At 35.3% G+C, this 105193-nt stretch overlaps 1 protein-coding gene and 1 pseudogene across 1 annotated transcript; one reads left to right on the top strand and one right to left on the bottom strand.

Annotated features, from left to right (window-relative positions):
• Positions 1-763: 763 nt before the first annotated feature.
• REDIC1 (regulator of DNA class I crossover intermediates 1) lies at positions 764-75541 on the bottom strand. The gene is made up of 14 exons (XM_073789294.1): positions 75492-75541; positions 73904-73943; positions 69115-69253; positions 64905-65037; positions 64448-64496; positions 60030-60235; positions 57715-57825; positions 42064-42572; positions 41729-41798; positions 40254-40314; positions 39286-39462; positions 10516-10552; positions 4470-4552; positions 764-1283 (listed from the first exon to the last, which is right to left on the bottom strand). Exons 1-14 carry the CDS (start codon positions 75539-75541, stop codon positions 1086-1088), a joined length of 1863 nt encoding a protein of 620 aa, XP_073645395.1. The 3' UTR covers positions 764-1085.
• On the top strand, positions 32552-33057 carry LOC101329136 (large ribosomal subunit protein eL20 pseudogene; annotated as a pseudogene).
• Positions 75542-105193: the final 29652 nt, after the last annotated feature.

Consider the following 105193-nt stretch of genomic DNA (forward strand, 5'->3'; position numbering starts at 1 on the left):
CCTTTTGAAAAAAAACCAGTGTACATCAGATAATTATATTACCCTTTCATGAGATTACCCTACTTTAAGAAAATTATTTTAGAGTTCATTGTGCTCTCTCTGAGGCAGCAAAGAGAGTTTCCTAAAACTAGCTAAAAACCTAAAGATTGCTACTGTTTAAATATTAGCTATTAGTGTTTCTAAATTGTTATGTTTCAGATCACCTCTGTAAAACAAACTATTGAGTGATATGTGTACATGTAAAAATGCAGCATCTAATCATCCTTTAACAGAAAGTCCTAACAATTTTATTTTTGTTACAGTTAGATATCAGAATGCCCCCTGCTGGCCACTTTGTAATATACCCATACAAATGTCCATTTTCTAAAATGACTAGTGTGAACATTTAAAATCTTGACCAAAAACAGTAATTGTTATGTTGGAAACAAAGCCCATATTTTACAAATGAGAAATTCTGATGCATTATTTATGAAAATCTTATGTAATATTAAAATTAGTAAACATAAATTATTTTCCAATGTTGATCAATTCTTTTACAAAAGCATTAAAACATTTTTTTTAATCTTGAAGAGAAAAACCATTCCTCTGAATTAATACAAGCAAAACCAAAAAATGTTCTCCAAATTAGAAAAAAATACTTTATCTAAAAATTAAGGCCAGAATTTTTAATGATGGTATAGTAGTTAAGAGAAGTAGCTAAGAAAATTCTTATAATTAAGTTATAAAACATATTTAGTATTATTTAGTATTATTTTCTGTCTTAAGATCTTGGGAGAGAACATTTTTGCCAAAAGATGCAACAGCACTAAATTTTAACATAAATGCAACAAAGAAGTAATTAAACATATTTTTAATCCATAAACAACAGCATATCATAATGTAATTAATAATTACCATAAGAAAGATAGTAAATTTACATATATCTTATTTTCTAAAAAACTTTGACATACTAAAGCTATTAAAAATACCTATGGGAATACTTCCACCTAGTTGCTTAGCTACAAAAATATTCTCATTCTTTATTATGTTAATAAAACTCTAAACGTTAAACCAAATGCAAAATCTCAGGCTGAGGTTTTAGAATATTAGTTGTTTTTAAGGATTTCCTGCCCTCCAGTGGTATCTGCCTTAATATTTTCATTGCACCTTTCAACGTTACAAAAGGAAGACACATCTTTTCTACATTTACATTTTGAAATTATATCACATTGTATGGCAGCATCTAATTTTTCTTCAATTACAGGTTCACTCTCCGTCTGTATCCATGCATCACACCTTGCAACCTGTAGAATGCAGTTATTATTGGTTACGTTTTGAAATATATGTGCTGAATTACACTGAGACTGTGGAAACTGATCTATATTACTATTCATTGAGAACTGGTTAAAATCCTCATTTTGTTTATGAAATTTGGCATTGTTTTTAATAATCCTATCACATGGAAGTTTCTCCATGCTTTCTAAATAAAAATTATTAGTTGTTTCTTTGGTTTGATGGATCTCCTATTTGAACCTTCAATTTGATCTTCATCTTCAGATGGCTAAAAGAAATTTAGTAATTTTGCTCTTAATGATGCTTAAATTAAAAAAACAATCACTTCAAAGTAGACATTCTTTTTTTTTTTTTTTTTTTTCGGTACGCGGGCCTCTCACTGTTGTGGCCTCTCCCATTGCGGAGCACAGGCTCCGGATGCGCAGGCTCAGCGGCCATGGCTCACGGGCCCAGCCACTCGGTGGCATGTGGGATCTTCCCGGACCGGGGCACAAACCCGTGTCCCCTGCATCAGCCACTGCGCCACCAGGGAAGCCCGAAAGTAGACATTCTTAAAATTCACATTATAGAAAATTTCAAAAAAAAAAAGAGACTTTGGCAGGTGGCAAATCAACCTAGATTTAGAATTTTTTTTAATCAAGGTTATGGATTTTAAAATAGCATGAAACAATAATAATCCTTATATTAAAGATGCAAAAGCACAAAAAAGAGAAGATTTTTGTCCATTATTAGTCTTCATACTCATAGGTGACATCACCCTACTACCTTTTCACAGAGAGGAAATGAAATACAACATATACTCTTCAACTACTTAAGAAGAGTGAAGTAGAAGTATAACTTTGAAAGAAAAAGCTAACACATACAATTTGTTTTAATATTCACTCATTGAGTCATTAAGTCAAAAAATATCTATATTGTATCTTTCACGAGCTCAGTCTCAAGAAAGACTCATTAAGAATGGTATCAGCTAACAGGAAATCAAATAGACAAAAGAAAGGTTAAACAGCAATAAATATCAAAACTGTTATATAAAAAATCAAATTTTAAGAACTTTTAATAGGTCTAGATTTCAATTTAGTAGCTTGAATTTTTCAACTTCAAGAAAAATTTATCTTTTAATTACTGAACTAACCAAAATACTGTTTTAATAAAAATCTTATATAAAAGTATTGATTATTCTAGCTAAAAATAAAAAGCAAAGTTAACATAAAAAAACCTAAAATGAGGTATAGACCTAAGCTGATTGGCACTAAAATAGGAAAAGTAAGCCCAAGAAACAGCATTAAACTGGCTGGGCATAAATTAGAGAAAATAGGATCAGTACATTTATTTATTCAAGAAATAAATACTCAGCACCTGCAATGTGAGTGAAGCAGACATATTTGCTGCTCTCTACAGCACACACTCTTATGTGTGGAAATGACGTTAATCAAATAATTACACACAAGCATATGTAATTACAAGTTGAACAAAGCATTATGAAGAGCAAGCATGAAGCACTTCAAGAGCATAACTAAGGAGTCTAATTTAGATTGAAAAGCCAAGGAAGGGCTTTCAAAAGAAGTGACATATTTAAGCTGCGACCTAAAGGATGAATAACAGTAATGTAAGAAACAGAATATATAAATGTGCTGAAGCAGAAAAGTGACTTAAGAAGCTAAGGAAGTGGAATGTCAGTATGCGTAAAGTGTGGTGAGAGAGGAATACTAGCAGTTGGAGATGTAGCCAGGGGCTAGACCACACATGGCCTGTCACTAATGAAAGCAGTTTAGATTCTAAAGTAAAACAGGAATCCATTGAATAAACATAGAAGTAACATCATTCAGTTTAAGTTTTCAAAAGACCATGATGACTGTTAACTAGAGAAAAAGTGGGGCAAGAGTGGAAGTAGAGAGATCTCTTGGGCAACAACCATTAACAGTTCAAGAACAAGATGACGGTACCTTAGATTAGGGTACTGACACCTAGTACCCTAGGTGAGAAGTAGATAAATATGCAATTTATTTTGGAGGTAGAATTGATTGGATCAAGTGATGAAATGAATATGGTTAAGGAAGGCAGATGAGACAGAAAGAAATGCCAAACTAAAGTTTCTGGCATGAACAACTGAGTGGATAGAAAAGGGATCCACTAATATGGGAACTATCAGAAAAACTGATATGGGGAGATCAGAAGTGTTCAGTTTTTTGTGAAATATCCAAGAAGATATCCAATAAGAAATTGGACACCTAATTAAGGATCTAAGCTAAAGTCATAAAGTTGAGAATTGTCATCAACCAGGTAATAGTATAAAAAATCAATGGAGTATGTAACATCATCTAGAGTTTGGAGTGTAGGTTAAGAGAAGAATAGGCTCCTGAAGCAAACCCTAAACATTACAACATTTATATACAGGGAAAGGTGGAAGAGAAGTGGGCAAAGGCATAAAGTAGCATTCAGAGAGGTATGCAGGGAACTAAGATAGTGTGTATCACAAAAGCAAAGAGAAAAAAATGTTTCAAGAAAAGAAAATAATAATTTCTATTAATATTGTTAGAAATTCTTATAAAATAAAAACTGAAAATTGTCCAATGAATTTGGCATCGTTAGAGGTCATTGATGTCCTTCCTCAGCAAGGCAGTTTGGACAGCAAGCTAGAGACAAAAGGCAGGTGAAACGAAGATGGAAGAATTAATGGAGAATTCCATTTAAACATGTGATTTGCGAGAAACTCACTCAGAATATAATGCCATTCCAATTATTCAGATTACAGTTCCCACTCAGCATTAAACATGTCACTCCAATTATTCAGATTATAGTATTTTATAGTTTTCTTCACATAAGTCTGGAGACTTTCTTTTTGTGTGTATTATTGGTTGTTTTAGGTTTTCAATTATTGTGAATAGGTTCTTTTAAAAACGCTTTTAAAGGAAGAATGCATTTATCATATACACACACATACATCTCAGTAAGAGTGGGTTTTGTAAATAACAATGAACACATTCATCATCTCATAAGCATGAATGAATGATGCTCAATTACATTTTAATTTACATTCTTCTTACATTTTTAATATTTTCACATTTTTGTTTACATTTATTTTCACTATTATCTCAACTATTTTTTTCAGAATGAAAAAGTAAACGATGAGAAATACAAATCACTCTAAATTAGTATAGCATATATTAACAAGCAAAAAAAAAAAGAGCATAACTTACCATCTCTGAACTAGAACTGAAACAACTATCTGCTGGCCTTGGGGAGCAACTGGTAGACTGACTACTCCGTGAAGAATCAAGATCTGAAAATAAAAATTTAATTTGTGAAGAATGGTACCTATTAATATGTACATAGGCAGAAGATAGCTGCTGGTAAATAAGTTTAGCTAACATACTATAGAGCATTTTAAAAGTTAAAATTTTGGATATGTGGCAGGTTGCATTTTTGACAGGGTATTATGGATTTATTCTACATGTAAAAGATGTGCATCTACAAGTAAAATGAGGGTACCTAACGTAAGGGAAGAAAGGAGAACAGAGGAAGTTGAATTGATTTTTTCCAATACAATGAACCATTTTTTATGAGCAAATAATTTAAAGTGTCAATCTGTACGAAGGAGAAATAAGCCAAGTTAAGGTACCAGATATTTGCTAATTGAGTAAATGAAGTTTTATCACACAATCAAAACTGTATTTAACCTTTAATATGATTTCAAAACTATAGAATTTTAAAGCCATTTATGAATTCAAAATAATATAAAAAGATATATAATCTATTGAAATTTGATGGTGACTGTGACACTGTTAAATTTATTTTTTAAAAAGCTGTATGTAAAACAACTCAAAGCATCCAGTATGTTATTCTTTCATTATCTGCCTAATGTGTTCTCTTATGATTACAAGTAAAGTTTAAAAATGAGCTTGAAAAGTAGGTCATGACTCCCTAGCATGCATAAATACTATAGATCAACAGTAGCTTCAACCATTCCTCTTCTTGTTTGTGAAAATGAATTTGCTATCCAAAAAGAAAAAGAAAAAGGTAATGGAATGTGGTGCAACAACACATGTTAAATCACATGTCCTCCCATACACAACAGACCATGACTACTATTCATACCTCAGATCAGATCTGATACCTTCTGTAACAGAATCTAGCCGTCAGTCAGCTGAGAGGTAGAGAGAACTTAGGTAAATTCAGTTACCCTTAGTTCATCATACTAGAAGGAATTTATACCCTCCCAAAGCAGGTTCTCCTCAACAATGGAAAGCAGAGAAAAGAAAAGTAGGATTTTACTAACAACATGATCTAAGGGCATTCCCCCACAACAAGGTTCATTCAGTTCATAAGTATAGTAAACCCATAGTTATTAGTAGAGAAGACAAATGTCCGTTAAATGAATGTCTTACCTCTAACAGTGTAAGAAAGGATATGTAGATTAAAATGTAAATTATACACTTATTGAGTAATTACCTTAAGTAAGTCACTTAGTAGTTTTTAGGAATATGTGGCCATAATGCTCAAAGTATTCAGACTCTTGAGATGGAGAAAAAGACATACATTTATTTTTTTTAAACAGTCACAAAATTAGACCCAACAATAGAAGTCATAGAAGGTACAAAAGTGGTAGAGACCTAAGTGTGATGAGCTCTAGGGAAAAAAGGTTTAGTGAAGAGTAATAGAGAAAGCACAAGATAAAGAATGGGTTTTGGAAGATGAATAAACAATTTCCCAAAAGACAAGATGAAAAATAGCATATGGGATGGGGGAAAAGAAAGTGTAGAGGTGCACTTTAATACAAAATTAATTTTAGACTGTCTACCAAGGCATCTAATTGGGGATTAATTAAAGAAGGGTTAAACTACATGAAAGCAGATTGTTAGGAGATTAACTCAATAATCAAGTTATGAAGTGATGAGGATCTGCAATAAAACAGTGGGAGTGCATTGAAGAGGCAAGTGATTCAAATTTCAAGAAAGCTTTCAAATAGCCTCAGTTTAAAAAAATTTTTGTCAATCTGACATAACACTAATTCCAAAATCTGAGAAAGATTACACATGCACATACACACACACATACATATTATACATAGGCCAATCTCACTTATAGGATCAATGCAAAAATTGTATATAAATATTAAAACTTTTAAATTTAAAATTAAAGAACAAAAAAATTTAAAAATTAAATAGAATAGCAAACTTAATCATAATTCATCATGACTTGGTGGGATTTGTTTTAGGAATGCTAGAATGGTCCACATCACAAAATCCATTAGCAAAATTCAGCACTTTAAAAGATCTACACCACAGTGAGATATCACCTCACACCCATTAAGATGGTTACTTATTAAGGGAAAAAAACCAGAAAATAATGTGTTGGCACTGATTTGGAAGAGTTGGAACCCTGGTGCACTCTTCGTGGGAATGTAGAATGGTGTAGCTGATATGGAAAACAGTATGAATTGTTCTTCAAAAATTTAAAAACAGAACTTCCATATGATCCAGTAATCCCATTTCTAGGGATATATCCAAAAGAATTGAAAACAGAATCTTGAAGAGATATTTGCACACCCATGTTCATTGCAGAATTATAATAGCCAAGAGGTGGAAGCAACCTAAATGTCTATTGACAAAAGAATGGATACAGAAAATGTGGTTTACACATACTATGGAATATTATTCAGCATTATAAAAGAAGGAAATCCTGTTGTATGCTACAACATGGATGAACCTTGAAGACATTATGCTAAGTGAAATGTCACAAAAAGATAAATATTGTATGATTACATACAATATTTGTATATTGTATGATTACACTTATATTCAAACTCATAGAAATGGAATAGTGGTTGTCAGAGGCTGGGGGGAAGGAGAGGTATACTGTACCCTTTGAAATTGTTGGAAGGGTGAATTTTATGTGTTTTGGGGTACAAAAAAAGATATATGAGGGAAAGATAATAATCATTTCTATAGATGCCAATAATCACTCTTCCCCAAACTACTAATAGCCTCAAAATCACCTCTAAAAAAACTCTCAATAAAACAGTCAACATACACATGCCTAAGTCCAAAATCCAGACTCTTACTTAATGTAGAAACATGGAGTGTACATTCACACTAAAGTAGCAACAAAAACAATGAAAAGTACCTACAGCTAAATCTAATAAAGGACATGCAGAATCTGCTTGAGGAAAACGTTAAAGTGCATAAAGGCGTTTTAAACAACTATTAAAGATATAAAATTAGACTGAATTAATAAAAAGCCATCCTTATTCTTATATAGGGCTACTCAACATCATTAGGATGACAATTCACACTTAATTAATGTATACATTTAGTACTTTCCCAATAAAAATTGAAATATTTCCTTGGCGGGACTTCCCCAGTGGTCCAGTGGTTAAGACTCTGTGCTTCCACTGTAGGGGGCACAGGTTTGATCCCTGGTCGGGGAACTAAGATCCCACACGCCAAGCAGTGTGCCCCCCCCACCAAAGGAAACATTTCCTTGAAGTTACACAAGTTGATTTTAAAGTTTACATGTAAAATTAATCAAAAATAGCCAGAAAAATTCTTTAAAAAGTGCAAAGGGAGGTGTAACTCTTAGAAATGAAACATAGTATAAAGTAATCATAATAAAAATAATGTGATATTAGCACATGAAGATTAGGAAAGATCAATGGAATGGTAAAGAAAGCCCCAGAACAGATTGAAGTATATATGGAAAGTTGATACATAAAAAGGTAGTATTACAAATACCTAGGGAAAAGATGCATTTTTAAAAACTTGAATCAGGATAAACTCCTAAAACAGGATAAACTCTAAGTGCAAAAATATAAAATCATACTAATAGTAGAAGAAAACATAAGTGAATTCATTTGCAACCAGGGAGTGTAAACAGTCTTCCTAATTAAATCCAAAGGTATAAAAGAAAAGATTGATAATATTAGCTACATAAAAAATGTTAAGCCTTTTGCAAAGCAGGAGACACCATAAACAAAGTAAAAACAGATAAAACAAATCAAAAATTAATAAACTAGCAGAAAATATTTGTGACACATTACAAAGACCTAAACCTCTTTAATATTAATATATAAAGAGCTCTTAAATATCAAGAAAAAGATGTAAAACCTCAATGGGCCTAACGACATGAATGGAGAGTTCACAGAAAAAAAATCACAAATAGCCATTACACATTTTTAAACGATGCTCGACTGCACTCATATAAAAAGAAGTGCAAACTGAAACTTCTATCTATATATCTTTATAAGATTCACAAAAATTCCTAAGTTTGACCACAATCCCTGTTGGTGAGGCTGTGGAATCAAAAGCACATTTCTGGTAGGATTACAAAATGATGCAATGGGGAATTTGGAAATTTCTATCAAAATCAAATTTTGGCAATAACTATCAAAAAAAAAAAAACCCACAGTGTATCTCCTCTTTGATTCAGCAATCCCACTTCTAGAAATTACCCTGAAAATGTACCTCCACAATTAAGAAATATGTGCTCAAAATTGTTCACTGCACATTGTTTGTAAGAAAGATACTTGAAACAACCTAAATATCCACCAACAGGGCACTGACTGAGTAAACTATAGATCATCCACATAATGGATTACTAAATGGGCATAAATAAAGGATGAATAAATGTCCAGTACTAATATGAGGAAATCTACAGAAAATTTATTAAATAAATCCATTTAATTCATCTATAAAATATACTGTATTAAATAAAATATCCTATTTAGAGTGCAAAGAACAGGGAACTAAGACACACATATATGTGCATTTATACACATCAGGCTTTATTTAGAAAAAAAGTCCACTGGAATGATAAACAGTAAACCAACAAAAAATAGCTACTCATATGAGGCAGAAGGAAATAGGGCAGACAGGAGAGGGATAGAAACCAAATTAATGCTTTACATATTAAAAAAATTAAATTAAGTAAAAAAGGAAAAAGTCCATAAAGATTTCTAGGTATCCCAACAGACTAGATATGCTGAAGAATCATTCAACCGCAAAATATCTAAAAAGTGCCAGAAAGTGTTGTCAACAAAAAGACAATATAGAATAAAAAGACCACTCAAATATGAAATATCTGCTACTCAAATATGAAATATTTGCTACTCAAATATGAAATATCTGCTACACAGGAGTCTACAAGCAATCTGAATCTAGGATATATAAAAGGTATAAAGGACATAGATATACAAAAGACACATCCAATAAAGAAAACCAAACTTCCTAAAAGAAACATGGACAATAGACATGAAAGACATTTCACAGATGAAATATGGGTGGCCAATGAGCCTAATCAACAATGGAAAATATAAATTGAAATTGCAATAAGATATCACATTGCCAACAATGATAAAAAGCTGATCCAGTGTTAGTGAGAATATGTAACAGCTAAGATTCTTTACCTATTGCTAGTGTTTAAACCAGGAGTTTAAACCAGGAGTTTAAACAGGCACATCTACTTTGGAAAACAATTTTGCATTACCTAGAAGAGTGCATATCATATGAACTAGCCAATTCAACTTCTAGAATTATATCCTAGAAGAAACATTTATACATGTGTGCCAGGAGAAATGTCAAAATTTGTCAAAGTAGCATTGTTTATCATAGCAAAATATTAAAAACAACTCAAATAATCTTTGTCAGAAGATGCATACATAGATTGTGCTACATTCACACAATAGAAGGCTAAATAGGAGAAAACAAATGATGAACAGTATTAGAGTCACAAGTGTCAGGGCGATTGAACCTCAAAACATATTGCTGGGTGAACAAAAAGTAAGTTTCAGAAAAATGTATAGAGTTTGCCTCAATTTGCTGCAGAAAGCTCAGAAGCAAGCAATTGGAAAAGTCTATATGTGCTATCACAAAAAACAAATTCAGGAAAAGAGTTACCACTAGGGGGCAGGATAGGAAATGCAATTGAGAAGATATTCAAAAGTACTGATTATGTATTATTTCTTAAACTACTATACAAACTAAGTACAAAGGTATCTGTTTTATTCAGTAAGTTGTACATATATATTATATATCCTCATCATGTATAACATTTTATAGAAGACAAAATTAATTTTAAAGAGCCAATTGCATTATTAATATATTCTAAGATACTTATAAAATATATTTGCTGGCAAAACTCTAAAAAAACCTTAAAATTTAACTAATTTCTGTTAAAATGTTGTTTTTTTAAAGAATAAAATTCACTTATAGTTATACTGACAGGTTTTCTTAGTAGATGGTATCCCACCTTTTAAAGAACACATTCCTCCTTCTTCCATCAGAATCTAGAAGAAAAACAAAATTTTAACAACTCCAAAGAATATAAAATAATACCTACTTATAGTTCCTTTTAACCACACCAATTCATCTTATAGCATTCTTCTTTCATATTACTTTAATTCAACTCAGATGATTTTAAAATCACAAAGAAAAATTTGCCTGTGATGAACAATAAAATGAAATAAAATATAAATTGGTTTAGAAACAGCAAGCAACAGAATAGACATTTACCAAGAAATAACTTATTGACAAAAAGGAAAGGCTTCAGGTAACCTTAGCAAATGTAGTTGAAAAAAGACAAAGATATTAAAGCAATTTGAAGATCTATTCTGTTATTCTCTTTCTAATTTCTTAAGTTGGATATCAGTTCATTTACTTTCAGGTTTTCTAAATAATAAAAGCTCTTAGAGGTAAAAATTTTCTGTATAACACACCACTGGCTTTGATTTTCATCAATCTCTATGTAATTTGCATTTTCTTTTGATTTTTTCTTTTTTTTCTTTTTCATTGTTAAACCCACAGTGTTTCTTAATTTCCAAGAAGGTAAGGGAGGTTAAACACCTTTTGTTGTTGCTGTTGATTACTACTTTAATGATTTTTTACTAGGGAATGTGGCTATGAATCTCTCCATAGATAAATATCTTAGAGTTTCTTTATGGCTTATTATTATATATGAATTATGTTTATAAACGTACCATGGATTCATAGAAACTAAATATTCTCTGTTGGTGGGATACAGTTTTTTAGATAGATAGGTAGTATAAAAGAGAAACTGTCTGGCTGCTCAATCAAACCTGTTTCCCCTTCCTCTTAGGCATACAGCTAAACTACATTTCCTAGCCTCCCTTGCAGCTGGTTTGAACAAGTGATTTAAGTTCTGCTCATTGGCAAATATGGTGCAGAACACTACCAGTCTTGGTCTATAAAAATTTTCTCCATAATCCTCCACTTCCTTTTCCCTCTGATATCAACATACAGTGCAAACATGGAAAGCGACAGCAGAGTCCCTAGCAGCCAGGGGTCCTGAATAACTTTATAGAACAGAACCTCTTCTCTAACCCCATTATTCAACCATTTAAAAAGTATTGTATGTTCAGAGGGCAGACAGCAGAAGCAAGAAGAACTACAATCCTGCAGCCTGTGGAACAAAAACCACATTCACAGAAAGATAGACAAGATTAAAAGGCAGAGGGCTATGTACCAGATGAAGGAACAAGATAAACCCCCAGAAAAACAACTAAATGAAGTGGAGATAGGCAACCTTACAGAAAAAGAATTCAGAATAATGATAGTGAAGATGACCCACGAGCTCGGAAAAAGAATGAAGGCAAAGATCGAGAAGATGCAAGAAATGTTTAACAAAGATCTAGAAGAATTAAAGAACAAACAGAGATGAACAATACAATAACTGAAATGAAAAATACACTAGAAGGAATCAATAGCAGAATAACTGAGGCAGAAGAAGGGATAAGTGACCTGGAAGATAGAATGGTGGAATTCACTGCTGAGGAACAGAATAAAGAAAAAAGAATGAAAAGAAATGAAGACAGCCTAAGAGAACTCTGGGACAACATTAAACTCAACAACATTCATATTATAGGGGTCCTAGAAGGAGAAGAGAGAGAGAAAGGACCCGAGAAAATATTTGAAGAGATTATAGTCAAAAACTTCCCTAACAGGGGAAAGGAAATAGCCACCCAAGTCCAGGAAGTGCAGAGAGTCCCATACAGGAAAAACCCAAGGAGAAACACACCAAGACACATAGTAATCAAATTGGCAAAAATTAAAGACAATGAAAAAGTACTGAAAGCAGCAAAGGAAAAAGGACAAATAATATACAAGGGAGCTCCCATAAGGTTAACAGCTGATTTCTCAGCAGAAACTCTACAAGCCAGAAGGGAGTGGCATCATATACTTAAAGTGATGAAAGGAAAGAACCTACAACCAAGATTACTCTAACCGGCAAGGACCTCATTCAGATTCGATGGAGAAATCAAAAGCTTTACAGACAAGCAAAAGCTAAGAGAATTCAGCAACACCAAACCAGCTCTACAACAAATGCTAAAGGAACTTCTCTAAGTGGAAAACACAAGAGAAGAAAAGGACCTACAAAAAGAAACCCAAAACAATTAAGAAAATGGTCATAGGAACATACATATTGATAATTACCTTAAACGTGAATGGATTAAATGCTCCAACCAAAAAACACAGGCTCACTGAATGGATACAAATACAAGAACCTCAAAACAGGTTTTGAGGTTTAGATATGCTGTCCAAAAGAGACCCACTTCAGACGTAGGGACACATTCAGACTGAAACTGAGAGGATGGAAAAAGATATTCCCTGCAAATGGAAATCAAAAGAAAGCGGGAGTAGCAATACTCATATGAGACAAAATAGACTTTAAAGAATGTTACAAGAGACAAGGAAGTCACTACATAAAGATCAAGGGATCCATCCAAGAAGAAGATATAACAATTATAAATATATAGGCACCCATCATGGGACCACCTCAATACATAAGGCAACTGTTAACAGCTATGAAAGATGAAATTGACAGTAACACAATAATAGTGGGGGACTTTAACACCACACTTACACCAATGGACAGATCATCCAAAGAGAAAATTAAAAAGGAAACACAAGCTTTACATGACACAATAGACCAGATGGAGTTAATTGATATTTCTAGGACATTCCACCCCCAAACAGCAGATTACACTTTCTTCTCAAGTGTGCACAGAACATTCTACAGGATAGATCACATCTTGGGTCACAAATCAAGGCTCAGTAATTTAAGAAAATTGAAAGCATATCAAGTATCTTTTGCTATGAGATTAGAAATCAATTACAGGGAAAAAACCATAAAAAACACAAACACATGGAGGCTAAACAACACATTACTAAATAACCAAGAGATCACTGAAGAAGTCAAAGAGGAAATCAAAAAATACCCAGAGACAAATGACAATGAAAACATGACAACACAAAACCTATGGGATGCAGCAAATGGAGTTCTAACAGGGAAGTTTATAGCAATACAATCCTACCTCAATAAACAACTCAAACAATCTAACCTTACACCTAAAGGAACTAGAGAAAGAAGAACAATCAAAACCCAAAGTTAGCAGAAGGAAAGAAATCATAAAGATCAGAGCAGAAATAAATAAAATAGAAACAAAGAAAACAATAGCAAAGATCAATAAAACTAAAATGTGGTTCTTTGGGAAGATAAATTTGATAAACCATTAGCCAGACTCATCAAGAAAAAGGGGGAGAGGACTCAAATCAATAAAATTAGAAATGAAAAAGGAGAAGTTAGAACAGACACTGCAGAAATACAAAACATCCTAAGAGACTACTACAAGCAACCCTATGCCAATAAAATGGACAACCTGGAAGAAATGGACAAATTCTTAGAAAGGTATAACCTTCCAAGACTGAACCAAGAAATAGAAAATATGAACAGACCAATCACAAGTAATGAAATTGAAATGATGATTAAAAATCTTCCAATAAACAAAAGCCCAGGAGTAGATGGCTTCACAGGTGAATTCTATCAAACATTTAGAGAAGAGCTAAGACATATCCATCTCAAACTCTTCCAAAAAATTGCAGAGGAAGGAACAGTCCCGAACTCATTCTATGAGGCCACCATCACCCTGATACCAAAACCAGACAAAGATACTACAAAAAAAAGAAAATTACAGACCAATATCATTGGTGAATATAGACTCAAAAATCTTCAAAAAATACTAGCAAACAGAATCCAACAACACATTAAAAGGATCATGCACCATGATCAAGTGGAATTTATCCCAGGGCTGCAAGAATTCTTCAATATATGCAAATCAACCAATGTGATATACCATATTAACAAATTGAAGAATAAAAACCATACGATCATCTCAGTAGATGCAGAAAAAGCTTTTGACAAAATTCAATACCCATTTATGATAAAAAACTCTCCAGAAAGTGGGCCTAGAGGGAACCTACCTCAACATAATAAAGGCCATATATGACAAACTCACAGCCAACATTGTTCTCAATGGTGAAAAACTGAAACCATTTCTTCTAAGACCAGGAAAAAGACAAGGTTGCCCAGTCTCACCACTATTATTCAACATAGTTTTGGAAGTTTTAGCCACAGCAATCAGAGAAGAAAAGGAATCCAAATCAGAAAACAAACCCACAGCAAACATCATTCTCAACTGTGAAAAACTGAAAGCATTTCCTCTAAGATCAGGAACAAGACAAGGATGTCCACTCTCACCACTATTCAATATAGTTTTGGAAGTCCTAGCCACAGCAATCAGAGAAGAAAAAAAGAAATTAAAAGGAATACTAATTGGAAAAGAAGAAGTAAAGCTGCCACTGTTTGCAGATGACATGATACTATACATAGAGACTCCAAAAGATGCCACCAGAAAACTACTAGAGCTAATCAATGAATTTGGTAAAGTTGCAGGATACAAAATTAATGCATAGAAATCTCTTGCATTCCTATACACTAATGATGAAAAATCTGAAAGAGAAATTAAGGAAGCACTCCCATTTACCATTGCAACAAAAAGAATAAAATACCTAGGAATAAACCTACTTAGGGAGACAAAAGACCTGTATGCAGAATACTATAAGACACTGTTGAAAGAAATTAAAGATAATACCAATAGATGGAGAGACATACCATGTTCTTGGATTGGAAGAATCAATATTGTGAAAATGACTATACTACCCAAAGCAATCTACAGATTCAATGCAATCCTTAGCAAATTACCAATGGCATTTTTTACAGAACTAGAACAAAAAATCTTAAAATTTGTATGGAGACATAAAAGACCCCGAATAGACAAAGAGGTCTTGAGGGAAAAAAAAGGAGCTGGAAGAATCAGACTCCCTGACTTCAGACTATACTACAAAGCTACAGTAATCAAGACAACATGGTACTGACACAAAAATAGAAATACAGATCAATGGAACAGGATAGAAAGCCCAGAGATAAACCCACCCACCTATGGTCAATTAATCTATGACAAAGGAGGCAAGGATATATAATGAAGAAAAGACAGTCTCTTCAATAAGTGGTGCTGGGAAACTGGACAGCTACATGTAAAAGAATGAAATTAGAACACTCCCTAACACCATACACAAAAATAAACTCAAAATGGATGAGACCTAAATGTAAGACCCGCCAGTATAAAACTCTTAGAGGAAAACATAGGAAGAACACTCTTTGACATAAATCACAGCAAGATCTTGATCCACCTCCTAGAGTAATGGAAATAAAAACAAAAATAAACAAATGGGACCTAATGAAACTTCAAAGCTTTTGCAATGCAAAGGAAACTAAAAACAAGATGAAAAGACAACCATCAGAATGGGAGAAAATATTTGCAAATGAATCAACAGACAAAGGATTAATCTCCAAAATATACAAACAGCTCATGCAGCTCAATATTAAAAAAACACACAACCCAATCCAAAAATGGGCAGAAGACATAAATAGACATTTCTCCAAAGATGACATACAGATGGCCAAGAAGCACATGAAAAGCTGCTCAACATCACTAATTATTAGAGAAATGCAAATCAAAGCTACAGTGAGGTATCACCTCACATCAGTTAGAATGGGCATCATCAGAAAATCTACGAACAACAAATTCTGGAGAGGGTGTGGAGAAAAGGGAACCATCTTGCACTGTTGTTGGGAATGTAAATTGATATAGCCACTATGGAGAACAGTATGGAGGTTCCTTATGAAACTAAAAAGAGAACTACCATATGACCCAGCAATCTTACTACTGGGCATATACCCTGAGAAAACCATCACTCAAAAAGACACATGCACCCCAGTGTTCACTGCAGCACTATTTACAATAGCCAGGTCATGGAAGCAACCTAAATGCCCATCAACAGACGAATGGATAAAGAAGTAGTGGTACATATATACAATGGAATATTACTCAGCCATAAAAAGTAACGAAATTGGGTCATTTGTAGAGATGTGGATGAATCTAGAGACTGTCATACAGAGTGAAGTAAGTCAGAAAGAGAAAAACAAATATTGTATATTAACGCATATATGTGGAACCTAGAAAAATGGTACAGATGAACCGGTTTGCAGGACAGAAATTTAGACACAGACGTAGAGAACAAACGTATGGACACCAAGAAGGGAAAGTGGCGGGGGGTGGGGGTGGTGGTGTGATGAATTGGGAGATTGGAATTGACATGTATACACTGATGTGTATAAAATAGATGACTAATAAGAACCTGCTGTACAAAAAAAAAAAAGTATTGTAGGCTCAATCCTTAAAACATTCAAGTCTCAAACTTGTACCAGGAACCCACAAACTGAGAAAGCTACATAGACCCCAAGGTAGACATATACTGCAATGCCAACTTCATATCTTTTGATAGAGAAAAACAGAAGCCCAAATAGAAAAAAATAAAACTGAATTATTCAAGGAATTTCCCCCATTCTCTAGGTTCAGCAAGCCTTCACAATGCCTGCTCAGCAGGATTTCATAATTGGTATGGATCAATAACTTTTATATCCTCTTCTTCTCTTCTCTAATGGGCATTTATTGCATTTATACTGTCCCTAATACTATATATTTTCTTTATATACATATCTTTTGCTATCTTTTTATTTCCAACCTTTATTATTATGTTCTACATGTTTCTTGAAAAATATGTAGAGATATTAGTCTCCTCAATTTGATATTCCTCTAATCTTCATAAGAAACACCAGCCCTCTAATAAAATTTAATATATTGCTAAGCAGGATTCATTCCTTACATTTTACATTTATTGTTTATGTAGAAGTGTTCTCATTTTTTCCCACCTTGATCAGGTTTCCTAGTGTGACATCCCCACCGTTTTGCATTCTGAAGTTCTTCCATGTGCCTCCATTTCTCTAGTGATTTTCCTCCCATTTTAAACAATCATATTTAAACTGTATTCCTCTACTATTTTAAAATTAAATAAGTTGCAGTTAAAGATGGCAATGTAGAGGGATCCTAAACTCACCTTCTCCCATGGACACACTGAATCTACAGCTACACACAGAACAATTTCTTCTAAAAGAACCTCCCCTCCCGCCAAAAAACCCCAACTAGCCAAGAGCCTCCCACACATTGGCCAAATAAGAAAAAACCTACATTGAAGCAGGTAGGACAGGCTGAGACTCAATCTCAGATTATGCTGAGACACCATAAACCCCACTCCAGGTGCAGCAACCCACAATCAGGAAGGAACTTACTACAAGTTTCTCCATGAAGAACTAATGGTTGGAACCTTATATTTGGTTCCTGAACTTCTAAGACCTGCAACTGAGAGATGAGCCTCCCAAACATCAAGACTTGAAAGCCAGTGAAGCCTTTGTCTATGAGATCTGCAAGACTATAGCAAACTGAGAAACAGTTCTCAAAGTGTTTGCACAAGCTCCACAAGACTACTACCCAGGGCCTAGAGCAGAGGTAGCCCACTGACATACCCAATCTTTCTGTGAAAGAAGCCTATTAGTTTATCTTCATAGATGTGACCTGAACAGAAGGCTTCTAATTAAACTCATATCTAAGAGCAGACTGTAATCCTATCCAGAGACCTCAGAGTCTAGGCACTATCTTCATGCGCTCCCTCTGCCTTGCTCCCAGAGATGAGCCTGTACACACATCTGTGCCCCAGTTTTTGTGGTTTCCACCACTTGTCTGCCTTGCTCTGGCCACCAATGGGTCTTACATTTGTAGGTCCTATAGCACTATAGCAAATGGAGAAAGAATTCTTAACCAGTTAGTCCCCCAGGGCACAGCACAGAGGTAGCAGACTGAAACATACCCTGAATGTTTCCCTGAGAGAGGCTTATTTGCTTATCTTAAATCTTCAGGAACAGGCTTCTTATTTGACACACATTTAGAGACAGACTGAAATATTTTTTAAAGACCACAGAGACCAGCAGGTGCCATCTTTGCGCTTTCCCTCTGCCTTATTCTAGGTTGTCACAAAGAATGTCACTTGTTAAATCAGTAAACAAAGGATGTTGCAGCCGTCAGCTACTGCAGCCTCCCCAACCCCCAGCATCCACAGGTGCACCCTGAGGGATTCAGGATGGAGAAGACAGGATACTGACCTAGACAGTAAAGGTGCATATCAAAGGAATGATTTCAATGAGCCCAGACACTTGCAGCTTCCCGCACATAGAAAAATGCTATATTATTAACTTGAGGTGTCTGGTTTTTCTTTAATTAACAGTAATCCTTTGATGTTCTGACTATCTGTTTGTTTGTTGTTTGTTTTTGCAAAAACTCCTATATAACCTGGCTCTTACCTTACCTCTAAGGGACAGTTCCTCAGAGCTATCTGAGAGGCTGTCCCCTGGGCTTAAGTCCTCAGTATGCCTGCTGAATAAAACATAATTCTCAATTTTTAGGTTATGCATTTTTTTCAGTTGACATTGGTATCTCCCAGAAAAGAGTTTGTGCACACGTCTGAGGCCCTGACTTTTGAGGCTGCTGCCCAAAGGACACATCCCTTGATAGCCTGGCTCTGGTGGTCAGCAGCCCTTGTTTTCACAGGTTCAATGGGATGGTAGCAAACAAAGAAACAGTTCTCAACTGGCTATCACACCATGTCTCAGAGCAGAGGGAACAGAAAGAAATTCCCATCTTAAAGTTTTCTCATGGAAGAGGCATATTTGTGTACTTGTGTACTGTTGGCAGAGGGTCCAGCTTCCAATCAGACTAAATCTATGTTTTGACTGAGATATTCCCATTTAGGAACCTGGTGGTTTTGGCACACCCTCAACTGGGAGCCACTAAAAATGAACTAAGTTGCTTGGACAATCACAAAGGTTTGAGAGACAACAAAGACCTAGGGTGAGGTTGAAACACAGTGATCATCCCCTGCATGTGGCCACTCCTTCAAGACTAGGAGAGGTAGCTGTTTTCTCTAATGCATAAAAACCGACAAAGAGTGTCAAGGAAAATGAAGAAACAGAAGAATATTTTCCAGATGAAAGAAAAAGGTAAAGCCTCAGAAAAAGACCTTAATGAAATGGAGATAAGCAATTTAGCTTATACCTTACAAAATAACAGTCATAAAACTGCTCGCTGAGGTCAGGAGATCAGCACATGAGCTAAGTGAGAATTTCAACAAAGAAACAGAAAATATAAGAAAATACCTAACAGAAATCAGAGCTGAAGAATACAATAACTGAACCAAAAAATACAATAGAACGGTTCAACAGAAGACCAGATTAAGCTGAAGAAGTGATCAGAAGTTTCAAAATAAGGCAAAGGAATTCATCAAATCAGAGTAACAAAAAAGATAAAGGAAAGAAAAAGAGTGAAAATAGTGTAAGGGACTTATGGGACAATATCACGTGGACCAATATTCACATTATAGGGGTCCAAAAATGAAAAGAAGAAGAAAAAAGGGCAGAAAACTGGTTAGAAAAAATTATGGCCAATAAATCCCCTAACTTGGGGAAGGAAACATACCTCCAGATCCAAGAAGACAATAAAGTTCCAAATAAGATGAATCCAAATAGACTCTCACCAGGACACATTATAATTAACTTATCAAAAGTTAAAAACAAGGAGACAGTCTTAAACGCAACAAGAGAAAAACAACTTGTTAAGTATAAGGGAACCCTCATAAGACTATCAGCAGGTTTTTCAGCATAAACTTTGCAGTCCAGAAAGGAGTGGCACAATATATTCAAATTGCAGGAAGAAAAAAAAACTACCAACCAACAATACTCTACCTGGCAAATTTGTTCTTCAGATTAGAAGAAGAGATAAAGAGTTTTCCAGAAAGGCAAAAACTAAAGGAGTTTTTCACCACTAGACTGGCCTTAAAAGAAATGTTAGAAGAACTTCTTTAAGACAAAACAAAATAACAGTAATTAGCAACAGGAAAATATGTGAAGGTATAAATCTCACTGGTAAAGGTAAATATGTAAAATTTAGAATAATCTAATGTTGTAAGGGTGGTTAATCACTTATAAAACTAGTGTGAAAGTTAAAGGACAAAAGTAGTAAAAATAACAACTACAGTAACTTGTTAATAGATACACAAGGTAAGAAGAAGTAAGATGTGACATCAAAAACAAAATGGGGGAGGGAAATAAAAATGTAGAGCTTTTATCTTGGGCTCAAGATGGTGAAGTAGAAGAATGTGGACTCATCCTTTCTTATGGAAACACCAAAATCACAACTAATTGCTGAACAACCATGGACAGAAAAATGCTAGAACCTACCAAAAAAGATACCCTACAGCCTAAGACAAAGAAGAAGCCACAGTGAGATGTTAGGAGGGGCACAATCACGATAAGATCAAACACCATGCCAGCCAGGTGGGTGACCCATGGACTGTAAAGCAATTGTGCCACAGAGGCCCTCTTGCAGGAGTGAAAGTCCTGAGCTCCATGTCCATCTTCCCAGCCTGGGGGTCCAGCAATGGGAGGAGGAGCCCCCAGGGAATCTGGCTTTGAAAGCCTGTGGGGTTTGATCACAGAAAATCCATGGGACTGGAGGAAACAGAGACTCCACTCTTGAAGGGGGAACAGAAGGTTCTGTGTGGAACAGAACCCAGGGGAAAAAAAGCAGTGACCTCATAAAAGACAGGGCCAGACCGACCTGCTAATATTGGAGGGTATCCTGCAGAGGTGGGGAGTGGCTGTGGCTCACTGTGGGGACAAAGACACTGGCAGTGGCAGTTCTGGGGAGTAATCATTTAGTGTAAGCCCTCCCAGAGGCTGCCATTAGCCCCACCCAAAAGTTTTGGGTGCCCCAGGCCAAACAACAAACAGGGCAGGAACACAGCCCCACCCATCAGCAGACAGGCTGCTTAAAGTTTTCTTGAGCATGGCCCTGCCCACCAGAGGGGCAATACCAAGCTCCACTCACCAGTGGAGTCCCTTTATCAGGAAACCTGCACAACCTCTTACACACCCTTAACCACCAGAGGACAGACAGAAGCAAGAACTACAATCCTGCAGCCTGTGGAACAGAAATCACGATCACAGAAAGTTAGACAAAATGAGAAGGCAGAGGAATACCTCCCCGATGAAGGAACAAGATAAAACCCCAGAAGAACAACTAAGAGAAGTGGAGATAGGCAATCTGCTGGAAAAAGAATTCAGAATACTGATAGTGAAGATGATCCAAGATGCTGGAAAAAGAATGGAGGCAAGGATTGAGAAGGTTCAAGAAATGTTTAACAAAGACTTGGAAGAATTAAAAACAAACAAACAGAGATGAACAATAACTGAAGTGAAAAATAGACTAGAAGGAATCAATAGCAGAATAACTGAGGCAGAAGAATGAATAAGTGACTTGGAAGACAGAATGGTGGAAATCACTGCCGCAGAACAGAATAAAGAAAAAAGAATGAGAAGAAATGAAGACTGCCAAAGAGATCTCTGGGACAACATTAAATGCACCAACATTTGCATTACAGGGGTCCCAGAAGGAGAAGAGAGAGAGAAAGGACCCGAGAAAATATTTGAAGAGATTATAGTCGAAAAGTTCATTAACGTGGGAAAGGAAATAGCCACCCAAGTCCAGGAAGCACAGAGAGTCCTGGGCAGGATAAACCCAAGGAGAAACATGCCGAGACACGCAGTAATCAAATTGACAAAAATTAAAGATAAAGAAAAAATACTAAAAGCAACAAGGGAAAAGCAACACATAGAAGGGAACTCCCATAAGGTTAACAGCTGATTTCTCAGCAGAAATTCTGCAGGCGAGAAGGGAGTGGCACAATATATTAAAGTGATGAAAGGGAAAAACCTACAACCAAGAATACTCCACTGAGCAAGGCTTTAATTCAGATTCAATGGAGAAATCAAAAGCTTTACGGAGAAGCAAAAGCTAAGAGAATTCAGCACCACCAGACGAGCTTTGCAACAAATGCTAAAGGAACTTCTCTAAGCAGAAAAGAAAAAGCCACAACTAAAAATGGGAAAATTACTAATGGAAAAGCTCACTGGTAAAGGCAAACAAACAGTAAATGTAGGAAATCATCCGTACAAAATATGGTATCAAAACCAGCAATTGTGAGAAGAGGAGAGCACAAATGCAGGATATTGGAAAGGCATTTGAAATGAAAAGACAAGCAACTTAAAACAATCTTGCTTATATATAGACTGATATATCAAAACCCCATGGTAACTGCAAACTGAAAATCTACAATAGATACACACATAAAGCAGAATAAGCAATGCAAACACAACACTAAAGTTAGCCATCAAATCACAAGAGAAGAGAATGAAAGAGGAAGGGAAGAAAAAAGACCAATAAAAACAAACACAAAACAATTAACAAAATGGCAATAAATACATATATATCAATAATTACTTTAAATGTAAACAGATTAATTGCTCCATCCAAAAGACAGAGACTGGCTGAACAGATATGAAAACAAGACCCATATATCTTCTGTCTACAAGAGACCCAATTCAGATCTAGGGACACATACAGACTGAAAATTAGGGGATGGAAAAAGTGTTCCATGCAAATGAAAATCGAAAGAAAGCTGGAGTCACAATACTCATATCAGACAAAATACACATTAAAATAAAGACTTTACAAGAGACAAAGAAAGACATTACATAATGATCAAGGGAACAATCCAAGAAGAAGATATAACAATCGTAAATATATATGCACCCAAATAAGAGCACCTCAATATATAAGACAAATATTAACAGCCATAAAGGGAGAAATCGACAGGAACACAATATTAGTGGGGGACTTTAACACCCCAATTTCATCAGTGGACAGATCATTCAGACAGAAAATCAATAAGGAAACACAGGCCTTAAATGACACATTAGACCAAGTGGACTTAAATGATATTTACAGAGCATCCCATCCAAAAGTAGAAGAATACACATTCCTCTCAAGTGCACATGAAACATTCTCCAGAACTGATCACTGGGCCACAAAGTGAGCCTCAGGAAATTTAAGAAAATTGAAATCATATCAAGCATCTTTTCTGACCACAGCACTATGAGATTAGAAATCAACTAAAAGAAAAAAACTGTAAAAAAACATAAACACATAGAGGCTAAACAATATCCTACTAAACAACTAATGGAAAGAGGAAATCAGAAAAATACCTAGAGGCAGTTTAAAGGGTCTGGAGGAAAAAGAAGTTTGGCGGTCACAGAGAGGGGGTCTGGGAAGCGCCTGGCAAGTGGTTCTCCAGATTAAAGAACTTGACTGAAGTTAAGGAACTTCTGGACAGAGAGGCTTAAAATTTGGATGCATATCATTCCTCTAAAAGGATCTTGGTTCACTAGTCAGGGGTTGGGCTGAAGCTCCTGTGATGGGAGCTCTGAGTCCAAACCACTGGACTAACAGAGAACCTCAGACCCCAGGGAATATTCATTGGAGTGAGGTCTCCCAGAGGTCCTCATCTCTGCACCAAGACTTAGCTCTACTCAACAGCCTACACACTCCACTGTTGGAAGCCTCAGGCCAAACAACCACTAAGATAGGAACACAATCCCACCCATAAAGAAAAAAAAAATGAGATGGCAAAAAAATATGTCACAGATGAAGGAGCAAAGTAAAAACTTACAGGACCAATAAATGAAGAGAAAATAGGGAATCTACCTGAAAAATAATTCAAAGTAATGATAGTAAAGATGATCCAGAATCTCAGAAATAGAATGGAGGCACGGATTGAGAAAACACAAAAAATGTTTAACAAAGATCTAGAAGAACTAAAGAACAAACAAACAGAGATGAGCAACACAATAATTGAAATGAAAAATACACTGGAAGAAATGAATAACCAAGGCAGAAGAACAAATAAGTGAGCTGGAAGACAAAATGGTGGAAATAACTGCCGAGCAGCAGAATAACGAAAAAAGAATGAAAAGAATTGAAGACAATCTCAGAGACCTCTGGGGCAACACTAAACACACCAACATTTGAATTATAGGGGTCCCAGAAGAAGAAGAGAAAAACAAAGGGTCTGAGAAAATATTTGAAGAGCTTATGGTGGAAAACTTCCCTAATATGGGAAAGGAAATAGTCACCCAAGTCCAGGAAGCACAGAGAGTCCCATAAAGGATACACCCTAGGGCAAACACACTAAGACACATATTAATCAATCTAACAAAAATTAAATTCAAGGAAAAAAATATTAAAAGCAGCAAGGGAAAAACAAAAAATAACATACAAAGGAGTCCCCATAAGGTTATCAGCTGATTTTTTAGCAGAAACTCTGCAGGCCAGAGGGAGTGGCAGGATATATTTAAAGTGATGAAAAAGAATAACCTACAACCAATATTAATCTACCCAGCAAGGATCTCATTCAGATTCAATGGAGAAGTCAAAAGCTTTTAGGACAAGAAAAAGCTAATAGAATTCAGCACCACCAAACCATTTAACCACAAATGTTAAAGAAACTTCTCTAGGTGGGAAACACAAGAGAAGAAAAAGACCCACAAAAACAAACCCAAAACAATTAAGAAAATGGTAATAGGAAAATACATATCAGTAATTACCTTGAATGTAAATGGATTAAATGTCCCAACCAAAAGATACAGACTGGCTGAATGGATACAAAAACAAGACCCATATATATACTGTCTTTACTTCAGAACGAGGGACACATACTGACTGAAAATGAAGGGATGGAAATAGATATTACATGCAAATGGAAATCAAAAGAAAACTGGAGTAGCAATACTCATATCAGATAAAATAGACTTTAAAATAAAGAATGTTACAAGAGATAAGGAAGGACATTACCTAATGATCAAGAGATAAATCCAAGAAAAAGATATAACAATTATAAATGTTTATGTACCCAACAAAGGAGCACCACAATACAGAAGGCAAATGCTAATGACCATGAAAGGGGAAATCGACAGTAATACAATAATAGTAGGGGACTTTAACACCCCACTTACACCAATGGACAGATCATCCAAAGAGAAAATAAATACAGAAACACAAGGTTTAAATGACAAAATAAACCAGATACGTTTAATTATTATTTATAGAACATTCCACCCAAAAGTGGTAGAATACACTTTCTTCCCAAGTGAAAACAGAACATCTCTTGGGTCACAAATCAAGCCTCAGAAAATTTAAGAAAATTGAAATTGTATCAAGCATCTTTTCTGACCACAATGCTATGAGACTGGAAATCAATTACAAGAAAAAGACTATAAAAAACACAAATACATGGAGGCTAAACAGTGCAGTATGAAATAACCAAGATATCACTGAAAAATCAAAGAAGAAATTAAAAAATACACAGAAACAAACGAAAACGAAAACATACCCCCTAAAACCTCTGAAATGCAGCAAAAGAAGTTCTGAGAGGGAAGTTTATAGCAATTCAATTTCACCTCAAGAAACAAGAAAAATCTCAAATAAACAATCTACCCTACACCTAAAGCAACTAGAGAAAGAAGAACAAAGAACACCCAAGACAGTATAAGGAAAGAAATCATAAAGATCAGAGCAGAAATAAATGAAACAGAAACGAAGAAAACATCAGCAAAGATCAATAAAACTAAAGCTGATTCTTTGAGAAGATAAACAAAATTGAACCCTTGGCCAGACTCATCAAGAGAAAAAGGGAGAGGTCGCAAATCAATAAAATTAGAAATGAAAAAGGAGAAATCACAACCAACACCACAAAACTACAAAGGATTATAAGAGACTACTACAGACAACTATATGCCAATAAAATGGACAGTCACAAAGAAATGGACAAATTCTTGGAAAGCTACAATTTTCCAAGACTGAACATGGAAGAATTAGAAAGTATAAACAGAAAGTATCACAAGTAATGAAATTTAAACTGTAATTAAAAATCTTCCAACAAACAGAAGTCCAGGACCAGATGGCTTCACAGGCGAATTCTATCAAACATTTAGAGAAAACGTAACACCTATCCTTCTCAAACTCTTCCAAAATATTGCAGAGGGAGGAACACCCCCAAATTCATTCTACAAAGCCACCATCACCCTGATACCAAAATCAGAAAAAGATATCACAGGGCTTCCCTGGTGGCGCAGTGGTTGAGAGTCTGCCTGCTAATGCAGGGGACACAGGTTTGTGCCCCAGTCCGAGAAGATCCCACATGCCACGGAGCAGCTAGGCCTGTGAGCCATGGCTGCTGAACCTGCATGTCCGGAGCCTGTGTTCCATAACGGGAGAGGCCACAACAGTGAGAGGCCCGTGTACCGCAAAAAAAAAAAGATATCACACACAAAATATTATAGACCAGTATGACTGATGAACATAGATGCAAAAATCCTGAACAAAATACTAGCAAACAGAATCCAACAACATATTAATAGGATCATACACCACATCAAGTGGGATTTATCCCAGGGATTCTTCAATATATGCAAAACAACAAGTTTGATACACCATATTAACAAATTTAAAAAAAACATATGATCATCTCAATAGATGCATAAAAATCTTTTGACAAAATTCAACACCAAGTTATGATAAAAACTCTCCAGAAAGTGGGCATAGACAGAACCTATCTCAACATAATACAGGCCATACATGACAAACCCACAGCAAACATCATACTCAATGGTAAACAACTGAAAGTGTTTCCACTAAGATCAGGAACAAGACAAGGATGTCCAATATCACCATTCTTATTCAACATAGTTTTGGAAGTCCTAGCCACGGCAATCAGAGAAGAAAAAGAAATTAAAGGAATACGAATTGGAAAAGAAGAAGTAAAACTTTCACTGTTTGCAGATGATAAAATACTATACATAGAAAATCCTAAAGATGCCACCAGAAAACTACTAGAACTAATCAATGAATTTGGTAAGGTTGCAGGATACAAAATAAATGCACAGAAATCTCTTGCTTTCCTATACACTAGCAATGAAAAATCAGAAAGAGAAATTAAGGGAACAATCCCACTTAACATTGCAACAAAAAGAATCAAATACCTAGGAATAAACCTACCTAAGGGAGACTTCCCTGGTGGTACAGTGGTTAAGAATCCACCTGCCAATGCAGGGGACATAGGTTCGAGCCCTGCTCCAGGAAGATCCTACATGCCGCAGAGCAACAAAGCCTGTGAGCCACAACTACTGAGCCCATGTGCCACAACTACTGAAGCCTGTGCACCTATAGCCCATGCTCCACAACAAGAGAATCCACCATAATGAGAAGCCTGCACACCTCAACGAAGAGTAGCCCCCGCTCTCTGCAACTAGAGAAAGCCCACACACAGCAACGAAGACCCAATGCATCCAAAAATCAATCAATCAATCAATCAATGTATTAAAAAAAGAAAAACATAAAACCCTACATCAGGAGGTGAAAGACTTAGAAAACTATAAAAACTATACTCAGAAAACTATAAAACACTGATGAAAGAAATCAAAGATGACATAAACAGATGGAGAAATATACCATGTTCTTGGATTGGAAGACTCAATACTGTGAAAATGACTATACTACCCAAAGCAACCTACAGATTCAATGCAATCCCTATCAAATTATCAATGGCATTCTTCACAGAATTAGACCAAAAAATTTTACAATTCATGTGGAAACACAAAAGACCCTGAATATCCAAAGCAATCTTGAGAAAGAAAAACGAAGCTGGAGGAATTTGGCTCCCTGACTTCAAACTATATTACAAAGCTACAGTAATCAAGACAATATGGTACTGGCACAAAAACAGAAATATAGATCAATGGCAAAGGATAGAAAGACCAGAGATAAACCCATGCACATATAGTGACCTAATTTATGACAAAGGAGGCAAGAACACACAATGGAGAAAAGACAGCCTCTTCAGTTAGTTGTGTTGGGAAAACTGGACAGCTACACGTAAAAGAATGAAATTAGAACACTCTCTAACACCATACACAAAAATAAACTCAAAACAGATAGAAGACCTAAATGTAAGACCAGACACTATAAAACTCTTAGAGGAAAGCATAGGAAAAACGCTCTTTGACATAAATCACAGCAAGATCTTTTTTGACCCACCTCCTAGGGCAATGAAAATAAAAATAAACAAATGGGACCTAATTAAACTTAAAAGCTTTTGCACAGCAAAGGAAACCATAAACAAGACAAAATGACAACCCTCAGAATGGGAGTAAATATTTGCAAATGAAACAACAAATGATTAATCTCCAAAATATACAAACAGCTCATGGAGCTCAATATCAAAAAACAAACAAGTCTCAAATTCTTTTTAAAGACTGAAATAATATCAAGCATGTTTTCCAACTACAATGGTATTAAACTACAAATCAATTACAAGAGGAAAATTGGAAAATTCAAACATGTGGAGATTAAACAAAATGCTCCTGAACAACCATGGGTTAAAGAAGAAATCAAAAGAGAAAAAAATATCTTGAGACAAATGAAAATGGAAATAACAACATAGCAAGGCCTAAGGGATGTAGCAAAAACAGTTCTAAAAGGGAAATTCATGGTGATAAATGCCTACATCAATAAACAAAAGATCTCAAATAAACAAAGTAACTTTACACCTCAAGGAACTAGAATTAGAATGAACTGAGCCTACACATAGTAGATGAAATAAAATAACAAATTTCAGAGCAGAAATAAATAAAATAGAAAATAAAAAGATAATAGAAAAGATAAATAAAACTAAGAACTGCTTTCTTGAAAAGATAAAACAAAATTAACAAACTTATTTAGACACAACAACAACAAAAAAAGAGAGGACTCAAATAATAAAATCATAAATGAAAGAGGAGACACTACAACTGATACCACAGAAATACAAGTGATCATAAGACAGTACTCTGAACACCAACAAAGTGGACAACCTAGAATTTATGGAAAATTCCTAGAAACTACAACCTACAAGACTAATCCATGAAGAAATAGAAAATATGAACAGACTGATAATTAGTAAGAAGAACAAATCAGTAATCAAATACTTCCCAACAAACAAGTCTAGGACCAATGACTTCACTGATGAATTCTACCAAATATTTAAAGAAAGTTAATATAAATCTTTCTCAAACTCTTCCAAAAAACAGAAGATGAGGAAACACTTCAAAACTCCTTTTATAAAACCAGCATTACCTTGATACAAAAACCAGACAAGAAAAGAAAATTACAGGCCAATAACCCTGATGAACATAGATTCAAAAATCCTCAACAAAATATTAACAAACTGAATTCAACAATACATTAAAAGAATCATACAGCATGATCAAGTAGGATTTATTCCAAGGATAAGGATGGTTCAACATAACACAAATCAGTCAATGAGATATACCATATTAACAAAATGAAGGGTAAAAATCATATAATCATTGATATGAATGCAGAAAAAGCACTTGCAAAAATTCACATCCATCTATGTCTAAAAATTTGTAACAAAAGAGTATAAAGAGAATGTACCTCAACATAATAAAGACCATGTATGACAAGCTTACAGCTAATATCACATTCAATGATGAAAAGCTGAAAGCTTTTTCTCCAAGATCAGGAACAAGAGAAAGATGCCCACTCTCACCACTTTTATTCAATATAATATTGGTAATATTTGCTAGAGTCAATGGACAAGAAAAAGAAAAGAAAAAGAAAGAAAAAGCATTCTAAACTGAAAGGAACAATTAAAAATGTCTGTATCTGCTTATAACACAATATTATATATAGAAAACGCTAAAGATTCCATTGTTGCCAAAAAAACTGTACAATAAACTCGGGTAAAGGATACATAACCATATACAAAAATAAGTTGCATTTCTATACACTAATAATGAACTATCAGAATAAGAAATTAAGGAGACAATCTTATTTACAATTGTATCAAAAAGAATAAAATACCTAGAAATAAGTTTAACCAAAGAGGTGAAATACCTGTATGCTGAAAACTATAGGACATTAATAAAAGAAATTGAAGACACAAATAAATGGAAAGATAGTCCATGATAATGAACTGGAATAATTAATATTGTTAAAATGCCCATTCTAGTCAGAGTCATCTGCATATTCAATGCAATCCCTGTGAAAATTCCAATGATATTTTTCACAGAAATAGAAAAAAAAATCATAAAATTGGTATGGAACCACAACAAAACCCAAATGGCAAAGACAATATTGAGAAAAAAGAACAGAGCTGGAGGCATCATATTTCATAATCTCAAACAATATTAAAGATATAGTAATCAAAACAGTATGATGTTGACATAAAAACAGTATGATATTGACATAAAAACAGACACATAGACCAATGGAACAGAAAAGAAAGCCCAGAAATAAACCCATACATATTTGGTCAATCAGTTTATGACAAAGGAGCCAGGAATATACAATGGAGAAAGGACAGTCCTTTCAATAAACGGTGCTGGGAAAACTGAACAGCTACACACAAAAGAATGAAAAATGGACCCCTATCTTATATCATACATAAAAGTTAACTCAAAATGGATTAAAGACTTGAATATAAGACCTGAAACCAAAAAACTACTAGAAAAATACACAAGTGGCAAAATCTTTGACAACCATCTTGGCAATGATTTTCTGAATTTGACACCAAAAGCAAAGGCAACTAAAGCAAATATAAACAAGTGGGACTACATCAAACTGAAAAGCTTTTCACAGAAGAGGAAGCCATCAAAAAATTGAAAAGCTAACCTACTGAATGGAAGAAAATACTTGTAAATCATATATCTGATATATATATATCTGAAAATATTTGTAAATCATATATCTGATAAGCCAAAATATATAAATAACTCATATAACTCAGAGTGAAAAAACAACAATCCCACTAAAAAATGGGCAGACAACCTGAACAGACATTTTTCCAAAGAAGATCTACAGACAGCCAACAGGTACAGAAAAAGATGCTTAACAAAATGAATCATCAAGGAAATTCAAATCAAAACCACATCTGTGAGAATAGCTAGCATCAAAAATATAAGCAAAAACAAGCCTTGGCAAGGATGTGGAGAAAAGGGAATCCAGGTGCACTATTGGTGGCAATGTAAATTGTTCAGCTGCTACCGAAAAACAGAATGGGGTTTCCTCAAAAAAATTAAAAATAGGGTAAATCCTGAGTTCTCATCACAAGGAATTTTTTTCTATTTCTTTAATTTTGTATCTGTATGAGATGACGGATGTTCACTGTACTTATTGTGCTAATAATTTCATGACGCATGTAAGTCAAATCATTATGATGTATACCTTAAACTCATACATGCTGTATGTCAATTATATCTCAATAAAACTGGAAGAAAAAGTTAAAAATAGAACTACCATATGATTGAGCAATTCCACTTCTGGTATTTTTCCGAGGAAAAGAAGACACTAACTCAAAAATATTATCCTCACCACCATGTCCACTGAATCATTATTTACAATAGCCAAGACATGGAAACAACCTACGTGTCCATCAATGGATGAATAAAGAAGATGTGGTATATATATCTATATATACAAACACAATGGAATACTATTCAGCCATAAAAAGTAAGGAAATCCTGCCAACTGCAACAACATGGATGGACCTTGAGGGCACCATGCTAAGTGAAATAAGTCAGGCAGAGAAAGAAAAATACCATATGATCTCACTTATACATGTAATCTGAAAAAAAATCATAAATAGAATAGATTAGTGGTTCCTAGAGTCGGGGGGTGGGGTATGGGCAAAATTAGCGAATGTGGTAAAAATGTAGAAACTTACGATTATAAAATAAATAAGTCCTGGTGATGTAACGTACAGGATGGCGACTATAGTTAATAATACTGTATTTTATATTTGAAAGTTTCTAGAGTATATCTTAAAATTTCTCATCCAAAGAAAAAGAATTTGTAACTGTGTGGTGATCCATGTTAACTAGACTTATTGTGGCGATCTTTTCACAGTGGGTACACATATCAAATCACTATGTAGTACACTTTAAATAACTGTTATATTCAGTTATACCTCCATAAAAATAATAAAGTAGTTTCCTTTTTGAGGGTGGCAGCAAGCACGTATAGAACACCATGAAGGCCTCGGGCACACTTCCAGAATACAAGGTGGGGCACTGCCTGCTGACCCCCAAATGCGGCATGTCTCCCCTCTACTGCATGTGCATCTTTGCACCTAATCATGTTGCCAAGTCCTGTTTCTGGTACTTTGTGTCTCAGCTGAAGAAGATGAGAGTATTCAGGGGAAATTGTCTACTGCAGACAGGTGTTGGAGAAATCTCCCCTGCGGGTGAAGAACTTTGGCTCTGGTTGCGCTATGACTTCCGCAGCACTGAGAGTACCGGGACCTGACCACAGCCAGTGCGGTCACCCAGTGCTACCAAGACATGGGCACCTGGCACCGCGCCTGGGCCCACTCGATCCAGATCACAAAAACAGAAGAGATTGCAGCCAGCAAGTGCTGTCGACCAGCAGTCAAGCAGTTCCACGACTCCAAGATCAAGTTCCCACTGCCCTACAGGGTTCTCTGTTGCCAGCACAAGCCACACCTCACCACTAAGAGGCCCAACACCTTCTTTTAGACGCAGGCCCTCCCTGTCCCCAGGTCTGCCCAAATAAAACTCATTGGGAAAACCGGAAAAAAAAATTATTATATCCTCCAAGATGTTCTTCTTTCCTATTCCATTCCACATCCAACAAAAGGATCTTGGAACACCCCTAATTACCCATACCCTACTATCTGCCATCCAAGAGGAGTTTTTGTTTGGTTTGATTTTTGGGTTTGGTTTGCTTGTTTGCTATCTCTTCATTAATTCTGCCTCAGTAGGAATTACCTGTCCCAAAGTTTCCCAACCAGTAGGCAGGTATAGCTCAGCTCCTCTACTGCTCCAATCCTTTTCTTCCTCTCTTATTGTGACTCCTGCCTTGGTCTCTCTTGTAAAATTTAAGATTTTAGCCAGGGTTCCACTATGCCTTTAGCCCTGTCTAGGCATCACAAATTAAAAGCTGATGGCTGCTCTACCTAAAGAACTCATAGCACCTGATACCCTTCAGGTTCTACCAGTGAGCTTATTTTCTTTTCTGACTTGCTCTAGACACATTCAAGCTGCCATAGATGTAGAGATTGTTTTTTAAGGATTCTAACCTGCTCATGATTCGTTCTTTAAGAGGATATATCTATATTATTCTTATTTAGAAAATATGAGTTCTTTAAAGGAGTAACAGGATAGCATCTAATATTACTGACCACATTCCCTTCCTAAAAAATCTCTCATTTTTCTTTCCTATGACACCTTTCTTTGAGCACTCCCAAATCTCTCTAGCAGCTCATTCTCTCTCTCTTTTTTGATGGTAAACTATTTATTTTCACTGATTATCAAACAGAAGGAAAATTAATACATAATTCAGTTTTATTCCGATTTTATTTACTGTATTAATTACTGAAATCTAACAGAATCTTGGAAAGCAGTTTTTAATGGAAATATAGTTGATTTACAATATTATTTAGATTAGGTGTATAGCATAGTAATTCAGTATTTTTGCAGATTATACTCCATTATAAGTTATTACAAGATAATTGTGCTAATTACCAGTGCTATACAATACATCCTTGTTGCTTATCTATTTTATACTTAGTCGTTTGTATCTATTAACCCCACACCCCTAATTTGTTCCTCCCTGCTTTCCTATCCCCACTGGTAACCACAAGTTTGTTTGCTATATCTGTGAGTCTATTTCTGTTTTGCATATGCATTCATATGTATTATGTTTTAGATTCTACACATAAATGATATCATACACTATTTTTCTTTCTCTGCCTGACTTATTTCAGAAAGCATAATATCTTCTAGGACCATAGGGTCATCAACATTGCTGCAAATGGCTAAGTAATGTTCCATTTTGTGTGTGTGTGTGTGTGTGTGTGTGTGTGTGTGTGTTTATCTCCCACATCTTCTTTATACATTACTTTGTTGATGGGCACTAGGGTTGCTTCCATGTCTTGGCTAGTATAAATAGTGCTGCTATAAATTTTGGGGCACATGTAACTGCAAATTAGTGTTTTCTTTTTCTCCTGATATATATACTAAAGTGGGATTGCTGGATCATATGTTAACTCTATTCTTAGTTTTTTAAAGAACTTCCATACTGTTTTCCATAGTGGCTGCACCAATTTACAGTCTCACCAACAGTGTACAAGTGTCCCCTTTTCTCCACATCCTCTCTAACACTTGTTATTTGTAGACTTTTTGATGATAGCCATTCTGACAGTTGTGAGGTGATATCTCATTGCTGTTTTGATTTGCATTTCTCTAATAATTAGTGATGTTGAGCATCTTTTCATGGGCCTGTTGGCCATCTGTATGTCTTCTTTGAAGAAAAAGTCTGTTCAGGTCTTTGATCATTTTTTGATTGGTTATTTGGTTTTTTTGATATTGAGTTGTATGAGCTGTTTATGTATTTTTTGATATTAATCCCTTGTTGATTGCATCATTTCTAAATATTTTCTCCCATTCTGCTGGTTGGCTTTTCATTTTGCCGATGGTTTTATTCGCTGTGGAAAAGCTTTTAAATTTAATTAGGTCCCATTTATTTATTGTTGATTTTATTTCTTTTGCCTTAGGAGACAAACCCCCCAAAATATTGCTACAATTTATGTCAAAGGGTATTCTGCCTATGTTCTCTTCTAGGAGTTTTATTGTTTCATGTCTTATATTTAGGTCTTAAACCATTTTGAGTTTATTTTTGAATATGGTGTGAGGAAACGTTCTAATCTCATTATTTTATGTGTAGCTGTCTAGTTTGGCCAGCACCACTTGTTGAAGAGATTTTCTTTTCTCCATTGTATATTCTTGCCTCTTCTGTCATAGATTAATTTACCACAGTTCTGTGGGTTTCTTTCTGGGCTCTCTATTCTGTTGCATTTATCTATGTGTCTGTTTTTGTGCCAGTACCATGCTGTTTTGAATACTTCAGTTTTGTTGTATTCTCTGAAGTCTGAGAGGGTAATTCCTCTGGCTTTGTTCTTTTTCTCGAGTGCTTTGGCAACTCAGGGTCTTCTGTGGTTCCATATAAATTTTAGGATTATTTGGTCTAGTCCTGTGAAAAATGTCATGAGTGTTTGATAGGGATTACATGAAATCTATAGATTGCTTTGGGTGGTATGGCCATTTTAACAATATTAATTCTTCAAAGCCACAAATGTGATACTTTTCCATTTCTTTGTATCATGTTCAATTTCCTTCATCAATGTTTTATAGTTTTCAGAGTATAGGTTTCTCATCTTCTTAAGTTTATTCCTAGGTATTTTATTCTTTTTGGTGTGATTTTTAAATGGGACTTTTAAAAACTTTCTCTTGTATCCTGCTACCTTGCTGCATTCATTTATTAGTTCTAGTAGTTTTTGTGTGAGACTTTAGGGTTCTCTATATAAAGTATCATGTCATCTGCAACTAATGACCATTTTACCTCTTTCCTTCCAATTTGGATAACTTTCATTTCTTTTTCTTGTCTCATTTCTGTGGCTAGGGCTTCCAGTACTATGGTAAATCAAAGCAGCAAGAGTGAACATCCCTATCTTGTTCCTGAATTTAGTGAGATGGCTTTCAATTTTTCACCATTGAGTATGACATTGGCCATAGGTTTGTCACAAATAGACTTTATTATGTTGAAATATTTTCCCTCTATACCCACTTTGATGAGAGTTTTTACCATGAATGGATGTTGAATTTTATCAAATGCTTTTTCTGCATATATTGAGATCATGTGATTTTTATCTTTCCTTTTGCTAATGTGATATACCACACTGGTTGATTTGCAAATGTTGAACCATCCTTTTGACCCTGGAATGAATCCAACTCGATTATGGTGTATGATCCTGTTTATATATTGTTGGATTTGGCTTGCTAATATTGTGTTGAGGATTCTGCCGTCTATATTCATCAAAAATATTTGGCCTGGGCTTCCCTGGTGGCGCAGTGGTTGAGAGTCCACCTGCCGATGCAGGGGACACGGGTTTGTGCCCCGGTCCGGGAAGATCCCACATGCTGCGGAGCGGCTAGGCCCATGATCCATGGCCGCTGAGCCTGTGCATCCAGAGCCTGTGCTCCACAATGGGAGAGGCCACAACAGTGAGAGGCCCGTGTACCGCCAAAAAAAAAAAAAAAAAAAAAAAAAAACATATATATATATATATGTATATATATATATATATATATATGTATATATATATTTGGCCTGTAATTTTCTTTTTCGTATTGTCTTTGTCTGGTTTTGGCATCAGTGTAATGGTGGCCTTGTAGAATGAATTGGGGAGTGTTACCTACTCTTCCATTTTTTGGAATAGTTTGAGAAGGATAAGTATTAGTTCTTCATACGTTTGGTAAAATTCCCCTGTGAAGCCATCTTGCCCTGGACTTTTATTTGTAGGGAATTTTTCAAGTTAAAGATTTTATTTCACTACTAGTGATTGGTCTGTTAAAGTTGTTTCTTCTGGACTCAGTCTTGGCAGGCTGTATGTTTCTAGAAATTTGTCCTTTCTTCGAGGTTGTCCAATTTGCTGGCATATAACTGTTCAGAGAATTCTCTTATAATTTCTTTATATCTCTGTGGTATCAGTTTTTATTTCTCCTGTTTCATTTCTTATTTTGTTTATTTCAGTCTTCTCTCTTTTCTTCTTGGTGAACCCAGCTAAATGTTTATCAATTTTGTTTATCTTTTCAGAAAAATAGCTCTTAGTTTAATTGATCTTTTCCATTGTTTTTTTTGTTTTTTTTTTTTGCGGTACGCGGGCCTCTCACTGTTGTGGCCTCTCCCATTGCGGAGCACAGGCTCTGGACGCACAGGCTCAGCGGCCATGGGTCACGGGCCCAGCTGCTCCGCGGCATGTGGGATCTTCCCAGACCAGGGCACGAACCCGTATCCCCTGCATCGGCAGGCGGACTCAACCACTGCACCACCAGGGAAGCCCTCCATTGTTTTTTATCTCTATTTCCTCTCTGATCTTTATTATTTCCTTCCTTCTGCTGACTTTGATCTCTGTTTTTCTTTTTCTAATTCTTTTAGGTGGTAGGCTGTTTGAGATTTTTCTTGTTTCCTGAGGAAGTCCTATATCGCTATAAACTTCCTTCTTAGAACTGACTTTGCAATATCCCATGTATTTTGAAAAGTTTTGTTTCCATTTTTATTTGTCTCAAGGTACTTTCTGATTTCCTTTCTGATTTCATTGTTGATCCATTTGCTTTTCAGTAGCATGTCATTTAGTCTTCATGTGTTTGTTCTTTTCCCATTTTTCTTTCTGTAGTTGATTTCTAGTTTCATACAGTTGTGTTCTGAAAAAAATGCTTGATGCAATTTCTATCCTCTTAAATTTGCTGAGGCTTGTTTTGTGGTCTAGTATGTGATCTATCCTGGAGAATGTTCTGTGTTCAATTGAAAGGAATGTGTATTCTGTTGTTTTTGGATGTACTGTCCCATAGATATCTACTAAGTTTAACTGGTCTAGTGTGTCCTTAAGACCACTCTTCCTTTATTGATTTTCTGTATGGATAATCTGTCCATTGATGTCAGTTAGGTGTTAAAATCCCCTACTATTATTATATTATTGTCCCTTTCTTCCTTTAAGAGTTAGTATTTGATTTATATATTTAGGTGCTCCTGTTTTGGGTACAAATATGTTAACAAGTATAATATCCTCTTCTTGTTTGATCCCTTTATCATTATATAATACCCTTCTTTGTCTTTTGTTATATCGTTTGTTGTGAAGTCTCTTTTGTCTGATATGAGTATTGTTACTCCCACTTTCTTGTTGTTTCCATTTGCATGAAATATCATTTTCCATCCCCTCACTTTTATTCTGTACGTGTCTTTTGCCCTAAAGTCTCCTGTAAGCAGCATATTGAGGGTCTTGGTTTTTACCCAATCAGCCACCCTATGTATTTTGATTGAACACTGACATTTAAAGTAATTATTGATAGGTATGTACTTATGGCCACTTTATCACTTGTTTTCCAGTTGTTTCTGTAGTTCTTCTCTGTTCATTTTTTCTTTTTGTTTCTAGCATTGTGGTTTCATGAGGTTCTTTAGTAATTCCTTGGTTTCCTTGCTATTTGCTTTTTGTGTAGCTATTATAGGCTTTTGACTTGTGGTTTCCACGAGGATCACATATGTTGACCCATAATTATATCTACAGTAAGTCCCCTACAGATGAATGAGTTCTGTTCTGAGAGCACGTTCTTAAGTCCAATTTGTTTGTAAGTTCAACAACGTTAGCCTGGGTACCCAACTAACACAATCAGCTATATAGTACTGTACTGTAATAGGTTTATAATATTGTTCACACAAATAATACATAAAAAGCAAACAAACACAAAAGTAAAGAAAATATTTTTAAGCTTACAGTACAGTACCTTGAAAAGTACAGTAGTACAGTACAACAGCTGGCATACAGGGGCTGGCATTGAGTGAACAGGCAAGAATAATTACTGACTGGAGGAGGGAGAGGAGGTGGGAGATGGTAGAGCTGAAGGATCATCAGCAATGAGAGATGGAGGGCAAGCTGCAATTTTACACATGCCTGACATTGATGACAAAAGTTCTGGTTCCTTGCTGGATTCAATTCTATCTACCCTCTTGAACAAAAGACCCAGTGATTTCTGGCGGGTAGTAGCTCTTTTTTTCTCATCATAGATGACACAGTAGCACTGGATTGCATTCTGAATGGCTGCTGCAACTTTCATGTCCTAAGTTCGGGTCCTCTGCCTCAAAAACTAACAGTGCCTCCTCAAATAAAGAAAATCCCCTTACCAAATTACCTGCATTGTGAATCTCTTTGGTTCTTCTTCAGTTACTTCTTCTTCCTCTTTTCTCTCTTCAGCCTTTCTCTCGGCTTTCAATTCTATTGTTATCAATTGGTGCTTCTTAGCAGTACCTGATACATCACCGCTGCTTTTATACTTGCTTCCAGACAGCCTGGGCTTGAAATAAAGACACTGTACTACTATACTCTATACTGTACTGTAAAGTACACAAAAGCACAACCACTTTTAGAAGACACATACATGTAACAATGTATGCCAGACACATGAATTAATTTATGTGATTGGACATGTGAATGCATATTTGCATCTTTGAATGTTCTCAACTTGAAGGTTCATATGTAGGGGACTTACTGTACTTGTTTTAAACTGATAGTCATTTAATTTCAAACACATTTTAAAATATCTACATTTTTTTACTCCCTTCTCTTTTGTGGGTTTTTTATGCTATATTTTACATCTTTGTGCTTGTTCCTTAACTGTTTATTGTTCCGTGTCCTAGTATGTGACCTATCCTAGAGAATGTCCCATGCGCTCTTGAAAAGAATGTGTATTGTTTTTTGAATGACTGAATCATACACCCTTATTATGAGCAGGAATTACAACTTAGGTAACCAGTGTTTATATATGTTTTAAATATATAACTATTTTCACCTGTAACACAATTAAACCTAAAGAAATTTCATCTTGGAATAAATTTTATAGGACTTAGAGAAAAAACGTTAAATGCATCTATATTGGTTTGACTAAAATAAGGCACATTACAGTTTCTGAAATGTTGTTAATTTTATTTCTCAATCTAAGCTATAATTTCCCCAGAGTAAAAAAATATATTAAAAAAAGTTACCCTAAAAAGAAAATTTTCAGAAAGAGCTAACCTTAAATCAAAGTAAATTTTAAATACTAAAATAAGACATGATAATACAACTTACTTAATTGGAAAGATAATGTAAGATGTACTTTACCTCACCAATTCCAAAGTCCCATGATTGCTTAGAACACAATTCTTCCAAAGGGATATTACCCCTAAGGGTTTTAAATAAGACAGTATTAGAGTGTGTTTTATTCTCTCTGAAAATTATTGTTCTAAATTATGATTCCCAAAGTTGGTTAAAGATCAGAATTATAAGAGAAGTTTTTTAAAAGATAAGGATTCATAAGCTCTATCTTAAGGAGCCTATTTATTTTGTGTAGGTCAAACTTGATATTTTGTATTTTAAAATCACCCCTTGGGCTTCCCTGGTGGCGCAGTGGTTAAGAATCCACCTGCCAATGCAGGGGACATGAGTTCAATCCCTGGTCTGGGAAGATCCCACATGCCACAGAGCAGCTAAACCCATGCGCCACAACTACTAAGCTTGCGCTTTAGAGCCCACAAGCCACAACTACTGAAGCCCTCATGCCTAGAGCCCATGCTCTGCAACAAGAGAAGCCACCACAATGAGAAGCCTGCGCACTGCAACGAAGAGAAGCCCCTGCTCACCGCAACTAGAGAAAGCCCACGTGCAGCAATGAAGACCCAATGCAGCCAAAAATAAATAATAAATAAATTTATTAGGAAAAAAAAAACCCTCAAGTGATGAGGATCTTCACACAGGTTTGGAAGCAATGTTCTAAATCACTTTCATAAAATATGTTTTAAAATTCAAGTTTTAACATCCTGTTTTTCATTCATAAGTTTCTGAATATTTGGAGGTTTGACAACAAAGAACCTAAGTTGTTGATTTTATTAAATGTGGTGAATCTATTTTTTAATTAATTTGTTGTGCCAATGCCATAAAAATGGCATCTAATAATTCTTTGTATTACAGATATTTTACATATTTCCATAAGAAAGTACTTCCAAAATAAAAATCTATTCTAATTCATGATTTTCAATTACGAAGATTTGATTAAATCATAATTATTACTGAGAAAGTTAGGTATATTCTGAAACGACAAGTCTTCTTTAATTTCCTATAATGTCAGTCCCATACATTGTTGATATGCTTGTTTATGCCATTAACATTTGAATTCTATTACTCCCTTGTTCTGATTCTATATTAACCAAGCAACCTTCCCATGGCAAGCTGCCAAAAGGTAGAAAATATTCAGTACGAAAATTATGCCAGTAAGCATTCCTATATATGTCACCTATTTCTTATTGTAAATTAATTAATTGACATTCTGGTGGGTAAATAAATTTCCTGAACACATAAGTCAGTTTTCTCAAATCTAATTAACACTATGATTCAGATAAGAAGATATTTTTGCACTGGTGAATATGAGGACCAAACTCTCAACTAGGGTGATATTACCAAGGTCTGACAATTGATTTTTGAGGCCAGTCTGCCCACCCTCAGACAGCATTATGCCTACCTCACTTTGTATCAGTTTAATCCTTAAACATGCATTATATTAGATCCCAATTTGCATTCCCCAAATTTACCTAAAAACTTACATATGGTTCACTGAATATTTCTGATTTTTTTTCTGGGATGTCTTCTCTTGGTAATCACTTTCAAATTTTCCTTTAAAAATAAAAGTATGTATTGAAATAAAACTTTAGCATAGACGATTTCTATTTTTTAATTTGAAGCTTATTAGCATGACCCATATAGAGGGATGCCACTGGTCCACAATGTCATATAATAGAATGTCATTCTATTTTTAATTTCATGTTCCCCCAAACACACACACACACACACACACACACACACGGATATTCATTAAAACTGAAAACAAACAAACAAAAAGCCCCAATAGATTATTACACTTTCCATCTATAACACCAACCTTTTTTTTCAGAGCTGGCTGGGTAACAATCCTTCTCAAAAGATGTACTAAAATTATTTCTTTCATTATTGTTGTACTCTTTCTGACAATTCTTGTTTGGTCGACACTTTTCTGGAAAACTTGATTTATTAAAAGTAGAATTACTAGAAGTCAACTCTGGATCTGTAAAAATACTTCTAATGCAACTATCAGTGAAATGGTTTTTATCAGAACTAATGACTGCACTGTCATAATGACACTTGTCAAAGGTTTTCTTTATCTTCTGTTGATCTATGTTTAATAAGTTGATCATATTTTCACTAATAAAAGAGTCACAGTTATCTGATAGAAGGTTTGGGGTTGGCTGGTTCATATCTTCATTAGAAAACTTTTTTCTATTTTCTCCCCAAATATGTTGTAATGAATTTTTTTCAGTAATGAAATCTGACTGTCTTCTTTCATCCATGCTTCCACAATATTCACCTACAACTATAGCAGGTCTCCTAGTAAGGAAATTTCTATTTTCTGGACTTCAGGATAAATAAAAACATATTTATCAAGAAAAGCATAGAGCATTCTCATTTAGAAACATGTGAAGTTAAATCTTACAGAACATATTGAGTAGCTGCTAACATTTAAATGGACCATGTTTACATTTTTAAAATTTAAATAAATAATACTGCTTTGGGTGGAAATGTGTTAATAACCTCTTCTAATATCTTAGTGAGTATAAAAATAATCTACAGTTAGTTTAGTACTGCAACATGAAAAACTAGTATGTGGTTCAATTTACTGTTTTATTAACAAAACAAAATGTTTATTAACAAAAACAAAACATCTAGAGAATTACCTAGGCAAACACTGTACATAAATGCCACTCCATTTAACCAGAGAAAGACACTTTGAAGACTGTTCAGAGAAAATAATTACCCTTAGTATTAAAATGTCAAATAAAATTGTTATGAGAACACTAAATCAGATATTTCTCAACCTAACAAGGAACTCAAACTCTCTGAAGTTCCCAAGGAAGAGCAATATAACTACAAATGCATACGTAAGTAATAAAGCCAAGAGATAAGATGGATTAGATGAAAATGTTAGACCAGATAGCTTGCAAATTCCCTTCTAATGTATAATTATTATAAATTATTATAAATCATAATTCTAAGTTATGTCCAACTTGTATTAAAGAATCAAAGTTATCATGGAAAGTAATTAGAAATCAAGGTATTATGAATTTTGTTGCCTTTGACTATCTACAAATTTACTTGGGGTTGGTTTTGTTCCAGAGATTGGAGGTACCAACGAAATTTAGAAAAAACACAGACTGCTGAAACTCTGATTGAGTTCCAATTTTATTTATAATTAATTTATTAAATATTTAATGAGCAAGTACACCTACTCTGTTCTAGGCAGTGCGCCATGTGTTGGGGACAGAGAGATAAAATATTTCATTTTGGTATTAAGGAGACAGAGATGTTTTGTCCATGAATGCACACAGATCATGATCCTACATTATTTCTTAATATGGGTCTTATTGGTATTTTGGGCAGAAAAATGCTACTCTGTTATTACCAAAAGGCATAATCTATAGTATACAATAATATACACCATTAACAGCAGAGAAATTTCTATTACTCTAAATAAGAAAATAAATTTAAAAGCACTTAGTAAGTTAGAAAGCATACTACAAAATGTAAATCATCATTTTAAAAGGGTATCTTAAGCATTCAGACTCAGGATAATCACTAACTCAAAAGATGTGGGCAATACAGAAGTGTAGAGTGCAGTCATTGCTCACAAGAAATAGCCTAGAAGAGGCAAGAAAAAATTAGAAAGTGAAAAGTGCTATCCTACAGTAAATTGTCACTATAGTACATAGAAATTCTTTTGACTGAGAAAAATCAGGCAGGTGGCATTTGAGTTGGGGACCAAATGTTGGCAAGAATTGTTACTTGTACAAATGAGAGACATGATGCTAAAAATTTTAAAGTCTTATTAAGATAAATCCATCCAGTTTAACAATTTAATTTTTCCTATAGATAAATATAGAATTCATGAAAATTATGTACAAAAATAGGGATAAATTTATTATATAAATAAAGAGTATTCAACAGAAATTTAATGTATGCCTACTATGTGGTAAGGAGACAATACAGCTTATATTCTAGTGAACAAATATATTAAACAAATAAGATAATTAGCCATTAATAAGTACAATAAAAGAAATAAAGAATTAAACAAATAAAGATAATTATAGTGCCTTTACAAGTGCTACAAAATCACGTGATGGAATAACATGTTGGAGGTCATGTTTCAGATAGTTTGGTCAGGAAAGTCCCTAATAAGGAAGTGATAAATAAGCTAAAAGTACAGAATGATTAGACATGTGAAGAAAGGAGTAAGCACACCCTGGGGAATGGAATAATAACAAATGCAAGGTCTGCAGCATGTTTGGGAAATGAAAAGAGGAGGAATAAAGCTAGATTAGAATCAGTAAAAGAAAACTTATGACTTAAGGCTTAAAAGGTACAAAAGGGCCAAAAATCATGCAGAGCTTTATTTCTGAAAAGACCAATAAAAAAACACTGAAAGGGAAGAGATATGGGAATATATGTATATGTATAACTGATTCACTTTGTTATAAAGCAGAAACTAACACACCATTGTAAAGCAATTATACCCCAATAAAGATGTTAAAAAAAAAAAAAAAGCACTGAAAGGTTCCAGTACAAAAGTAAAATCGACTGCCTTCTGCCTTGGAAAATATCAGTCTGATTGCTGGGTGCATATGAATTTCAGGTCTTCTGACTACCCAAATGAAGTAAAAAGAACCAGATTTATCCTCCCAACTGACCAAATTAAAAAACTAGACAAAATACATGAGACAATAATTTTCAGACATGGGCCATCAGGTAGAACAGGATAATGATCCCTGAAAGAGAGAAAACAAATCAAATGAACCCTATAACTGCTCCTAGCTTACTACCTTGAGAGTGTATCCAAGCCACAGAATACTTGAATACTTGGAGGGGAAACCTAGTCAGAGCCCACAGATTACCCTTCTTGAGGAAATAGGGCTGGGGGTTCAGGGAGACTACAGAAAATAGAGTTCACGGGGCAGAGTACCATGAAGGAGTGTGTTTCAAAAAAAGGAAGCTCCAGAGATCTACAGAGAGTTCTCAAATCTGTAACCAAGTACTGACCAGCACACACATATGAAGCAATTAGTCAAGGCTGGGAAAAGAACCACCCAACATGAGAAGATGGAACAATTCCAGGAACTCACACAAAGATGGGAAAATTTTGTGTTCTCATCAACCAGAGTGGAAAACCTTGTAATTCAAAGGAAATTGGAGAGGACTCAGAAGAGTATAGCCTCAGCAGAGGGCAAATTAACCACAGACTGAAGGTGTATCTGGTCCTGCTTAACAAAGTTTAAAGCAACCCTCAATAAAATCATACTACTTCCAAGTAACTGAACTGTATCCCAGAACTAAGCTTAAGATGATCTATAGGATTACAAGATTTCCAGAAACCAAAAAGATAATTCACAATGTATAGAATCTAAACAAAATTCGCAAGAATGCAAAGAAGCAGAAAGTTACAATCTGTAATGAGGAGGAAAATCAGTTATTAGAAATAGACTAAGAAATGACACAAAATGATATAATTTATAGACAAAGACATTAAGAGAGTTATCCTATGTTCCCTATATTCAAGAAGCTAAAGGAAAGATTGAGCATATTGAATAGATACAAGGAAAATAAAGAGTTAAATCAAATTTCTAGAGATGAAAAATACACTGAATAAATTTACCAGTATTAGATACCAAAGAAGATACAATTAGTGAATTTGAAGATCTAACAATATATATAAAATGAAAGGAGAGGAAGAAAATGGAAAATGAATAGAGCATCACCAAACTGTTACAAAACTTCAGTTGGACTACTTTACATATTATTTGGGATCCCAAAGAAGAGAGGAGAGGAATCAGAAAAAATATTTGAAAAATTAATGACTGAATTTTTTCCAAATTTTGTAAAAACAATAAGTCCACAGATCCAAGAAGCTCAACACATCCCAAACACAAGAAATAGGAAACAAACATCCTAATCTTAATGGAGAGAAATCCACAGTAGAAAATCTGTGGTAGAGAATCCATCATGAAAAATCTTAAAAACAGAGAAAATTGTATATTATATATACACAGATATTAAGAATGACAGCAAACTTCTAGTTGGAAACAATGGTACTCAAAGACATTTTTCAAAAAGAAGAGAACAATAAAGACTTAAAAATATACGAGATGAATTAATCACCAGCAGACCCACACTATAAAAAATGTTAAAGAAAGTCTTTTAAACAGAAGGAAAATGTCACCAGATGTAAATCTACAGCTGCACAAAATAATGACCACCAAAAATGATAAATTTGAACTGAATATAAAAAATTGTTTTCTTATTTTTTAACTCTCTCTAAAACAAAAAGAATAATGGATTTATAACATATATATAAGTAAAATGTATGAATACAACAACACAAAGGCTAAAGGAAAGAAACAGAAGCATACCATTATAAGTCTCATATTATATTTGAATTGGCATAATATAACTTGAAGACAGTCCATGATAAATTAAATATATACTATAAAATCTAAAGCAATCACTGAAAAACAAAAAACAGAGTTATATCTAATAAGCCAACAAAAGGGATAAATTAAGTCATACAAAATACTCAAAAGGCAGAAAAAGAGGGAAGGGGAACAAAATTATATGGGACAAAGAAAAAACAAATAGCAAGAGAACAGACTTAAACCCAACCATATCAATTGTCACATTAAATGTAAATGATATTCTTAACAGTAATACATTTCAATAAATTTGAAAGGATTCAAATCACATAAAGCATCTTCCTTGTCCACAATATAATTAATTTAGAAATATAACAGAAAAGCCTTGAGGTTTCTAGGAACCAAACAACAAACTTCTAAATAATTAATGGATTGTAAATGAAATCAAAAGGAAAATTATAATTTTTTTCACTGAATGAAAATTAAAACAAAACATATCAAACTTGTAGGATATAGCAAAAGCAGTGGTTAATGGGAAACTGATAGCACTAAACACACACACACACACACACACACACACACACACACACACACACACACAGAAAAGAAAAAATGGTCTCAAATCAATGACCTCAGCTTTCACCTTAAGAAACCAGAAAAAAAAGAGCAAATTAAATCCAAGTTAAATAGACAAATGGAAATAAAAGCAGAATTCAATGAAATGAATACTAGAAAAATAAGAAATATGTGAAATTGAAAGTTAATTCGTTTAGAAGATAAGTAAACTTGGTAAGTCCCTAATCAGAATAATCAGGAGAAAAAAAGGAGAAGATGTTATCAATGAGAGAAAAGACATCACTACAGATGTTAAAGATGTTAAATGCATTGTAAGGGGATATTATTAATAACTTGAAGTCAATAAATTCTACAACAGATTAAATGAATACTTTTTTCATTCAATACAAATTATCAAATCTCACTAAAAATAATCTGACTAGCCTGTATCTAGTAAGAAATGAAATTTATAGTAAAAAATAAACATTCCCACAAAAAGAACTCCTCAGTGATGAACTCTGCCAGACATTTAAGGAGTAAATTATACCAAAGCTACACAAACTTTCAGAAAACTACATAGGAGGGGTTACTTCCCAACTCATTCTATGACATTGGCATTAGGCTGATATCAAAATCAGACCAAGATATTAAAATAAAAAGAAACCTAGAAAACAATATCTTTCAAAAATTCCTAACAAAATTTTAGCAAATCAAATCCAAGAATGCATAACCAGGATAGCATGCTGTGACCAAGTGGGGTTTATCTCAGGAACACAAGACTGATTTAACATTAAAAAAATTAATCTATGAGGAGCAGGACCTCTGGAATTGATAGAGAAACTTGGCAAATTCTTCCCCACTCTAAGCAACAACAGAACCAAATAACATTTGCAAAAAAAACTATTTCAGAATCTGGGGAGTGACCAAAGGTATACAGTAAACTGAGAAGGAGGTAAAACTACTAAACCTTAGTAGGAAAAGTGGGAGTCTGTGGAGTTTTAGCCTTGGGCTGCTTCCCTCCATCCCCAGCTCCATGGCTGGTAGCACTACCAAGGCTAGGCAGCTTGGAGGTGGGTATGGGGGAGCCCCATGACCAGGGAATTTGTCAAAATCGATCATTATCTTGGTGGCAGACCATCAGGATAGGCTAACATTGCAGCTGCCTAAGGCTATAATACTTGGAGAAAGCAAAAAACGATCAAGAAATTTCATGGAGAGATCTAGAAAACAAATACGTTTTCATAAACTCTCAGCCATCACTGGTGGTCTGGAAAGCTGCAAACATGTATAAGGCTGTGAGCACACACAGGAGAGAGCAATCAGAAAAAATATGTAAAAAATATTTGAAAAATTAATGACTGAATTTTTTCCAAATTTTGTAAAAACAATAAGAAGTCCACAGATCCAAGACGCTCAGCGCAGTCCAAATACAAGAAATAGAAAACAAACATCCTAACCCTAATGGAGAGAAAGCCACCATAAAAAATCTGTGGTAGAGAATCCACGATAAAAGAATCTTAAAAACAGAAAATTATATTATATACACAGATATTAAGATAAGAATGACAGCAAACTTCTAGTTGGAAACAATGCCACTCAAAGACATTTTTCAAAATGTCTTTGAAAAATAACACTCATCCTGGCTGAATGTGAGGTATCCACTCATACCTGGCTGAATGTAAGGTCTTATGCCCAGGAGGAAGTCTTATTAGCTCAAGGTGTTTAAACACAACCTTCAACTAATCATTGGTTGACCTCTAAGCACTGCTTTACAGATTTAAATGTCAAATATTTAAATGAAAAATATTTAAATGTCAAAATATTTAAATGTCAAAAATTTAAATGAAAAATATCAAATCAATAAGTTAAGCTTACACCTTAAGAAACTAGAAACAAAAGGAGGCCAAACTAAATCCAAAGTAAGTAGAAAAAGAAAATGATAAACATTAGGGCAGAAATGGAATAGAAAAAAAAATAGAGAAAATTGATGAAACTCAAAACTTAGCAAATAAAATTAGCAAATCTTTAGTTATACTGACCAAGAAAAAAAGTAGAAAAGACACAGATCTGGAATTAAACAGGTTAAACAAGGATATCAACACTTACCTTATAGAAATTAAAAGGATTTCAAGGGAATACTATGAACAACTTTATGCAAACAAATTATACAACTTAGATGAAATGGATGAATTCCTATAAAAACACACATTAACACAAAGTACTCAAGAAGAAATTTTAAAATCTGATTAGACCTATAACAACTAAAAATAAAAAGAATTATTAGTTAAATGTCTTTCCACTAAGAAAAGGCCAGGTGCAAAAATACTTAAAGAAGAAATAACCAGTCCTCCACAAATTCTTCCATTAAATAGAGGAGGAAATGCTTTCCAACTTGTTCTATGAAGCCAGAAGTATTACTCTGTTACCAAAGCCAGACAAAGACATCAAAGGAAAAGAAAAATTCAGACCAATATTTCCCATGAATATAGATGTAAAAATCATTAAAAAATTAGCAAAATAAATCCAGCATTTTATGAAATGGGTTCTGTAACATAATTAAGCAGCCTTTATCACAGGAAGGCAAGGTGGTTTAACATTTGAAAATAAGGTAATATATATATATTAATAGAATAAAGAAAAAAAACATGATAATCTCAAGGGACACAGAATGAGCATTTGGCAAAAATCCATGATAAAAACTTTCAATAAACTAGGAATAGAGGGCAACCTGACAAAGGGCACCTACAAAAAACCTAAAGCTAATATCATTCTTAACAGTGAAAGGTTAAATGCTTTTCCCTAAGACTCAGAACAACGTAAACATGCTCACTCTTGCCACTGCTATTCAGCACTGTATTAGAGGTTCAAGTCACTGCAGTCAGGCAACAAAAAGAAGCAAAAGGCATTCAGATTGAAAGGGGAAAGGTAAAAATATCTATATTTATAGACAGCATAATCCAATATGGTGAAAATCCTAAAGAACTCATAAAACTACTAGTAGAACTAATAATACAGCAAGGTCAAAGGATACAATTTCAATATACAAAATTGTGTAACTATATACTAGCAATGAATAATCCAAAAATAATATTAACAAAATAATTGCAAAGATATTGGCCTGTAATTTTCTTTTCTGGTAGTGTCTTTGTCTGGTTTTGGTATCAGAGTGATGGTGATGGCTTCATAGAATGTCTTTGGGAGTGTTCCTTCCGCTTCAATCTTTTGGAAGAGTTTGAGAAGGATCAGTACAAGTTCTTTGTATGTTTGGTAGAATTCACCTGTGAAGCCATCTGGCCCTGGACTTATGTTTGTAGGGAGTTGTTTCTTGTTTTTGTATTTTTAATTACAGATTCTATTTCATTTCTAGTGATTGTTCTGTTCAAGTTATCATTTTCTTCTTGACTCAGTCTTGACAAGCTGTATGTTTCTAGAAAGTTGTCCATTTCTTCTAGGTTGTCAAATTTGTTGACATATAATTGTTCATAGTAATCTCTTATGGATTTTTGTATTTCCGTGGTATCAGTTATGATTTCTCCTTTCATTTCTTATTTTCATTATTTGGGTTTTCTCTCTTTTCTTCGTGAGCCTGGCCAGAGGTTTGTCAATTTTGTTTACCCTTTCAAAGAAGCAACTCTTGGTTATACTGATTTTTTCCTATTGTTTTTAATCTCTATTTTATTTATTTCCTCTCTGATTTTTATTATCTGCTTTCTTCTGCTAACTTTAGGTTTTGTTTGTTCTTCTTTTTCTAATTCTTTTAGGTGGTGGGTTAGGTTGTTTATTTGACATTTGTCTTGTTTCTTAAAGAAGACCTGTACTGCTATGAACTTTCCTTTAAGAACTGCTTTTACTGCATCCCATAGATTTTGTTTGGTTGTGTTTGCATTGTCATTTGCCTCAAGGCATTTTAAAATTTCTTCCTTGATTTCATCATTGATCCATTCGTTTTTTAGTAAAAAGAAAATTACAGGCCAACATCTTTGATGACTATAGATGCAAAAATTTTCAACAGAATATTAGCAAACCAAATCCAACACATAAAAAAGATCATACACCATGACCTAGTTGGATTCATCTCAGGGTCACAAGGATGGTTCAACATATGCAAATTAATCAATGTGATACACCACATCAACCAAAGAAAAGATAAAAACCACATGATCATCTCAATAGATTCAGAAAAAGCATCTGATAAAATTCAACATCCATTAATGATAAAAACCCTTACAAAAGTGGGTATAGAGGGAACATATCTCAACATAATAAAAGCTTTTTATGACAAACCCACAGCCAATATAATACTCAATGGTGAAAAGCTGAAAGCCTTCCCGCTAAAATGTGGAACAAGGATGCCCACGCTCATCACTTCTCTTCAACATAGTATTGGAAGTCCTAGCCACAGCAATCAGAAAAGAAAAAGAAATAAAAGGTATTCACATGGTAGGGAAGAGGTAAAATTGTCATTATATGCAGATGACATGATATTATATATAGAAAACCCTAAAGACTCCATACAAAAACTACTAGAATTGATAAATTCAGCAAGGTAGCAGGATACAAGATTAACACACAGAAATCAGTTGAATTTCTTTATACTAACAATGAAATATCAGAAAGGGAATGTAAAAAAATCAATACCTTTTAAAATCACATAAAAAACACACAAAACTTAGGAATCAACCTCACCAAGGAGGTGAAAGACATATGCTGAGAACTACAAAACACTAATAAAGGAAATCTTAAAAATAATGCAAAGAAATGGAAAGATATCCCATGTTCTTGGAATGGAAGAATTAATACTGTTAAAATGGCCACACTACTCAAAGCAATCTACAGATTTAAGGTGATCTCTATCAAATTACCCATGACATTTCTCACAGAACTAGAACAAATAATCCTAAAATTTATATGGAACCATGGGAGACCCAGAATTGCCAAAACAATCCTGAGGAAAAAGAACAGAGCAGGAGACATGACCCTCCCAGACTTCAGACAATACTACAAAGCTACAGTAATCAAAACAGTGTGGTATTGGCACAAAAACAGACATATGGATCAATGGAACAGAATAGAGAGCCCAGAAATAAACCCACACGCTTATGGACAATTAATCTTTGACAAAGGAGGCAAGAATACACAATAAAAGACAGTCTCTTCAGCAAGTAGTATTGGGAAATTTGGACAGCCACATGTAAATAAATGAAGTTAGAACACACCCTCACACCATACACAAAAATAAACTCAAAAATGGTTTAAAGACTTAAATATAAGACAAGACACCATAAAACTCCTAGCAGAGAACATAGTTATAACATTCTCTGACATAAATTGTACCAGTGTTTTCTTAGGTCAGTCTCCCAAGGCAATAGAAATAAAAGCAAAAATAAACAAATGGGATCTTATCAAACTTGTAAGCTTTTGCACAGCAAAGGAAACCATAGCAAAATGAAAAGACAAACTATGGATTAGGAGAAAATATTTGCAAATAATACAACTGACAAGGGCTTAATTTCCAAAATATACAAGCAGCTCCTACAATTCAGTAACAACAAAAAAATAACCCAATCAAAAAATGGGCAGAAGACCTAAATAGACAATTCTCCAAAGAAGACATACATATGGCCAATAGGCACACGAAAATATGCTCAACATTGCTAATTCTTAGTGAAATGCAAATCAAAACTACAATGAAGTATAACCTCACACCATTCAGAATGGCCGTCATTAAAAAGGCTACAAATAAATGCTGGTGAGGTTGTGGATAAAAGGGAACCCTCCTACGCTATTGGTAGGAATGTAATTTGGTACAGCCACTCTGGAAAACAGTACGGAGGTTCCTCAAAAAACCTAAAAATAGAGTTGCCATATGATCTAGCAATCCCACTTCCTGGCATATACCCAGAAAAAAATATAATTCAAAAAGATACCTGCACTCCTATATTCATAGCAGCACTACTTACAATAGCCAAGACATGGAAACAACCTAAATGTCCACTGATGGATGAATGGATTAAGATATATATGTAATGGAATATCAGTCAGCCATAAAAAAGAATAAAATAATGCCACTTGCAACAACATGGATGGACCTAGAGATTATCACACTAAGTGAAGTAAGTCAGAAAGAGAGAGACATACCATATGATATCACTTATATGTGGAATCTAAAATATGACACAAATGAACATATCTATGAAACAGAAACAGACTCACAGACATAGAGAACAGACTTGTGGTTGCCAAGGGGCTGCTGGGGGGGAGGGAAGGATTGGGAGTTTGGGATTAGTAGATGCAAACTATTATATATAGGATGGATAAACAACAAGGTCCTACTGTACAGAACAGGGAACTATATTCAATATCCTGTGATAAAACATAATGGGAAAGAATATGGAAAAGAATATATATATATGTGTGTATATATATACACATATATATGTATGTGTGTGTATAACTGAGTCACTTTGCTGTACAGCAGAAATTAACACAGTATAAATCAACTATACTTCAATAAAACTTAAAAAAAAGAAAATAATTCCCATCACAACAACATAAAATGAATTAAATATGTAGGAATAAATTTAACAATATAACCATGAGGCTTATACATTGAAAACTACTGTACATTACTGAGAAAAATTAAAGAAGATTAAATAAAATAGAGTATTATTCAGCCATAAAAAGAAAATCCTGGGCCTCCCTGGTGGCACAGTGGTGGAGAGTCCACCTGCTGATGCAGGGGACACAGGTTTGTGCCCTGGTCCGGGAAGATCCCATATGCCATGGAGCAGCTGGGCCCGTGAGCCATGGCCGCGGAGCCTGTGTGTCCGGAGCCTGTGCTCTGCAACAGGAGAGGCCACAACAGTGAGAGGCCCACGTACCGCAAAAAAAAAAAAAAAAAAGAAAATCCTTCTATTTGTGACAACATGAAAGAACATGGAGGATATTTTGCTAAGTGAAAAGTCAGACACAGAAAGATAAATACTGTATATCTTACTTATATGTAGAATCTAAAAAGCCAAACTCAAAAATGCAGAGAGTAGAATGGTGGTTGCCAGGGGCTGGGAAGTGGGAGAAATGGGAAATATTGGTCAAAGGGTACAAATTTCTAGTTATAAGATGAATAAGTTCTGGGGATCTAGTGTACAGCATGGTGACTATAGTTCTTAATACTATATTTACACTGGAAACTTGTTAAGAGTAGATCTTAAGTGGTCTTACCACACATACAATAATGGTAACTATGTGAGGTGATGGATGTGTTAATTAGCTTGATTGTGGTAATCATTTCAAAATGTGTATGTATATTAAATCATCACAGTGAACACTTTAAATATATATAATTTTTATTTGTCAGTTATGTCATTAAAGCTGGAGAGAAAGAAAATCACACTTCAAACACACTGGAAGGCTCTCTCATGTCCCTCCAAGTCCATACCTCTCAAAAGTAACCACCATTCTGATTACTGTTGCTATACATTATTTTAGCCTGTCTTTGAGCTTCATTTAAATTGAATTATACAATGGTTCTCTTTTTGTGTTGAGATTTATTCATGTTCTTGCTTGCTATTACATACATTAGCAGTCCATTCTTTTTCTTTTCCATGTACTATTCCATTACATGAATATTATATAATATTCTATTCTTAATGGACTTCTGGGTTAGTTGAAGTTTGGGGCTATTAAGAATAAAGCTCCTATGACATACAGAAAAATCGATTAGGAGAAACATTTCATGCTCATGGATTGGAAGAATCACTTTGTTAAAATTGTTAAATTTGATTGTTAAAATGTTAAAATTTCTCCCAAATTGATCTATAGATTCAACACAATCCCTATAAAAATCCAATTAAAGTTTTTTTTTCCCCAGAAACTGACCGGGTGATCCTAAAACTTATATGAAAATGCAAAGGGCTAAGACAACCTAAAACACTTTTGAAAAAGAAGAACAAATTGGAGGACTAACACAAGTCCCAATTTCAAAACTTATACTAAAGCTTTAGTATACAGTGTGACAAACAAAGATAGACATGATTGATAAATAAAACAGAATTGAGATTACAGGGAAAACAAAACATATTTTTGGTCAATTAATTTTCAACAAAAGTCTCAAAGCACTCAGTGGGGAGAAGTTATTCTTCTCTTTCCACAAATGCAAATGGTGAAATTAAATCCTTACCTCACACCATACATAAAAATTAACTCAAAAATATTAGATTGAGGGGCTTCCCTGGTGGCACACTGGTTGAGAGTCTGCCTGCCGATGCAGGGGACGCGGGTTCATGTCCCGGTCCGGGAGGATTCCACATGCCATGGAGTGGCTGGGCCCGTGAGCCATGGCCGCTGAGCCTGTGCGTCCGGAGCCTGTGCTCCGCAACGGGAGAGGCCTGCATACCGAAAAAAAAAAAAAAAAAAAAAGATTGAGGGCTTACCTGGTGGCGCAGTTGTTAAGAATCCGCCTGCCAATGCAGGGGACATGGATTCAAGCCCTGGTCCAGGAAGATCCCCATATGCCACGGAGCAACTAAGCCCATGCGCCACAACTACTGAGCCTGTGCTCTAGAGCTCACAAGCCACAACTACTGAACCCATGTGCCACAGCTACTGAGGCCTGTGTGCCTAGAGCCTGTGCTCCACAACAAGAATAGCCACCGCAATGAGAAGCCTGTGCACCTCAACAAAGAGTAGCCCCCGCTCGCCGCAACTAGAGAAAGCTTGCACACAGCAATGAAGACCCAAAACAGCTAAAAATAAATAAATAAAATAAATTTAAAGATAAAATAAAATAAAAAATATTAGATTGAAAACTACAAGACAGAAGAAAACATAAGAGACAATCTTCCTGGCCTTGTCTTAGGCAAAGATTTGTTAACTTTGACACCATATGCATGATTCATAAATTAAAAAATTAATAAGTGTGATTTCATCAAAATTAAAACCTTTGTAAAAAAGTTTGGTGTCAAAAAGACACCATTAAGAAAACGAAAAGGGTAAGCATTTCACCAAAGATACATAAATGGCTAGGAAGCACATGAAAAGATGCTAACATCATTAGTCATTAGGGAAATGCAAAATTAAAACCCCAATGAGACACCATTACATGTTGACTAGAATGGTGTAAATTTAAAAAAACTGATTGTACCAAGTGTTGTCAAGTATGTGTTGCAAATGGAACTCTCACTCATTGCTCATGGGAATATAAAAATGACACAAATCACTTGGGAGAACAGTTTGTCAGTTTCTTGAAAAGTTAAACATACACCTACCATATGACCCAGCTATTCCACTTGTAAATATTTACCCAAAATAAATGAAAGCATATGTCCAAACGAAGATTTCAGTATCAATGTTCATAGTAGCTTTATTTGGAATAGCCAAAACTGGGAGAAAAACATCCAAATGTCCATCAACAGATGAATAAATTGTGCTATGTCCATACAATGGAATACTACTCAGCAATAAAAAGAAACAGACATTGGTATATACAATAAACAATATAGATGAATCTCAAAATAATTATGCTGAGTGAAAAAAGCTAAACAAAAAAAAGGGAGAACATATTGTATGATGCCACTTAAAGACTAATCAATAGTGACAGAAAGCAGATCAGCAGTTGTCTTGGGATGGGAGTAAGGGATGTGAAGTGACCAGAAGAAGTGATTACAAAGGTGCCCAAGAAACTACTGGAGATGATAAATAAGTTCATTATTTTTAACACAGGTCAAAACTTATTGAAGTGCACATTTCAGATAAGTTCACTTTGTTGTACGTTGCTTATACATTAATAAAGTTGTAAAAAAAATTTATCTCAGGACAAAGAGAAAACAAAAAGAACTGTTTTGTGGCTATTACAATTCTCCAGGCAAGAAGCAGTGGTTGCTTAGACTGGGATGGAACCCTTTGAGATGAAAATGTAAGTAAATAATTTTAAAGTTTATCAGAATACAGAAATGACAATACTTGTTGGTGAAATGTATATTGGAAGATGAAGAAAAGGAAGGAATCGAGGACAACTTTTATTTTGGCTTAAGCAGCTGAGTGAATAGTGTTGCCTTTTACTACCATGAAGAAGATGGGTAGGATTACAGAGTCAAGGTTTCTCACCACAATTACCAAGAGTAATTCAAACTGGTTTGACAAGTACAATGGATTTAAAACAAATAACTAGGGTTTATATACAGACATCTAGAAAATAAAAATAAGACACTGATCAACTATCATAAATATGAAAAAGAAATTAATATGATACGACACAGCAAAAGAAGCAAGTAAGCCATGGAGATTATAAAACAGGTACAAAACACCTTGGTTCCAAATATGTTTTAAAATAAATAAATGAAAGGTAAATGTGCACATTAGAAAATAATTACTTATAAGTGTTTTAGTGAAATGCTACATTTTACTGATAGTGTTTTTTTTCTAGAAGTAATATTTAGGTCTGCTTACATTTCTAACAAAAGATATTTGTATCTATTAAAAGTCAAATTAATAATTCAAGGAAAGAATGCTACAGGTTCTTTATTACGTTCAACATCTTTGCTTACCTGTTTAATCTTTCAACTAATGGTCCAAATTGTGCTGTTTCATATGATGGACTGAAAGTATCTTGACTTTCATTTAATTTAGAAACCAAGGAATTAGAATAATTAACACTACTGAGCTGCAAAAAGAAAGGAAGAGCCTGCCAAAGTGGTAAATGTACATATATACAAGTTAAATTATTTATCACAAATGCCATTTAAGTGAACATATATATACAAAAATGTATTATTTTAGTCTAAAATAAAGTAATTGTGTCCTAATTGAAAACAAAATAAATACTGTTATAACAATGAAAGCAATATCAGTATTTGAGTAATTATTGAAATAACAGGGTTGATACTATGGTCAGCTAAACATTTTCTCAGAGATTAAAAAAAAAATTAAAAAAATACCCAGTACACCAGGATCTTGAGTAAATAAAAGTTAAATTTCTCTGACAAAAAATACATTATCTCTCCCAAGAAAACAGCTATACTTATCTCAGTTTTTCCATTTACTGAGTAATTTTATACTGCTACTTTAATATTTCCAAATATCAAATATTTGAATACAAAATGGAGAAAGTGTTGGAAGACTATTGTGAAAAGCAGTTGAGATAATCCATTTATTAATGTGGAAAGTACCATATAAATATATTATATTGGCCCAGCACTAATCTATCCAGCAACAATAGTTTATATCTGTAGTATATATTTATCTACAAGTCATCAAACATAGAAATGACAAGTCCAAAGACAATCAGTGACAGAAATAGGAAAAAAAGAGGGGGAGACAAGAAGAGATACTGAAAGTCTTAAAAAAAAAAAGGTCTGAAGTCAGGGAGAGCTGAAAATAAAGTCTGATAATACATCTCACATCTCAGCCTCAGAGAGACAGTGACAGAGGTGCAGAGACAAAGGTGCATCCCTTGAAGTGAGAAACAAACAAACAAATCAAAAGAGAAGGGAATATTATATATGGGCTCAAATACTACTTTTCTAGGGAAGTGAGAAGTGAGCCCCAGAACACTTTTTCTTCTAAAATGTTTTTTCAACTCAATTTCTTTTTTATCATATAATTTCATTTTAATTCTTCTCACTTTTCTTGAAATCCCTCCAAATGAACTATTAAATACTTCATTAAAAGGTCACAATGTGACAATATGCCTTGGACAGAGACATTAAACTCTCTTTTTCTCTTCTGTCATGTTAAGAATAACATTATTTACCCCTCTGGAGATAATCACTAACCTGCAGTCTATAAGTAGGAGATTACAGAGCATTTCATTCTCTAGCCTATAAACTGATCTAGGATGCAAGTTTTAGTCTTATAAAATACAAACTGAATGGGTACTTGGATGTTTTTCACTGCATCTTTCAAAAATTATTGGGTGCTCAAATTAATAAGGCTAACACATATCACTGAAACATAATACTTCATTTTATCTCTTCTGAAAAACAAAACATACTTTAATAAAATTGAATCATGTTATATATTATATATAACTATAATATAGCATGATATATAACTATAATTTATAAATTTATAATTATAAATTAATTTAAAAATAATAACTACATAAATATGGCATAAAACTACTGCATGCTAAAAATGGGAGAAATTCAAACTAAATATTCCTATTAATAAGACAGTGTTTATACAACCATTTTCCTATCATTATACATTAGTAATCTTTAATAATTTTATTTTTAAACTCTATATAAATTTAATTAAAAATCATTTCTTGGTATGTTCTATGGCAGATATATTTCAGAATTTTAAATTTTGGACATTTTCATATTTTTACTTTAGAGTACACAATGATTGAACAATATTTTAGCACTACACATCTCTATATAAATATATTTGTATAATTATAATTGAAGTGCATATAACGTTGTTATCTGACAAATCATAAAAAGAATCAAGCCATCACAACTCATACTTTAACAGGCTACTATGATATCACTGAGATTATGTACTGCTATTCACAAGAGCCTTTCCATAACATGTCTACCGGGCCACCATTACATCACCAACTAGATATTTACTGTGATTACAATCATACTACTATATAACACACTGAACGATTTTCAATTTCACTATCAATTTTATAAAAAATGATTTTTTTCAAAGATTTTTAAAGAACACTCCAGTTTTTGGATTCATAATCTTCTACAGTGCAGAGAATTAAGTTTTTGACCTTTGAGGAACAATTACACTTAATTTATATCTTATTTTAGCTATAACTATAGCAATTCGCAACTAATATTTTTAAATCTATAAAAAGAGAAAGGAATATATCATAAAAATATAATAATATCAAAATGCTAAGAACTCGTGATCCAAAGATATCTGTTCATTCTGCTTCTCTTCATATGCAACTTTCTGAAGACTAGGTGCTATTCTGGGAATGAAATTTAGTTTTGTAATATTTCTATTGGAAGATAATTCAGCTGAAAAAGATGGTGGAGTGAAACTGCAGTTTTCTGTTCTGTTGAATTGAGGTTCAAACATTCTATATGAGTCCATGACTTGTGATGACTATATGAAAGAAGATACAATAATTTGGTTTGCCAAAATGTGAAAACCAGAGAAGATGAAAGTGAAAATAGAAGTGCAGAAAGATCATGGGTTGCAGAAAAAGTCCCAAGGAAAGGCAAGCCCATCAGTAATGGACAAGAGAGGTTATCAACTAAGATTATACTTAAGAGCTCCTTTTCATTTGCCTTTATCACACTTGGTCCCCTCCATCCTCAAGCCCCATTCTCCTACATGCCATCTCCTAAAGATGGGAAACCTGAGTTTCATTAACCCACATTACAGGTGAAAAAATTTCCAAGAGATTTTAGTGTCACTGTTGTTATCTTTCTCTAGTATAACTTTAGCAATTCAAAGGAAAGAAAGGGTAATGAATAATATAGCTTTAGACCTTAATATTTCAAGCTTTAATCACAATCTGTGCATTTTCTAATTGATTAAAATTTTATTTGCTAAAAGTAGTTCTAAGAGGGAAGTTTATAGTGATACAAGTTTACCTCAGGAAACAAGAAAAACCTCAAACAACCTAACCTTACACCTGAAGCAACTACAGAGAGAAGAACAAACAAAACCCAAAGTTAGTAGAAGGGAAAAAAATCATAAAGATCAGAGCAGAAATAAATGGGATAGAGACCAAGAAAACAACAGAAAAGATCAATGAAATTAAAAGCTGGTCCTTTGAAAAGATAAACGAAATTGATAAACCTTTAGCCAGACTCATAAAGAAAAAGGGGAGGGCACCCAAAGCAATAAAATTAGCAATGAAAAAGAAGTTACAACCAACACCACAGAAATACAAAGGACCATAAGAGACTGCTACAAACGACTATATGCCAAGAAAACGGACAACCTAGAAGGAATGTACAAATTCTTAGACAGGTACAATCTTCCAAGACTGAACCAAGAAGAAATAGAAAATATGACAGACCAATCATAAGTACTGAAATTGAATCTGTGATTTAAAAACTCCCAACAAACAAAAGTCCAGGACCAGATGACTTAACAGGAGAATTCAGCCAAATATTTAGGGAAGAGTTAACATCTACCCTTCCGAAACTATTCCAAAAAACTGCAGAGAAAGGAACACTTTCGAACTCATTCTATGAGGCCACCATCACCCTGATACAGAAACCAGACAAAGATACCTTCAAAAAAGAAAATTACAGGCCAATATCACTGATGAACTTAGATACAAAAATCCTCAACAAAATATTGGCAAATCGAAACCAACAATACATTAAAAGGATCATACACCATGATCAAGCGGGATTTATACCAGGGATGCAAGGATTTTTCAATATCCACAAATTAATCAGCATGATACACCACATTAACAAACTGAAGAATAAAAACCATATGATCATCTCAATAAATACAGAAAAAGCTTTTGATAAAATTCAACATCCCTTGATGATAAAAACTCTCCAGAAAGTGGTCATAGAAGAAACATACCTCAACATAATAATGGCCATATATGACAAACCCACAGATAACATCATACTCAACAGTGAAAAGCTGAAAGCATTTCCTCTAAGATCAGGAACAAGACAAGAATGTCCACTCTTGTGGACACAGTTTCTGTCTTTTTTTAAAAGTTCCAAACATAAGCTATATCATATGATATTTATTCAACACAGTTTTAGAAGTCCTAGCCATGGCAATCAGAGAAGAAAAAGAAATAAAAGGAATCCAGACTGGAAAACAGAAAGTAAAACTGTCACTGCACATGACATGATACTATACATAGAAAATCCTAAAGATGCTACCCAAAAACTACTAGAGCTCATCAGTGAATTCGGTAAAGTTGCAGGATACAAAATTAATATATAGAAATCTGTTCCATTTCTATATGCTAACAATGAAAGATCAGAAAGAGAAATTAAGGAAACAATCCCATGTACCATTGCATCACAAAGATTAAAATATCTAGGAATAAACCTACCTAAGAAGGCAAAAGACCTGTACTCTGAAAACTATAAGACACTGATGAAAGAAACTGAAGGTGACACAAACAGTTGGAAAGATACACTGTGTTCCTGGATTGGAAGAATTAATGTTGTTAAAATGACTGCACTGTCCAAGGCAATCTACAGATTCAATGCCAGCCCTACCAAATTACCAATGGAATTCTTCACAGAATTAGAACAAAATTTTAAAAAATTTGTATGGAAACACAAAAGACCCCAAATAGCCAAAGCAATCTTGAGAAAGAAAAACAGAGCTGGAGTAATCAGTCTCCCTGACTTCAGACTACAAAGCTACAGTATTCAAAACATATGGTACTGGTACAAAAACAGACATATAGATCAATGGAACAGGACAGAAAGCCCAGGCACCTATGGCTAATTAATCTATGATAAAGGAGGCAAGAATATACAATGGAGAAAAGACAGTTTCTTCAGTAAGTGGTGCTGGGGAACCTGGACAGCTACATGTAAAAGAATGAAATTACAACATTCTCTAATACAATGTAAAAAATAAACTCAAAATGGATTAAAGACCTAAATGTAAGATTGGATACTATAAAACTCCTAGAGGAAAACATAGGCAGAACACTCTTTGACATAAATCACAGCGATATCTTTTTGGATCCATCTCTTGGAATAATGGAAATAAAAACAAAAATAAACAAATGGGATCTAATTAAACTTAAACGCTTTTGCAGCAAAGCAAACCATAAAAAAATCAAAAGACAACCTACAGAATGGGAGAAAATATTTGCAAGTGATGAGACTGATAAGGGATTAATTTCCAAAATATACAAACAGCTCATACAGCTCAACAGCAAAAAAACAAATAACCTATCAAAAACTGGGTAGTAGATCTAAATAGACATTTCTCCAAAGAAGACATACAGGTAGACAAAAGACACATGAAATGATGCTCAACATTGCTAATTATTTGAGAAATGAAAATCAAAACTACAATGAGGCATCACCCCAACACTGGTCAGAATGGCCCTTAAAAAGTCTACAAACAATAAATGCTGGAGAGGGTGTGGAGAAAAGGGAACCCTCCTACACACTGTTGGTTGGAATGTAAACTGATACAGCCACTTTGGAGAACAGTATGAAGGTTCCTTAAAAACTAAAAATAGAGCTACCATATGATCCTGCAATCCTACTCCTGGGCATATATCTGGGGAAAACCATAATCCGAAAAGATACATACACCCAAATGTTCTTTGCAGCACTATTTACAATAGCTGAGATGTGGAAGCAAACCTAAATGTCTACAAATAGATAAATGGATAAAGAAGATGTGGTTTATAGTTACAATGGAATATTACTCATCCATAAAAAAGAATGAAATAATGTCTTTTGCAGCAACATGGACAGACCTAGAGACTACCAGACTAAGTGAAGTCAGACAGAGAGAGACAAATATCATATGATATAGCTTATATGTGGAATAAAAAAAAAAGATACAAATGAACTTATCTACAAAACAGAAATAGACCCACAGACATAGAAAACAAACTTACAGTTACCAAAGTGGAAAGGGAGGGGGGAATAAACTAAGAAGTTGGAATTAATGTATACACACTAGTATATACAGAATGGATAATCAACAAGTCCTACTGTATAGCACAGAAAAATACACTCAATATTTTGTAATAACCTATAAGGGAAAAGAATCTGAAAGAGAATATATATATATATATATATATATATATATATATACACACACATACATACATATATATATATAACTGAGTCACTGTGTTGTACACCTGAAACTAACATGACATGCAAATCAACTATATTTCAATATAAAAAAATAAAAATGTTTAAATTAAAAATTATTTGCTAAAAAATAATCATTTGCAATACTTTAAAAAATAATCTTAGAAACAATGTGAATATTGAAAATCACAATTTGATGTAAAATAAAATAATCTGATCACTATGTTTGAAGAGATGAATTACTCAATGATCACATGAACCCAAAGTAGGAATCTCCTAATGAATTATCCTTTGCAGTTTGTCAGTAACAAGCAGAATCAAATGTTATGCACATGTAGGCCTAGTCTACTTTACCAGAACTCCAAATTGTTTCTCATAAGCAATCAGTTAAAATATTTTAATGTATAGGTTCCTTACATTAAAAACTTTTAAAAGAATAATTTTAAGGACTATAATTTTCTCCAGTATTTGAAAAATATTTATCATTTGGTGGCATGTCACAATTGTCAAAAAAAAAAAAAAAACTCACCTGAACTGGATCAAATTCTTCCTTGCTGCTTAGTCTTTGATAGTATATACTAATGAAAATAAAATTTTAAGGTTAAAAATATAGCTGGCAATAAAATTGACCATCTTTTTATATCTATTTAAAATTCATACTGTTCTACACAAATACTTGAAAACATATGGAACTCTAAGTAACTCTCTTCATTCCAGGGTTATAATATTACTGAGTTTTCTAAAAATTATATTATTACAAGAGAGACATTTTTATGATAAAGAAAGTGAAACTGTGTACAAAAACTTAGTGTGGACATTTGGTCATTTGATAAAGGTCTTAATAGTTTAATAATATTATAACAGCCGAACAAATAAAAACTGAAGCTTAGAAGGATAAATCCTTTGTACATTTTCCAATGAATAAATGAGTGTTAATAATGACCCATTTTAAATACCTAATAATATACAACTTAGCTAAAACCTACTTGTTTTCTACATCATCAATGCAGAGGTTAGATGGTACACAGGGAGGCGACATTGGAAGCTCTATATCATGCTTTCTTAGGGGCATTTTTATGTCTCTATTCATATTCACGTGGATTGGTTTTCTCACAGTTTCTATAATGAAAAAAATTACAATTACAATTTATAAAAATCTATAAGAATAATAAAATCTTTTAAAAGCGTTGTTTGATATACTATGTTTATTAAATAAATGTACATTTTAGAAATTTACTGAAAACCACCTATATTCTATAGATATATATGCTAGAAGTCATTACAATACTATCACAGTAAGTCAAATCTATCTCTTTTTCTTCATTATCTTATATATTCCTCGTGAAAGGGGCTCTACTCACTTCTACTTTTTACTTCCTCCAAGACTTCCCTGACGCCCAGACTATATCAGATGTTGTCTGATACATTCCCATAAAGCTATATAAGTTCTCTATTACAGCACTTACCATAGTTTGCAGTACTTGATTAACTCTATTTCCCTCACTAGATTTTTAAACTTTATAGAGCAGAATCCTTGTCTCTATAGAAGAAGTCTCTATTTTGTCTGTTCAGTACTTTTGACAACTCTTCTGTGAAATGCTTTTACACATGCACCAACTATGTAGTTCTAGTGGAGACTTTCTATGTTATAAAACCCTGCCTTTCTGGAAAAAATAATGGGTACCCATCTGACCCAAGAAGAATTAATAATTGTTCCCTCTGGTTATAAGTAATTGTTCCATGGCAGCGTGGATGGGACGGGAGCCTGGGGGAGAATGAATACATATATATGTAGGTTTGAATCGCTTTGCTGTGCACCTGAAACTGTCACAACATTGTTAATCAGCTATACTCCAGTATAAAATAAAAAGTTAAAAAAATAAGTAATTGTTCCAGTGCTGGGCCCTGGCACCAGTAGGGCAAGGCAACATCCCTCCAGTGGAATTTTTTAAAGTTCAGAACCAGAGAAACAGATCTCAGTATTTCCCTGGTAGCAAAACTAGGAGAGATGAGCAATATTAATTTTTTAAGGTAATGTGTTTTTTTGTTTGTTTGTTTTTGCAGTACGCGGGCCTCTCACTGCTGTGGCCTCTCCCGTTGCGGAGCACAGGCTCCGGACGCACAGGCTCAGCAGCCATGGCTCACGGGCCCAGCCGCTCTGCGGCATGTGGGATCCTCCCAGACCGGGGCACGAACCCAGGTCCCCTGCATCAGCAGGCGGACTCTCAACCACTGCACCACCAGGGAAGCCCCTAAGGTAATGTTTTAAGCCTCAATGACGAAGACAGTCTGAGAGAATGAAGCTAATATCTGAAGTGAGAAAGAATCTTGGCTGTATTCAAGTCCCTGATCCAAGCAGTCTCTGAGGCCCGGCTGCACCACAGCCCTTCCTTTTAGTTAAGTGCCTTGGTCCCTTCAAGGCTGCTGTAACAGAATACCATAGTCTGGGTGGATTATAAACAACAGAAATTTAGTTCTCAGTCTGGAGGCTGCGAAGTCCAAGATCAAGGCGCTGGCAGATGTGGTGTCTGGTGAGGGCCTGCTTCCTGTTCACAGTCATCTTCTCACTGTGCCTTCAGATGGTAGAAAGGGAAAGAGAGCTCTCTGGGGTCTCTTTAATAAGGATACAATGCTATCCATGAGGGCTCCACCCTCATGACATTACCACTTCCTAAATGTCCCTCTTGAACATTAGGGATTAAGATTTCAACATATGAGTTTGGGGGGGGGGGACACAAACATTCATATCACAACATTAAATAAGTATATATTTTTAAATGTCTGTTGTTTGCAGCCATGAGTCCTCACTAATAACGTCTTGCTTTTGTAGGAGAGTAGAAATATCTCTATCCTCTACCTTTCTAAACTCCCAGCTGGGGCCCCTGTAACAAAACAGGGATTAACAAGAGGAAAACATTCAAATTTACTTAATATAGGTTTTACATAGAAAACTTCAAAAAGAAAATGAAGACCCAAAGAAGTGTTTAAACCTGAGCATTTTAATGCTAGGTTTGACAAACAATGGAAAGTCATAAAGAATGTGATAGGACAAAAAAAGGGTATGAGCAAAGTGTAGTAAACTGGGGGAAACAGCAGTCCCGTTCATTTAGATTCCTCTCAGTGCCCCTCTGTCTTGGAGATAAAGATGTTCCTTTCCTCCAGGTATAGGGTACCTCTCACATGAGAATCCTTCCTGCACATGCTGCTTCTCAAATTCCTTCAGCTTAAAATATTCAAAATGCCAAGGTGCCATATTTTGGGGTATCATGTCCCGACCTTGTCACTTCCTATTCTGTTCCCAGCATTCAACACAATACTTATGGTAGGTATTCAGTAAACATATGTTGAATGCATAAGTGAAAAGAAAGTAAGGGAGAAAGAAAATACATAAAGATAAATTCATCATCAGACAGCACATGCAAGAGAACAAAACTGGAACCTTATCTTACACCATACACAAAAATCAACTCAAAATGGATTAAAGCCTTAATTATAAGACCCTAGGGACTTCCCTGGCATTCCAGTGGTTAAGACTCCACACTCCCAGTGCAGGGGGCAAGGGTTTGATCCCTGGTCTGGGAACTAAGATCCCGCATGCCACATAGCGTGGCCAAAAAAAAAAAAAAAAGTAAAAATTATAAGACTCGAAACCATAAAACTCCTAGAAGAAAACATAGAGTTTAAGCTCCTTGACATCCATCTTGGCAATGATTTTTTGGATTTGACAGCAAAACAAAGGCAACTAAAGCAAATATAAACAAGTGAGACTACATTAAACTAAAAAGCTACTGCACAGCAAAAGAAACCATCAACAAAATGAAAAGGCAACCTATGGAATGGGAGAAAATATTTGCAAATCATGTATCTAATAAGGGATTAATATCCACCATATATAAAGAACTCACATAAGTCATTAGCAAAAAAATAAACAATCTAATTTAAAAATGGGCAGAGGACCTGAATAGACATTTTTCCAAAGACATACAAATGGCCAACAGGTGCTCAACATCACTAATCATCAGGGAAATGCAAATCAAAACCACAATAAGACATCTTCTCATACCTGTCAGAAGGACTATTATCAAAAAGAGAAGAGATAACAAGTGTTGACAAGAATGTGGAGAAAAGGGAACCCTTGTGCACTGTAGAATCTTAAAAAAAAAATGTACAATCACTTACACGTAGAGTCTTAAAAAAAAAAATGTCAAACTCATAGAAACACAGAGTAGAAAAGTGGTTTCCAGGGGCTGGGGATTGGAGAGTAGGGGAAATAGGGAGAGGCTGGTAAAAGAGCACAAACTTTGAGCTGTATGATGATTAAGGTCTGAAGATCTAGTGTAAAATGTGGTGACTATAGTTGATAACACTGTATTATACAAGTGAAGAAAATAAAAGGTAAATTCAACAGACAGATTTACAACAAAAGCTTTTATTCCCAAAGTCCATGAATAACATATTTACTTTTACTACAGTAAAAGTTTTTTACTTGTGTAAACTGCCATCTGTGGAGGGAGAAACAAAAATGGCAGAGAAAGGAAAAGAGGGGATACTAAGAACAGTATGATCAATTTCTATCCATCATTTATGAACTCTCTTACTTCTTTAAGCTCTCATTTTAGCATTTATTTTAAAAATTAAATATCAGACACAAGTTCCCTTTAGAGAAAAAAAAATACTCTGATTAAACTTTTTATTTACTTAAAGAATCAAAGTGCATGCCAAAAGGAATTTTATTTTGAAGTATTAGACTACCATAGTTAATACCCCAGGAATGCCTACGAAATTATTCAGATTGTGAGATAGGAAACTGACAAAAATCCTTTCAGCTCTTCCTTTCAAACAAATTCTCTAAATAGTATAAGATAGTAAATACATTTATTTCCTTCTCTTTAGCTAAACTTTGATAACTATCTGCCTAGACAGAATAATGTAATAACTGAAACAGCTGCACTGTAATAAGTCTAACCATACCTTATAAAATTAATTTTATATAACACTTAACCTAAAAATAAAAGTAAATGGATTAAACAACAGATTTTAAGCAAAAATTAACAAATCTTATTTAACCAGGCAACCAAATTTTAAAATTAGTTTACTTTCCACATCCTTTGAGTTCTAAAATTACACTTATTAGAGAACTAAGTCTTATAATCACATCAGAATCAAAACAAAATGGTATTAGAAAAACTTACTTACCAGGTGTTTCCTTCTGGCAAGATATCTGATTTACCATATACAGGTTAAGGAGGTCTAAACTGACAGCAGAATTTTTGACAGGGGATGAAACTCCCAGTAATTCCATTTTTGATTTTAACCTTTTCTTTTCAAAATATTCCTAAAGTAATTATAAATAAAAAGTTATTGCAGCAACTATATGGTTTCAGGCAGAATCATAAATAATAAAAAGCAATAATACAATCAAATAATTGACTTGATTTTTTTTTTTTTTTTTTTGCAGCATGCGGGCCTCTCACTGTTGTGGCCTGTCCCGTTGCGGAGCACAGGCTCCAGACTTGCAGGCTCAGTGGCCATGGCTCATGGGCCCAGCCGCTCCGTGGCATGTAGGATCTTCCCAGACCAGGGCACGAACCCGTGTTCCCTGCATCAGCAGGCGGACTCTCAACCACTGCGCCACCAGGGAAGCCCTTGACTTGATATTTTTATATTTTTGTGACACGCTTTATATGTTTACAAATTAAAATCAATCATGATAACTTGCAGTTTGCCTAAAGAGTCTAAATTTCACAGCCTCTTATAATCTTTCTTTTGTTAAATGTAATACTTTTAAGACAGAACTTTATAAAGACATTCACAGGTATCAAAAATTATCTGAATGTAGAAAGTTTTTAAAAATCTGATAAAACAAATCTGACAGGCTACAAATTTGTTTTTCTACAAAGTGTGCTATTCTATAGATATAAAATTCCTTAAAGATATTCTCAGCTGGGTGCCATTAAAAGTCAACTGAGATGAGAAGAGGGGGGAAAAAAAAGCAGCTATGTGAGAAATAATCTGCAGCCAAAGCCAATTTAATTCCCTTTGTTATACCTCCATGACTACAATTTTTTTTAAACCAGACTTGTGCATAATATCTTTTATCATCCAGCATTTATTCTCTTCTTGGTTGTTTGAACTTAATTATTCTTCCTTATCTTCATTCTTTTCTTTCAGATTATACCCTTAATTTACCAAGTTCAAAGGCATTTATTTGTTTAAAACTTATTTATTGAGCAACTACTATGTACTAACACTATAACAAATTGTGAAAACATCTTCTCTTCCATTAATAATTCATAATACACTGCCATAAATGTGATTATAAATGTGAGATATCAAAAATGAGGAAGGTCCAAGATGGCAAAAAAACTAAAGAGGAAGAATTACTTTTCCAAGAAATTAAAGCTCTTTCACATTAACCTTTCAGAATATCATTAATTATAATAGACATTTATACTGTAGACTTAGACTTAAGATTGTAAAAAACTTGTAAGAATTGTAAGAAACGTACCAGTTCTCAAGCAACAAAGTTGTTATGCAAAATTAACCGTAGATAAACATGTCTGTTTATATAATATATCTGTTTATAATTTGTTTCAGTGATTTGCAATCCCAAATTGGACTTAAATGTCTTAGAAAAGATCACACTATGGTTCAGCAATGAAATGACAGTACCTTCAGGATGTAAATATTTTTTTCCCTTGAAAAAACTGACTATGGATCTTACAATTGATGATATCTTAGAATTAAGATGCTATTTCTTAAGGCAGTATACTTTGTGATGAATAAGACTATGGTGAGAGAGACACTGACACAAATAATTACAATACCATGTGATAGGAGGTTATAGGATCTACCCCAAAAGGGTAGTCAACCTATGGGTAGGTGGTGGGAGGTCAGGCAGAGGAGGAGAGGGAAGGTTTCTTATGAAATTATTTCTAAGGTAGATGGATGAGTCAAGAGTAAGCCAGAGGATAGAAATATAAGGTTCTAGGAATAAGGAAGAACAGTACAACGACTATCTACAAAGCTAGTAAGTCTTTATTTCAGGGGACACTGTGCTGAAGAGAATGGATCCTCATACTCTAGATATCATGATAGCCTCTAATCTTTGTGTTCCCAGAAAGAACAAAGGTATGTGACTAATTGATTTACCTGACAAGGTTAGGCTCAATTTTTCTATCAAGTTTCATTTGGTAGAGCCAAACAGAAAATAATTAGAAAAACCTCAGGAAATAATCAATTTTTAACTTGATAATAGCTATTTAAAAGAAGCAGCTAGAGAGACAGGAATAGAATCTGGAGAATGTGTTGAAGAAAGCAAGGTAAAAGCTTGTTTTGAGATAAAGGGAGTGTACAGTTCTCCAAATGGAGACTGTCCACTTTATGAAGTGTTGAATGGTTTGTTTATATCTCACACACCTACAAAAAGAAAAGATGGAGGTAATGGTAAACTGCAGGAGATAATGACATATTAAAGTAAGTTGGACTGAAAAATATCTTGGAATTGAACAACATGAAGTTCAATTTCAGCATTAGCAAGAGCTGTATAGTGGAGTGTACTGAGAAGTGAACGGGAGGTAAGTGGGAAGGGGCATAGCAGAAAAGGGAAAGGATCCAGAGAGAGTTTTTACTTGTTTCAACAGGAGAGAATTGAGTATGTATGATATCGATGCAAAACCTCCAGTTGACCCAGAATAGCTGAAGATACAAGAAAGGGGTGAAGTAATTGATGCAGTGAGGTCCCTGAGAAAGCAGAAGTAAATGGAATCCAGATCACAGATAGAGAGACCTTGACAAAAGGAAACTACTTCCTTAGTTACAGGAAGGAAAGAGAAGATGGGTGAAGATATAAGATGGTTTATAGAACTGGTGATAGAAATTTCAGATAATTCTCATCTGATAGCTTCTATCTCCTTTGAAATATGAGACACGGTCATCTAATGAGCATGAAGGGATAAAGAACAGGGTTGGGGAAGAGAGGCTTGAGGAGACAAAGGAAGGTATGAAATTTTCAAGGAATAAGAAAATGACATGACTAGAGATCAACACTTTGGGAAAGGGCCATGAGTCTTTTTCTTTCTTATAAATATTCAAAAGAATGATCCAAATAGAGTTAGATTATTTTTTGAAAAATAGTCTGGGGACAGATGACATTCATAGGTTATTTAGTTATTGAGTGCCTATGTTACACACAATTCTAGGCACAGGAGATACAGAATGAATAAAAGTGATAAGACCCCTTTTTTATGAATATATGTTAATAGGGGGTGGGGGAAGAGAACAGAATCAACAAATTTATAAGAAAATACCAGACTTTGAAAAGAGTGATGAATAAGAGCGAGTACTGAAGAGAGAGTAACTGGAGGGTGGGGAGCTATTTGATGTAGTGATCAGAGAAAGCCAGTCTAAGACACTTTAGCTGAGACCCAAGATTGATAAGCCAGACATAAAACTATCTCAAGGGAGAATTTTCCAGAGAAAGGGAAGAAGAGTGGCAGAAGGAGGCTCAGTGTGGTTGAAATACAATGAACAATAGGGCGAGTAGTAAAAAATAAGGTCAGAGAAGCAGGCAGCATGCAGAACCTTTAGGTCCTTTTAGATATGTTTAAATCAGATTTATTCTAAAAGCAATGAAAAGTAATTGAGGCTTTTAAGCAGGGAAATGATAAATTCTGGCTTGTGTTTTTAAAAAAATCATACTAACTGCTGTGTGAAGAATAGAATACAAAAGAGTAAAAGAAAAAGCAAAAAAAATTTTGATAAATTCAATGACATTAAAAGTAAGAACTTTCCTTCAAAGATATCATTAAGGAAGTAAAAATAAAGCTATGGAGTACACATATAACTGACAAAGAATTCCTAAATGTATAAAGACACAATAAGAAAAAGACAAAGAACCCAAAGAAAAAAAATTTTAAATACTTGGAAAAGCACCTCATGAAACAGAAAACCTGGAGACACAAGAGGGAAGAGATATGGGGATATATGTGTATGTATAGCTGATTCACTTTGTTATAAAACAGAAACTAATACACCATTGTAAAGCAATTATACTCCAATAAAGATGTTTAAAAAAAACCCCAAACAGAAAACCTGAATGAAAAGATAGCTTCATTAGTAGTCAAGAAAATACAAGTTAAACTTACAATAAGGTATAATTTCACTGAGTTAACAAAAATCCTGCTTACATCATAATGACTCCCTTGCTTTTCTTTAAATTTTACTACCTTTGAACATATTTTTACTGTTTTGGAACTTTTTGTAAATGGAATCTCACTGCTTGTATTCTTCTGTGAGTTGCTTCCCTTGCTCAACATTGTTTTTGAGATTCATCTACATTAATTACATTCAGATGATACATTTCATGGCTATACCATTACTTGGGTAGGCCACAATTTGCTTAACCATTCTACTGCTCCTGAATGTTTGGGTGCTCCCTTTTCTCTCCCCTGTACCCTGTCCTTCTTCTTCCTCTCTTTCTCCTTTCTTTTTTTTTTTTTTTTTTTTTGCTACTTAACAACAACGATTCAAACAAGCATGTACATAAAGTGCACTTGTGGAAGTTTCTCTGGGATATATACTGCTCAGTTGCAAGGCATATACATGCTCAACATTACTATGTAATACAATCAATGTAAAAATTTTAAAAAACACTAAAAAAAGTAGGAAATAGGTTATAAGGTCATTATAGTACTCTGGGCAATAAATGATAATGATGTGGATCAGGGGGCTAACAGTACAGTTAGTGAGAATTGATCAGACTTGGGATATATTGGAACTAGATGACAACAAGAATCAACATGATCCTTAACTCTCTGCCTGAGCAAAATGGGTAGCTAATTAAGCTATCTACCAGAAGGAAGAAGACTAAAGAAAGATGGTCTTCCAGTTTCACTCAGGTGAATTTATCAACCTTGGAAAAGTGCTCCAAAAGATCACTGTTCTCATAAGGCTATAAGACACAATAAAAATATTTTTTCTTTACCTTTTGCTTTCTCCTTTCCTGCTTGATCAGAACTCTGGTCCTGAAAAGGGAAGCATGATAAAACATATAATAATTAAAGAAATAGTCTCTAAAACAACTGCCATTTTAGCTGAATTGAAGACTTGGAATTAAAATCTAAAAGTGTAGTGACAACTGTGAAAATGTTCTTAAATTATCTGTAAAGTATATATACTGCTTCACAAAATTTTCCCAGATAGAAAATCCAAGAACTAATAAAAAAGACTCTGGACCTATGATGAATAATTAAGCATAAAATAAACCTGTTATGAAAAACAAGATAAGTAGAGAAATAAATGCACTGGAAAGAATGTATCACTGAAACATTCTCATCTGATAGCAATATTCTTGGTCAACACTGCTATTTTCTTTGCCTTTCCTTGTATTTCAATATTCTACTGAAATCAACATGGAATAGAGAGAAGATCAAAATCTATATAGGATCTAAGGAAATGTTAAGTTTATTATTAGAGCAACTTCAGTTACATTAATATATCAGCTATGTGTACCTGAAACCTCACGACTTCTTTAAAAAACAGCTATTCATTATGGATGTGCCTCAAACCACATAATCTTTGTGCCAAAAACTGCACTGAATCCCAATGGTAATGCAGTATTTAACAGTTATAAAATATTTGCTCTATTAATAATAGCAGAACACTATAAAACATTGATAATAGAGTCAGATCTACACAATATATCTTTTGGATATACATGAAACTATACTCTCAAATTCAAGATTTGTGCAAGAATTATAAGTAAAATAACAAAATGTATTTTAGCTATGTGAGATTATGTAATAATAAAATGAAAATAAAATTGCTAAAAATGAGTACCATAAATCTTGTACCATTCTAGATACTCCAGAATCTTTACATGTATAAACTCATTTAATCTTCATAGCAAATCTATAAGGTAAGTTCTATTTTTATCCCCATTTTACTGATGAAGAAACTAAGACACAGAGAAGTTAAGTAATTTGCCCAAGGTCATACTGCTAATAAGTGGTAGAACCTGGATTCAAATCCAAGAAATCTAGCTTTAAAATTTTTAACCAGTTTCTTTTACTGCCTGCCAAGTATGCCAACTGTGAATATACAAAGCTGTTCATTTTTCCAAATGATTTTCATAAACTACATGAATGACAGTTACTGAATATCCCCAGACTCTGCCACTTTATTTTTTTTAATAAATTTATTTATTTTTGGCTGTGTTGGGTCTTCGTTGCTGTGCGCAGGCTTTTCTCTATTTGCAGTGAGCGGGGGCTACTCCGCGTTGTGGTACGCAGGCTTCTCATTGCGGTGGCTTTCCTTGCATGGGCTAGAGCATGGGCTAGAGCATGGGCTAGAGCATGGGCTCTAGGGCGGGTGGGCTTCAGTAGTTGTGGCACACGGGCTCAGTAGTTGTTGCTCACGGGCTCTAGAGCACAGGCTCCGTAGTTGTGGTGTATGGGCTTAAGTTGCTCTGTTGCATGTCATATCTTCCTGCACCAGGGATCATACCCATGTCCCCTGCATTGGCAAGTGGATTCTTAACCACTGCACCACCAGGGAAGTCCTCTGCCACTTACTGAACTTGTTCTTTAACATATTTCCCAATAGTATGTCTTAAATTGACCATTTTGAGGTCACTGAACAATAAATCCAAACTATTCTGCTCCATGCAGCATAAGTGTACTGTTGGCATTCAAACTTTAGAAAAGAAAAAGGAAACAAATTACACTTCATTAACTCATTAAATGCTAAGGCTAGAGAGGACCTTTGGGATTAGTTTATTCTCCATCATTTCAAAACTTAAAAAACGTTGGCACAGAGAGAAAAGTGACTTTTCAAAGTCAGAAATATAAGAAGTATGATAGAGGCTGAAATAACACTAAACAATCCAGATTATAAAGAGAAAAAAGAAATATCAATTGTATAAGCAGTTCCCACATTATAAAGATCAATAGAATTAGGGATAAGTCAAAGTCTAAATACAGTCTTAATATATGCATAAACCAACTGAATTTATTCCAGGCTGATTTTCCATTATCCAGGACATTATCTTATGACTTTCACCAAATTCTATGTACTACATAATCCCTGTTCCTATTTGCCTAAGAAAAAATTAATTAGGAATTCAAGACCAATTGCTAGATCAGCTTACTAATCACTAAACTACAGTGAAAGTAAAAAAGGATCCTGATGTATAAGTCAAAGGTAATCTTTTTAAACTATTATTAAGGTACCCAATGCTAGTAAACAGTAAGTACTCTATGTCTAAATGTTTTACTGGATATAGTCACTTTCAATTACCTATATTAAAGAAGAATATTGCATCAGTTAGGATTCTTAGTTAAAAGAAATGAAAGCATCTTTGGTTAATTTAAACAGAAAATAAATTAAAAGGAAATTGGATAAAACTACAATGAGATATTATCTCACACTGGTCAGAATGGCCATCATCAAAAAATCTACAAACAATAAATGCTGGAGAGGGTGTGGAAAAAAGGGAACCCTGTTGCACTGTTGGTGGGAATGTAAACTGATACAGCCACTATGGAGAACAGTATGGAGGTTCCTTAAAAAACTAAAAATAGAACTACCATATGACTCAGCAATCCTGCTACTGGGCATATACCCTGAGAAAACAATTATTCAAAAAGAGTCATATACCACAATGTTCACTGCAGCTCTATTTACAATAACCAGGACAGGGAAGCAACCTAAGTGTCCATCAATAGATGAATGGATAAAGAAGATGTGGCACATATATAAAATGGAATATTACTCAACCATAAAAAGAAACTAAATTGAGTTATTTGTAGTGAGGTGGATAGACCTAGAAACTGTCATACATAGTGAAGTAAGTCAGAAAGAGAAAAACAAATACCTTATGCTAACACTATATATGGAAACTAAAAAAATGTCATGAAGAACCTAGGGGCAAGACGGGAATAAAGACACAGACCTACTAGAGAATGGACTTGAGGACACAGGGAGGGGGAAGGGTAAGCTGGGACAAAGTGAGAGAGTGGCATGGACATATATACACTACCAAATGTAAAATAGCTAGCTAGTGGGAAGCAGCTGCATAGCACAGGGAGAGCAGCTCAGTGCTTTATGACCACCTAGAGGGCTGGGATAGGGAGGTGGGAGGGAGGGAGACACAAGAGGGAAGAGATATGGGGATATATGCATATGTATAACTGATTCACTTTGTTATAAAGCTGAAACTAACACACCATTGTAAAGCAATTATACTCCAATAAAGATGTTTAAAAAATAAAAATAAAAAATAAATGAATTCTCTTTGAGTATTGATATATATATATATATATATATAAAAAGGGAAATTGGATAGCTAATAGACCTGCAAAGAGGGCTGAGGAAGCAGATTTGGCAACTGGCAAGAAAAAGGAAGTCGAGACAGCTGTGGGGTCACAGTCAAAATTATGCCATGATTAGTCTCATAAAGACACCACTGCTGGCACTGGCAAACACTGGACACCACTGACTGCACCATTTCTACACCTGGACAATGAACAACAACCTCTTCTGGCATCACTGGCGTTACTAACCCTGAAAACTCAATGCTGTTGCAGATCCTACAACTGCCTGCAACTACAATAGGTGCCCTGTAGGTCTTATTTCTTTGGGTCACTAACCTCTGATTCAAGGTACAGGACAAGTACATCAAAGTCTGAGCTTAGATCATATGCCCATTCACTAGCAGCAAAACAGGGTGAAACAGGTATCTGGGTTTTTTTTTTTTTTTCCAGATTCTACGGAGGTAGGTGGGCTGTGCCTATCATCAAAATTCATAAAGTGAGAAATACCTAAGGCGTAGACAAGGTGCTCAGATTCAGATGTTGGGCTGCCGAAGGGTACAAAGTCCACTGAAGAGATGTTGTACAATAAAGTTAAAATAGTTGACATTCAAAAAGTGATTTTTTATTTGGCTATGTCAGGTATGGATTTGTATGTATATATTTATGTGTGTGCATGTTGGAGGTATATATATATATATATTCCTAATAGTTGCTTCTAATGGTTTTGCTTAGATTAACATTAAAATAAGAGAGCAAAGTTGGTTTTTGCCCCCAAGGGTTAACCAAGATTGTGTCAGAGAAGAAGAAATTTTCCTCTGCCCTTCCAGGGTCTTATAACTGGTCTAAGAATTAAATTGACATGAGACATGTTAACAGGAGAAAACCAAACAAGTTTAATAACATGTATACATGAGAGAGATCCAGGAAAACTGAGTAACTCACCAAAATGGCTGAAGTCCTCACCTATTTTTTTTTTTTTTCCCAGTACGTGGGCCTCTCACTGTTGTGGCCTCTCCCATTGCGGAGCACAGGCTCCAGACTTGCAGGCTCAGTGGCCATGGCTCACAGGCCCAGCCACTCCGTGGCATGTAGGATCTTCCTGGACCAGGGCACGAACCCATGTCCCCTGCATCAGCAGGCGACTCTCAACCACTGCGCCACCAGGGTGCAGTCCTCACCTTTAATACCATCTTCAGCTAAAGACAAAAGAGGATGTTGGGAGTAGTGGTTTGGGACTTCAAAGGGAAGAAAGGCAATTCATATGGAGATGGAAAAGCAAATGTTTGGTACATAAATGTTTGCTGGGCCATGTAGACAATGGGACACAGAGTGGACTCTGATCTGTAGGCCCTGCCAATTTTCCCACACCACACCTAGACGATATTTGATGATATCTCTGATGATAGCTCTGTTCTGGGAACAGGCTGTCTATCTGAATTCTTTTAGGCAATTAGGAGAAAGGTCAATGTTTCTTCCTGAGTCTTTTGGGCCTAGAATGTTTTCAGCTTGAAATAATCCGCATGCCAAAGAGATATTTTGGGGTGGAAGATTTTGCTCCCTTACAGTGGCAATATAAGAGGTTCCTAAGCTTCCCTCTTCGCACAGACACACCCAGTGTACAGCTACACTTGGAGCATTCCCTATGAAAGAGATACAGAAACTAGGTGAGTGACTCCTGCACATTGGACAAATGATAAAATTTCCGCATTAAAATGAATAGGAAAGGCTGAGACACACTGTTACCATAAACCCTACCCTAGCACAATGCCATACAGTTGGGAGAGAACCCCCAACTCCTAACTTCTCCCTGAGGAGCAAAGGGTTTGGACTCCATATCTACCACTCCAATCCACAGCTAATATTCAATGGTGAAACACTAAAACCTTTTCCTCTAAGATCAGGAACAAGGATGCCCAATCACACCACTTTCATTCAACACAGTAAGGAAATCCTAGCCAGAGCAGTTGGGCAAGAAAAAGAAATAAAAGGCATCCAAACTAGAAAGGAACAAGTAAAATTGTCTTTATTTGCAGCTAACATGATATTATAGATAGAAAACCCTAAAGATTCCACCAGAAACTGTTACAACTAAAAAATTCAGTAATGTTTCAGGATACAATATCAATGTACAAAAATCACTTGTATTTGTAAGCATTAACAACGATCTATCAGAAAGAGAAATTAAGAAAACAATCCCATTAACAATGGCAGCAAAGAGAATAAAATACTTAATAAATTTAACCAAGGAGATGAAACATCTGTATACTAAAAACTATTAGACACTGATGACAGAAATTGCAGAAGACACAGCTAAATAGGAAGATATTCAGTGCTCATGGATTAAAATAATTAATATCATTTAAATGTCCATACTACTCAAAGTGATCTTCAGATTCAATGCAATCCCCATCAAAATTCCAGTGAAAGATTTTACAGAAATGGAACTAATAATCCTAAAATTTGTATGGAACCACAAAAGACCCCAAATAGCCAAGGCAATCTTGAGAAAGAACAAAGCTGGAGGCATTACACTGCTTGATTTCAAACAACATTACAAAGCTATGGTAATCAAACAGTATGGTACTGGCATAAAAACAGGCACATAGACCAATGGAACAGAAAAGACAGCCCAGAGATAAACGTACATACATATGGTCAATTAATTTATGACAATCAAGAATATACAATAAGGAAAGGATAGTCTCTTCAATAAATGGTGTTGGGAAAACTGCACAGCCATGTGCAAAAGAATAAAATTAAACTACTATCTTACACCATACACAAAAATTAACTCAATATGAATTAAACACTGGAATGTGAGACCTGAAATCATAAGATTCCTAGAAGAAAACAGAGAAAAAAACTCCTTGATATTGGTGTTGGTAGTGATTTTTTGGATATGGCACCAAAAGGATAAGGAAAAAAAGCAAAAATCAGTAAGTAAGACTACATCAAACTAGAAAGCTTCTGCGCAGTAAAGGAAAGCATCAACAAAATGAAAAGGCAACCTATGGAATGTGAAGATATATTTGCAAAGCTTATATCTGATAAGGGGTCAATATCTAAAATATGTAAGGAGCTCATACTATTCAATAGCAAAAGACCAAATGACCCAACTTAAAAATTGGCAAAGGACCTAAATAGACATTTTTCCAAAGAAGACATACAAATGGCCAACAGGTACATGAAAGAGTGCTCAATATCACCAATTATCAAGAAAATGCAAATCAAAACCACAATGATTTATCACCACACAACACTTAGGATACTTTTATCAAAAATAAAAAAGATAAATGCTGGGGAGGATGTGGAGAAAAAGGAACTCCTGCAAACTGTTGGTAGGAATGTAAATTGATGCAGCCACTATGGAAAACAGTACGGAGTTTCCTCAAGAAATTAAAAATAGAACTACCACATGATCCAGCAATACCACTTCTGGGTATGTATCCAAAGATATGTATCCATATCTCAAAGCGATAGCTCTAGTCACATGTTCATAGCAGCATTATTAACTATAGCCAAGATACAAAAACAACCTAATTGTTCATCAATGAAAGAATGGATCAAGAAAATGTGGTATATATATATACACAATGGAAAGTCATTCAGCCTTTAAAAAGAATGAAATCATGTCATTTGCAATAATATGGATGAACTTGGGAGCATTAGCATAAGTAAAATAATCCAGAGAAAGACAAATACCACATGGTAACACTTATATGTGGAATCTAAACAAAAAAGTCAAACTCAGAAACAGAGAATAGAAAAGTGGTTGCTGAAGGGTGGCGGAAATAGGGAAAGCTCTGTAAAAATGGTACAGATTTTCAGTTACAAGATGACTACAGTCTGAGGATCTAATGTATACCATGGTATCTATAGTTGATAACATTGTACTGTATAACTGAAATTTGCTAAGAGAGGAGAACTTAAATGCTTTCACCAAAAAAAAAAAAAAGATTGGTTCAAGATGGCGGATTAGAAGGACATGTGCTCACTCCTTCTTGCGAGAACACCAGAAGAACAACTAACTGCTGAACAATCATCGACAGGAAGACACTGGAACTCACCAAAAAAGATACCCCACATCCAAAGACAAAGAAGAAGCTGCAATGAGATGGTAGGAGGGGCGCAATCACAATAAAATTGAATCCCATAACTGCTGCGTGGGCAACTCACAAACTGGAGAACACTTATACCACAGAAGTTCACCAACTGGAGTGAAGGTTCTGAGCCGCATGTCAGGCTTCCCAACCTGGGGGTCCAGCAACAGGAGGAGGAATTCCTAGAGAATCAGACTTTGAAGGCTAGCAGGATTTGATTGTATGACTTCGACAGGACTGGGGGAAATAGAGATTCCACTCCTGGAGGGCACACACAAAGTAGTGTGCACGTTGGGACCCAGGAAAAGGAACAGTGGCCCCATAGGAGACTGAACCAGACCTACCTGCTAGTGTAGGAGGGTCTTCTGCAGAGGCGGGGGGTGACTGTGGCTCACTGTGGGGACAAGGACACTGGCAGCAGAAGTTCTGGTAAGTACTCCTTAGCATGAGCCCTCCCAGAGTCTGCAATTAACCCCACCAAAGAGCCGGTAGGCTCCATTGCTGGGTTGCCTCAGGCCAAACAACCAACAGGGAAGGAACCCAACCCCACCCATCAGCAGACAAGCAGACTGAAGTTTTACTGAGCTCTGCTCACCAGAGAAACACGCAGCTCTACCCACCACCAGTCCCTCCCATCAGGAAGCTTGCACAAGCCTCTTACATAGCCTCATCCACCAGAGGGCAGATAGCAGAAGCAAGAAGAATTACAATTCTGCAGGCTGTGGAAGGAAAACCACATTCACAGAGAGAAAAAATGAAAATGTGGAGGACTATGTACGAAATAAAGGAACAAGATAAAACCCCAGAAAAACAACTAAAAGAAGTGGAGATAGGCACCCTTCCAGAAAAAGAATTCAGAATAATGATCATGAAGATGATCCAGGACCTCGGAAAAAGAATGGAGGCAGGGCTTCCCTGGTGGTGCAGTGGTTGAGAGTCTGCCTGCTGATGCAGGGGACATGGGTTCGTGCCCCGGTCCAGGAAGATCCCACAAGCCGCAGAGCGGCTGGGCCCGTGAGCCATGGCTGCTGAGCTTGCGCATCCGGAGGCTGTGCTCCACAACGGGAGAGCCCACAACAGTGAGAGCCCCACGTACCACACACACACACACAAAAAGTATGGAGGCAAAGATTGAGAAGATGCAAGAGATGTTTAACAAAGACCTAGAAGAATTAAAGAACAAACACATAGAAGAATTAAAGGATTAACAAACAGAAATGAATACAATAATTGAAATGAAAAATACACTAGAAGGAATCAATAGCAGAATAACTGAGGCAGAAGAACAGATAAGTGATCTGGAAGACAGAATGGTGGAATTCACTGCTGAGGAACAGAATAAAAAAAAAAGAATGAAAAGAAATGAAGACAGCCTAGGAGACCTCTGGGACAACATTAAACATAACAACATTCACATTATAGAGGTCCCAGAAAGAAGAGAGAGAGAAAGGACCCGAGAAAATATTTGAAAAGATTATAGTCAAAAACTTTCCGAACATGGGAAAGGAAATAGCCAACCAAGTCCAGGAAGTGCAGAGAGTCCCAGGCAGAATAAACCCAGGAAAAACATGCTGAGACACATAGTAATCAAATTGACAAAAATTAAAGACAAAGAAAAATCATTGAAAGGAGCAAGGGAAAAAGGACAAATAACATACAAGGGAACTCCCACAAGGTTAACAGCTGATTTCTCAGCAGAAACTCTACAAGTCAGAAGGGAGTAGCATGATACATTTAAAGTGATGAAAGGGAAAAAACTACAACCAAGAATACCCTACCCTGCAAGGATCTCATTAAGATTCGATGGAGAAATCAAAAGCTTTACAGACAAGCAAAAGTTAAGAGAATTCAGCAACATCAAACCAGCTCTAAAACAAATGCAAAAGGAACTTCTATAAGCGGGAAACACGAGAAGAAAAGGACCTACAAAAATGAACCCAATATAATTAAGAAAATGGTCATAGGAACATACATATCAATAATTACCTTAAACATGAATGGATTAAATGCTCCAACCAAAAGACACAGGCTCACTGAATGGATACAAAAACAAGACCCATATATATACTGTATACAAGAGATCCACTTCAGACCTAGGGACACATACAGACTGAAAGTGAGGGGATGGAAAAAGATATTCCATGCAAACGGAAATCAAAAGAAATCTGGAGTAGCAATACTCATATCAGATAAAATAGACTTTAAAATAAAGAATGTTACAAGAGACAAGGAAGGACACTACATAATGATCAAGGGATCAATCCAAGAAGAAGATAAAACAATTATAAACATATATGTACCCAACATAGGAGCACCTCAATACATAAGGCAAATGCTAAGAGCTATAAAAGAGGAAATCGACAGTAACACAATAATAGTAGGGGACTTTAACACCTTCCTTACACCAATGGACAGATCATCCAAAATGAAAATAAATAAGGAAACAGACGCTTTAAATGACACAATACACTAGATAGATTTAATTGATATTTATAGGACATTCCATCCAAAAACAGCTGATTACACTTTCTTCTCAAGTGCGCACGGAACATTCTCCAGAATAGATCACATCTTGGGTCACAAATCAAGCTTCAGTAAATTTAAGAAAATTGAAATCATATCAAGCATCTTTTCTGACCACAACGCTATGAGATTAGAAATCAATTACAGGGAAAAAACCGTAAAAAACACAAACACATGGAGGCTAAGCAATACATTACTAAATAACCAAGAGATCACTGAAGAAATCAAAGAGGACATCAGAAAATACCTAGAGACAAATTACAACAGAAATATGACGATCCAAAACCTATGGGATGCAGCAAAAGCAGTCCTAAGAGGGAAGTTTATAGTAATAGAAGATTACCTCAAGAAACAAGAAAAATCTCAAGTAAACAATCGAACCTTACACCTAAAGGAACTAGAGAAAGAACAAACAAAACCCAAAGTTAGTAGAAGGAAAGAAATAATAAATATCATATCAGCAATAAATGAAATAGAAAGAAAGTAAACAAAAGCAAACATCAATAAAACTAAAAGTTGGTTCTTTGAGAAGATAAATAAACTTGATAAACCTTTAGCCAGACTCATCAAGAAAAAGACTGAGAGGACTCAAATCAATAAAATTAGAAATGAAAAAGGAGAAGTTACAATGGACAACACAGAAATACAAAGCATCATAAGAGACTGCTACAAGCAACTCTATGCCAATAAAATGGACAACCTGGAAGAAATGGAGAAGTTCTTAGAAAGGTATAACCTTCCAAGACTGAACGAGGAAGAAATAGAAAATGTGAACAGACCAATCACAAGTAACGAAATTGAAACTGTGATTACAAATCTTCCAACAAACAAAAGTCCAGGACCAGGTGGCTTCAAATGTGAATTCTATCAAACTTTTAGAGAATAGCTAGCACCTATGCTTCTCAAACTCTTCCAAAAATTGCAGAGGAAGGAACACTCCCAAACTCATTCTATGAGGCCACCATCACCCTGACACCAAAACCAGACAGAGATACTACAAAAAAAGAAAATTACAGACCAATATCACTGATGTATATAGATGCAAAAATCTGCAACAAAATACTAGCAAACAATACAACAGCTCATTAAAAGGATCATACACCATGATCAAGTAGGATTTACCACAGGGATGCAAGGACTCTTAAATATATGCAAATCAATTAATGTGATACACCATATTAACAAATTGAAAAATAAAACCAGTATGATCATCTCAATAGATGCAGAAAAAGCTTTTGACATAATTCAACACCCATTTATGATAAAAACTCTACAGAAAGTGGGCAGAGAGGGAACCTACCTCAACATAATAAAGGTCATATACCACAAACGAACAGCAAACATTGTTCGCAAAGGTGAAAAACTGGGGCTTCCCTTGTGGCGCAGTGGTTGAGAGTCTGCCTGCCGATGCAGGGGACACAGGTTCGTGCCCCGGTCTGGAAAGATCCCACATGCCACGGAGCAGCTAGGCCCATGAGCCACGGCTGCTGAGCCTGCGCATCAGGAGCCTGTGCTCCACAACGGGAGAGGCCACAACAGTGAGAGGCATGCGTACTGCAAAAACAAAAATAAAAAAGGTGAAGAACTGAAAGCATTTCCACTAAGATCTGGAACAAGACAAGGATGTCCAGTATTTTTTTGTTTGTGTGTGTGTGTGTGTGTGTGTGTGTGTGTGTGTGTGGTACGCGGGCCTCTCACTGTTGTGGCCTCTCCCGTTGGGGAGCACAGGCTCCAGACGCGCAGGCTCAGCGGCCATGGCTCATAGGCCCAGCTGCTCTGCGGCATGTGGGATCTTCCCGGACCAGGGCACGAACCCGTGCCCCCTGCATCGGCAGGCGGACTCTCAACCACTGCACCACCAGGGAAGCCCAAGGATGTCCACTATTATTCAACATAGTTTTGGAAGTCTTAGCCATGGCAATTAGAGAAGAAAAGAAATAAAAGGAATACAAATTGGAAAAGAAGTAAAACTGTCACTGTTTGTACATGACATGATTCTATACATAGAGAATCCCAAAGATGTCACCAGAAAACTTCTAGAGCTAATCAATGAATTTGGTAAATCTGCAGGGTACAAAATTAATGCAGAGAAAACATTTGAATTCCTATACACTAACAATGAAAGATCAGAAAGAGAAATTAAGGAAACAATCCCATTTACCATTGCAACAAAAAGAATAAAATACCTAGGAATAAACCTACCTAAGGAGGTAAAAGACCTGTATTCAGAAAACTATAAGACACTAATGAAAGAAACCAAAGATGACACAAACAGATGGAGAGATATACCATGTTCTTGGATTGGAAGAATCAATATTGTGAAAATGACTATACTACCCAAAGCAATCTACAAATTCAATGCAGTCCCTATCAAATTACCAGTGGCATTTTTTACAGAACTGGAACAAAAAATCTTAAAATTTGTATGGAGACACAAAAGACCCGAATAGCCAATGAAGTCTTGAGGTTAAAAAAAAAAGGAGCTGGAGGAATCAGACTCCCTGATCAGACTATACTACAAAGCTACAGTAATCAGGCCAATATTGTACTGGCACAAAAGAAGAAATATAGATCAATGGAACAGGATAGAAAGCCCAGAGATAAACCCACACACCTATGGTCAACTAATCTATGACAAAGGAGGCAAGGATATACAATGGTGAAAAGACAGCCTCTTAACTAAGTGGTGCTGGGATAACTGCACAGCTACATGTAAGAGAATGAAATTAGAACACTCCCTAACACCATACACAAAAATAAATTCAAAATGGGTTAAAGACCTAAATGAAAGATCCGCCAGTATAAAACTCTTAGAGGAAAACATAGGAAGAACACTCTTTGACAAAAATCACAGCAAGATCTTTTTTGATCCACCTCCTAGAGTAATGGAAATAAAAACAAAAATAAACAAATGGGACCTAATAAAACTTAAAAGCTTTTGCACAGCAAAGGAAACCATAAACATGATGATAAGACAACCCTCAGAATGGGAGAAAATATTTGCAAATGAAGCAACAGACAAAGAATTAATCTCCAAAATATATAAATAGCTCATGCAGCTCAATATTAAAAAAAGAAACAACCCAATCAAAAAATGGGAAGAAGACCTAAACAGATATTTTTCCAAAGACATACAGATGGCCAACTGGCACATGAAAAGCTGCTCAACATCACTAACTATTAAAGAAATGCAAATCAAAACTACAATGAGGAATCACATCACACCAGTTAGAATGGGCATCATCAGAAAATCTATGAACAACAAATGCTGGAGAGGGTGTGGAGAAAAGGGAACCCTCTTGCACTGTTGGTGGGAATATAAGTTGATACAGCCACTATGGAGAACAGTATGGAGTTTCCTTAGAAAACTAAAAATAGAACTACCATATGACCCAGCAATCCCACTACTGGGCATATACCCAATAAAAACCATAATTCAGAAAGACACATGCACCGAATGTTCACTGCAGCACTATTTACAATAGCCAGGTCATGGAAATAACCTAAATGCCCACTGACAGATGAATGGATAAAGATGTGGTACATATATACAATGGAATATTATTCAACCATAATAAGGAATCAAATTGGGTCATTTGTAGAGGCGTGGATGGATCTAGAGACTGTCATAAAGAGTGAATTAAGGCAAAAATATAAAAAACAAATATCATATATTAATGCATATATGTGGAACATAGAAAAATGGTACAGATGAACCAGTGTGCAGGGCAGAAATAGATACACCGATGTAGAGAACAAACGTATGGACACCAAGGGGGGAAGGTGGTGGTGGGGGTTGGTGGTAGGTGGACGAATTGGGAGATTGGGATTGACGATTGACATATACACACTAACATGTACAAAATAGATAACTAATAAGAACCTGCTGTATAAAAAATAAATATAATAAAATTCAAAAAAAAATTCTGTGAGGTGATGGATATGGTTATTAACTTGATGAGGGGATTACTTTCACAAAGTACACATATATGAAATCATCATGTTGTACACTTTAAATATCTTATATTTTTTATTTGTCAATTATTAACTCAATAAAGCTAGAGAAAAATAAAGATAGTAACAATGGGAGAACAATACCCCTATATAATGTGGGAAACTATGTGGAATTTTATGTCTAACAAAAAAGAAAAAGTCCACATAATTAAAACACCTTGCCATATATAAAATATGAATCCCCAGAAGTCATTAGCTACTTTGTCTACTGCAATATTAAATATATGCCTAACTACCAGATTTATATTTTGAAGTCTCCTGGATTTTATGCAAATATTCTCCAATATATTTTACTATAATGGTAAGCACAATAAAATGCAGCACTGATTATTACTTAGGGACAGGACTTCCATAGCCTGACCATCCCTTAGATTTCAACCTTGTTTTCCATTCTTCCACTTCATGTATTCCAACACCCAACCAAATTAAGATATATGCTTCTCTAAGTCAGAAAGGGAAAAACAAATGCCGTATGCTAACACATATATATGGAATCTAAAAAAAAAATGGTTCTGAAGAAACTAGGGACAAGACAGAATAAAGACACAGATGCATAGAATGGACTTGAGGACTCGGTGGGGAAGGGTAAGCTGGGACGAAGTGAGAGAGTAGCACTGACGTATATACACTACCAAATGTAAAATACATAGCTAGTGGGAAGCAGCTGCATAGCACAGGGAGATCAGCTTGGTGCTTTGTGACCACCTAGAGGGATGGGATAGAGAGGGTAGGAGGGAGAAGCAAGAGGGAGGGGATATGGGGATATATGTATACATATAGCTGATTCACTTTGTTATACAGCAGAAATTAACACACTGTAATTATACTCCAGTAAAGATGTTTAAAAAAATAAAATATATGCTACTCTTCTTCATATATAGATACTTCTTCCACCACATTTTTTTATTCAGAACTTTCAGTACCTTCAAGACCCCGTTCAAAAGCCAGTTTCTTCACGAAATTTATATGTACTTTATAAAAAATAACTTTAAGAGTTTTTCTAATATTGCCTTGAAATTTTAACTACCAGAGAATTGGGAGTGGGGAAATGGGAATGAGGCTCAGCCTTTTAACAATTATTATTTCATTCTAGAAAATGGATTTTTAAAGTCACATACCGCAACCATCTCTTTCAATAAAAGTCTGAATGAACACTATTAGTTGCCATTATAGCTACATACTAAAAAGAAAATCAGTAGGTCATAACCTCTTCATAAAACACTACAAGTTATCAATTATATGAAGAAAGAATATAGATATTTGTTACATTATTTTTTGTTAAGCAAAAAGAATAAAGTAAAACAGAGAGGTGTAAAAAAGGTTAATTGAGGGAAGGTAGGGAAAAAAGGGGAAAATAGTAAGGGAGAGAGTGAGGGAGGTGCAGAGAGAGACAGATACAGAAAGAAAGAAAACCATGCAGGGAGGGATCTTCAAGATGGCAGAGGAGTGAGACATGGAGATCAGCTTCCTCCTCACAAATACATCAGAAATACATCTACATGTGGAATAACTCCTACAGAACACCTACTGAATGCTGGCAGAAAACCTCAGACTTCCCAAAAGGCAAGAGACTCCCCACATACCTGGGCAGGGCAAAAGAAAAAAGAAAAAACAGAAACAAAAGAATAGGTACGGGACCTACCCCTCTGGGAGGGAGCTTTGAAGGAGGAAAAGTTTCCACACACTAGAAAGCCCCTTCACTGGTGGAGACGGGGGGGGAGTGGGCGGGGGGAAGCTTCGGAGCCAGAGAGGAGAGCGCAGCAACAGGAGTGCAGAGGGCAAAGTGCAGAGATTCCCACACAGAGGATCGGTGCCAACCAGCACTCACCAACCTGAGAGGCTTGTCTGCTCACCTGCCAAGGCGGGTGGGGCTGGGAGATGAGGCTCGGGCTTCAGAGGTCAGATCCCAGGGAAAGGACTGGGGTTGGCTGCGTGAACACAGCCTGAAGGGGGCTAGTGTGCCACAGCTAGCCAGGAGGGAGCCCGGGAAAAAATCTGGACCTGCCTAAGAGGCAAAAGACCATTGTTTCAGGGTGCGCAAGGAGGGGGAATTCAGAGCACCGCCTAAACAAGCTCCCGAGACAGGCGTGAGGCACGGTTATCAGCGCAGACACCAGGGATAGGCATGAAACACTAACGGTACTGCTGTAGCCACCAAGAAGCCTGTGTGCAAGCACAGGTCACTATCCAGACCTCCCCTCCCGGGAACCTGTGCGGCCCGCCACTGCCAGGCTCCTGTTATCCAGGGACAACATCCTCGGGAGAACACATGGTGTGCCTCAGGCTATTGCAACATTACACCGGCCTCTGCCTGCTGCAGGCTCACCACGCATTCTGTACCCCAGCCTGAGTGAGCCAGAGCCCCCTAATCAGCTGCTACTTTAACCCCATCCTGTCTGGGCAGGGAACAGATGCCCTCAGGCAACCCACACACAGAAGCAGAGCCAATACCAAACCTGAACCCCAAGAGCTGTGAGAACAAAGAAGAGAAAGGGAAATTTCTCCCAGCAGCCTCAGTAGCAGTGGATTAAATCTCCACAGTCAACTTGATGTACCCTGCATCTGAGGAATACCTGAATACATAACGAATCATCCCAAAATTGAGGCGGTGAACTTTGGGAGCAACTGTAGACTTGGGGTTTGCTTTCTGCATCTAATTTGTTTCTGGTTTTATATTTATCTTAATTTAGTATTTAGAGCTTATCATTGGTAGATTCGTTTATTGATTTGGTTGTTCTCTTCCCTTTTTTCTTATATATATAAATGTATATATATTTTTTCCTTTTCCTCTTTTTGTGAGTATGCATGCGTATGCTTCTTTGTGTGATTTTGTCTGTATAGCTTTGCTTTTACCATTTGTCCTAGGGCTCTGTCTATCCGTTTTGGTTTTTTTTTTAGTATAGTTTTTAGCGCTTGGTATCATTGGTGGATTGTTTTTTGGTTCGGTTGCTCTCTTCTTTTTTCTTTCTTTTTTTAATTACTTTTCTATTTATTTTAATCTTCAATAACATATATTTTTAAATTATGTTATTTTATTTACTTTTCTCTTTCTTTTTTTTTTCTCCTTTTTCTTCTGAGCTGTGTGGCTGACAGGGTCTTGGTGCTCCGGCCGGGTGTCAGGCCTGAGCCTCTGAGGTGGGAGACCCAAGTTCAGGACATTGGTCCACCAGAGACCTCCCAGCCCCACATAATATCAAATGGCAAAAGCTATCCCAGAGATCTCCATCTCAATGCTAAGACCCAGCTCCACTCAATGACCAGCAAGCTACAGTGCTGGACACCCTATGTCAAACAACTAGGAAGACAGGAACACAACCCCACCCAGTAGCAGAGAGGCTGCCTAAAATCATAGTAAGTTCACAAACACCCCATAACACACCACCGGATGTGGTCCTGCCCCCTGGAGAGACAAGATCCAGCCTCATCTCCCAGAACACAGGCACCAGTCCCCTCCACCAGGAAGCCTACACAACACAATGAGAAAACCTTACCCACTGGAGGCAGACACCAAAAATAACGGGAACTATGAACCTTTAGCCTGCGAAAAGGAGACCCCAAGCACAGTAAGTTAAGCAAAATGAGAAAACAGAGAAATACACAGCAGATGAAAAAGCAAGGTAATAACCCACCAGAACAAACAAATGAAGAGGAAATAGGCAGTCTACCTGAAAAAGAATTCAGAGTAATGTAGTAAAGATGATCCAAAATCCTGGAAATAGAATGGAGAAAATACAAGACACGTTTAACAAGGACCGAGAAGAACTAAAGAGCACACAAACAATGATGAACAACACAATAAATGAAATCAAAAATTCTCTAGAAGGAATCAATAGCGGAATAACTGAGGCAGAGGAATGTATAAGTTATCTAGAATATAAAATAGTAGAAATAACTACTGCAGAGCAGAAAAAAGAATGAAAAGAATTGAGGACAGTCTCAGAGACCTCTGGGACAACATTAAACACACCAACATTCAAATTATAGGGGTCCCAGAAGAAGAAGAGAAAAAAAAAAGAGACTGAGAAAATATTTGAAGAGATTATAATTGAAAACTTCCCTAACATGGGAAAGGAAATTGTCAATCAAGTCAGGAAGTACAGTGAGTCCCAAAAGGATAAATCCAAGGAGAAACATGCCAAGACATATTTTAAACAAACTATCAAAAATTAAAACAAAGAAAAAATATTAAAAGCAGTAGGGGAAAAGCAACAAATAATATACAAGGGAATCCCCATAAGGCTAACAGCTGATCTTTCAGCAGAAACTCTGCAAGCCAGAAGGGTGTGGAAGGACATATTTAAGTGATGAAAGAGGAAAACCTACAACCAACATTATTCTACCCAGCAAGGATCTCATTCAGATTGAAAGGAGAAATTAAAAGCTTTACAGACAAGCAAAAACTAAGAGAATTCAGCACCACCAAACCAGCTTTACAACAAATGCTAAAGGAGCTTCTCTAGGCAGGAAACACAAGAGAAGGAAAAGACCTACAAGAACAAACCCAAAACAATTAAAAAATGGTAATAGGAACATACATATCAGTAACTACCTTAAATGTAAATGTATTAAATGATCCAACCAAAAGACATAGACTGGTAGAATGAATACAAAAACAAACCCCGTATGTATGCTGTGTACAACAGACCCACTTCAGACCTAGGGACACATACAGACTGCAAGTGAGAGGATGGAAAGATATATTCCATGCAAATGGAAATCAAAAGAAAGCTGGAGTAGCAATTCTCAAATCAGACAAAATAGACTTTAAAATAAAGACTATTACAAGAGGTGGGATGGGGAGGGTGGGAGGGAGACATAAGAGGGAGGAGATATGGGGATATATGTATATAGAGAGCTGATTCACTATGTTATAAAGCAGAAACTAACACACCATTGTAAAGCAATTATATTCCAATATAGATTTAAAAAAAAATTAAAAAAAGAAAAAAAAAAGACTATTACAAGAGACAAAGAAGGACATTATATAATGATCAAGGGATCAATCCAAGGAGAAGATATAACAATTTTAAATATTTATGCACCCAATATAGGAGCACCTCAATACATAAGGCAAATGCTAACAGCCATAAAACGGGAAATCAACAGTAACACAATAATAGTAGGGGACTTTGACACCCCACTTTCACCTATGGACAGATCATCCAAAATGAAAATAAATAAGTAAACAAAAGCTTTAAATGAGAGATTAAACAAGATGGACTTAATTGATATTTACAGGACATTCCATCCAAAAACAACAGAATACACTTTCTTCTCAAGGGCTCATGGAACTTTCTCCACAATAGATCATATCCTGGGTGACAAATCTAACCTTGGTAAATTTAATAAAATTGAAATCGTATCAAGTATCTTTTCCGACCACAACACTATGAGAGCAGATATCAATTACAGGAAAAAAACAGTAAAATATACATACACATGGAGGCTAAACAATACACTACTAAATAAACAAGAGTTCACCAAAGAAATCAAAGAGGAAATCAAAAAATACCTAGAAACAAATGACAATGAAAACACGATGGCCCAAAACCTATGGGATGCAGCAAAAGCAGTTCTAAGAGAAAGGTTTATAGCAATACAATCCTACCTCAAGAAACAAGGAACATCTCAAATAAACAACCTAACCTTACACCTAAAGCAATTAGAAAAAGAAGAACAAAAAAAACCCCAAAGTTAGCAGAAGGAAACAAATCATAAAAATCAGATTAGAAATAAATGAAAAAGAAATGATGGAAACAATAGCAAAGATCAATAAATAAAACTAAAAGCTGGTTCTTGGAGAAGGTAAACAAAATTGATAAACCATTAGCCAGACTCATCAAGAAAAAAAGGGATAAGTTTCAAATCAACAGAATTGGAAATCAAAAAGGAGAAGTAACAACTGACACTGCAGAAATACAAAGGATCATGAGAGATTACTATAAGCAACTATATGCCAATAAAATGGACAACCTGGAAAAAATGGAGAAATTCTTAGAAAAGCACAACCTGAACCAGGAAAAATACAAAATATAAACAGACCAACCACAAGTAACATAATTGAAACCGTGATTAAAGATCTTCCAACGAACAAAAGCCCAGGACCAGATGGATTCACAGGCAAATTCTATCAAACATTTACAAAAGAGCTAACACTGATCCATCTCAAAACTCTTCCAAAATACAGCAGAGGGAGGAACACTCCCAAACTCATTCTATGAGGCCACCTCACCCTGATACCAAAACCAGAAAAAGATGTCACATAAAAAGAAAACTACAGTATCACTGATCAACATAGATGCAAAAATCCTCAACAAAATACTAGCAAACAGAATCCAACAGCACATTAAAAGGATCATAGACCATGATCAAGTGGGGTTTATCCCAGGAATGAAAGGATTCTTCAATATATGCAATCAATCAATGCGATACACAATATTAACAAATTGAAGCAGAAAAACCATATGATCATCTCAATAGATGCAGATAAAGCTTTCAACAAAATTCAACACCCATTTATGAAAAAAACCCTCCAGAACGTAGGCATAAGGGAACTTACCTCAACGTAATAAAGGCCATATATGACAAACCCACAGCCAACATCATTCTCAATGGTGAAAAACTGAAACCATTTCCACTAAGATCAGGAACAAGACAAGGTTGCACACTCTCACCACTATTATTCAACATAGTTTTGGAAGTGTTAGCCACAGCAGTCAGAGAAGAAAAAGAAATAAAAGGAATCCAAATCAGAAAAGAAGTAAAACTGTCACTGTTTTCAGATGACATGATACTCTACATAGAGAATCCTAATGATGCTACCAGAAAACTACTAGGACTAATCAGTGAATTTGGTAAAGTAGCAGGATACAAAATTAATCCACAGAAATCTCTCACATTCCTATACACTCATGATGAAAAATCTGAAAGAGAAATTAAGGAAACACTCCCATTTACCATTGCAACAAAAAGAATAAAATACCTAGGAATAAACCCACCTAAGGAGACAAAAAACCTGTATGCAGAAAACTATGACACTAATGAAAATAATTAAAGATGATACAAAAGATGGAGAGATATACCATGTTCTTGGATTGGAAGAATCAACATTGTGAAAATGACTATACTACCCAAAGCAATCTACAGATTCAATGCAATCCATCTCTAACTATCAATGGCATTTTTCACAGAACTAGAACAAAAAATTTCACAATTTGTATGGAAACACAAAAGATCCCCAATAGTGAAAGCAATCTTGAGAAAGAAAAACAGAGCTGGAAAAATCATACTCCCTGACTTCAGACAATACTACAAAGCTACAGTAATCAAGACAGTATGGTACTGGCACAAAAACAGAAATACAGATCAATGGAATAGGATAGAAAGTCCAGAAATGAACACACGCACATATGGTCACCTTATCTTTGATAAAGAAGGCAAGAATATACAATGGAGAAAAGACAGCCTCTTCAATAAGTGGTGCTGGGAAAACTGGACAGCTACATGTAAAAGAATGAAATTAGAACACTCCCTAACACAATACACAGAAATAAACTCAAAATGGATTAAAGACCTAAATGTAAGGCCAGACACTATAAAACTCTTAGAGGAAAACATAGGCAGAACACTCTATGACATAAATCAATCACAGCAAGATCCTTTTCGACCCACCTCCTAGAGAAATGGAAATAAAAACAAAAATAAACAAATGGAACCTAATGAAACTTAAAAGCTTTTGCACAGCAAAGGAAACCATAAGATGAAAAGACAACCCACAGAATGGGAGAAAATATTTGCAAATGAAGCAACTGACAAAGGATTAATCTCCTAAATTTACAATCAGCTCATGCAGCTCAATATTTAAAAAAGAAACAACCCAATCTAAAAATGGGCAGAAGACCTAAACAGACATTTCTCCAAAGAAGATATACAGATTGCCAACAAACACATGAAAGGATGTTGAACATCACTAATCATTAGAGAAATACAAATCAAAACTGCAATGGGGTATCACCTCACACCAGTCAGAATGGCCATCAACAAAAAATCCACAAACAACAAATGCTGGAGAGGGTGTGGAGAAAATGGAACCCTCTTGCACTGTTGGTGGGAATGTAAATTGATACAACCACTATGGAGAACAGTATGGAGGTTCCTTAAAATACTAAAAATAGAACTACCATACGACCCAGCAATCCCACTACTGGGCATACACTCTAAGAGAACCATAATTCAAAAAGTGTCACATACCTCAATATTCATTGTAGCTCTATTTTCAATAGCTAGGACATGGAAGCAACCTAAGTGTCCATCAACAGATGAATGGATAAAGAAGATGTGGCACATATATACAATGGAATATTACTCAGCCATAAAAGGAAACGAAATTGAGTTATTTGTAATGAGGTGGATGGACCTAGAGACTGTCATACAGAGTGAAGTCAGAAAGAGAAAAACAAATACCACATGCTGACACATATGTATAGAATGTAAGAAAAAAAATGTTCTGGAGAACCTAGGCGCAGGACAGGAATAAAGATGCAGACACAGAGAATGGACTTGAGTACATGGGGGGGGAAAGGGTAAGATGGGACGAAGTGAGAGAGTGGCATGGACATATATACACTACCATGTAAAACAGATAGCTAGTGGGAAGCAGCTGCATAGCACAGGGAGGGGTGGGATAGGGAGGGTGGGAGGGAGAGGCAAGAGGGAGGAGATATGGGGATATATGTATAGCTGATTCACTTTGTTATACAGCGGAAACTAACATACCATTGTAAAGCAATTATACCCCAATAAAGATGTTAAAAAAAAAAAAGTGAACCATGCTGACTACAGAAATGTATCAAGGCATTCTGCCCCTTGCTATTCTTTCTAATAGGAAAAGCTTTAAAGGAAATGTTAAAGAAATACTTTCTTTAAAAAAAAAAAAGACAAAAGTAATAAGGTTGTCAACGTAATATCAAAAAGAATACTGAAGTACATTTTACATGGAATATGCAGGATATATTGAAACTACATTAGGGATTAAAAACTATGGGTGTCTTATGCCTTAATTGTCAGTTAGTCTTAAATTGTTCTTTTTTGTTTCTTTCATTTTGTTTTGCTTTTTAGTTTGCTGCTTATTTTTTTCAGTGGCATGATATCATGTAAGAGAAACTGTTCTAGATTGTTAAAATTTTATAATACCTTACGTATAATTAAAAGTGGAAAATGTAAATAAAATTAATAGAGCAATAACTAAAAATGAAAAATAATATTTTATGGTTCGTGTTACACCGAAATTAATATTAACCTAAAACATCATAATCTAGCACTGTTAGCTAGCAGACTTATTAAGATTCAGGGCAGTAACTAGCCTAGAAAAAGTACTTACATTGGCTTTCCACAAAACTAAAGCAGGTCTACCTGATGCGTTAAGAATAGTAATGATATATTTTAGAATATTATAGCTTTAAATAAATTCTTCTCTTGTAATACAAGAAAAAAGTTTTTAGATGTATGAATTACAAAAGGTAAAGTATTGTGAAAAAAATTTGGCAAATCAATAGGCAGAAATCCATCTAATACTCAGAATACAGAGGTTAATTAAAAGTAAGTTCTTAAGAGACTGAATTCTTATAGTATTTTCACACAGAAAACAATGTTTCACAATTACAGGCTGTAATAATAAACATGAGCCGCCATCTCTTGAGTCACACAGTGGAAGAGATTTTAGAATGTGAATGATACCCCAACATAGGTGTATATTTCACAATTAAGTTTTAAAAACATTATTTCAATAATTATAATTCACTAAAACCTTCAAAAGTTGAAGTTTTTTCCCTCCATTTAGGCCCTACTTTGAATAAAAATTTCCAACTGTTTGAACAAAATGTCATCAAAATTTAGAGGACTTGCTTATAAAAATGTTCAATAACAATGTAGGACAAACAGACTGATTTATAAAGTAATTCTTAAAGGACTCAAACGTTCATGAAATTCAATTAAGGAAAGGCAGCAAAGAGAAAAAGCTTTTAATGACATGCCAAAGTATTCTTTTTGTATTCAACATTAGTATTGTCTCAAAAACACTGTAATTCAGTTACATTAACTGTGCATATATAAAATTGTTTGAAACTGTGACAAGTACGGCTTCTGTTTGGTAAAATATAAAGCCTCTTTGGATGCAACTATGAAATATATGTAAACCACAACCAATTCCAGGTATATCTTGGCTACATAGGTACATAATTTAGTAAGAACCCTGTTTTACCCATGATGCTATGATCCATCAAATTTGTATTCATATTATTATTGCAGAAGTAATTTTACCTTTAATGTTCTTCAGTTCCATGTGTCAAATTACTGTCTGCAGCTATAATCGCCTTAAAATAACTACTATATCTGAAAGTAAATCCTGATGCTTTTCAGTAGGTTTGTGGCTTCAGATTGTCATGTGGTCAACGACATAACCATGAGAGATGATAAATGTTGGCACACATCTTGTACACAAGTTACAGATTCACATCAACTTGACTGAAAAACAAAATATCAGAACTTAATTTATCATTAAGTATTTATTCTTCTTTATTTGAGCTCCAGGCTGCAAAAAAGATTACAAAAGCATTATCAAAAAATATAAAAAAAGAAAATAATTGTTGGCAAAACCACTACAGCAGCAACAGTCCTACTACTCTTTGTATGTTCTATCACAGGACTGAAAGGCCCCAATTCCTTATAGATACTTCACTGACACCTAATATAAAATTTCCCAACCCCAGCCATGGTGGCTGGACAAATCTCTCCGACCTTAGCATGCAATGGTACAACTAGCTGGTACAACAAGCGGCCAGCAAGGATAGCAGCATTAAATACTTCCCACCCAATGCAAGTTAGTTGCCCCAAGCTGCTCATGTCCCAGCACACTTAATTTTATCAGCAAGTGCTGATAAAATAAACAGCAAGGTCCTACTGTATAGCACAGGGAACTATATTCAATATCCTATAATAAACCACAATGAAAAAGAGTATGTGCGTGTGTGTATATATGTGTGTAACTGAATCATCACTTTGCTGTATACCAGAAACTAACACAACATTGTAAATTAACTATACTTCAATTAAAAATAAAAACAAAACAAAAAACCTCCAAGAACAAAGCTGAACTGGGCATGCCACTAGGACCACAGGCATAAACCATGACTGTCCCAAGCAACTGAAATGATGTTCACTGTACATTTAAGTATTATCCCCATTTAACAGATGAAGAAAGAGATGTATAGAGACAGAGGTTAATTTATTGTGAAGACAATTTATTGTAAAGCTTAAGCTTCAGGGCACTTCACCTGAATATGCATGCCCTTTCCAAGCCCTGTACATAATTTTGTAGTCACAATTTTGTATTCTTTTTCCATAAAGAGGGCTCCTTACAACCTGGATCTGCCCCTGTACAGAGGTCTAATAATTAACCCAAATTCACATAGCCCACAGTACCTAAAAAGGAGTTAGCACTGGTATTGATTTGATTTGGAGAATATACAGTCATATCAGAAAATGAAAAAATAGTATTAGTTGTTTTTTTCCCCCCCAAGCAGAATCCTAACTAGTATTGCTATCCTGGAGTCTTTCCCTGCTATATTCCAACCTACACACCACTAACATCACAAAAATACCACTTTCATTGCGTTACTTCTGAATTTGAATGAGTCTTCAATAACAGATCAAATTTCAACTTCTCAGTCTGTCTTTCAACCTGTCAAGCAAATACCACACACACTGTAAAATATTTAAATATATAATCTTATCTCCAATTAGTTATGTAATGTTTATTTTCTTCTTTGTCTTTCTCCATCTGAACTTTCTTTCATCCTTGTTTCTGATTTGCCAAGCCCTATCTAAAACTACCCCATGTTCTACTATTATTCACAGTATCTATTTTTTAAACCACATATTTTGGCCTCTGACCTTAAACATTTTCAAGCTTAATAGCATGTCATATTCCCCCTCCCCCCGATAAACTATAAATCTATCAGAAAGAGACTAAATTTCGGTTATTTTGTACCCCAACCTGGCACAGCACCTGGTGCATAGCATTCAACAAATGTTTTGAACAGGTGAACATTTTAGGCCTACATTTACAAAGGCAAACCTCTACCTCACCTAAATTTAAACAAGATTTTAATCTGTGTTTTTCTTATGACACTGGTCACATTCTTCAATCTAAGTTATAAAAAGGCGATCTCATTCTGAATAGCATATTCTGGCCCAAAGACTGGTTACATCTTTATATTCTACTTCCTCTCCTCTATCCTACCACCCTCATTTCTGAAGTGGCTATGAATTTGGTGAAACAAGTCACCAATCAATAAATAAGGAAAATAAAAGAGAAACTTTTCCAAATTTAAAAAAATCAGTTGCTTATACCTGACCTCTCTCAAATTTATACCTTAACCTGACTAGGAAAATACAGGGTCTCAGCGGTGACTTGTAAAAAGTATAAAACAAAAATTAGAGTTCTAGGTCAATGATTCCCAAATAAAAATAATTTTTTTAATTGGTAAGACTGACAAATTACTGATATTTTAATTTTGTCAAGAGAGGACTTAAAGGGGGAGAGGTACTTTAAAATCAAAAAAAGTAAGAGAAAAAAAAAGTAAGAGGAATATAATTTTAGAATTGAAAAATCTGACATTATCACTGATTAGCAAGTTTCAGGGACAGTAGATTGGGAACTGCTATCAGAGATGTATAAATTAGTTTCAGCTTAGATCAAATATCTTTACCCTAAAAGAGACTTTGTTTGAAATGAAATGTTATGACATCTTGCAAAGATGTCCACAAACCATAACACTAAAGGCAAACCAAGTTAAGTAATTTAAAAAGGAAAATAAGGGAAGCTTAGCCCTTTCCCTCACAAAAGAAGACATTTTATGTATAACTGGTAGAGTCCCTGAACTGAAGAGCAGCAAAAAGTCAAATACCAAGAAAAACTGTAAAGACCTTTGCAACTATAAAGATGCTCCTATTAGATGATTCTGTAATTACACTTAACATATATCAGATTCCTATAATATACAAGAATACTCTCCCTCAGTTTAATGTATACAATCAAATTGTTATGACCAAAACATAAACTTGCTATAGCCTGCTTCATTCATTCCCTTGACAAAAATGTATAGTCCCTTAAGTGTTTTCCTGTCCTTATGCAGACCCCCCCACACACACACACACACTGCAAAATAATCCTTTCAAGTTCTTTAATACCTCCCCTCTCAATCCATCTCTTCTAAGAACTCTTGCTAAAGATTAGGTCTCCAACTTGATCAATTATTTATCTCACATCCTTTTCAACTTTTAAGAACCTGTATTTCATTGCTTCTCTGTGGTGTTTGTTCTGCTATCCTTCAAGGCTTAACATAATTTCCTGTTTCTCAATTCTCTAAATATCCGCAGCCCTTTATTTATCCACAGGCCACTTTTACAATACACATGTTTCTATATAGCACTGTGTAGTGGTCAAGCACATTGTTCTCTAATCCTAACTCTTGTCACTGATTAGCTAGGTGACCTTGGGTGAGTCACTTAACATTAATGGTTTCCCCATCAGTAAAATGGGGATAACATCTGTACATACCTCATAGGGTTCTTGTTAAGAGTAAATGAGCTAATATACAAAAAGCACTTAGAACAGTGCTTGTTATATATTAAGTGCTATGTATCTAGTATTATAGTCATTTACCTAATTCTAATCTCACCATTCTACCATATATTCTTTTTGTGGGCCAAAATTATATCTTTTCACTTCTGAGCCCTTACAGCTTAACACCCCCATACAGCCTAACAATGTCCTAAACATGTAGGCATGTAAAAATATACTTGTTGAATACTTAATGTTGAATGTTATAAGGGAGCAGTTGTTCTGAGGGGACTCTGTAAATGTTCTCCAGTTATTTCACTTGTCTATATTTTAAGTTCCTAACAGTTCCCAAAATTTTCAACCACAAAACCATCCTAACATCAGAGGGGAAGAAACAAGTACTCCAGGATGGTCTGGGATAAGAATTAAAATTTCTATTCTATAGTAGCTCCAATCAGCTGCTAGTGATTACTAAGCATTGTCTGGGATTCTGAGGCCCTTTAGGGTCTCATGATCAGATGCCATGATCAACTAATCTTGTCAACTGTTATAGTAGAAAGTGGAGGTACTCATCTTTTCATTACAAATCTGCGGTTTGACCCTAAGGAGCCCCTTCACCTCCCTGCACCCCCACCATGCACAAGAAAATTTATTTTAAATTACATATTGTACCTTAAAATTTCACAGGAGTTTTGTATTTTGCTCTATAATGTATCCATGTTAGTTTAAATTTTAAAATATATTTTTCTCTGATCTCCGAGGAGATCTGATGCTCCAAGGAGATGTGTCATGTTTCTTCTGTGGTTTCTTAAGCCCCCTGGTACCTAATACCTCCAGGTACAGCATTACCTCACTTTGAGAAACACAGTCTTTGACTACACGTTTCCTGTAGTTTACTGCTTTTACATTCTCCCAATAGCAACTAAAATATTACTCCCTGAATAACCAGAAGTTTGAGATATATAACAGAATAAGAATAGCACTTTTACATTTTCATGCTTAAAATGTAACACACTTGGGCTTCCCTGGTGGCACAGTGGTTGAGAGTCCGCCTGCTGATGCAGGGGACACGGGTTCGCGCCCCGGTCCGGGAGGATCCCACATGCCACGGAGCGGCTGGGCCCGTGAGCCATGGCCACTGAGTCTGCGCGTCCGGAGCCTGTGCTCCACAACGGGAGAGGCCACAACAGTGAGAGGCCCGCGTATCGCAAAAAAAAAAAAAAAAAAAAAAAAGTAACATATTAAATGCTTAAGCATTTGTAAAATGACTTCATATCTCATTTAATATTCACATTTTAGAAAATATTATAATCAAATTGTATGAAATTATAATCATATATCAACTAAATCTTGTGAAGCCTGTAAATGAATTTTCACTTTTCTCCAAAGTGGAAGTTTGATGGTAGAACACTAGCCAGGAATAATCAAGATAAATTTCTAAAATAAAATGCTAACATATTCTTCAACAGGATAAATGTGCCTGCTAAAATTATTGGGCACAGTTACAATATTTGGTGAATACAAAAACTGTCTTTCCTCTTACAAATTCGTTAGAATTTAAATGTGTTATATTCTAACCATATACCACTCTCCTGGGTCTACTTGTGAAAAAAATTGTATTTAATGGCTTAGAGTTTCAATCAAAACAATTTTTTTCATCAAGGAATTTGATCAAATGAAATTATAGACCCACATGATTTCCATCCTAGTGGACTTCAAGGTCAATAGCAATGAATAGGTTATATAAAACTAAATTGTCAACCCATTATGTTTTATGTGATTACTCCTAAATACAAAGTACATTGTAAATTCTCTGTAAGTTATTAAAGTAAAAACTATTTATTTTATCTCACTTTAAAACAAACAATATTGGATTTTTATGGTTGATAGTGCCCCCCCATCAATATATTTAAGGGCCGCAAGGAATGTCTTCTTCCATAATACTTTGCAAATTCATGCAAAGATTATATATTGACCTAAAAGAAACCGCTCCCAAGAAAGAGGGGCAGGGCGGGAAGAAGGCAGAAAAGGGCTTAGGTGCTCAGAGGCCTCATTAGAGGAGGACGCGGGACACTAGGTGAGCAGAGAACCGCATGGAAAGTAGCACCACCCGTGAAGCCTTTGGAAACACAGCGGGGAAAAGCTGGATTGCTTCTGGTTTAGGAATAGAGACTTGGTGCTAGGATCTCCCATCTCAGATAACGATTGAAAGCCGCACTCCTGACAAGTTCTTTCCAGCTAAGTCTCTGCACTCCCCACCACGGCTAACGGAAGAGGCGCCATTATGGGAATGGGACTCAAATGCTACAGTCTCAGGCTCCAGTAGCACAACTCACCGGGACCCCCCGACCCAATTCATCTCCTCAGAACTTCGGAGCAAGAAGACACCGGGGTCGCGACAGGCTGTTGCTCTGACTTCTTCGTTTTGGGATGAGTGACACGTTCTTAGGCCTCAGACAGCCCCTTCTCGGCTCCAGGGAGTATGGCGCAGCCTCCCAACAGCCTCTGTGGCCTCGGGTAGGCTGCTTCCGGGCCTCCCGACAGCCTCTGCGGTTTCTGCGGAGAACATATCCTGACAGAGCCGCAAGCGAAGCTCTGGGAAAGCAGTCAGCCCGCCTCAAGGAGGAAGAACACAGATTTAACAGCTCAGGCAAGGGAAACCTAAGTAAATGAAATATTGGATTGTGGCCACAGGGTTAGTGTTTCAAACCACCTGCACCATAATTTTATTTAGTTCTGTATTGGTTTCAGACTTTTCTTCCAGGTCAAAGACCAGACTTGGTGGAGAAAAAGAGAGGACAAAAGTTATAGATCCATAATCCTAAAGATAATATTTCCTTTCCCACTTACCACTCTTTCTCCAAATCCTTTAAAATCTTTCACTTGTAGTTTTAATATTCAGTAAACAGTTGTCTGTTAGAAACATTGCACCATAGTAATTGATTATTCTGTATATTTTGTTATTTTTTGAGAGAACTTCATCAAAACTTAATTTAGCTGTAAAGGCCCAAAGACTTTAAACTCCTTACTGAAAAAAAACCTCAAAACAAAAATTGGGTTTAGCTGTTCATATCTGTGTTATGTTTGTATGTCCTTACAAAAATTTATATTACAAAGTGTTCTATGATATTTTGGTTAGAAACTAGGAATCTCTTATCCCAAACAAATGCACAAAATACTTTTTTTTTTCCCAATTGTCATGATTGTTTTCCACATTTTAACCTGGGGAATATCTCATAATTTCAAATATAATACGTTTTCTGTTGTCCTTAGGAAATAGTACCTAAAATAGGATTATCTCCCAGGATATACATCTTGTGTAATCATATAAATACTGATTTTTATAACAAAAATTCAGTGAACTAAAAAATTAGACTAGTTGGGCTTCCCTGGTGGCGCAGTGGTTGAGAGTCCGCCTGCTGATGCAGGGGACATGGGTTCGTGCCCCGGTCCGGGAAGATCCCACATGCCGCAGAGCGCCTGGGCCCGTGAGCCATGGCCGCAGAGCCTGCACGTCCAGAGCCTGTGCTCCACAACTGGAGAGGCCACAACAGTGAGAGGCCCGCGTACCGAAAAAAAAAAAAAAAAATTAGACTAGTTATTAGGTAGTTATTTGTAACAGCTGAAATGTTGACTTAAGATATCATCAATGTTATGCTTCACATGAATAAGGCTAGCATGACTGATAGATAATAAGAGTCAAA

Source organism: Tursiops truncatus, chromosome 11, assembly GCF_011762595.2.
Source record: "Tursiops truncatus isolate mTurTru1 chromosome 11, mTurTru1.mat.Y, whole genome shotgun sequence".
NCBI lineage: Eukaryota > Metazoa > Chordata > Mammalia > Artiodactyla > Delphinidae > Tursiops > Tursiops truncatus.

Excerpts from the sequence above, each read along its gene's own strand:
- REDIC1 (XM_073789294.1), bottom strand. The coding sequence starts at position 75,541 with ATGGTCAATTTAAGACATACTATTGGGAAATATGTTAAAGAACAAGTT. Across the intron at positions 60,236-64,447 it reads AAGAATTTGATCCAGTTCAG|TCATCACAAGTCATGGACTC; the intron begins GTGAGTTTTTTT and ends TCTTTCATATAG. Across the intron at positions 10,553-39,285 it reads CAAAGAGATTCACAATGCAG|ATTCTGATGGAAGAAGGAGG; the intron begins GTAATTTGGTAA and ends TTTTTCTTCTAG.